The 144,179-nt window shown below is 43.1% G+C and overlaps 2 protein-coding genes across 3 annotated transcripts in view; one reads left to right on the top strand and one right to left on the bottom strand.

Annotated features, from left to right (window-relative positions):
* Positions 1–837, top strand: part of ramp1 (receptor activity modifying protein 1) — a 127,144-nt gene extending 126,307 nt beyond the window's left edge. Inside the window, exon 3 of the mRNA XM_014165457.2 lies at positions 1–837. This exon is cut by the window's left edge and continues 321 nt beyond it. The gene's annotated coding sequence lies outside the window, so the exon portion shown is untranslated.
* Positions 838–31,773: 30,936 nt separating this feature from the next.
* On the bottom strand, positions 31,774–121,822 carry LOC106582389 (NEDD8-conjugating enzyme UBE2F). Of its 2 annotated transcripts, XM_014165456.2 has the most exons (11): positions 121,692–121,822; positions 120,802–120,872; positions 116,159–116,295; positions 109,764–109,793; positions 108,312–108,377; positions 91,203–91,270; positions 82,523–82,593; positions 81,986–82,043; positions 59,829–59,861; positions 56,270–56,332; positions 31,774–33,592 (listed from the first exon to the last, which is right to left on the bottom strand). In XM_014165456.2, exons 3-11 carry the CDS (start codon positions 116,274–116,276, stop codon positions 33,542–33,544), a joined length of 558 nt encoding a protein of 185 aa, XP_014020931.1. In that variant the 5' UTR covers positions 116,277–116,295; positions 120,802–120,872; positions 121,692–121,822; the 3' UTR covers positions 31,774–33,541. The 2 variants fall into 2 exon arrangements, with proteins under 2 accessions (XP_014020931.1, XP_045560773.1); XM_045704817.1 differs by lacking the exons at positions 108,312–108,377; positions 109,764–109,793; positions 121,692–121,822 and having other exon boundaries at positions 120,802–121,032.
* Positions 121,823–144,179: the final 22,357 nt, after the last annotated feature.

Raw genomic sequence — 144,179 nt, 5'->3', positions numbered from 1 at the left:
CCTCCACCCATGACAGACTCAGATACACATAACACTGCTGCTACCTACTACAGAACAGATATCATGGACCAGGTGAGGGACTGGGAGGACTATCTAAGCCTGTCTCAAGGATAACATTATAGAGCATCTCTGGTCCTATCACTCTGTTTGATAGGAGACCGAGCTAGAGGCACAGGATATAGGAAAGTACACGGACTACAAGATGAGAGTTCATATAACTACAGTAATTATACCCTGCAGGCGGACTGGTTTAAAAATGGAAGAGTGATTCCATTGCCCTTTATCTACTAAATCCAATCTGTCTGGAGAATCACAAGCTGTTTGCCATGAAGGACAGATGGTATCTGATTGGTTTGAAGGACTTCCTGGACACATTAGGTAATTTCCTGTGCAGTGAGTTGAGACACTTTGGCACAGCTCCTGAAGTGGACTTCTTACAGCCAGTCACTGATTGGTTGATATAAAGCATCGTCCTATCATCTCTGTGCTTTATGGATGCTGTCTGTGCACTCTGTACTCTCCTCATTAACACTGTCTGGACCCAACACCCTGTTCCTGTCCTTGCCCTGCCCGTCAGAACCAACAGATTTCTACACTCACCCTTCAAGTCCTTACTTTGTGTACTGTGCCAAAGTACCTGTCTGTAACCAAAATAATTACGAAAATATTAAAATCAAATTTGTCCATGAATAGAAAGTGAATATGAAAAAGAGAATATTATTTTATTTTTTGATGTGTGCGAGACTGAGGTACAACATACTGTGCAAATGATGGATTAATAGCCTACTGTTGGTATTTCATAATGACTGTGTACAATAAACTTGGATTAAAAACAAAGACGTGACATTGTGTATCGGGTGCTTTGTAATGGTGGTTTGGTGGGTATAACTTTTATCTTCATAGTCACAAGGCTTAAGGCTAGTCGATTGTTTTGTAAGTTACTGACAAACTGTCGTGTCTGTGTAACATCTGCGTTTATTGGGTCTTTAGTAAGGCTAATGCTGTCATCACCAGATAGGGACATTGCCTTTAAGAGCAGAGCATCCTGCTAATGGCATTTTCTGACGTACTCTTCATCTTATTAGTACTGAGAGGCAAAGCGTCTGTGTGTCTGGCTGCCTTACTAATTGCCTTTATATTACTATGGCTGAGACACGGTTTTGCGGGCTACAAGATCTGAGCTCCCAATGCCTCCAAGTGAATACCTGCTTACTCTTCACAGGGCAATGGAAAACTATATATATATTTTTTCTCTCTCTCTGTGTCTCTCTCTCTCTCAAAGCACCTTGATTGCTTTAAGAGATATAATAAACCTTTGTGGTGCTCTACTCAGACCCTGTATTCAAAACTCTCCCCTTCATTATGAGTCTAGTCTGGTTCCCATGTAGAACCCAGTGTACTCTGGGAAACGCCGTTAAAGACCTCCCAGGGGATAACTGACTGTTAGTCATTGGGGATCCAATGAGACCGTTGGGGAATTCTTTAACCTGTTGGGGATAGGGGGCAGTATTTGCACGGCCGGATAAAAAACGTACCCGATTTAATCTGGTTATTACTACTGCCCAGAAACTAGAATATGCATATAATTGTTTGATTTGGATAGAAAACACCCTAAAGCTTCTAAAACTGTTTGAATGGTGTCTGTGAGTTTAACAGAACTCATATGGCAGGCAAAAACCTAGAAGATTCTGTACAGGAAGTGCCCTCTCTGACCATTTCTTGGCCTTCTACACTCTCTTTATTGAAAACAAAGGATCTCTGCTGTAATGTGACACTTCCTAAGGCTCCCATAGGCTCTCAGAAGGCGCCAGAACGTTGAATGATGACTTTGCAGCCCATGGCTGAAAAACAGTAGCGCATTTGGATAGTGGTCGATCTGAGAACAATGAGACGGGCGCGCGCGTGAAGAGTCCATTTTAGATTTTGAGTCTTTGAACGGAAAGGACGTTTCCCGGTCGGAATATTATCGCTTTTTTACGAGAAAAATCGCATAAAAATTGATTTTAAACAGCGTTTGACATGCTTCGAAGTACGGTAATGGAATATTTAGAATTTTCTTGTCACGATATGCGTCCGCTCGTCACCGTTCGGATAGTGTCTTGAACGCATGAACAAACAGAGGATATTTGAACATAACTATGGATTATTTTGAACCAGAACAACATTTGTGGATGAAGTAGAAGTCCTGGGAGTGCATTCTGACGAAGAACAGCAAAGGTAATCCAATTTTTCTTATAGTAAATCTGAGTTTGGTGAGTGCCAAACTTGGTTGGTGTCAAAATAGCTAGCCCGTGATGGCGAGCTATCTACTCAGAATATTGCAAAATGTGCTTTTGCCGAAAAGCTATTTTAAAATCGGACACCGCGAATGCATAAAGGAGTTCTGTATCTATAATTCTTAAAATAATTGTTATGTTTTTTGTGAACGTTTATCGTGAGTAATATAGTAAATTCACCGGAAGTTTGCGGTGGGTATGCTAGTTCTGAACGTCACATGCTAATGTAAATAGCTGGTTTTTGATATAAATATGAACTTGATTGAACAAAACATGCATTTACATTTAAGTCATTTAGCAGACGCTCTTATCCAGAGCGACTTACAAATTGGTGCATTCACCTTATGATATCCAGTGGAACAACCACTTTACAATAGTACATCTATATATTTTAGGGGGGGGGGGGGGTAGAAGGATTACTTTATCCTATTCCTTAAAGAGGTGGGGTTTCAGGTGTCTCCGGAAGGTGGTGATTGACTCCGCTGTCCTGGCGTCGTGAGGGAGCTTGTTCCACCATTGGGGTGCCAGAGCAGCGAACAGTTTTGACTGGGCTGAGTGGGAACTGTGCTTCCTCAGAGGTAGGGGGGCCAGCAGGCCAGAGGTGGATGAGCGCAGTGCCCTCGTTTGGGTGTAGGGACTGATCAGAGCCTGAAGGTACGGAGGTGCCGTTCCCCTCACGGCTCCGTAGGCAAGCACCATGGTCTTGTAGCGGATGCGAGCTTCAACTGGAAGCCAGTGGAGAGAGCGGAGGAGCGGGGTGACGTGAGAGAACTTGGGAAGGTTGAACACCAGACGGGCTGCGGCGTTCTGGATGAGTTGTAGGGGTTTAATGGCACAGGCAGGGAGCCCAGCCAACAGAGAGTTGCAGTAATCCAGACGGGAGATGACAAGTGCCTGGATTAGGACCTGCGCCGCTTCCTGTGTGAGGCAGGGTCGTACTCTGCGAATGTTGTGGAGCATGAACATACAGGATCGGGTCACCGCCTTGATGTTAGTGGAGAACGACAGGGTGTCGTCCAGGGTCACGCCAAGGTTCTTAGCACTCTGGGAGGAGGACACAATGGAGTTGTCAACCGTGATGGCGAGATCATGGAACGGGCAGTCCTTCCCCGGGAGGAAGAGCAGCTCCGTCTTGCCGAGGTTCAGCTTGAGGTGGTGATCCGTCATCCACACTGATATGTCTGCCAGACATGCAGAGATGCGATTTTCCACCTGGTTATCAGAAGGGGGAAAGGAGAAGATTAATTGTGTGTCGTCTGCATAGCAATGATAGGACAGACCATGTGAGGATATGACAGAGCCAAGTGACTTGGTGTATAGCGAGAATAGGAGAGGGCCTAGAACAGAGCCCTGGGGGACACCAGTGGTGAGAGCACGTGGTGAGGAGACAGATTCTCGCCACGCCACCTGGTAGGAGTGACCTGTCAGGTAGGACGCAATCCAAGCGTGGGCCGCGCCGGAGATGCCCAACTCGGAGAGGGTGGAGAGGAGGATCTGATGGTTCACAGTATCAAAGGCAGCAGATAGGTCTAGAAGGATGAGAGCAGAGGAGAGAGAGTTAGCTTTAGCAGTGCGGAGAGCCTCCGTGAAACAGAGAAGAGCAGTCTCAGTTGAATGACCAGTCTTGAAACCTGACTGATTTGGATCAAGAAGGTCATTCTGAGAGAGATAGCAAGAGAGCTGGCCAAGGACGGCACGTTCAAGAGTTTTGGAGAGAAAAGAAAGAAGGGATACTGGTCTGTAGTTGTTGACATCGGAGGGATCGAGTGTAGGTTTTTTCAGAAGGGGTGCAACTCTCGCTCTCTTGAAGACGGAAGGGACGCGGTCAAGGATGAGTTGATGAGCGAGGTGAGGTAAGGGAGATGGTCTCCGGAAATGGTCTGGAGAAGAGAGGAGGGGATAGGGTCAAGCGGGCAGGTTGTTGGGCGGCCGGCCGTCACAAGATGCGAGATTTCATCTGGAGAGAGAGGGGAGAAAGAGGTCAAAGCACAGGGTAGGGCAGTGTGAGCAGGACCCGCGGTGTCGTTTGACTTAGCAAACGAGGATCGGATGTCGTCGACCTTCTTTTCAAAATGGTTGACGAAGTCATCCGCAGAGAGGGAGGGGGGGGAGGAGGATTCAGGAGGGAGGAGAAGGTGGCAAAGAGCTTCCTAGGGTTAGAGGCAGATGCTTGGAATTTAGAGTGGTAGAAAGTGGCTTTAGCAGCAGAGACAGAAGAGGGAAATGTAGAGAGGAGGGAGTGAAAGGATGCCAGGTCCGCAGGGAGGCGAGTTTTCCTCCATTTCCGCTCGGCTGCCCGGAGTCGTCGAGCCACGGAGCAGGAGGGGAGGACCGAGCCGGCCTGGAGGATAGGGGACATAGAGAGTCAAAGGATGCAGAAAGGGAGGAGAGGAGGGTTGAGGAGGCAGAATCAGGAGATAGGTTGGAGAAGGTTTGAGCAGAGGGAAGAGATGATAGGATGGAAGAGGAGAGAGTAGCGGGAGAGAGAGAGCGAAGGTTGGGACGGCGCAATACCATCCGAGTAGGGGCAGAGTGAGAAGTGTTGGATGAGAGCGAGAGGGAAAAGGATACAAGGTAGTGGTCGGAGACTTGGAGGGGAGTTGCAATGAGATTAGTGGAAGAACAGCATCTAGTAAAGATGAGGTCAAGCGTATTGCCTGCCTTGTGAGTAGGGGGGGAAGGTGAGAGGGTGAGTCAAAATATGAGAGGAGTGGAAAGGAGGCAGAGAGGAATGAGTCAAAGGTAGACGTGGGGAGGTTAAAGTCACCCAGAACTGTGAGAGGTGAGCCATCCTCAGGAAAGGAACTTATCAAGGCGTCAAGCTCATTGATGAACTCTCCAAGGGAACCTGGAGGGCGATAAATGACAAGGATGTTAAGCTTGAAAGGGCTGGTAACTGTGACAGCATGGAATTCAAAGGAGGCGATAGACAGATGGGTCAGGGGAGAAAGAGAGAATGTCCACTTGGGAGAGATGAGGATCCCAGTGCCACCACCCCGCTGACCAGAAGCTCTCGGGGTGTGCGAGAACACGTGGGCAGACGAGGAGAGAGCAGTAGGAGTAGCAGTGTTATCTGTGGTAATCCATGTTTCCGTCAGCGCCAAGAAGTCGAGGGACTGGAGGGTAGCATAGGCTGAGATGAACTCTGCCTTGTTGGCCGCAGACCGGCAGTTCCAGAGGCTGCCGGAGACCTGGAACTCCACGTGGGTCGTGCGCGCTGGGACCACCAGGTTAGAGTGGCACCGGCAATGCGGTGTGAAGCGTTTGTATGGCCTGTGCAGAGGGGAGAGAACAGGGATAGACAGACACATAGTTGACAGGCTACAGAAGAGGCTACGCTAACGCAAAGGAGATTGGAATGACAAGTGGACTACACGTCTCGAATGTTCAGAAAGTTAAGCTTACGTTGCAAAAATCTTCCTGACTAAAATGATTAAAATGATACAAGACATGCATGTAATGTATAACATAATGTCCTAGGAGTGTCATCTGATGAAGATCATCAAAGGTTAGTGCTGCATTTAGCTGTGGTTTTGGTTTTTGTGACATTATATGCTAGCTTGAAAAATGGGTGTCTGATTATTTCTGGCTGGGTACTCTGCTGACATAATCTAATGTTTTGCTTTCGTTGTAAAGACTTTTTGAAATCGGACAGTGTGGTTAGATTAACTTCTCTAGGGCCAGTGGGACGAAATCGTCCCACCTACGTAACAGCCAGTGGAATCCTGTGGCGCGTTATTCAAATACCTTAGAAATGCTATTACTTCAATTTCTCTATTGATTATCTCAGAAGGTGCTGACATAATGTGCTGACATAATCTAATGTTTTGCTTTCGTTGTAAAGCCTTTTTGAAATCGGACAGTGTGGTTAGATTAACGAGAGTCTTGTCTTTAAAATGGTGTAAAATAGTCATATGTTTGAGAAATTGAAGTAATAGCATTTCTAAGGTATTTGAAAATCGCGCCACGGGATTACACTGGCTGTTGCGTAGGTGGGACGATTTCGTCCCGCCTAGCCCAGAGAGTTTAACGAGAGTCTTGTCTTTAAAATAGTGTAAAATAGTCATATGTTTGAGAAATTGAAGCGATAGCATTTCTAAGGTATTTGAATATCGAGCCACGGGATTCCACTGGCTGTTGAGTAGGTGGGACGATTTCGTCCCACATACCCTAGAGAGGTTAAGGCATTAAATATAGAGGGCATATTTATCTAATTATAATATTATGGTCTTTTAATCTAGTCTGGGTACCAGTCTGTTTAGCTATCATTCCACTCCTTGCCACTCTGTGTCGTATGCCAAAGAGACTGGCAAATGTCACGGGAAATAAACCAAAATTAAACCATCTTACTGACCTGAGAACGAATGGTTTCCTCCATATTCCTGTTTTTGTTTGAGGCTGAAGACAGCAGCACCTCTTAAAAAGAAATACAAGTCTGAGACAGGCTATTAAAATCCTAGTTTTCCTTTGCCTACTCTACAACAGCTATATTCAAGCCCAGTAGAGTAAATAGAGAAGAAGAAGCCGATATGACCTAAGTCTCTCCATACAAATAAAAGGCTCCATCTGCTCTCAGTCCGATGCACAAGCATTGGATGTCCATTCTGCAATACTCCGCGCTTCGACATGCCATGTATTTAAGGACTGGCCAGGGTTAGTTAGTCATGCCTTAGCTGTATTAAACGTGGCCGGTTCTCATGCAACTGATGTGATCACCGTAAAACATGACATTTACCAGCAAATCAATATAACAAAGAAAGCTTGAAGAAAGGACTATACTAAAGCCTGTGGGTTGGGATTTGATGTTGGTGGAGTACATTTAATTACATCACAGAGTGTAGGCAGAGTTAAACAGTGTCTCGTGTGACAGAGCTGGTACAGAGCTGACAGGGATGTGGGATTTCAATGTGCTTGATTTTCCCTGCCTGTAGCATGTTCCTGGGTCCCTCACATTAGTTTGCAACTGGGGTAAACCTCCATCTCTCTCCTCTCTCTTCTCCAGAACAGAACAAAGCAGAACAGAATAGAACAGAGAAGAAAAGAACAAAAGACCAGAGCAGAAGAACAGAGCAGCAGAACAGAGCAGAAGAACAGAGCAGAAGAACAGAGCAGAAGAACCGAGCAGAACAGAACAGAAGAACAGAACAGAGCAGGGCAAAACAGAACAGAGCAGAACAGAAGAACAGAATAGAGCATAGCAGAACAGAGCAGAACTGAACAGAGCAGAGCAGAACAGAACAGAGCAGAACAGAGCAGAACTGAACAGACCAGAACAGAGCAGATGTAACGATCATCTGAAAGAGGGGACCAAGATGCAGCGTGGTGAGTGTTCATATTGAAGTTTTAATAATACAAAACACTTGAACATAAGAAACAAACGAACGCCAACAGTTCTGTCAGGTGCAAACCACACAACAGAAACAACTACCCACAAAACCCCAAAAGAAAACAGGCTGCCTAAGTATGGCTCCCAATCAGCGACAACGATGTACAGCTGTCCCTGATTGAGAGCCATACCAGGCCAAAACAAAGAAATACAAAAACATAGAAAAAAGGACATAGAATGCCCACCCAAATCACACCCTAATCAAACCTAAATAGAGACATAAAAAGGCTCTCTCAGGTCAAGGCGTGACAGCAGAATAGAACAGAGCAGAACTGAACAGAGCAGAATAGAACAGAGCAGAATAGAACAGAACAGAAAAGAGCAGAACAGAACAGAGCAGAATAGAACAGAACAGAGCAGAACAGAGCAGAATAGAACAGAACAGAGCAGAATAGAACAGAACAGAGCAGAATAGAACATAGCAAAACATAGCAGCGCAGAACAGAATAGAACAGAGCAGAATAGAACAGAGCAGAATAGAGCAGAGCAGAGCAGAATATAATAGAGCAGAACTGAATAGAAAAGAGCAGAACAGAAAAGAGCAGAATAGAACAGAGCAGAATAGAACAGAGCAGAACAGAGCAGAATAGAACAGAGCAGAACAGAACAGAGACCATAAGAGAATCCTAATGAAAGTGCTGCTCACTGTGACTGAAAAAGCTGAGATGGCACTTAAACATTCATACACACTTTCACTCATGCTCTGATGCATACTGTAGGCACAGGCACCAATACACACACAATATACCATATTGGGTTAAATAGAATATGCCTCAGAGAGACTGAGAAAAAAGTAGTCTGCCGTGTTTTGGTCTACTTTCTGGGATATATTTTATTCCCTCACAGGAGCACCTCAGGGAAAGTTTGTTCATGACAGAAATATGCCAGAGCCTCACGGGAGATGAAGACAAATTGGAATCTGCCACACAGACTGAACACTGAGTGAGAATAAACTTATATAATGTGATGAAAGACAGACATCTGTAAATTATATTACAGACATTTTATCCACTTTGTCACGACCCAGAGGGCCTAGTGCCCTCCTCTCTACAGAAACATCTCCCCTTGTCAGGTCTTCCTTGATGTGTCAGTCATAAGCTCATAATGGCCCACCACAGCTATTGTCGTTAGATCGCTCACACTGACCCGATTCTGAAATCTTTATGAAAGAATAGGGGGCAATAGAACATATGGTGGTAACCTATGTCCACACTACCACATTACAAAACCTTATCATGAATGGACAATATTACCCATTCTAATCACAACTGCATGACTCTGTGTCAATACACACTTTTCACCTCGGGAGGGACAGTATTTGACCATTCACGCTTCAACATGCTCTATCAGACGTTCAGTTGGTTATCTATAGTAACTCCTTCTGGACTTATCCAGACTGATACAGCACGGCAGATCCAGGCTGACCTCTTTTATCGCAGGAGGCCCAAGCGTAGATCTATAAAGGACACATTGTCTACTTTATCCAGCAGTGATACACTGCTGGATCTGGTTGTTCTAGCAACAGCGATACACATATCTATCTTGTTGTTGAGTAACCTCAGCAAGCGCCACAGTTTTTGTCTTTATCTCAGCGTCATGTCTTGTTATGGCTGCTGTTTCTCTCCTCTGGAAAGAACAATCTTGTACAGTGTTGTTACTGTAACTGGCCCATGGTGACAAGCAGCATGTGTTCAACAGTCAAAACACACTACAGTCCATGACATCACAAAGATGACAGACACATTCAAAATCAATAAAATAACAGAAAGTGGAATCTCCTTGTTAACCTCCCTGGGCAAGGTGGGACGCTTGTGGACAGCCAGTGGAATCGCGTGGCTCAAAATACAAATCCCTCATAAATGCTATAACTTCAATTTCTCAAACATATGACTATTTTACACCATTTTAAAGACAAGACTCTCGTTAATCTAACCACACTGTCCGATTTCAAAAAGGCTTTACAGCGAAAGCAAAACTTTAGATTATGTCAGGAGAGTACCCTGCCAAAAATAATAGAACAGCCATTTTCAAAGCAAGCCTATATGTCACAAAAACCAAACCCACAGCTAAATGCAGCACTAACCTTTGATGATCTTCATCAGATGACACTCCTAGGACATTATGTTATACAATACATGCATGTTTTGTTCAATCAAGTTCATATTTATATCAAAAACCAGCTTTTTACATTAGCATGTGATGTTCAAAACTAGCATACCCACCGCAAACTTCCGGTGAATTTACTTAATTACTCATGATTAATGTTCCCAAAATACATAACAATTATTTTAAGAATTATAGATACAGAACTCCTTTATGCAATCGCAGTGTCAGATTTTAAAATAGCTTTTCGGCGAAAGCACATTTTGCAATATTCTGAGAATATTCACGGCTAGCTAATTTGACACCCACCAAGTTTGGCCTTCATCAAACTCAGATTTACTATAAGAAAAATTGGATTACCTTTGCTGTTCTTCGTCGGAATGCACTCCCAGGACTTCTACTTCAACAACAAATGTTGTTTTGGTTCGAAATCATCCATAGTTACATTGAAATAGCTCTGTTTTGTTCATGCGTTCAGGTAACTATCCGAAGGGTGACGCACGAGCGCATTTCGTGACAAAGAATTTCAAAATATTCCATTACCGTACTTCAAAGCATGTCAAACGCTGTTTAAAATCAATTTTTATGCGATTTTTCTCATAAAATAGCGATAATATTCCAACCGGGCGACGTTGTATTCGTTCAAAGAGAGAAAGAAAAACATGGAGAATTCACATGAACGCGCATCTCCAGTGTCACTGTTCTCAGCCGGACCACTCACAAAAACTCCTGCTGTTTTTCGCCCAGAGACTGGAGAGACGTCATTCCACTTTCTGGCGCCTTCTGAGAGCCAATGGAAGCCTTAGAAAATGTCACATTACAGCAGAGATGCTGTATTTTTGATAGAGATGCCAATGAAGGAGAACAAATTGTCAGACAGGGCACTTCCTGTATGGAATCTTCTCAGGTTTTGGCCTGCCATATGAGTTCTGTTATACTCACAGACACCATTCAAACAGTTTTAGAAACTTTTGAGTGTTTTCTATCCAAATCTACTAATTATATGCATATTCTCATTTTTGGGCAAGAGTAGTAACCAGGTTAAATCGGGTACGTTTTTTAACCGGCCGTGAGAATACTGCCCCCTAGCCCCAAAAGGTTAATGATCCAAGGAGTCATTAGTCAGTTAAGTGGCACGGGGTATATTTGCAATCACATGGCTGTTGTGTTATTTCTGGAGAAGACTGACATGAGACATTCTGGAGGAGGAGTGGAGAGGTCCCAAAGCTCTGAACGAGACAGAAACTTACTAATTACCAAAGAGACAGTTCCACAGGGAGACAGGGACGGGGACAGAGATGGAAGGAGAGAGAGAGAGAGAGAGAGAGAGCGAGAGCGAGAGAGAAAGTATGAGAGAAACTGTGAGATAGAGGGAGATGAGGAGTGCAGAACTCATAATTAGAGTGTAATTAATCACTTTGATGCATTAGAAATCCGTAGAAACTGAACCCAGACCTGACCTTAGCTGATGACTTAAGCACTTTGTCTCATTTCAGAAGGGTAATTGGAGACTGGAAACGCAGCTTCACACGGTTTAATAATCAGACTGGGAACAAGTAACCTGACCGTTGGTGTGAATGACATAACTTCTCATCCAGAACATACCTCATCATCACCATGAGATAAATGTTGCCAGAAAACAGAAATATAAAAGTCAAACTCAAAGATGTAGTTTGACATGAATTCATTCTAAAACCTGGAATATTAATATATCTAATAATATCTAAAAACAAGACAGCTGTGATAAAGAAAATAATGAATAAAACTAAAGTAAACTCTTTGGATAGAGGAGTGCATGGATCAATGTCCTGGAGGAAGCGAGGAGCATAGCCTTTGTCTTCAGTAATATAATCTATCCCTCACACAGACAGCTCAGATTAGCTAGCAGAGGATGAGCACAAATTCAATTTTTCAATTGAGGCTATTGGGTGGGGCCTTGCAGCTATGTTCAGTGGCCCAGATCCACAAGGCAGGGGCTGAGACTGCTGACATCACAGGAAACTCACTTCTGCATTCTAAATGGTACACTATTCCCTTTGTATTGCACTACTTTTGACCAGGGACCAGAAGTAGTGCATTATGTAATAGGGTTCCAATTGGGATGGAGGGTAATAGACTTTCACATTGGAGAGTATGTCACTTCAAAGTACTATTGTAGGTCTATTCATTGTCACATTTCACTTCTCTGGGTATTACTTCTGCATCCCATATGCTATTTCAGTGCAGTTATAATAACTTCAGCATTCCATTGTGTCTTTGTGAATGGGGATACAAAACCATGGGGCGATAAAGACAAAAGTATTGGAAGGTATATGAATATTAATAATTGCATTAGAATTCTTTATCTGAAATAATACATTAGTAAATGTTCAAAGTGGGAGAGAAAGAGAGAGAGAAAGCGACACAGAGAGAGAGAGACAGAGAAAGAGAGACAGTGAGAGAGAGAGAGAGCGAGAGACAAGATGGCAGGGAGAGGTGAGGGAAGTGGTGATTGAAGGAAGATATCTTGCTCCACCCCCGAAGCCTTATATGGACTTCATGACCCAATGAGGCAAGGCGGTGGATCATTAAGCCATTGAGTGCTTGGGGATAAAAGAGGGAGCGGGCTGCACAAAGGGGGAAAGGACCGAGAGGGAAACGCGCGTTATGGAGTGTGTGTGGAACAGGAGAATGATCTGTATGATTACCTGTTGTGAACTGGTTGCTGGAATCCCCCCCCTTTCCCACTGTGTGCAAATATCCCTAATAAATTCCCCATTTGCATTCTAGTTGTGCTCCCTGTGCGTGTTTGGTCATTGAACTTGGTGACGTGGAAACCCCACACTCTTGAACTGCTACAATATTTATCCATTTACGGTGGTATACTCAAGTCAGATTTGTATATGATGGTATTATATGCTTTTAAATAGCACTTCCGGTTTGAAGGGGAATACCGGGAAGCACGGTAATTTCTTGCAATTTTCCCAAGAAGGAAAATTTGTAGATTCTCTGGAAAATGTTAAACCCTAGTGTGTCTGTGCGTGCTTTCTATCTGAATACAGTGGCTTGCGAAAGTATTCACCCCCCTTGGCATTTTTCCTATTTTGTTGCCTTACAACCTGGAATTAAAATTGTTTTTTTTGGGGGGTTTGTATCATTTGATTTACACAACATGCCTACCACTTTGAAGATACAAAATATTTTTTATTGTGAAACAAACAAGAAATAAGACAAAAAAACTGAACTTGAGCATGCATAACTATTCACCACAAAGTCAATACTTTGTAGAGCCACCTTTTGCAGCTATTACAGCTGCAAGTCTCGTGGGGTAAGTCTCTATAAGTTTGGCACATCTAGCCACTGGGATTTGTGCCCATTTTTCAAGGCAAAACTGCTCCAGCTCTTTCAGGTTTGATGGGTTCCGCTGGTGTACAGCAATACTTAAGTCATACCACAGATTCTCAATTGGATTGAGATCTGGGCTTTGACCAGGCCATTCCAAGACATGTAAATGTTTCCCCTTAAACCACTCAAGTGTTGCTTTAGCAGTATGCTTAGGGTCATTGTCCTGCTGGAAGGTGAACCTCCATCCCAGTCTCAAATCTCTGGAAGACTGAAACAGGTCTCCCTCAAGATTTTCCCTGTATTTAGCGCCATCCATCACTCCTTCAATTCTGACCAGTTTCCCAGTCCCTGCCGATGAAAAACATCACCACAGCATGACGTCGCCACCAGCATGCTTCACTGTGGGGATGGTGTTCTCGGAATGATGAGAGGTGTTGGGTTTGCGCCAGACATTGTGTTTTCCTTGATGGCCAAAAGGATACATTTTTATCTCATCTGACCAATGTACCTTCTTCCATACATTTGGGCAGTCTCCCACATGCCTTTTGGCGAACACCAAATGTGTTTGCTTATTTTTTTCTTTAAGCAATGGCTTTTTCCTGGCCACTCTTCCCGTAAAGCCCAGCTCTGTGGAGTGTACGGCTTAGTGGTCCTATGGATAGATACTCTGCTGTGGAGCTTTGCAGCTCCTTCAGGGTTATCTTTGGTCTCTTTGTTACCTCTCTGATTAATGCCCTCCTTGCCTGGTCCGTGAGTTTTGGTGGGCGGCCCTTTCTTGGCAGGTTTGTTGGAGTGCAATATTCTTTCCATTTTTTAATAATGGATTCAATGGTGCTCCGTGGGATGTTCAAAGTTTCAGATACAAAAAAAAAAAAAAAATAACCTGATCTGTACTTCTCCACAACTTTGTCCCTGACCTGTTTTGAGAGCTCCTTGGTCGTCATGGTGCCACTTGCTTGGTGGTGCCCCTTGCTTAGTGGTGTTGCAGACTCTGTGGCCTTTCAGAACAGGTGTGTATATATACTGAGATCATGTGACATATCATGTTACACTTTGATTGCACACAAGTGGACTTTGTAAAACGAATTATGTGACTTCTGAAGGTAATTGGTTCCACCAGATCTTATTTGGGGCTTCATAGCCTAAGGGGGTGAATACATATGCACGCACCACTTTTCAGAATTTTATTTATTAGAATTTTTTTAAACACGTTTTTTGTTTTATTTCACTTCACCAATTTAGACTATTTTGTGTATGTCCATTACATGAAATCAAAATCAATTTAAATTACAGGCTGTAATGCAAAATAATAGGAAAAACACCAAGGGGGATGAATACTTTTGTAAGGCACTGTAAGTAGGAGCAGGGAGACAGAAGGAAGAGTAATATAATGTTAGACATGTGAAGTCAGAGGAGCTCTCTCTCTCGAAACTACAGAAGATTCAACCTTTATAACTAATCTTGATCCTATAGGCCAGAGGCGTCCATCACCCTCTGTTCTCTGTCAGTACAAAGCATACATAAACTCAGATAAAAAATAAACGTCCTCTCACTGTCAGATGCATGTATTTTCAGCAAACTGGAAACCACATATCCTGAGGCTGAATTTACATTTACATTTACATTTACATCATTTAGCAGACGCTCTTATCCAGAGCGACTTACAGTAGTGAATGCATACATTTCATACAATTTCATACATTTTTTATTTTTTTTTTCTGTGCTGGCCCCCCCGTGGGAATCGAACCCACAACCCTGGTGTTGCAAACACCATGCTCTACCAACTGAGCTACAGGGAAGGCTAATTTATTGTAGCTGGGGATATTAACAAGGCTAATCTGAAAACAAGGCTCCCTAAATTCTATCAGCATATCGATTGCGCTACCAGGGTTGGCAAAACCCTAGATCATTGTTATTCTAACTTCCACGATGCATTTAAGGCCCTCTCCTGCCCTCCTTTCGGAAAAGCTGCCCACCTCTCCATTTTGTTGCTTCCAGCCTATAGACAGAAACTAAAACAGGAAGCTCCCGAGCTCAGGTCTGTTCAACGCTGGTCCGACCAATCGGATTCCACGCTTCAAGATTGTTTCGATCACATGGACTGGGATATGTTCCGCATTGCGGCGAACAACAACATTGATGAATACACTGATTCGGTGAGCGGGTTTATTAGCAAGTGCATCGGCGATGTCGTACCCTAGCGTATATTAAAACATTCCCAAACCAGAAACTGTGGATTGATGGCAGCATTCGCGCAAAACTGAAAGCACGAACCACTGCTTTTAATCAGGGCAAGGTGACCGGAAACATGACCGAATACAAACAGTGTAGCTATTCCCTCCGCAAGGCAATCAATCAAACAAGCTAAGCGTCAGTATAGAGACAAAGTAGAGTCGCAATTCAACGGCTCAGACACGAGAGGTATGTGGCAGAGTCTACAGTCAATCACGGACTATAAAAGGAAAACCAGTCTCGTTGCGGACCAGGATGTCTTGCTCCCAGACAGACTAAACAACTTCTTTGCTCGCTTTGAGGACAATACAGTGCCACTGACACGGCCCGCTACCAAAACCTGCAAGCTCTCCTTCACTGCAGCCGACGTGAGCAAAACATTTAAACGTGTCAACCCTCGCAAGGCTGCAGGTCCAGACGGCATCCCCAGCCGCGTCCTCAGAGCATGCGCAGACCAGCTGGCTGGTGTGTTTACGGACATATTCAATCAACCCTTATCCCAGTCTGCTGTCCCCACATGCTTCAAGAGGGCCACCATTGTTCCTGTTCCCAAGAAAGCTAGTGAAACCGATGTGAAATGGCTAGTTAGTTAGCGGTGGTGCGCGCTAATAGCGTTTCAATCGGGTGACGTCACTCACTCTGAGACCTGATGTAGTTGTTCCCCTTGCTCTGCAAGGGCTGCGGCTTTTGTGGCGCGATGGGTAACAATGCTTTGTGGGTGTCAGTTGTTGATGTGTGCAGAGGGTCCCTGCTTCAAGCCCAGGTTGGGGCGAGGAGAGGGACAGAAGCTATACTGTTACACTAAGGCAACTGAGCTAAATGACTACCGCTCCGTAGCACTCACTTCCGTCATCATGAAGTGCTTTGAGAGACTAGTCAAGGACCATATGACCTCCACCCTACCTGACACCCTAGACCCACTCCAATTTGCTTTCCGCCCTAAAAGGTCCACAGACGACGCAATCGCAATCACACTGCCCTAACCCATCTGGACAAGAGGAATACCTATGTGAGAATGCTGTTCATTGACTGCAGCTCAGCATTTAACACCATTGCACCCTCCAAACTCGTCATCAAGCTCGAGACCCTGGGTCTCGACCCTGCCCTGTGCAACTGGGTCCTGGACTTCCTGACGGGCCGCCCCCAGGTGGTGAGGGTAGGTAACAACATCTCCACCCCGCTGATCCTCAACACTGGGGCCCCACAAGGGTGCGTTCTCAGCCCTCTCCTGTACTCCCTGTTCACCCACGACTGCGTGGCCATGCACGCCTCCAACTCAATCATCAAGTTTGCAGACGACACTACAGTGGTAGGCTTGATTACCAACAACGACGAGACGGCCTACAGGGAGGAGGTGAGGGCCCTCGGACTGTGGTGTCAGGAAAATAACCTCACACTCAATGTCAACAAAACAAAGGAGATGATCGTGGACTTCAGGAAACAGCAGAGGGAGCACCCCCTATCCACATCGACGGGACAGTAGTGGAGAAGGTAGAAAGTTTTAAGTTCCTCGGCATACACATCACGGACAAACTGAAATGGTCGAACCACACAGACAGCGTGGTGAAGAAGGCGCAGCAGCGCCTCTTCAACCTCAGGAGGCTGAAGAAATTCGGCTTGTCACCAAAAACACTCACAAACTTTTACAGATGCACAATCGAGAGCATCCTGTCCGGCTGTATCACCGCCTGGTGCGGCAACTGCTCCGCCCATAACCGTAAGGCTTTCCAGAGGGTAGGGAGGTCTGCACAACACATCACCGGGGGCAAACTACCTGCCCTCCAGGACACCTACACCACCCGATGTCACAGGAAGGCCAAAAAGATCATCAAGGACAACAACCACCCGAGCCACTGCCTGTTCACCCTGCTATCATCCAGAAGGCGAAGTCAGTACAGGTGCATCAAAGCGGGGACCGAGAGACTGAAAAACAGCTTCTATCTCAAGGCCATCAGACTGTTAAAACCTCTTCAGCGTCTGATCCCGTTAGCGGGATCAAAATCCAGCGAAAAATCATATCGCCAATTAGCATTAAAAAAAAGTCATAATTAAAAAAAAAAAAAAATTATATATATATTTTTTTTTTATAGATACACCTCTCCTGAATCGACCCACGTCGTCCGATTTCAAAAAGGTTTTACAGGAAAAGCAAATCATTAGATTATATTAGATGAGTCCATCGTAAAAAGCAGCTTCATAGCCATTTTCCGACCAACCACTTGCATCACATATAATCAAAAAACAGCTAAATGCAGCACTAACCTTTTACAAACTTCATCAGATGGCACCCCTAGGACATCATGTTATACAATGCATGCATTCTTTTGTTCAATAAAGGTCATATTTATATATAAAAACAGCATTTTACATCTCTGTCTGATGTTGACTCCATAATTTCCCCTCAAAAGCGTCCCGGTAAACAATGCTACAATTCCCTAAATTACTATACTATAACGATTTTTCAAATGTATATTGTCAATCTAACATTTATAGATGAATATCTCTTGAGAACACCTGTCATACCAGATTTTAAATTAACTTTACTGGGTAATCACACTTTGCAATAAAAGGAGATGCGATACTCAGAAAATGAGCTAATATACAGAGCTCGGCGCCATCTTGGACGCAATAGCATGAACCATCTCATCTTGTATAATATTGTCAATAATCGCCTACCTTTAGTTGTCTTCATCAGAAAGCATCCCAGGTCCACAACAGATGTATTTTCGGTCAAAAAGTCCATACTTCACGTTCCATTAGCCTGATGTTGGTAGCGCGTCCTATGGCTCTCTCGAAGCGCAGCTCTGAAGTTCAGAATAAATGCAATGCTCGCGCATGTAGGTTCGTTCAAACATGTCAAACGTTGTATAAAATAAATCTTCAGGGCCTCTAACACCAAGAGAGCCAATAAGATTCGAGGGGGATGATGTCATGGCCTTTAAAACCGTATCCAAAGGTGGGGGCAGACATGGCCGCCGGCGTCATAATGGTGATGGCCCATCCCCTGTGACCAATTTCAAACTCGTGTCATTCACTGAGTTTTGACTCTATAAGGCTCAAACCACTGTGAAAGGACTGGCGACATCTAGTGGAAGCAATAGGAAGTGCTCACTGAACCATGGTTAACGGTGTGATTAATAAGGAAAGATGAGAAGTCAAGTCCACAATTCAGAATTCCACTTCCTGTTTCAATCGGTCTCGGGGTTTTGACTGCCATTTGAGTTCTGTTATACTCACAGACACCATTCAAACAGTTTTAGAAACTTTAGAGTGTTTTCTATCCATATATAATAAGTATATGCATGCCCTATCTTCTGAGTTTGATTAGTAGGCCGTTGAAAATGGGAACGATTTTTTTTCAAAATGCGCTGTGGCGCCCCCTATCCTACGGTATCCTCAAGAGGTTTTAAACAGCCATCACTAACATTGAGTGGCTGCTGCCAACATACTGACTCAAATCTCTAGCCACTTTAATAATTAAAAATTGGATGTAATAAATGTATCACTAGACACTTTAAACAATACCACTTCATATAATGTTTACATACCCTACATTACTCATCTCATATGTATATACTGTACTCTATACCATCTTGCCATCTTGAGGTAATGTATCACTAGCCACTTTAAACAATCCCACTTTTATATGTTTACATATCCTGCATTACTAATCTCATATGTATATACTGTACTCTATACCATCCACTGCATCTTGCCCATGCCGTACTATACCATCACTCATTCATATATCCTTTACACTTGTGTGTATAAGGTAATTTTTGTGAAATTGTTAGGTTAGATTACTCGTTGGATATTACTGCATTGTCGGAACTAGAAGCACAAGCATTTCACTACACTCGCATTAACATCTGCTAGCCATGTGTATGTGACAAATAAAATGTCATTTGATTTGAACTTAACATGTGTAAATATTTGGATGAACATAACAAGATTCAACAACTGAGACAAACTGACATGTGACTAACAGAAATGGAATAATGTGTTCCTGAACAAGGGGGGGGGTCAATATCAAAAGTAACAGTCAGTATCTGGTGTGTCCACCAGCTGCATTAAGTACTGTAGTGCATCTCCTCCTCATGGACTGCACCAGATTTGCCAGTTCTTGCTGTGAGATGTTACACCACTCTTCCACCAAGGCACCTGCAAGTTCCCGGACGTTTCTGGGGGGAATGGCCCTAGCCCTCACCCTCTGATCCAACAGGTTCCATACGTGCTCAATGGGATTGAGATCCGGGCTCTTCGCTGGCCATGGCAGAACACTGACATTCCTGTCTTGCAGGAAAGCACGCACAGGACGAGCAGTATAGCTGGTGGCAATGTCATGCTGCAGGGTGATGTCAGGATGAGCCTGCAGGAAGGGTACCACATGAGGGAGGAGGATGTCTTCCCTGTAACGCACAGCGTTGAGATTGCCAGCAATGACAACAAGCTCAGTCCGATGATGCTGTGACACACCGCCCCAGACCATGACGGACCCTCCACCTCCAAATCGATCCCGCTCCAGAGAACAGGCCTCGGTGTAACGCTCATTCCTTCGACGATAAACGTGAATCCGACCATCACCCCATGTGAGACAAAACTGCAACTCGTCAGAGAAGAACACTTTTTGCCAGTCCTGTCTGGTCCAGCGACGGTGGGTTTGTGCCCATAGGCGACGTTGTTGCCGGTGATGTCTGGTGAGGACATGCCTTACAACAGGCCTACAAGCCCTCAGTCCAGCCTCTCTCAGCCTATTGCGGACAGTCTGAGCACTGATGGAGGGATTGTGCGTTCCTGGTGTAACTCGGGCAGTTGTTGTTGCCATCCTGTACCTGTCCCGCAGTTGTGATGTTCGGATGTACCGATCCTGTGCAGGTGTTTTTACACGTGGTCTGCCACTGCAAGGATGATCAGCTGTCCATCCTGTCTCCCTGTAGCGCTGTCTTAGGCGTCTCACAGTACAGACATTGCAATATATTTCCCTGGCCACATGTGCAGTCCTCATGCCTCCTTGCAGCATGCCTAATGCACGTTCACACAGATGAGCAGGGACCCTTGGCATCTTTCTTTTGGTTTTTTTCAGAGTCAGTAGAAAGGCCTCTTTAGTGTCCTAAGTTTTCATAACTGTGACCTTAATTGCCTACCGTCTGTAAGCTGTTAGTGTCTTAACGACTGTTCCACAGGAGCATGTTCATTAATTGTTCATTGAACAAGCATGGGAAACAATGTTTCTTTTTTTGATGAGTTTATTATCTCTCACACATAAATGAACACGCATGCACGCACGCACGCACATACAGTACACGGTCAGTGGGCTGCTCCTAGGGTACCCCACACACTCAGGTATTCTCTTCAATCTATCTACACTACAGGTCAAAAGATTTAGAACACCTACTCATTCGAGGGTTTTTCTTTATTTTTACCATTTTCTACATTGTAGAATAATAGTGAAGACATCAAAACTATGAAATAACATATATGGAATCATGTAGTAACCAAACAAGTGTGAAATAAATGAAAATGTATTCTATTTTTGAGATTCGTCAAATAGCCACCCTTTGCCTTGATGACAGCTTTGCACACTCTTGGCATTCTCTCAACCAGCTTCACCTGGAATGCTTTCCTACAGTCTTGAAGGAGTTTCCACATATGCTGAGCACTGGTTGGCTGCTTTTCCTACACTCTACGGTCCAACTCATCCCAAACCATCTTAATTTGGTTGAGGTTGGGGGATTGTGGAGGCCAAGTCATCTGATGCAGCACTCCATCACTCTAATTATTGGTAAAATAGCCCTTACACAGCCTGGAGGTGTGTTGGGTCATTGTCCTGTTGAAAAACAAATGATAGTCCCACTAAGACAAACCAGATCGGATGGCGTATCACTGCAGAATGCTGTGGTAGCCATGCTGGTTAAGTGGGCCTTGAATTCTAAATAAATCTCAGACAGTTTCACCACAAAGCACCATAACACCTCATTCTCCATGCTTTTCAGTGGGAAATACACATGCGGAGAGCATCCGTTCACCCACACCGTGTCTCACAAAGACATGGCGGTTGGAACCAAATATCGCCAATTTGGACTCCAGACCAAAGGACAAATTTCTACCGGTCTAATGTCCATTGCTTGTGTTTCTTGGCCCAAGCAAGTCTCTTCTTATTATTGGTGTCCTTTAGTAGTGGTTTCTTTGTAGCAATTCGCCCATGAAGGCCTGATTCACACAGTCTCCTCTGAACAGTTGATGTTACTGTTACTTGAACTCTGTGAAGCATTTATTTCGGCTGCAATCTGAGGTGCAGTTAACTCTAATGAACTTATCCTCTGCAGCAGAGGTAACTCTGGGTCTTCCTTTCCTGTGGCGGTCCTCATGAGAGCCAGTTTCATCATAGCGCTTGATGGTTTTTGTGGCTGCACTTGAAGAAACTTTCAAAGTTCTTGAAATGTTCCATATTGACTTACCTCATGTCTTAAAGTAATGATGAACTGTCATTTCTCTTTGCTTATTTGAGCTGTTCTTGCCATAATATGGACTTGGTTTTTTACCAAATAGGGCTAACTTCTGTATACCCCCCATACTCCAACACCTCCTCTCGCAATGATAACTTCAAACTCAAAGTCTCTTTTCTTATCTCACTGGTATCCATGCAGCTAGTGTCATTGGTAGCTAACCTTGGGGCCTAGCCAGTGGTGGAAAAGTACCCAGTCTTCATACTTGAGTAAAAGTAAAAGACACCTTAATAGAAAATGACTCAAGCAAAAGTGAGTCACCCAGTAAAATACTACTTGAGTAAAAGTCTAAAAGTATTTGGTTTAAATATACTTAAGTATCAAAAGTATCTCCTGGTCGAGGATCCAAGGCCTCAAATCAGCCTGGCAAATTGCTGACGATAGCCAGACCCCCCTCTCTCCCACAGAAGAAGAGAGGGGGGGCTGGGACAGTTAATGAAACCTTGCACCAATCGTACATTAAATGCAGCCCTCTTCTACTCTTCAGAACCCTCTTCTGCTCTTCAGTATCAACCAAAGGAATGCCTTTGTCCCCAGAAGACTGTTGCCCGCCCAAAAACTCTAACATCCAATAAGTGGATAATGGAACAATAACGCTAACATAAAGAATTTGGGAAATGGTCAGTGGGGATCTAAAGAATAATAATGTCATATTGCTTTTTATTTTGTGATGTTATTAAACTGTATGAACCAAATACTGTAACTTAGGAAAGAAACTCCCTTCGGCTGTTAAGTTTCCATCCAATATGATGCTAATTCAGTATGAAAAACTATGAAACTATTTTGTTAAGATAGGAATGTGATTTTAGTTCTCTAACGAGATCACTGTTTTCATGTCCTTTGCACATTAACTAAGCCACGCCCTGAATGAGGTCAGAAGAGCGTGTCAGTGTGATGTAACCACCCTTTTTGACCAGAGTGCTTAACCTGTTATGGCTAGGGGGCAGTATTTTCACGGCTGGATAAAAAACATACCCGATTTAATCTGGTTACCACTCCTACCCAGTAACTAGAATATGCATATACTTATTACATATGGATAGAGAACACCCTAAAGTTTCTAAAACTGTTTGAATGGTGTCTGTGAGTATAACAGAACTCAAATGGCAGGTCAAAACCTGAGAGATTCCTTTACAGGAAGTGGCCTGTCTGACCATTTCTTGAACTTCTTTTCCATCTCTATCTTTTACTAAGGATCCCCTGCTCTAACGTGACACTTCCTATGTCGTCCATAGGCGCTCAGAGCCCGGGAAAAAACAGAATGTCGTCATCCCAGCCCCAGGCTGTAACACATTATCGCCTTTCTCAAGTGGCCGATCAAGGGACTCTGGGCTTAGGCGCGTGACCCGACCGCCCCCGCCTTTGTGATTTTTTCCTCTGTTTGCCGAAAAGGAGATTCCCTGTCGGAATATTATCGCTTTTCTACGAGAAAAATGGCGTAAAAATTGATTTTAAACAGCGGTTGACATGCTTCGAAGTACGGTAATGGAATATTTAGAATTTTTTTGTCACGAATTGCGCCATGGGCACGACCCTTCTTTACCATTTCGGATAGTGTCTGGAACGCACGAACAAAACGCCGCTATTCGGATATAACGATGGATTATTTTGGACCAAACCAACATTTGTTATTGAAGTAGCAGTCCTGGGAGTGCATTCTGACGAAGACAACAAAAGGTAATGAAACTTTTATAATAGTAAAGCTGATATTGGTGAGTGCTAAACTTGCCGGGTGTCTAAATAGCTAGCCCGTGATGCCTGGGCTATGTACTTAGAATATTGCAAAATGTGCTTTCACCAAAAAGCTATTTTAAAATCGGACATATCGAGTGCATAGAGGAGGTCTGTATCTATAATTCTTAAAATAATTGTTATGCTTTTTGTGAACGTTTATCGTGAGTAATTTAGTAAAATGTTAGCGAATTCCCCGGAAGTTTGCGGGGGGTATGCTAGTTCTGAACGTCACATGCTAATGTAAAAAGCTGGTTTTTGATATAAATATGAACTTGATTGAACAAAACATGCATGTATTGTATAACATAATGTCCTAGGGTTGTCATCTGATGAAGATCATAAAAGGTTAGTGCTGCATTTAGCTGTCTTCTGGGTTTTTGTGACATTATATGCTAGCTTGAAAAATGGGTGTCTGATTATTTCTGGCTTGGTACTCTGCTGACATAATCTAATGTTTTGCTTTCGTTGTAAAGCCTTTTTGAAATCGGACAGTGTGGTTAGATAAAGGAGAGTTATCTTTAAAATGCTGTGAAATAGTCATATGTTTGAAAAATTGAAGTTTTTGTATTTTAGAGGAGTTTGTATTTCGCGCCACGCCCATCATTGGATATTGGAGCAGGTGTTCCGCTAGCGGAACGTCTAGATGTAAGAGGTTAAAAGGACTCACCAAGAATTAACATAGCAGACGTGAAGCGTGAGCTAAACTTTACAAATGGTTGAAACTCCCAGATCAGAAAGTGTGCAGCTGTTGCTACACGTTGAATTGGTTGGAAACTCTGAAACTCATCATGAGATGAAGAAGATAAACACACTAGACCAGAACATTTGACAGTCTGCAGCTGTACATGTAGAGAGGTCTAGAACTTTGACTAGCTACCTGAAAAAGAGGCAAGAAGCTCACCTCAAACAATCACGGCTGCATCTAAGTAGCTGTGCTGAAGAAACACTCCACTCCAAGCCAGGGGAACCAGAGCCTTACACCCATCGAGCCCTTCCCATAGAAGGATTGTTTGGTTTCAACAGAGAGACGATGAACAAAGACATCTACACGTAAATTCATAAAATGTCTTACCCAAACGGGTGGTGGTTCATGAGCAAAGTTTTATTATTACTTTGAGGGTAGTTTCCAAATGTACGATAAGTTTGACTCTCTTTGTCTCTCCCTCTCTTTATCTATCCCTCCCTCTCCATATGTGTAACAAGCCGTCATATCTTGTCAGTCCACTAGGGACTTTTGTCTGATGTAAGTGTGTATGTGTATTCAGTGTTATTATTTAGTTAGCAAATAAATAATTTAAATACATTTGTGTCGTACTGTATAATCAGAAAAAGCTGGGGTTCTTGCAGATTCATGAAGTCTGCGACGTTCAGAATGAGACTGAAATGACATAATGATTAATAAGTGACTTTTATTGATATATAACATATATGTATGTATATCTTTTAGAGTTGAATTCGGGAGATGGTAACTCTATAAACAACTTCTCCTGTTGTGCCCCAAATTCCTAATGAGTTAATTGCTACCTGGTTTAAAGGAATCATGTAACAATTAAACATAGTCAGTTGATTAGATAAATAACAGTCATCAGATTAATGAAAGTTCCAACAGTATCAAGCAAACCAGATGGCACAATTTACTTTTTTTAATTTACTAACAGCCAGCAGCACACTCCGACACTCAGACATAGTTGACAAACAAATAATTTGTGTTTAGCGAGTCTGCCAGGCAGTAGGGATGACCAGGGATGTTCCGTTGATAAGTGCGGGAATTAGACCATTTTACTGTCCTGCTAAGCATTCAAAATGTAACAAGTACTTTTGGGTGTCAGGGTATGTAATAAAAAGTACATTACGTTCAAAAATAGAAATAGTAAAGTACCCCCAAAAACGACTTAAGTAGTACTTTAAATTATTTTTACTTGAGTACTTTAAACCACATGGCCTAGCCATTGTAACCCACATATCTACTTTACTTCATTGCTACAGGGAGAAAGATTCCATTCAAGTGTCTCGGTGCCCATTTAACCTCCACATTGTTTCCTCTACCCAATTCCCCACTATATTTCCTATGTTTAAATTAACATCGCCAAGAGCTGTTTTCTTTGTTGGAAGTCTAATCTCTCCACAATACCTCCCACATGTGGAATAAATGTGTGGGTTTATTTTCCCTCACTGTCTCATTACATGTGGGTGACTTTGATGAGATGAAGAGAAAGAACCTGAGTAACTGGAGATTGGGTGAAGCGAAGCGTTCAGGTTGGTCGTTGCATGAGCTGACAAATCACAAAGACAACTTTCTCCATGAGGAACATAACCCCTGCATCATTGGTCATGTATTCGCCATATTGCCCAGTCAATACTTATACTTTCATGCACAGATTAACCATGAAATAAAAAAAGAACATTCACTGCTTCGGTGATCCATTTCCAAAGACAGCTAAGCATTGGTGTCAAAGGGTAAAGTAGCAGGAACTCATAGAGTTGGACCCAGTCCCAACAGCTCAGTATAGACTAGTAAAGTGGTTATTTTATCCTGGGGAGGCTGAAACGGAGGTCAGAACACAAATGGAAATAGCTAACCTTTTCTCGCTAATGCATTTCACGCATGCACACACCTCACTTCATAATCCCCCAGTGATTTATGGGCTGTTTCCTGACTGCTGTCGGACCGCTGGGGGCCAGGGGAGGTCACGGAGGGGCGTATCGATCTCCACCCGGCTCATATTACACCTGCTCAACACTTCCCATTGGTGGCGACCCCTAACCCGATCATATTACACCTGCTCAGCACTTTCCATTGGTGGCGACCCCTAACCCTATCATATTACACCTGCTCAGCACTTCCCATTGGTGGCGACCCCTAACCCTATCATATTACACCTGCTCAGGTCTTCCCAGTGGTGTCGAACCCGGCAGTGGTGTGAGGAATACAGTGTCCCCTTTCCTTGTGCTTAACTTTAGCAGAAAAGGCAAGCTTTAGAATTTTAAAGACATGCCATATATTGGTGTTTCTTGGGATGGATACATGTGAGTGCTGTGGCAAAGGAGTCCCTTTCAATGGGCAATTTACCACTCAACCAACCACTGGACAGAAGACAAGAGAGGACAAAGCCCTACACTCAGGTATGGTCACTGTGCATGCCGCTGGGGCTCCGGATCAACCTATGACACTGGGAAGGACAACACTCATCTCCATTTGGTCCAGAAGGACATCAACACTCAGGTGTGAAGTCCTACCTCTGGTCTGTGCCTTATTGCTACAGCATGTCTGTCAATGGCTATAAGAGGCTATGATGAACATTAGGTAACATAAGGGTAGATGGATTACGGAAGCCTCGTTTGCCCTGGTAGTGTCTCTTGCGGACAGCTTATAGCAAGTTTTATAATGCATTATAAGTGTACTGTATCATTAGGCATTATAAATGCACCTATAAGGCATTTTGTGTGTGCCTTATTTTCCCTTGCCACGGTATGGCACATGGTCTCCTCTCCTGACCAGAGTGCTCTCAGTAAGAACAGTTTACACAGCTCGCTGCTGAAAGTCTGTGTCCTCTGTAAAACCAGCTACTGCGTGACTAGGAATAATTCAATGTTTTTTTTTTTTTTACAGAGGCATAACGACCATGTCTTTAAATGCATCAAGTTTTATTGGGGTATTTTCTGTCTGAAAGGATAACCTGTGAATCAAAGACCACAGAGACAATGCTGCAGAAATTTTGTACAATAAAAAACACTGCCAACTTTAAGACTTGAACATTACCAGTGTCAATACCTTAAATGGGTAAATAGTTTGGTTCTAAAGCAAAGCAATGCAGTTTAAACTTAAAACACTGATGTCTGACGCAGACACCAGTGTTAAACGCTACATGTAAAGTGTTGAGCTTATGTTTCATTAGATGAAATAAAATATCCCAGAAATGTACACACAAATGTACACACACACAAAAAGCTTATTTCGTTAAAACTTGTTAGTGAGCATTTCTCCTTTGCCAAGATAATCTATCCACCTTACAGATTTGTCATATCAAGAAGCTGATTAAACAGCATGATCATTACGAAGGTGCACTTTGTGCTGGGGACAATAAAAGGCCACTAAAATATGCAGTTTTGTCACACAACACAATGCCAGATGTCTCAAGTTGAGGGAGCGTGCAATTGGCATGCTGACTGCAGGAATGTCCACCAGAGCTGTTGCCAGAAAATTGAGTGTTCACTTCTCCACCATAAACTGTGTCCAATGTCGTTTTAAAGAATTTGTCAGTACATCCAACCGGCCTCACAACCATACACCATGTGTAACCACGCCAGTCCAGGACCTCCACATCCATCTTCTTCACCTGCGGGATTGTCTGAGACCAGCCACCCGGACAGCTGATGAAACTGTGGGTTTGCACAAACAAAGAATTTCTGCACAAACTGTCAGAAAGCATCACAGGGAAGCTGATCTGCGTGGTCGTCATCCTCACCAGGGTCTGACCTGACTGCAGTTCGGCGTTGTAACCGACTTCAGTGGGCAAATGCTCACCTTTGATGGCCACTGGCACACTGGAGAAGTGTGCTCTTCATGGATAAATCCCGGTTTCAACTGTACCAGGCAGATGGCAGACAGTGTGTATGGCGTTGTGTGGGCAAGCGTTTTGCTGATGTCAACATTGTGAACAGAGTGCCCCATGGTGGCTGTGGGGTTATGGTATGGGCAGGCATAAGCTACGGACAACGAACACAATTACATTTAATCGATGGCAATTTGAATGCAGAGATACTGTGATGAGATCCTGAGGCCCATTGTCGTGCCATTCATCCGCTGCCATCACCTCGTGTTTCAGCATAATGAATGGCCCCATGTCTCAAGGATCTGTACACAATTCCTGGAAGCTGAAAATGTCCCAGTTCTTTCATGGCCTGCATTTATCAGCAGACATGTCACACATTGAGCATGTTTGGGTTGTTCTGGATAGACGTGTATGACAGCGTGTTCCAGTTCCCGCCACTATCCAGCAACTTCACACAGGCATTGAAGAGGAGTGGGACAGCATTCTACAGGCCACAGTCAACGGCCTGATCAACTCCATGCAAAGGAGATGTCACACTCCATGAGGAAAATGGTGGTCACACCAGATACGGACTGGTTTTCTGATCCACGCCCCTACTTTTTTTAAAGTATGGTATCTGTGACCAACAGATTCATATCTGTATTCCCAGTCATGTGAAATCCCTAGATTAGAGCCTAATGAATGTATTTCAATTCACTGATTTCCTTAAACTGTAACTTAGTAAAATCTTTTAAATTATTGCATGTAGTATTTATATATTTGTTCAGTGTACCATCACATCTGTACTAGAAAAGGAGGGAATCGTTGTTCTGTTCCTGCTGTGGAAAAATGGCGACATCTGCCATTCCTTTTTCTGGGTTAGTGTGTGTGGGTAGATTATCATCAAAGACAATTCTCCTGTTTTTCATGTGAAATGGGTGTACATGTCATGTTGAAAGCAGATAATGATGTAACAACACACTGTGCACTGCAGACAGGCTGTGGTTGGTCATTAGTGCTGGGTTTGGATGTGGTTGATGAGGATGATGGCTACCTACAGATTTGACTAATGACTCATCACACCACAATCGTCATTGTACTGTTTTTAGAAACGAGAGAGTGGGTGAGTGAGTGAGGGAGGGAGATGGGTTTGTACGGTGCAGGCTGACTGATGTTATCTGAGAAGTTTATTCCATTGAGCCAGATGTTATTCATTGTGGCATCGCAGCGCCCCCTTGCTGTTGAAGGCTCTGTTAGGAAACAAATACAGCATTTCAATTTTTCCAAACTTTGCGGCATCTTTAGTGCAGCCGGATTCCGTCAACAGAACAGCAAGTTACCAAACCACAGAATAAGATGAAAATGTGTTTCTCGGCAGAATGGAGTAGCTAGCGAGTAATATTTTATATAAATGTCAGTACACATTGGCTGTTAAGCCAATTATATATGACTGTTGCTTTCCATTTTTGTTTATTTTGATGGTAATGACGTTTGTAATGATAATGGCTCTCCTCCATCTTGTCTTGCGTTGTGAAACACTCCCTATGCTCTCAGTCCAGTAGCGGAAGGAGATTGCATGAAGATGACATATGGCGTAACAAAATAGTTTGCGATGTAAACGGGGCATGACTGATCAGAGCCCATGATCTCCTATTTTAACACAACGTGGAGTTGTCCTGCTTTGTTCGCGTAAGACCTTCACTTCTCATTATCAAAACACTCAATGGAGTGAAGTGACAATCGATAAACAACAACATAATGGCATTCATTGAGTGCATGAGCACCTCTTTAATGCTAAGAGCCTGGATTTGAATCACAAGTGAAAATGGAAACTATACTGAGTGTACAAAACATTAAGGACACCTGCTCTTTCCATGACACAGACCAGGTGAATCCAGGTGAAAGCTATGATCCCTTATTGATGTCACTTGTTAAATCCACTTCAATCAGTGTAGATGAAGGGGAGGAGACAGGTTAAAGAAGGATTTTTAAGCCTTGAGACATGGATTGTGTATGTGTGCCATTCAGAGGGTGAATGGGCAAGACAAAGGATTTAAGTGCCTTTGGGGTATGGTAGTAGGTGACAGGCGGACCGGTTTGTGTCCAGAACCGCAACGCTGCTGAGTTTTTCACACTGAACAGTTTCCTGTCTATCAAGAATGGTCCACCACCCAAAGGACATCCAGCCAACTTGACACAACTGTGGGAAGCGTTGGAGTCAACATGGGCCAGAATCCCTGTGGAACGCTTTCAACACCTTGTAGAGTCCATTCCCCAATGAAGTGAGGCTGTTCTGAGGGTAAAAGGTGGGGGGGAGGGGCAACTCAATATTAGGAAGGTGTTCTTAATGTTTTGTGAACATTGTATTTATCAGGGGAATCAGAATAAACATAATAAATACACTCTCCATTCTGCTTTGTTATGCTCCATTAGTGCTGATTCATACTATGGAAATAAACTAAATACTACATTTAGTTCATATTAGGGCTTTGTAAGGATCCAAAGAGTCATATTTTGAATAAGGAGGATTACAGTTAGTGGGTTGATACATCATCGAGAGACATCTTCCCGACTCTGGTCTCTTTAAGGACACTCTCCGTGTGCGAGTACCTAATCTACCGACCATGACCGTCTGATTACCCAATGTCAGCGGTCCAGAGGAAACTTCATTCAGCCACTCTACACATGGCAGGTAGGGAGACGCGCTGCCAGTGTCAGTCAGTCATTGTGTGGACAGATAGTCAGCCAGCCAGTCAATAAATCAGCCAGAAAGCGTGGAAAGAGATTAGTACAACACTTAATAGATAAATAGATACCATCTCCTTCAGATGGCCGTGGACAAAGGGGCCACAAAAGGTTGGGGAAATCAGCTCTTTTGGTCAATAAAAACCTTGTCCCCAATGTTGCAGTGTTGTAAAGAAGTTAAGGACTACGTGCAGAGGAAGAGAAGGTGTGTTGGTGTATAGTTCTGGGTGTACACCGCTAATTAAGGAGGCAGCAGCAATGAGAGGAATCTTTCATGGGGAAAGGAAGAAGCTTCGACCCAATGATGGTAAAGTGGGTGTCTCAGGCTCAAGCAAGATGGCCGTAGTCCAACTGCTCCATCTGCCTGCCTCAGCACAGCAGTCTCCCCGTCGTTAGAAGAGAGCGTGGGGCAGTACAGCAGTCTACAGCCTCTCTGCCAGCCAGGCCAGCTATCACGGAAAGGCAGAGGTTGCTCATACCTGTAGGCCAGTGTGACCATGTCAGTGTGTTTATGCTCCGACCCAAGCCCAGAGACCCGGGAGAAGGTGGTTGTGAGTGATTGAAGAAGTCGGCTGAAGAAGTGTGTGTGAAAGAGGTGAGGGGAGTTTGTCCAGGCTGCTGACATTCTGACTGCCCTGTCTCTCAGGACACTGACTATCTGACAGCCTGGATTAACATTCTGCTAGGGTCATCACTTTCTATAGCACAGAGCAAGTGGACACTAACCAGAGCTAGTGGACACTAACCAGAGCTAGTGGACACTAACCAGTACTGTGTGAGACCTGAGGACTAGTGTACCATGATGAGTAATTAGCTTAAAATGTCACATTGTTGTATATACAGTAATAACATTGTAGTTGAATCAACATTGATGGCAACAATCCCAACCAATGAATATGACAGGGACACTGACTATAGAATAAAATATAGGTTCATTTTCCTTATTATATCCTCTTTAATATATCTTTAAAAAATGATATACAATCTGAGAAAGCAAAGGAGGATTTGAACTGAGGGACAGACCCTCTTGAGCCTCACAGGGAACTTGGCTAGCTGGGCCAGTAAAACAAGGAGTGTGGGGCTAAGAACCAGAGCATGCTAACAAGTGAAATCTGAACCCTTGTTCATTTGAAAGCACGCGCACACGCACTAAAATACACCACCTCCTGATCACATACACTTTGCCTCATGGAAACGTAAATACAATGTTTAATACAGTGATGACACTGAATGTTATGTTCCAATGTGCACACATACAGGCACAAAGCCAGCCCAGGCAAAGCAACACACACACACACACACACACACACACACACACACACACACACACACACAGGGGGACAGCCAGACACACAAGGACATAGAAGAGAGCGAGACCACAGGCCCTCCCTTAGACAACTAAACAGAGGACTCATACACAACCTAGGAGAGGGAGAGCACCCTGGTATTCCCCCCTACCTTCATGGGGGCAGAGGAGAACACATGAGGTGGGTGGGGCCTAAGAGGTGTGGAGGGAAAAGCAGCAGGATAGAGGGATGAAAAACGAGAGCGAGAGAAAACGAGACTTTCGGAGGCAGAATGTCCTCTGTTTGGCTTCCCCTGGGGTTAGCTAAGGTCAAGGGTCAAGTGTGGTTGTACAACCTTTCCTAGAAGCTTCATCTAGACAGTGTTACAGTGCGTCTCGGGCACTGGTACATAGTGTTTCCCCTCTGGGTGAGTGAACAGAACAGACAGGAAGTTGGCGTGTCTGAGGTGAGTCTAAAATGGTTTCCTATTCCCCATGTCCCTTGTATTGAACTCTGGACCTTCAAGCCAGCTCCACTGCTCTTTCTCCATTCTAACCCTCTAATCAAGGAGTGATTTAGACCTGGGACATCAGGTGGATGAAATTAATGATCAGGTAGAGCAGAAAACCAGCAGGCTTCGGCCCACGTATGGTCAGAGTTGAATAACCCTGCCCTATATAATGCACTCACTACTTTTGACCAGGGCCTATAGGGTTGGGATTATTAGGGTGTTTTTTCAGACATATCCAATATGGAGACTGACTGGGTCAAATGGGGACTGACTAGAATGGGGACTGGGTTGGTGGCACTTGTCATTCACATGCTGTCTGGTGAGTTGGGGGTGGGCAGGAACGAGTGACATAACAGATATGTCGTTTATCCAGCTGTGTGTTTGCATGTACAGCCAAGTGCTGTGTGTTGTGAGTAGCTAGTTGAGTATGTTTGTGCGTGAAGGGATTCTGTGTGTGTGTGTGTGTGTGTGTGTCCGCTCACGTGCATTTTCTTTGCAACAGATACATGGCAGGCACTAGAACTGAGAAACACAAACAGATCATCTTTCTCTTTGATTCGCCGATTCTTAAATAACAGATAACTGGATTGATTAAATCCTGGGTCCTCACTGCCACCGGCGCCCACTCTGATTGGCTCAGACACAACGAGAAGCCCAGTCATTGGACGATCCCTGTTGTGACGGATGATTACTCTGGTCAACTCACGACAATAAACAAGTCCCTCCTCAAACTTTTAAAAAACGTGTTTAATCTTTTCTTCTTCCAGCGACGTCTTATTGCAGTCGGGGCGTGTCAGCGGTGCGCAGCGTTTAGTTGGTTGATGAGACATTAGGGACGGGGTTCAGCTGCGCAGTCACAGACGGGGGAGAGGGGGGTGCAGGCAGCTGGCGCAGCTGATGCAGTCATCACCTGGCGTAGTGCTTGATGTAATCCTGAACCTTATTCCGGAAATCCTCCTAGAGCAAGACACACAAACAACATCAGTGATCTTTTCTCTATCAATATCCTTGTTTCATTTTTACAAACATCTAACCCCCAATGGAACTGCTCTGAAAATCTTTAGGCCAATATACAGTGTGTTCATCAGTTGAAATTATGTTTCTGGAGATATTCAATAAAAAATGCAGTAGGGTCCATCAGAGGGTTGATGCCAGTGATACAGTGGGATGAAAACATTACCCATAAACCACGCACACTTCATGACAGCAAAACATGACAACCACTGCTCTGGCATCAGCCAGAACTATGAAAGAAATGGACTGCAGAGCGTCCATCCAGCCGGCTAGGGAATACAGTCACCATAGCTAGACTGTGGAGATAGAGGTAGACACGGAGGCCACTTCAGCAGCTCTGGCTCTCTCCGAGTAAACAGCCTCCAGCAACAAGATGTCAGAGCCTGAATGGAACCCAGGGGGGCTCGGGATTCTTCACACAGCTCTGCTGGCCCGTTGCTCCATAACAAGTACCAGGCTGTAAATAACCCCAGTCTACATCGAGTCCTTAGGCACACAGTGAATGGCCCGCCTTTGCTCTGATCTGTCTGTGACCACCTCTTTTCCCCCAGATGGCGCATCCTTCTGAATGGTGTCGGACACTACAGTGAAGTACCTCCATTACAGGACATGAATGGAGAGCAGAATGGAGCGCCAGAGAGTTATAGCCTGGGTCCGAGTGACTGTGTGTGCATGATAGAGAGAGAGTGCGTGTACTCTGTGTGTGTGCAGGGTTTAAATAAAGTCAAATCAATTCCCATGACCCCTCTGGGGACAGTGTTCCATGGTGTAGCTTGATGATGGATGGAGAGCAAAGGTGGAGCCAAGTTGGCATGGCAGCTTGATGATGGATGAAAGGGAGAGAGAGAAGTAGAGACAGGTTGTCATGGCAGCGTATGTAGCGGATGGTGACGGGCAGTAACTCAAAGCGGTTGACATACTCCGTTTGTCCCTCCTGTGTCAGCTTGCCCCCTGCCCTTTCCCTTTTCCATGGCCAGCTATATTAAACCACACCAGCACAGCACAGCACAGCACAGCAAAGCTCAGCACAGCAACAAACACATAAAACGAAAGCCTACTTCTTTTCTCACTGGTGGTCCAGGCTTTGGGTTCGATTGGACAGGGGTAGGAAGGGGGTGGTGCCCGCTAAAAGACTACACAGCCCTGGTATCAGGAGCCAAGGCAAGTGAAGGGAGCAGTAAACCCTCCTCCAATCTGCACAGAAACCTCCTATTGACATCAATGCATTATTTACCCATTAAGCTTCGGCTTCACAGATGCATGTTTCCCAAGATGGGATTCAGTTCTTAAGAGAATATGCTCAGGAGGCTTGGCCAGGGCTGGAAAAGGTCAGGTGACTCTCAGCAAAGAACAACGAAGATGCCAACCATGACGACAACTTGATGTAAAAAGGGCTTTATAAATACATTTGATAGATGTGATTGAACTTAAGGAGATAAGACCAAGACATACTGCTTTGAAATGGAGACTACTTTAGGACAAATGTGTGTGGCTGACTTAGTTCCTAGTATACCATCTAAAGAGCCTGGGCCTGCTACTCTACAGCTTACTTTACCCTCATGGAAAGTCGATTAGCACTGCAGATCTCTCTCTCCGTCCAATGTTGTTTTTTTAAACATGTATTTTAAATGTAACTTTTATTTAACTAGCAAGTCAGTTAAGAACAAATTCTTATTTACAATGACGGCCTACACCGGCCAAACCCGGACAATGCTGGGTCAATTGTGCGCCATCCTATGGGACTCCCAATTACGGCCAGTTGTGATACAGCCTGGAATCGAACCAGGGTGTCTGTAGTGACGCCTCTAGCACTGCGATGTAGGGCCTTAGACCGCCCCTCCAAAGGGGAGCTATTGCACAAAAGCTTATATAGTGCCTACAGAAAGTATTCAAACCCCTTGACTTTATCCACATTTTGTTGTTACGGCCTGATTTTAAATTTAGATTTTTGGTCACTACCTACACACAATACCCTATGATGTCAAAGTGGAATTATGAAAAACTGAAATATCTTGAGTCAATAAGTATTCAACCCCTTTGTTATGGTAAGCCTAAATAAGTTCAGGAGTAAAACGATAGTGTTAAACATGATTTTTGAATGACTACCTTATTCCTGTACCCCACACATACAATTATCTGTAAGGTCCCCCAGTCGAGCAGTGAATTTCAGACACAGATTCAACCACAAAGACCAGGGACAATTTCCAATGCACGCAAAGAAGGGCACTTATTGGTAGATCGAAAATAAAAAATGACATTGAATATCCCTTTGAGCATGGTGAAGTTATTAATTACACTTTGGATGGTGTATCAATACACCCAGTCACTACAAAGATACAGGCATACTTCCCAACTCAGATGCCATAGAGCAGTGGTTCCCAAACTTTTTGTAGTCCCGTACCCATTCAAATATTCAACCTCCAGCTGCATAGCCCCTCTAGCACCAAGGTCAGCGCACTCTCAAACATAAGAATGAGTGTGAGTTTTTGTCACAACCCGGCTCGTGGGAAGTGACAAAGAGCTCTTATAGGACCAGGGCACAAATAATAATCAATAATACTGCTCTTTATTTAGCCATCTTACATATAAAACCTTATTTGTTCATAAAAAATTGTGAATAACTCACCACAGGTTAATGAGAAGGGTGTGCTTGAAAGGACGTCCATAACTCTGCAATGTTGGGTTGTATTGGAGAGAGTCTCAGTCTTACATCATTTTCCACACACAGTCTGTGCCTGTATTTAGTTGTCATGCTAGTGAGGGCTGAGAATCCACTCTTACATAGGTACGTGGTTGCAAAGGGCACCAGTGTCTTAACAGTGCGATTTACCAAGGCAAGAAACTCTGAGCGCAGCCCTATCCAGAAATCTGGCAGTGGTTCTGATTAAATTACATTTTCACAGAACCGCTTGTTGCAATTTCGATGAGGATCTCTTGTTCAGATATTGGTAAGTGGACTGGAGGCAGGGCATGAAAGGGAAAACGAATCCAGTTGTTTGTGTCAGCCGTTTCGAGAAAGTACCTGCGTAATTGCGCACCAACTCACTCAGGTGCTTCACTATATCACATTTGACATTGTCCGTAAGCTTGAGTTAATTTGCACACAAAAAAATCATACAATGATGGAAAGACCTTGTGTTGTCCTTGTTAATGCAGACAGAAAAGAGCTCCAACTTCTTAATCATAGCCTCAATTTTTGTCCCGCACATTGAATATAGTTGGAGAGTCCCTGTAATCCTAGATTCAGATCATTCAAGCGAGAAAAAACATAATCCAGATAGGCCAGTCGTATGAGAAACTCATCATCATGCAAGAGGTCAGACATGCGAAAGTTATGGTTAGTAAAGAAAACTTTAAGGTCGTCTCTCAATTCAAAAAAATGTGTCAATAGTTTTGCCCTCGATAACCAACGCACTTCTGTATGTTGTAAAAGCGTTACATGGTCACTTCACACATCATTGAATAATGCAGAAAATACACGAGAGTTCAGGGGCCTTGTTTTAACTTCTTAGGGCTAGGCCCCTTTTTTCTCAATTTCCGCCTGAATGACGTGCCCAAAGTAAACTGCCTGTTGCTCAGGCCCTGAAGCCAGGATATGCATATAATTGGTACCTTTGGAATGAAAACACTTTGAAGTTTGTAGAAATGTTAAAATAATGTAGGATAATATAACACAATAGATATGGTAGGTGAAAATCCAAAGAATTTATTTTTTATTTTTGAGAGAGACCATCCTCTTAGAATGGCAAGTATAAGGTCATATTGAAAATGTGCTCCCTGGATGCAATTCATATGGCTTCCACAGGGTGTCAGCAGTCTATGTTCAAGGTTTCAGGCTTGTAACTTCAAAAACGATTAAGAAATATCAGTTTTAGTACAGGGACACAACGTGTTTGGGCATGCCATGAAGACAGGACGCACCTATTGAACATACTTCTTTCCGTAAGAAATATTATAGCTTGATTACATTTTAGGGTATCTGAGGAGTAAATACAAACATATTTTGACTTGTTGAAACAAAGTTTAGGGGTAGATTTTCCGGATTACTTTCTCTACATGTTGAACGAATGGATTACTCAAATCGATGTGGCCAACTAAAACAGACTTTTTGGGATATAAAGAAAGATTTTATCTAACAAAACGACACTACATGTTATAGCTGGGACCCTTTGGATGACAAATCAGAGGAAGATTTTCAAAAAGTAAGTGAATATTTAAAATCGGTATTATGAAACCTGTGCCGGTGGAAAAATATTTTCATGTGGGGCGCCGTCCTCAAACAATCGCATGGCATGTTTTCGCTGTAATAGCTACTGTAAATCGGACAGTGCAGTTAGATTAACAAGAATTTAAGCTTTTAGCCGATATAAGACACTTATATGTACCTAAATGTTTAATATACATCATTTTTATGATTATTTATTTGAATTGCGCGCCCTCCAGTTTCACCGGAAGTTGTCCTGCTAGCGGGACACCTAGCCCTTTAACATAGTTAACCATTTTCACTGTAGAGTCCAAAACGTCTTACAAGCTGTCAGGCATTCCCTTGGCAGCAAGAGCCTCTCGGTGGATGCTGCAGTGTACCCAAGTGGCGTCGGGAGCAACTGCTTGCACGCGCGTTACCACTCCACTATGTCTCCTTGTCATGGCTTTTGCGCCATCAGTACAGATACCAACACATCTTGACCACAAAAGTCCATTTGATGTCACCAAGCTGTCCAGTATCCTCTCATGTTGTCCTGGCTTCCAGTGGATTGCAGAAGAGGAGGTCTTCCTTAATTGACCTCCCATAAACATAAACGGACATACACCAGGAGCTGTGCCAGGCCCGCCACGTCTGTTGACTCATCCAGCTGTAAGGCATATAATTCACTGGCTTGTATGCAAAGCAGTAATTGTTTCAAAACATCTCCTGCCATGTCACTGATGTGTCGTGAAACAGTGTTTGATGAAGTAACTTTTTTGGCCTTTTCTCCCAGTATTGTCCCAGCCATATTTGCGGCTGCAGGAATAATTAAGTCCTTCACAATAGTATGGGGCTTGCCTGTTCTAGCCACTCGGTAGCTCACCATACGATGCTTCTAGCCCCTTCTTATTAATGGTGTCTGTTGCTTTTATACATGTTACTACTCAAAAGTCGTCTTAATTCTCACTCCAAAAACTCCCGTGGCTTATTTTTCTAATTGTCATGTTTTGTTTCTAAATGTCTGCGCAAGAGTGAAGGTTTCCCGCGAGAGAGTAACGGTTAATGTGATTGGGTGTTAATAATTTGACTAGACTACCTGTATTTGACATTGTGTTGTTATTTCACTGAACACTAGATGGTTTCATTTGATTTTTGCAGTGAAACGAGGCTACTCAGGCGAGAAAAAAATGCAGTAATATCTAACAAGTAATCAAACAATTTCACAACAACTACCTTTTACACACAAATGTAAGGGATGAATAAGAATATGTACATAAATATAGGGATGAGCGATGGCCGTGCGGCATAGGCAAGATGCAGTAGATGGTGTAGAGCAGTATATACATATGAGATGAGTGATGAAGAATATGTAACCATTAAAGTGGCGTTATTTAAAGTGACTAATGATAAGCATAGGCAAGATGTAGTAGATGGTATAGAACAGTATATACATATGAGATGAGTAATGTAGGATATGTAAACATTATTAAAGCAGCATATTTAAGGTGACTAGTGATAACTTTATTAAGTCCATTTATTAAAGTGGCCAGAGATTTGAGTCTGTATGTTGACAGCAGCCTCTCCATGTTAGTGATGGCTGTTTAACAGTGATGGCCTTGAGATAGAAGCTGTTTTTCAGTCTCTCGGTCCCAGCTTTGATGCACCTGTACTGACCTCGCCTTCTGGATGATAGTGGGGTGAACAGGCAGTGGCTCGGGTGGTTGTTGTCCTTGATGATCTTTTTGGCCTTCCTGTGACATCGGGTGCTGTTGGTGTGCTGGAGGGAAGGTAGTTTGCCCCCGGTGATGCGTTGTGCAGACTGCACTACCCTCTGGAGAGCCTTGCGGTTGAGGGTGGTGCAGTTCTTGTACCAGGTGGTGATACAGCCCGACAGGATGCTCTCGATTGTGCATCTGTAAAAGTTTGTGAGCGTTTTAGGTGACAGGACAAATTTCTTCAGCCTCCTGAGGGTGAAGAGGTGCTGTTGCGCCTTCTTCACTACGCTGTCTGTGTGGGTGGACCATTTCAGTTTGTCCGTGATGTGTACGCCGAGGAACTTAACTTTCCACCCTCTCCACTACTGTCCCGTCAATGTGGATGGGGGGGTGCTCCCTCCTGAAGTCCACGATCATCTCCTTTGTTTTGTTGAGTGAGAGGTTGTTTTCCTGACACCACAGTCCGAGGGCCTTCACCTCCTCCCTGTAGGCCGTCTTGTCATTGTTGGTAATCAAGCATACTACTGTAGTGTCGTCTGCAAACTTGATGATTGAGTTGGAAGCGTGCATGGCCACGCAGTCATGGGTGAACAGGGAGTACAGGAGAGGGTTGAGAACAGACCCATGTAGGACCCCAGTGTTTAGGATCAGCGGGGTGGAGATGTTGTTTCTGCCCTTCACCCCCTGGGGGCAGCCTGTCAGAAGGTCCAGGACCCATTTGCACAGGGCGGGGTCAAGACCCAGGGTCTCAAGTTTAATGACGAGTTTGGAGGGTACTATGGTATTAAATGTTGAGCTGTAGTCAATGAACAGCATTCTAAAATAGGTATTCCTCTTGTCCAGATGGGATAGGGCAGTGTGCAGTGCGATGGCGATTGCATCGTCAGTGGACCTATTGGGGTGGTAAGCAAATTGGAGTGGGTCGAGGGTATCGGGTAGGGTTGAGGTGATATGATCCTTGACTAGTCTCTCAACGCACTTCATGATGACAGAAGTGAGTGCAACGGGGGCGCGCTAGTCATTTCAGTTACCTTAGCTTTCTTGGGAACAGGAACAATGGTGACCATCTTGAAGCATGTGGGATAGGGATTGATTGAATATGTGTGTAAACACACCAGTCAGCTGGTCTGCGCATGCTCTGAGGACGCGGCTAGGGATGCCGTCTGGGCCGGCAGCCTTGCGAGGGTTAACACGTTTACATGTTTTACTCACATTGGCCATTGAGGAGAGCCCACAGGCTTTGGTAGTGGCCGTGTCAGTGGCACTGTATTGTCCTCAAAGCGAGCAAAGAAGTTGTTTAATTTGTTTAGGAGCAAGACTTCGATGTCCGCGACGGGGCTGGTTTTCTTTTTGTAATCCGTGATTGACTGTAGACTCTGCCACATACATCTCGTGTTTGAGCCATTGAATTGCAACTCTACTTTGTCTCCATACTGATGCTTTGCTTGTTTGATTGCCTTGCGGAGGGAATAGCTGCACTGTTTGTATTCGGTCATGTTTCCAGTCGCCTTGCCATGATTAAAAGCGGCGGTTCGCGATTTCATTTTTGCACGAATGTTGCCATCAATCCACGGTTTCTGGTTAGGAAATGTTATAATAGTCACAGTGGGTACGACATCGCCGATGCACTTGCTAATAAACTCGCTCACTAAGTCAGCGTATACATCAATGTTGTTGTCTGAGGCTATCCAGAACATATCCCAGTCCACGTGATCGACGCCATCCTGAAGCGTGGAATCCAATTGGTCAGACCAGCGTTGGACGGACCTTTCCTGTTTTAGTTTCTGTCTATAGGCTGGGAGCAACAAAATTGAGTCATTTTGCCAAAGGCAGGGTGGGGAAGGCTTTGTATGCATCGCGAAAGTTAAGTGTAGCAATGATCCAGAATGCTAGCAGCCCGTGTCGCGGATTTGATATGCTGATAGAATTTAGGAAGTCTCGTTCTCAGGTAAGCTTTGTTAAAATCCCCGGCTACAATAAATGCAGCCTCAGGATGTATGGTTTCCAGTTTACATAGAGTCCAGTGAAGTTCTTTCAGGGCCGACAAGGTATCTGCTTGGGATGGGGGATATACACGGCCTTGACTATAATCGAAGAGAATTCTCTTGGAAGATAATGCGGTCGCATTTGATTGTAAGGAATTCTAAGTCAGGTGAACAAAAGGACTTAAGTTCCTGTATGTTATTGTGATTACACCATAAGGCATACACCCCCGCCCTTCTTCTTACCAGAGAGATGTTTGTTTCTGTCGGCACGATGCATGAAGAAACCGTATGGCTGTACCGACTCTGACAACATATCCCAAGTGAGCCATTTTTCTGTGAAACAGAGAATGTTACAATCGCTGAAGTCTCTCTGGAAGGCAACTCGTGCCCTAATTTCATCCACCTTGTTATCTAGAGATTGGACATTGGCGAGTAATATGCTCGGGAGCGGTGGTTGATGTGCTCGCCTTCTGAGTCCGACCAGTAGGCCGCTCCGTCTGGCTTTCCTGCAGCGACCTCATTGTTTTGGGTTGGCCTCTGGGATAAGATCCCATGTCCAGGGTGGAGGCCCGAACAAAGGATCCGCTTCGGGAAAGACGTATTCCTGGTCGTAATGTTGGTAAGTTGTCATCACTTTTATATCCAATAGTTCTTCCCGGCTGTATGTAATAACACTTGAGATTTCCTGGGCTAACAATGTAAGAAATAATACATAAAATAATACATAAAAAAAACAAATAATTGGACCTGAAGCGAAGCGACCATCTCTGTCAGTGCCATAACAAGTGTTATGTTTAGGGCAAATCCAATACAACACATTACTGAGTACCACTCTCCATATTTTCAAGCATAGTGGTGGCTAAATCATGTTATGGGTATGCTTGTAATGGTTAAGGACTGGGGAATGTTCTGAATAAATAAAGAAATGGAGCTAAGCACAGGCAAAATCCTAGAGGAAAACCTGGTTCAGCCTGCTTTCCACCAGACACTGGGAGATTAACTCACCTTTCAGCAGGACAATAACCTAAAACACAAGGCCAAATCTACACTAGTTGCTTACCAAGTGAATGCTCCTAAGTGGCCGAGCTACAGTTTTGACTTAAATCTAGGGTTGCACATTTTGGGGAATATTCAGAGGTGGAATCTTTCCGTGGGAATTAATGGGAAAATATGGGAATATATGCAAATTAATATTAATACAATTTAAATGTAGATGTTTTTTTGCATTGGATACATTTACCATATCATATGGAGACAGAAACATAAACATTTTATCATAAGTAGACATAATTGCAAATGATCAAATCCTTCCAATTGAAATAAAAAAACAATTTAGTTACGAATTGAACTTTAATTAAATGAGTTGACTCTTCACATGGGATGATTTCACTGAACAAAAAGGGAATATTGAATGATCCCCAATGATCCATCACATCTCCCAAAAAACGTTTTCAACATACTGTAAAATGATAGTCAAGAAACTAAAGCTTTGCTTGTCTACCTCTCAGGCTTCCATGTCATTCTCTCGGGACCTCCAGAATGTCCACCTCTTGAACATCAGACTCTGAGGCCTCATCTTCACTGTCATTTTCTAACCTGGTTGAGGATGGCTCATTGTCAGCCTCAAAAAGCCTCAAATTTGCCCAAATGGCCACCAATTTTTCAACCCTTGTATTGGTCAGCCTGTTGTGTGCTTTGGTGTGTGTGTTCCCAAAGAAGGACCAGTTGCGCCCTGAAGCGGCTGATGTTGGTGGGATTTTGAGGATGATGGAGGCAACAGGGGAAAGATCCTCAGATCCACAAAGTGGAGGGGTGTATGCTGGGCGAAGAACATTCAGAAATCTCTTCCAATACGCTTTGCCTGTGAGCATCAGAGGTGAACCAGTTGCATACACAGCTCGAGCAAGACATTCATCAGCATTTCTCTGACTACGTTCCTCCATGGAGCCAAAAAAACGTTTGATTTCAGGAGGACCATGAGCTGTTGCTATCGATAAGGTGTCCGATTCATTATTTTCACCTCAAATAGAAGTAGAGGGACTTTTGTCAGAGGTGCTTGTTGTGAGCACTGAGGAAACTTTATGCACTGGGCCAGATGATTCTGCAGCTTTGTTGCATTCTTCATATATGATTTGGCACAGTATTTGCAAATGTACACAGCTTTTCCTTCTACATTAGCTGCAGTGAAATGTCTCCACACATCAGATAGTGCCCGTGGCATTTTCCTGTAAAAAAAAGAATAACTAAAAAAACAAATAAAAGAAAATATAAAATATATATATATATATATATATATATATATATATATATATATATAAAAATGAAAAACAAAAAATATATATAAAACCCCCCCCAAAAAACTATAATAATAATAATAATAATAATAATAATAATAATAGGGGGAAAAAAATAATACAATTCCATGTACAGATAAATAGTTAAGCGGCTATCTTACAAAGGAGTTGTTTAATTTAAATGTTTTAAAATGAAACATGTATGGAACAGGTGAATTAACACTCAGTTAGCAGGCTCAAGCAAGCTGAAACCCACATGGTAGCAAAAAACTAACTAGCAGAAATTGCTGAGTTAGAAATTATTTAAACACACTTTGCTGTAGGCTACTATTTACTAGTTAAAAAAAAAAAAATGTATGTCATAAAATATATTCACCCCACCCAGTATTGTAATCAAAACTTACAAGAAAGCATGTAGTCCTTGGCTCCGACAGTGTAGTAGTGTGGGATCAATAGCATCTTATTAGTGTGCAAGATCTTGAGAAGCAGCTGTACATGTGATGGAAGAGTACACTGCACATGTGATGAAAGAATGCACTGCACATGTGATGGACGAATGCACTGTGCATGCAGAGGGTTGCAATTCCAATGAATTGGGGATAGTTTAATCAAAATACGCCACAATACCTAGAATTGCCTTGTGTATCCCACAAAAAAGGTTCACTGTTATAAGCTACCTTTTTTGATGCATTTAAGCAAAATTTCCAGGCTTAAAAATTACGTAAATTTCCCGGAAAGTTTCCGACCCTTTGCAACCCTACTTGAAAATCTATGGCAATACCTTAAAATGGTTGTCTAGCAATGATCAACAACAACAACCAATTTAACAGAGCTTGAAGAATTTTGAAAATAATAATGGGCAAATGTTTTACATCCAGATGTGGAAAGCTCTTAGAAACTTACCCAGAAAGACTCACAGCTGTAATTGCTGCTAAAAGTGATTCTACAAAGTAGGGTTGTGAATACTTATGGAAATGAGATATTTCTGCATTTAATTTTCAATAAATGAACAAACATTTCTAAAAACATGTTTCCACTTGGTCATTACTGGGTATTGTGTGCATATGGGTGAGAAAAAAAAAAAGTAATCAATTTTGAATTCAGGCTGTAACACAACAACATGTGGAATAAGTCAAGGGGTATGAATACCTCCTGAAGGCTCTACTTCCTGTAAATCCACCTGAAAATCACAGTCAGACGGCTGGTTGGAAACCTGCTATTTGAGTCATAATCTACTGAATCTCTTCAGTCCTTAGTGAAAGCCATATAAATTCCCCTTTAAACATTAATACCGCAAACAATGACTGGGGACCTGACCTCCGGAAGGGACAGTTTTACAGAGAGATTATGACGTCTGTCTGTTACGTGAAACTGCAAGGACGTGGGGAGGACAGAAACAGGGACTGATATGAAATAGGAAAGCAATGCGCTAGGTAGGAAACCAAACAAACGAGGCATGTAGTTGAAACAGACTGACTGGTCATTCCTTAGTGAACTGAACCATGTCACCTATCCTACCCAATTAGCTCATCCTCCCAGCAGGCAGGTACACCAGTGTTCAAAACACCTCTTCAAGAGGTAAATTAATGAATGCAAATAGTTGTACTTCCCCTTGGGTGGAACGTGCTACAGCTTTCTAGTCCGACTAGAGCAGCAGAGCAAAGCAAACAGCACTAAGTTAAAGAGCCCTCAGCACAGCTAAGCAGACAGAACAGAGACGTAGAACTAACAGTTAGAACTGGAACCTTGGAACACTCTGAGCTCTCCAGGCTGACACCCCAAGGGATTCCGCTGCTGCACCCCCCATCCCACCCCTGCCCCCTCCAACCCCCGGCTCCCCCTCTTGCATAACGCTGCAGCCCGCTAAAAATGTTGGCAGTAACTCAGTGAGCCAAGTGCAGCAAAGAGTATTAAACAGCCCCCTGTAATTATGCTTATTAATATGTCCCATTATAAATGTGAGGGGTGTCTGGTGGATTGTGGAGCTTTGGCTAAGCTGATTGGGCCATGCCTTTCTTCCCTGGCTAATTGCCTTTTGATACACCTCCATATGCAGTGTTACAAAGTGTTATAGTATTAGGCTTTACTACGACTAATCATCATCATCATAATAATAATAATAATGGAGATGAATGATGACATTCAGAACAGTTCAGACGTACACTCCGCGGACAGTTTATTAGGTACACCACTCCATTCACTAAAATGGTTCGCTCCTACAGACAGTGAAAGACACTGCATGGTCGATCCGATGTCTGCAGTGTCTGTACAGGATTTACTGTGAAACGGCCTCTGTAGAAGTAAGGGCATTCATACTTCTTGCGCTTTGCAGAGCTGCTGTGAAGGAAGTTGTCAAGAAAGTGAGTGTGTGTTTATACAGGACCTCCCGTCCCCACCTACCGTCAACCAATCATGTCAGTGCGGAGCTACACGGAGCCCTCCGCATTGCTACAAAAATTGAGAGGCGCATGGTAGTAAAGGGCTCGATTTGGCCTCCGTAAGCCTCCAGAGGCTCCACAATTGCATCACACCCTCCATGCGGCGCCTCCGGACAGCATTACCGGATCAAGCATAAATCAGCTATGAGTCACGTCAGGCATTGAGGCATTCAGTTAGATTAAACATAAGAATGGACAAAACAAGTGACATAAGTGACTTTGAGCGTGGTTCTGTATGATAGTATCTTGGAAACGGCTGACCTCCTGGGCTTTTCACACACAACAGTGTCTAGGGTTTACAGAGAATGGTGCGGCAGACCAAAAACATCCAGTCATCGGCAGTCCTGTAGGCAAAAACAGCTCGCAGAATGGCAGTAATCATGCAAGCTAACAGGTGGGCCACAAACAGACAAATAACGGCGCAGTACAACATTGATGTGCAGAACGGCATATCAGAACGCACAAGTCGTCGGTCCTTATCACGGATAGGCTATTGCAGCAGACGACCACACCGGGTTCCACTCCTATCAGCTAAAAACAAGAAGAAGCGGCACTGGACAATTGAGACGTGGAAAAACATTGCCTGGTTCGATGAATCAAGCTGATGGCAGTGAGGATTTGGCGTAAGAGGCCATGGACCCAACCTGCCTGGTGTCAATGGTACAGGCTGGTGGTGGTGGGGTACTGGTGTGGGGAATGTTTTCTTGGCACACGTTAGGTCCCTTGATACTAATTTCCATGCCACGAAGATTTCAGGCTGTTTTGGAGGCAAAGGGGGGGTTCGACCCAGTACTAGATGGGTGTACCTAATTAACTGGCCATTGAGATTACAACGCAATGTCCTCAAATGACTTCAAAAGTAAAACTGAAGTGAATCAACATAATCATGCAGACTTGTAAACCATTTTCCTCAGGGAATAAGTAAAAATGACATACTGTCCCTCCCCTGGTAGAGAATACAGGGAAAGAGACGAGCAGAATTTCCTGTCAGATCTCATCAATGTCAGTTTTCAGACTCCCAGGCGATGATTGAGTGAGCTGTCATTGATACGGCACGTTTGTTTATTAGACTCAGATGGGAGAGATGACATTATTTGGTTTGGCCATTTAGAAGTTTTCAGACACAAAAATGACCAATCAATGGCATTCAGCGACCCTGTGACATAATTTCTTACACCAAAAAAGGTAACGTCAGGACACAGGCCTGCATGGCTCCTCTTCTCTCCTCCCTATCCAGGCAGGGATAACAGGTGACTTGACCTTTTTACTTAGTGAGGAGCACGTCATCCAGAGATGTTCTATACTCTTCTCTATTTTGGGACAGTTTGGACCATCTGCAGAGTGAGAGACCCTCAAACACTCACTCCCCCTCCAGCCTAAATAGTCTGATAGCCCAACCTGGATGTCCACTGTCCAGATGGGACCAGACAGCCCAGCATTAATGTGATTCTCCTGTATACTGCTCTTCTCTCCTGACGCCACTGTGTACACCACAGGCAGGAAACAACATATATCATATCAGTGTTGCAACAGGGCTTCCTGGGTAGTGGAACACTACCGTGTCTGGTAAACCCTATCAGCTCAGAGGCCCAGGCAAGCTGTACACCACTATTGCTGCAGGCAGGAGCAGCAGTCTGGTTATGTAACGGTAATCACATCACCTGAACACCATCTCAGCAGAGGCTGTCATGATAGGCAGTGGAAGGGAGGGAGGGATGGATGAAGAGGTGGATGGGAGGATGAAAAGGAGGGGGTGGCCGATAGAGAGAGAGATCTGTGGTGAGAAAGGAGACCTCACGGCACACATCTCTCACTTTTATCACTGTTAATCCCCTCTACCGCCACAGCAGGGCTACTGAGAAAACATTCCGGAGGCCAATGGTAGATGGGATCGATTCAGGTCAGATCAGGTCAGGGTTGAAGGTGGCCTACAGCTACCAAGGTGTTAAACACTAGACAGACAGTCTGACATAACACAGGTCAGATAGTGATTTCACAGAATGAAAATAACTACTTCTGCACCGTCCAGATTTCCACTTCATGAAACAGACATACATGGCGTTAATGACCACTTCGTAGAACCATGTAATGCAGAACCATGTAATGTAGAACCATGAAGAACCAGATCGGACATGCAAACAGTTGGCTAATTGGCTATTAATCCACAGTCAGACAAACTGGTCCTGTGCTGGATGGAGATCCATAGACTTGCATTAGGATGCAGTCATAAGACCACAGGGTTCCTCATGGTTCCTCAGGAGAACCTTGTGTAAAGGCTTCTCTAAGCCATCGAACTGGGGATCATTAATGGTGCAGAATGGCTGACCATGCTAGAGTGACTTATCACTGGAAATGTTGCTGTTAGTTTGCTGTGGCCAACTTTAAAATCAACTGTTTTCTGTGGCATTGCTATAGCTAGGTGTATACCACATTGACATTTCAACGTATAGGTCCAATATTATTTTGTGTTTGTTAAAAAACATACAGTATGAAGGTCAAGACAGACATCTCGCCTGGCTAATCATCGGTTTCTTTAGGCGCCATAGTTTTAAGGTCAACGGTCAGCAGTCTGTTCCGTTTTGGTATGTTCCATCTTTCACACAGAACTACTGTATGACCCCCATGGAGGTGTCCTGTCCACTCTGAAAGAGGGAGGTAGAGGGATGACCCCCATGGAGGTGTCCTGTCCACTCTGAAAGAGGGAGGTTGAGGGATGACCCCCATGGAGGTGTCCTGTCCACTCTGAAAGAGGGAGGTAGAGGGATGACCCCCATGGAGGTGTCCTGTCCACTCTGAAAGAGGGAGGTAGAGGGATGACCCCCATGGAGGTGTCCTGTCCACTCTGAAAGAGGGAGGTAGAGGGATGACCCCCATGGAGGTGTCCTGTCCACTCTGAAAGAGGGAGGTAGAGGGATGACCCCCATGGAGGTGTCCTGTCCACTCTGAAAGAGGGAGGTAGAGGGATGACTCCCATGGAGGTGTCCTGTCCACTCTGAAAGAGGGAGGTAGAGGGATGACCCCCATGGAGGTGTCCTGTCCACTCTGAAAGAGGGAGGTAGAGGGATGACCCCCATGGAGGTGTCCTGTCCACTCTGAAAGAGGGAGGTAGAGGGATGACCCCCATGGAGGTGTCCTGTCCACTCTGAAAGAGGGAGGTGGAGGGATGACCCCCATGGAGGTGTCCTGTCCACTCTGAAAGAGGGAGGTAGAGGGATGACCCCCATGGAGGTGTCCTGTCCACTCTGAAAGAGGGAGGTAGAGGGATGACCCCCATGGAGGTGTCCTGTCCACTCTGAAAGAGGGAGGTAGAGGGATGACCCCCATGGAGGTGTCCTGTCCACTCTGAAAGAGGGAGGTAGAGGGATGACTCCCATGGAGGTGTCCTGTCCACTCTGAAAGAGGGAGGTAGAGGGATGACCCCCATGGAGGTGTCCTGTCCACTCTGAAAGAGGGAGGTAGAGGGATGACCCCCATGGAGGTGTCCTGACCACTCTGAAAGAGGGAGGTAGAGGGACAGAGAGAGAGTGAAAGAGACAGAGAGTGAAAGAGCGCGAGAGAGAGCAAGAGAGTTTGAGGCCCAGCTGCCTGTGAAGAGACACCACAGGGGAGTCAGTAAGCAGGGCGACTGATGCATCAGTATGGTCACTACATGGTCATTTAGCATTAGTGAGGCAGACGTGCTATGTGGCGGACGTGTGAGTTGTGGTTCCCCAGTTCCCTCCTGCACAGTGACTTGATGTTCAGTCGGCATGCCACAGCTACAGAGTCAGGGGAGACCCAGAGATTGGACACTCCTCACATATGCCCCCGCCCTCACGTCGAGAACCACAGACCGTGGACATCACACTTGGCAGGGGGTGGGAGAGGCAGCTGGGACAACTACTACAGATCTGTGTTAGCGTGAGGGAGCATGTACAATGTTCCCTCCGCGCAGAATAAATACTCTATCAGCCCACGGAGAGAAGCATGATATTGAACTTCACTCAACTTCCTAGAGTTTTCCTATTAAAATGCTAATCAATTTATAACATTTTTGACATGCGATTTTTTGTTGTTGTTATTGTGTCTCTCACTGTTCAAATAAACCTACCATTAAAATTATAGACTGATCATTTCTTTGTCAGTGGGCAAACGTACAAAATCAGTAGGGGATCAAATACTTTTTTCCCCCTCACTGTATATGGATCTGTGCCCTTTATTTTGATCTAGACTGTGTTTACAGCTGTGGTCTGAGTAGATGCGCTTGTTTTGAGATCAAAGCAAGAGCTGCATGTAGCCAGGTGTGCACATTTTGTTCATATCCTTTACTAGTTAGTGAGTTATCAGCCCAGTTATAGATCATTTGTAGTCAGCAATAGGGGAGGGATTGCTTCCTACAAGAGCACAAAACTTGTACATTTCAAGACATCTTTGAATAGTGAGTCACATAAATAACTTTTTTTGTCTTAAAGTGGCAGTGTTGTATTTCGAGACAGGCTTGAATAAGCTAAGTAGACAATAGGGTAGCATAATTTGTCTGATTCTCTGTAATAATAGTATGTGAATAGTAATGCATTTTAATTTTGTAAAGTGGTTTCTTTCATCAAACAATACCATTTTCAGTCACCTCCTTGTCTGAAGGACAAGTGGATAAACAGGTTAATGTCAAGCCCTGCATGTTTATTTTCAAAAGTCTCATGGAATGTAGGCCTACATTGAACACCACACATCGGCTGCTACTGTAGGCTGAATGATAGAACAGCTATTTCCATGTAAAAATGTTATGGGATGCATTTTCTACATTGTTTTTGATGGTAGGCCACTCTGGTAGGCCCTAGTTATGATCAAATTGCCACAATAGCCTACTTAGCCCCTGTTAAAACGAACAAAGCGGGTACAGCCTCAGTGTTCACAGTAAAAGCACACTGGAAGTTGCACAGAATTTTCACAATTTTCAAGTCTGCGCTCAGCAGAACTGGAAATTTACTCAGTGCTGAGAAATATTTTAGGGACTATTGCATGGGCCACCGTTCCTTTACTTTGCTTGATTGTGGACCTGACTCACACCAACACCCGACCTGGCTTCCCCGGCTGTTACTAGTGCAACTCAGCCATTTTCAACGCCACAGGGAAGCTGACTTGAGAATAATTCTGACACAGCAGAAAACTTTTAGTTCGGTCTGTTTCGATAACCATTCCTGCTTATTTTCATTTCCCCATTTCCTGCAGAGTGGCGTGAATCAAATTGACCTTCAAAATCACTAAATAGGGATGATGAGACGAGTTCTTCCTGATATGAAAAACAACGGTACCGTCCAGGGGAACCTGTCACAGTAGTGCATCAACGGTACTGTCCAGGGGAACCTGTCACAGTAGTGCATCAACGGTACTGTCCAGGGGAACCTGTCACAGTAGTGCATCAACGGTACTGTCCAGGGGAACCTGTCACAGTAGTGCATCAACGGTACTGTCCAGGGGAACCTGTCATAGTAGTGCATCAATGGTACTGTCCAGGGGAACCTGTCATAGTAGTGCATCAATGGTACTGTCCAGGGGAACCTGTCACAGTAGTGCATCAATGGTACTGTCCAGGGGAACCTGTCATAGTAGTGCATCAATGGTACTGTCCAGGGGAACCTGTCATAGTAGTGCATCAATGGTACTGTCCAGGGGAACCTGTCACAGTAGTGCATCAATGGTACTGTCCAGGGGAACCTGTCATAGTAGTGCATCAATGGTACTGTCCAGGGGGAGCTGTTCTAACACAAGGGGGTTTCTCAGTTCACAGTGTAGTTTACAGTGTAGCACCTTGTTTCCTGAGTGTTTTGGGGCCCACTGTGTAGGAAGCCCACTATGGCCTGTGGACACTACTCTCTTTGTAACTCTCTCTGTAATTGGTCTGAATGGCTGCTCTGAACAACAACCTTACAGTTACAGTGGTGTGTGAGAGATGAGTCGTCTCCCCAACAGAGCCTTCTGCCCAGTTGAGCAGCATCATTCAGACAGACAGACAGGATGGACAGACCATCACACAGAAGGATCCATACTCCTAATGTGACCAAATGGCTGCCACAGCAACACAGTTGGGACCCAGCCCCAGAAGCCTGTTTGGTAGAAAGGCTGAAGTACACAAAGCTGAGAAATATGAGGTCTGCAGAAGACAGTGGTTTTAAATGAATATATCTAATTGTATGACTAACTCAAAATGTAAATAATGTGCAAATACATGTCTGAATGCACAGCTCCAGGCTAGAAGCTACAACTGGAAAACACATAAGGAAATGTAAGGCCTGGATCAGTAATATGCAAATGATGTTGCATTCATTGAAGATATAAATCATTCTGAGAGCTTAAGGAATAATTTGAATTAAACATTTTAATACTTAGTTGGCAACTCAAGGATGTTAATAGCGCGGATGTTCATAATAAAGAATATATACTTTAAAGTGGATTAATAGTTTTCATACAAACATCCGGCACATATGCACATACTGCACTGGTTAATAACTACATGTCAACCACTACTCCTACTGTAAAAGGTGGACGTTTTAGGTGTGTAATGTTGCAGAACACAGATTCACTGCACAGGCCTTGCGACGGTTAGACAGACAGAACTTTAGAAATAAAAGACAACACCGGATCCCTCAGGACTGTAGAGACCAGAGGAAACCATCCACTGAAATAAATACTTCCTGTAGGTCCTGCCTCCTCTCCTGTCTCCTGCCTCCTCTCCTGTCTCCTGCCTCCTCTCCTGTCTCCTGCCTCCTCTCCTGTCTCCTGCCTCCTCTCCTGTCTCCTGCCTCCTCTCAGACATCAGTTCAGCATGTTCCTTCCTTCCCTCACATACTTTCTCCTGTCTCTTTTCCTCTAGTTTGTGTTCCTCAAGCCCAATCTGAGTTTTGAACAGGGCTTGGGGTGTTGGTGTGCGAAACCAACCGGTGTGAACCGATCACCAAGCCAGGCAGTCAAAGCCTCCATTCTACACAGGAGGAGACGGTGCCGATATTGACCTGCTGCAGTGGCCAACAGACTGAAGGCCTGACCTTTCCTGTATTTTATTTTTATTTCACCTTTATTTAACCAGGTAGGCCAGTTGAGAACAAGTTCACATTTACAACTGCGACCTGGCCAAGATAAAGCAAAGCAGTGCAACAAAATCAAAACACAGAGTTACACAAACAAACTTACAGTCAATAACACAATAGAAAAACCTATGTACAGTGTGTGCAAATGTAGAAGAGTAGGGAGGTAGGCAATAAATAGGCCAGAGGCAAAATAATTACAATTTAGCATTAATACTGGAGTGATAGATGTGTAGATGATGATGTGCAAGTAGAGATACTGGGGTGCAAAAGAGCAAGAGGGTAAGTAATAATATGGGGATGAGGTAGTTGGGTGTGCTATTTACAGATTGGCTGTGTACAGGTACAGTGATCGGTAAGCTGCTCTGACAGCTGATGTTTGGCAGCATGAGTGAAGGAGGCTTTGTTGCGAAATAGGAAGCCAATTCTAGATTTAACTTTGGATTGGAGATGCTTAATGTGAATCTGGAAGGAGAGTTTACAGTCTAACCAGACACCTAGGTATTTGTAGTTGTCCACATATTCTAAGTCAGAACCGTCCAGAGTAGTGATGCTAGTCGGGCGGGAGGGTGCGGGCAGCAATCGGTTGAAGAGCATGCACTTAGTTTTACTTGCTTTTAAAGTCAGTTGGAGGCCTTGGAAGGAGTGTTGCATGGCATTGAAGATCGTTTGGAGGTTTGTTAGCACAGTGTCCAAAGAAGGGCCAGATGTACACAGAATGTTGTCGTCTGCGTAGAGGTGGATCAGAGAATCAAGAGCGACATCATTGGTATATATAGAGAAAAAAGTCGGCCGAGAATTGAACCCTGTGGCACTCCCATAGAGACTGCCAGAGGTCCGGACAACAGGCCCTCCGATTTGACACACTGAACTCTATCTGAGAAGTAGTTGGTGAACCAGGCGAGGCAGTCATTTGAGAAGCCAAGGCTACTGAGTCTGCCGATAAGAATGTGGTGATTGACCAAGTCGAAAGCCTTGGCCAGGTCAATGAAGATGGCTGCACAGTACTGTCTTTTATCAATGGTGGTTATGATACCGTTTAGGACCTTGAGCGTGGCTGAGGTGCACCCATGAATGGCTCGGAAACCAGATTGCATAGTGGGGAAGGTACAGTGGGATTCGAAATGGTCGGTGATCTGTTTGTTAACTTGACTTTTGAAGATTTTAGAGATGCAGGGCAGGATGGATATAGGTCTATAACAGTTTGGGTCTAGAGCGTCTCCCCCTTTAAAGAGAGGGATGACTGCGGCAGCTTTCAAATCTTTGGGGATCTCAAACGATACGAAAGAGAGATTGAACAGGCTAGTAACAGGGTAAGCAACAATTTCGGCAGATCATTTTAGAAAGAGAAAGTCAAGATTGTCTCGCCCAGCTGATTTGTAGGGGTCCAGATTTTGCAGCTCTTTCAGAATATCAGCTGTCTGGATTTGGGTGAAGGAGAAGCGGGGGGTGGGGGGCATGGGCAAGTTGCTACAGGGGGTGCTGAGATGTTGGCTGGGGTAGGGGTAGCCAGATGGAAAGCATGGCCAGCCATAGAAAAATGCTTATTGAAATGATCAATTATTGTAGATTTATCAGTGGTGACAATGTTTCCTATCCTCAGTGCAGTGGGCAGCTGGGAGGAGGTGCTCTTATTCTCCATGGACTTTACAGTGTCCTTTTTGGAATTAGTGTTACAGGAAGCAAATTTCTGTTTGAAAAAGCTAGCCTTAGCTTTCCTAACTGACGAAGTATATTGGTTCCTGACTTCCCTGAAAAGTTGCATATCGTGGGGGCTATTCGATGCTAATGCAGAGCGCCACAGGATGTTTTTGTGTTGGTCAAGGGCAGTCAGGTCTGGAGAGAACCAAGGGCTATATCTGTTCTTAGTTCTACATTTTTTGAACGGTCATAATTATTTAAGATGGAGAGGAAAGCACTTTTAAAGAACAACCAGGCATCATCTACTGACGGGATGAGGTCAATATCCTTCCAGGATACCCGGGCTAGGTCGATTAGAAAGGCCTGCTCGCTGAAGTGTTTTAGGGAGCGTTTGACTGTAAACCACCTATAATAAAGCATGAGTCCACGAAGACAGTACAGTAGTCCTGCCCTGCTGTTGAGATATTAAGCTGCTCTTTCCGTCTCTCTGCAGTGAAGCACATGCCTGGCTGGGGACTGGGGAGCACCTTGGGAGTACTGCAAGCCCCAGCCGAGCACCATTTGGGAGGGAGTGCGAGTGGTCCCACCACAGTTTAATTATGGAGCGGTTGGAACAGCTGCTAGCGCTGTCTCTCTGCAATGGTGCTACTAGGCCAGGCTAGGCCTGCAGTACGGTAGGAGACACATCACAGTGAATCCAATCACTCATGTCAACAACAGTCTGATCCCAGACCAGCTCTTGGGGAGCTGGCTGTTCCGGTAGTCAGTGTGTCAGGATGTAAGTTCCTCTGGGATCTGAGGTTCCCAGATCACCTCTTGGGGGGCTGGCTTAGGGGCTCGCTGTTCCGGTAGTTAATGTGTCAGGATGTAAGTTCCTCTGGGAACCTCTGATCCCAGACCAGCTCTTGGGGGCCTGGTTGGCTGGATGTTTCAGCAGCAGTGTGTACAACAGGATGTAAGTTAATCCACGTCGACACACTGGTCTGTCTCCTGCAGGGAGAATGAGACATAGGGTGCATCCCAAATGGCTTCCTATTTACTATATAGTGCCCTGCTTAGACATACCGAGTGAGACATACACTACAGCCCAGTCACTACAGCCCAGTCTCTAGTGGTTCTGAATGGTCCATTTGACCCACTCACAGTCCAGTGGTGGTGAGAGAGAGTTCTACAGAACTACCCCACATTCCACTTGTAGAGCTTTCCGACAACAATTCCAACTTCCTGCTGCTCATGTAAGGCCATGTACAGGATAGAGGGAAGATGACCTCCCTCCAGGTGGACTGGTTGGTTTCATTACCTTATCACGCAGATGATGCTCGGCCGCGTCAATGTTCAATGGGTCATCAAAGTTAAGTAGATCCTGAGGGAAATGAGAGAGCGACAACTGTTTAAATAAACAACAACCTGCTAACCAAGATTAAAACAAACAACCACTTGCCAGACTATTAGGTTTGTTGTTGTGTGATACTAACTGACAAACAAAGTAGTGTAATAATCCTGTTGCCATAGAGACTGTGTGCATGGCGAGCGAGGCGCATTGTGCTATTAGGGAGATAAAATGGTGGCAAGGCCTGTGTGGCGAGCGCCTCACTTCCTGATTAAAAGCTAAGCCTCAGGGCATGACTGAGCATCAGGCTGCAGCACCACCAGAGTCCGTCCGATATATCGGTTCACCGATATTAGTGGCTGAAATTGGCCTTTTACCGATATATTGGTATCGGACGAAAATGTCACAGATAACAGATTTTCAATAAAAAGGATGAAAAAAGGAAATGTCATGCTTATCTGATCATTTGCGACCAGTCTCGTGATGTGTTATTATTTTACAATATAAGAAACACATTTTAAGCATATTTCTTGAACAATCTCTCTTTTAGATGGCAATTTGATAACATGTGTGAAGAAATTACACTCTTTCATTTCCGTGCTGTAAAACAGTGTATCTGCAGAAAAATGGGAATCCGACCAACAAAAAAACATATCGGTTAGTCTCTTATCATTACCGTGGGACACAGCCACCAAGCAACACAGCATTCCAGAAACACTTAACACGCAAATTCTCATTACCCACCTGTTTTCTCCTCAATGTTTACACAAAATGCTTGGGGAATGTTAGGAAACGGGTTTGTTTGTTGTTTTTTTTAAATAAGAGATTTTAACATCCTCAGTGTACCTGTTCCTCATTTATGGGCATACAGTGCCTTCAGAAAATATATTCACACCCGTTGACTTTTTCCACATTTTGTTGTGTTACAGGCTGAACTTATAATGGATTAAATTAATTTTGTTTGTCACTGGATTACACACAAAGTGGAATGATGTTTTTAGTCATTTATAAAAATGTATGAACAATTAATAGCTGAAATGTCTTGAGTCAAGAAGTATTTAACCCCTTGGTAATGGCAAGCCTAAATAAGTTAACCTGTTGGGTCTAGGGGGCAGCATTTGCACGTCTGGATAAAAAAAATGTACCCGATTTAATCTGGTTACTAATCCTACCCAGTAACTAGAATATGCATATACTTATTATATATGGATAGAAAACACTCTAAAGTTTCCAAAACTGTTTGAATGGTGTCTGTGAGTATAACAGAACTCATTTGGCAGGCAAAACCCTGAGACATTTTCTGACAGGAAGTGGATACCTGATGTGTTGTATTGACTTTAAACCTATCCCATTGAAAAACACAGGGGTTTAGGAATATTTTGGCACTTCCTATTGCTTCCACTAGATGTCACCAGCCTTTACAAAGTGTTTTGAGTCTTCTGGAGGGAGATCTGACCGAACAAGAGCCATGGAACGGTGATGTCCCATTAGACACCTGGCGCGCGAGTTCATGTTGGGTACCCTCGTTCCAATACGTTATAAAAGAGTATGCATTCGTCCACCTTGAATATTATTCATGTTCTGGTTAAAAAGGCCCTAATGATTTATGCTATACAACGTTTGACATGTTTGAACGAACGGAAATATATTTTTTCCCCTCGTTCATGACGAGAAGTCCGGCTGGCTTACATCATGTGCTAACGAGACGGAGATTTTTGGACATAAATGATGAGCTTTTTTGAACAAAACTACATTCGTTATGGACCTGTGATACCTGGAAGTGACATCTGATGAAGAGAATCAAAGGTAATGGATTATTTACATAGTATTTTCGATTTTAGATCTCCCCAACATGACGTCTAGTCTGTATCGCAACGCGTATTTTTCTGGGCGCAGTGCTCAGATTATTGCAAAGTGTGATTTCCCAGTAAGGTTATTTTTAAATCTGGCAAGTTGATTGCGTTCAAGAGATGTAAATCTATAATTCTTTAAATGACAATATAATATTTTAACAATGTTTTCTAATTTTAATTATTTAATTTCTGACGCTGACTTGACTGCCGGTTATTGGAGGGAAACGATTTCCTCAACATCAATGCCATAGTAAAACGCTGTTTTTGGATATAAAAATGAACTTGATAGAACTAAAAATGCATGCATTGTCTAACATAATGTCCTAGGAGTGTCATCTGATGGAGATTGTAAAAGGTTAGTGCATCATTTTAGCTGGTTTTATGGTTTTGGTGACCCTGTCTTTGACTTGACAAAACATTACACACAACTCTTGTAAATGTACTGTCCTAACATACTCTAAATTTATGCTTTTGCCGTAAAACTTTTTTGAAATCGTAAAACGTGGTTAGATTAAGGAGATGTTTATCTTTCAAATGGTGTAACATAGTTGTATTTTTGAAAAATTTGAATTTTGACATTTATTTGGATTCAAATTTGCCGCTCTTGAAATGCACCTGCTGTTGATGGAGTGCACCACGGGTGGCACGCTAGCGTCCCACCTAGCCCCAAGAGGTTAATGAGTAAAAATGTGCTTAACAAGTCACATAATAAGTAGCATGGACTCACTGTGTGCAATAATAGCGTTTAACATGATTTCTGAATGACTACCTCATCTCTGTAACTACCATATATAATTATCTGTAAGGTCTCTCAGCCCTGCAGTGAATTTTAAACACAGATTCAATCAAAGACAAGAGGTTTTCTAATGCCTAGCAAAGAAGGGCACCTATTGGTAGATGTGTAAAAAAAAAACAAAAAAAAAACGAATTTGAATATCCCTTTGAGCATAGTGAAGTTAAACATTACACTTTGGATGGTGTATCAATACACCCAGTCACTACAAAGATACAAGCGTGCTTCCTAACTCAGTTGGCGGAGAGGAAGCAAACTGCTCAGCGATTTAATCATGAGGCCAATGTTGACTTTCAAACAGTTTTTACTTAAATCGGCCTGAAAAGCTGTCAAGACTTTAAAATGTCTGTCTAGCGATGATAAACAACAAACTTGACATAGCTTGAAGAATTTAAAAAAAGAATAATGTGCAAATATTGTACAAGCCAGGTATGCAAAGCTCTTAGAGATTTACCCAGAAAGACTCACAGCTGTAATCACTGCCAAAGGTGACTCTAACATGTATTGACTCAGGGGTGTGAATACTTACTGTATGCAAACTAGATATTTTTGTATTTAACTTCCAATACATTTGCAAAAATGTCAAAAAACATGTTTTCACTTTGTCATTATGGGGTATTGAGAGCAGCTGGGCAAGAAAAAAAATCAATTCAATCCATTTTGAATTCAGGCTGTAACAACAAAATGTGGAATAAGTCAAGGGGTATGAATACTTTCTGAAGGCACTGTATACCCTATGTGTTATGGTAATTGTTGTGGCACTGATCTGTCACCTCTGTGTGTTGCTGGTGATAGATCACCCATTACAGAAGGCACTGTACATCAAGAACGAACAAATTTTAAGATAATTGTCAAATCAGTTTATTGATTAAAAGGTACTTACGGTAAACAAGGAGTTCAATCCCCAGACTACATCCTGAAAGACACAGAAACAGACAAAAACATAAATTAACATTCATAGACCATCCATAGACCATTCATAAACCATTCATAGACCATCCTGAGATCATCCATAGATCATTCATAGACCATCCTGAGATCATCCATAGACCATCCATCACATTTTATGTACCATTAAAAGTGAAACTAAACTAGTCATTAATAACCAGGTCATCGTTGAGCAATTTCATTCCATCAAATTAACAAACAAAATAGTTGAATTCCCCAAATAGATTATAAAGCGGGGCTTTCTATCGTCTCTACAGGCACCATTGTATCTTACGAAAACGGGAACCTTTTGTGAATACGCAAGTGGATTGTCTCTCAGCGCGTATTAGGCAAATTTCCTTGATGTTCAAACACTGTGAAGAAGTGATTATGATGGGTATTAATTAGCATATCTATTTTGAGGACATTATAAAAGGATACTGGCATTTGTAATTGAGCATCTCAGAGGGGTGTGAATTCATGAATCATAAAGAGATAAATGAATTAAACAATGTGTAAACAATTACCCTTAATTCAGGTAACTGACAAAATAAAGGAAACACCAACAAAGTGTCTTAATAGGGTGTTGGGCCACCATGAATAAGAACAGCTTCAATGCAGCTTGCCATATATCTGTAAGTGTCTGAAACTCTATTGGAGGGATGCGACGCCATTCATCAACGAGAATTTCATAATTTGGTGTTTGGTTGATGGTGGTGGAAATCGCTGTCTCAGGCACAGCTCCAGAATCTCCCATGTATTTAATTGGGTTTAGATCTGGTGACAGACGGCCATGGAATATGAGTTTTATTTTACCAGATAAGTTGACTGAGAACACATTCTCATCTACAGCAACGACCTGGGGAATAGTTACAGGGGAGAGGAGGGATGAATGAGCCAATTGGAAGCTGGGGATGATTAGGTGGCCATAATGGTATGAGAGTCAGATTGGGAATTTATCCAGGACACTGGGGTTAACACCCCTACTCTTACGATAAGTGCCATGGGATCTTTAGTGACCACAGATTGTCAGGACACCCGTTTAATGTCCCATCCAAAAGACAGCACTCTACACAGGGCAATGTCCCCAATCACTGCCCTGGGGCATTGGGATATTTATTTTTAGACCAGAGGAAAGAGTGCCTCCTACTGGCCCTCCAACACCACTTCCAGCAGCATCTGGTCTCCCATCCAGGGACCAACCCTGGTTGGTTACATTGTTTTCATGCTCATCAAACCATTCAGTGACCACTCATAACCTGCTGATGGGGACATTGTCATCCTATAGGGGCATAGTCATGGTAGCCAAAATAATGGCCTGCCCAGCATTTCTATACATGCATGATGGGATGTTAATTGCTTAATTAACTTAGGAATCACGCCTGTGTGAAAGTGCCTGCTTTCAATATACTTTGTATCCATCATTTACTCAAGTGTTTCCATTATTTTGACAGTTACCTGTAGATCTTAACGTATTCATGTATGCTAGCTTCACTTCCAGGATGCCAGCACAGACAGAACAAGAAGCCAGATGTTTCACCGGATGTAAAAATCTCAAGCATCCGGTTGGAATTTCCCCTCCCCACCAAATATGGTGAGGAGAGGAAGCCCAGTGGTGGGCAGTGGGAGAGTACGGAGCGAGATGGAACTGGGCCAACAATCTGCTGATTTTCTCATCCAAGAAAAGCCGATGGCAATACAGTTTTCAGTTTTCAAAGCTAGAATCTGTTACGAACGAGTGCACTACGTTTTGTATATTTTCCAAAGTAAAAAAAAAAAGGCAAATTAAGTATTGCACACACGCAGTTCACAGAGAAGAATATTCCCCAAAGGAAATATGCAAATATACATGCTAGAATGTGCCACTAGGATCTCACTAGCTTGTGCCTGGCTCTGCCCACCTCCTTGCTTGTTCTGCCCACTATGCTACATTTGCTCCCATTGAAAACGACACGGATGAACCGTCTTGGGTTAGTCATAAATATCTTTAACGTCAGTGTGGACATTCAACTCTGTTCCCCTGCCAACTGATAATGTCATAGACTTGTCACACATGCAGGGCAGGATGAGAGTCTCAATAAGAACAAGAAAACATGACTGGGATACTATCCCTAATGGGGTTTTCTAATGGTAATAGATACACATTAAAACAGATATACGCATCGCAGAAAACAAAGGCAATGAGCCCAATTTACGCTTATCACTTTGCTATTTCATTATAAAACAAAGTGTGGTCCCATCAAAGAGCAGGACACACTGAAGATGGGCCTATAAAACAGACATGGAATAAAACATCAAAGAATGTTTTCCAGGGTTGTGATGCAAACTGCTGACAGACACAATGATTGAAAGTTGGTGGAATTGCATTTAAATGAAAAAGTCAATACCTTTCTCTACAGGACCTGCCCTCTATCTTATTTCTCTAACGAGATCCAGCTCTTGACCTTGAAAATACCATTGTGCATAATAAACCTGCAGTTTACTTTCCTTACCAAGATCTGTGGTTTGATTCTAATTTGTATTTGTATTTATTATGGATCCCCATTAGCTGCTGCCAAGGCAGCAGCTACTCTTCCTGGGGTCCAGCAAAATTAAAACAGTTTATACAATTTTAAAAAGATTACAATACATTCACAACACACCGTGTGCCCTCAGACTCCTACTCCACCACTACCACATATATACAGTCCTAAATCCATGTGTACGTGTGTAGTGCGTATGTTATTGTGTGTGTGTATTTGTGTTGCTTCACAGTCACTCGCTGTTCCATAAGGTGTATTTTTATCGTTTTTTTAAAATAACATTTTACTGCTTGCATCAGTTACTTGATGTTGAATAGAGTTCCATGTAGTCATGGCTCTATGTTGTACTGTGCGCCTCCCATAGTCTGTTCTGAACTTGGGGACTGTGAAGAGACCTCTGTTGGCATGTCTTCTGGGGTATGCATGGGTGTCCGAGCTGTGTGCTAGTAGTTCAAAACAGACAGCTCGGTGCATTCAGCTTGTCAATACCGCTCATCAATCCAATTAGTGATGAAGTCAATCTCTCCTCCACTTTGAGCCATGAGCGATATTAGTTATCTGTGTACATCCAAGGGACAGCCATGCTGCCCTGTTCTGAGCCAATTGTAATTTTCCTAAGTCCGTTTTCAGTCCAGGTGCGACAAAACTAGGGCCTGTAGGACCTGCCTTGTTGATAGTGCTGTTAAGAGGGTAAAGTAGGACTTTATTATGGACAGACTTCTCCCCATCTTAGCTACTGTTGTATCAATATGTTTTGACCATGACAGTTTACAATCCAGGGTTACTCCAAGTAGTTTAGTCACCTCCACTTGCTCAATTTCCACATTATTTATTCCAAGATTTAGTTGAGGTTTAGGGTTTAGTGAATGATTTGTCCCAAATACAATGCTTTTATTTAGGACTAACTTATTCCTTGCCACCCACTCTGAAACTAATTGCAACTCTTTGTTAAGTGTTGCAGTCATTTCAGTCGCTGTAGTAGCTGACGTATAGTGTTGAGTCTTCCGCATACATAGACAAACTGGTTTTACTCAAAGCCAGTGGCATGTCATTAGTAAAGATTGAAAAAAGTAAATGGGCCTAGACATCTGCCCTGGGGAATTCCTGATTCTACCTGGATTATGTTGGAGGCTTCCATTAAAAAAACACCCTCTGTGTTCTGTTAGACAGGTAACTCGTTATCCACAATATAGCATGGGGTGTAAAGCCATAACATATAGGTTTTTCCACCGGCAGATTATGATCAATAATGTCAACAGCCCCCACAATCTTTTTATCATCAATTTCTCTCAGCCAATCATCAGTCATTTGTGTAAGTGCTGTGCTTGTTGAATGTCCTTCCCTATAAGCATGCTGAAAGTTCGTCAATTTCTTTACTGCAAAATAGAATTGTATCTCGTCGAACACAATTTTTTCCCAAAAGTTTACTACGGGTTGGTAACAGGCTGATTAGTCGGTTATTTGATTGACCATTCTTCGGTAGCGGAATATTCTAATGCAGACCCAGAGCATGATGTAGCTTAGCTAGAGCATGGTCAATAACTAAACTCAGGTGTAGTGGCCTACTGTACCACTTGTTAAGAATGCACTGTCCATTAGAAACCCTATGTGTATTGAATGATGAATAAGAGAACCAACAACACATGAATAGATAAGAAGACAGACAGTCACCTGTCCTTGCTCTCCATCCTTGACATTACTACGGTGATATCCTACAGGAAAACTAACCCACAAAAGGCTCCCTAACACCACACAGCTGAGGGCTATGGGAGTTATCCACCAACTAAACTAGATGTTTCAAGCCTTCTCTTGCTTGTGATTGCATTTAGCCTTCCTATACCACTCAGTTTGTTAAACAGGACTCTCCACTGGTTCAAAGAGGACTGGATCTATGGATACAGTATGTAACTATTGATCAGATCTTACTGCAACTACCAAAGAGCACGCCCCCCGCAAAGCGATAGCAGTCTATTTTTAAGTGAATAGTAAGGGGGAGGGGGAGAATGTGTGGGGGAGGAAGAATGAAGACTATTAAAGAGAAATGAGGACATGTTGTGTTGGTAGAAGTTAGTTTTGGGCATGTCACTGGAGGTGAGTAGGATGGATAGACAAATTATTTAAAAAAATCCTCTTTTGTCAGGCTGCCAATTCAAAATGAGTCAAGCACTGTGTGTGTGTGTGTGTGTGTGAGAAAGAGTGTAAATGGCTAAATATGTAGGTGTGTGCCTATGTTTATCTATTGACACATGTTTTGTGCCTGAGTGAATGTGTGTGTGTGTGTGTGTGTGTGTGTGTGTTTGGGCTGCCTAGTGGAAGAGGAGAGAGATGAGAGGTGACAGTAGCTGTGTGGGTTGGAGCTGTGCTGCACAGGAGAGGTGACAGTAGAGGTGACAGGAGCTGACAGTGAAGAGACAGGACATCGTCACCCTCTCGAACACACACACGCAATGTACTAATCTACACACCCACTCATTTGACATACACTTATCATGGAGAATGCCCCGGGCCAGGTTCTACAATGCAAAAAAGCTTCACATTTTTTTACCTGCTCTTTTCAAGATCTTGTTGGTTCTTCATTTAAAGCAGCCTGTTAAGTATTAACAATATAGGTTACTTCTGTCTACTGCAACTCACTGCTGAAAGGCACAGTACATTCAGAAATAAAAATGCAGAAAGCTGCATCAGTGATTGATGCCAGTGATACATTACCCACAAACCACACACACTTCATGACAACCACTGAAATGGACCGCAGAGCGTCCGGCCGGCTAGGGAATACAGTCTCCATTGTCAGACTGTGGAGATGGAGGTACAGTGCATTCGGAAAGTATTCAGACCCCTCGACTTTTTCCACATTTTGTTACGTTACAGCCTTATTTTAAAATGGATTAAATACATTAAAAAAATCCTCATCGATTTACACACAATACCCCATCATGACAAAGCGAAGACAGGTTTTTAGATTTTTATGCAAATAATAAAAAAACGTATTCACATAAGTATTCAGACCCTTTGCCTTGTGACTCGAAATGGAGCTCAGGTGCATCCCTGAGATGTTTCTTCAACTTGATTGGAGTCCACCTGTGGTAAATTCAATTGATTGGACATGATTTGGAAAGGCACACACCTGTCTATATAAGGTCCCACAGTTGACAATATATGTCAGAGCAAAAACCGAGCAAAATCACTATGTCAATACGCCTTTGTTGTAAATGTTAATTGAAACATTTATTGAAAATAATGGCACTGTTGAATGTATGCTTTTTTCATTCATTAGGCCATTCTCTTGAACCATATGGTCTATCCACTAGAAAGTAATGGACAATACGGACACAGATATAAAAAAATGAATACTATATATCAGGGGTTGGCAACTAGATTCAGCCGTGGGACGATTTTTGTCCGAGAGCCAGAACATAATTACAATAATGTGTCCACTGCAAATTGACAACAACTAAGCCCAAAAAGAGATAGTAAACGCAGCTTTTCAGCAAACTTAACATGTGTAAATATTTGTATGAACATAACAAGATTCAACAACAGACATAAACTGAACAATTTCCACAGACATGTGACTAACAGAAATGGAATAATGTGTCCCTGAACAAAGGGGGAGGTCAAAATCAAAATTAAGTCAGTATCTGGTGTGGCCATCAGCTGGATTAAGTACTGCAGTGCATCTCCTCCTCATGGACTGCACCAGATTTGCTAGATATTGCTGTGAGATGTTACCCCACTCTTCCACCAAGGCACCTGCAAGTTCCTGGACAGTTCTGGGGCGAATGGCCCTAGCCCTCACCCTCCGATCCAACAGGTTCCAGACGTGCTCAACGGGATTGAGATCCGGGCTCTTCGCTGGCCATGGCAGAACACTGACATTCCTGTCTTGCAGGAAATCACACACAGAACGAGCAGTATGGTGGCATTGTTATGCTGGAGGGTCATTTCAGGATGAGCTTGCAGGAAGGGTACCACATGAGGGAGGAGGATGTCTTCCCTGTAACGCACAGCATTGAGATTGCCTGCAATGACAACAAGCTCAGTCCGATGATGCTGTGACACACCGCCCCAGACCATGATGGACCTTCGACCTCCAAATCGATCTCACTCCAGAGTACAGGCCTCGGAGTAACGCTCATTCCTTCGACGATAAACGCGAATCCGACCATCACCCCTGGTGAGACAAAACTGCAACCCATCAGTGAAGAGCACTTTTTGCCAGTCCTGCCTGGTCCAGCGACGGTGGGTTTGTTCCCATAGGTGACGTTGTTGCCGGTGATGTCTGGTGAGGACCTGCCTTACAACAGGCCTACAATCCCTCAGTCCAGCCTCTCTCAGCCTATTGCAGACAGTCAGCACTGATGGAGGGATTGTGCGTTCCTGGTGTAACTCGGGCAGCTGTTGTTGCCATCCTGTACCTGTCCCGCGGGTCTGATGTTCGGATGTACTGATCCTGTGCAGGTGTTGTTACACGTGGTCTGCCACTGCGAGGACGATCAGCTGTCCTTCCTGTCTCCCTGTGGCGCTGTCTTAGGCGTCTCACAGTACGGACATGGCCACATCTGCAGTCCTCATGCCTCCTTGCAGCATGCCTAAGGCACGTTCACGCAGATGAGCAGGGACCCTGGGCATCGTTCTTTTGGTGTTTTTCAGAGTCAGTAGAAAGGCCTCTTTAGTGTCCTAAGTTTTCATAACTGTGACCTTAATTGACCGGCCGTCTGTAAGCTGTTAGTGTCTTAACGACCGTTCCACAGGTGCATGTTCATTAATTGTTTATGGATCATTGAACAAGCATGGGAAACAGTGTTAAAGCCCTTTACAATGAAGATCTGTGAAGTTATTTGGATTTTTATGGATTATCTTTGAAAGACAGGGTCCTGAAAAAGGGACGTTTCTTTATTTGCTGAGTTTATTTGAAAATAACAATAATTTCATACCTTGATTCCATTGAGACAGTCACGTCTATTTATGTGTGGAATACTTGGTGAACAGATGAAACAATTATTTTTGCAGATTTCATGGTGATTTTAGTATTTTTGACCAAAAACAAAACTATTTTTTTTTTTGCCAAAAACTACAATGTACCTAACAAGACAATGTTGTTAGTGTATGTGTGTCATCCAACACCTCCCCACCCACACAGTAGTTAATAGTCAGGTGCTCACTCTTAGCACTCATCGACCAGGGGACCAGGGACGGGGGATATCAATACCCTGATTGATTAGGCAGGAGGCTGAGGGGCCAGGAGATCCTGGGGCCCATCGAAGGACACAAACACTGGTATCAATTACACCTGCAGATAGAACGATGGGCTATTTGTCTCTCTGTTATTGTGCAAGGGTAGAAACTGGAGTCTGCAGAGCACAGCCGATAGTCTGGGAACAAGTTTAAGAAATCTTTGAGCTGTGCCTTAAGACACTACCTTAAAGGGAAAGGGGTGATACCTAGTCAGTTGTACAACTGAATGCATTGAACTGAAATGTGTCTTCCGCATTTAACCCAACCCCTCTGAATCAGAGAGGTGCGGGGAAGCTAGCTCAAAGAAATGTGTGCTTTTATGTGATGTTGTTCATTTGATAATCAAAGGCAATCCAGGTTCCCATTCACATTCCTCTAATGAGACATTTAAGGGAAGAAATTATGAAACTAGCATAGAACTAAAATTACTTCCTGTTTTGGCCAGTACTGTTTGACATTGGAGGAAGACAGGACAGAGAGAAAAGGAGAGAAAAGGACAGGAGAAGAGGACACGAGAGGAGAGGAGGAGATCCAGACATCTTTATCTATCCAAGCTACAGAAACCGATAACTCTTTTTATAGGCTTGTGTTTGAGAGAAGGCTTTCAGAGGCTGATTGGCCATTGGTCACTGTCTGAGGATTGGATGATCGAGTCGCTTTTGTTTCGCTCAGTCCACCTCAAGGTTGATGATAATGAAATCCATAATCCTTCCCCAGCAACAGACTCGCATGATGTTCTAGAGGAGTTTGGGAACAGAAGGACTGATACAGTCACTTGTCATCTCTGTTTAATGTGAGAAAGATGAGAGAAAGCGAGCAAGAGAAAGACAGAGCGAGAGAGAGGCTGTGTCTAGACTTCGGAACACGTCATGCATCTACACCTACATGTATATGTGTCTACTGTGTCCTGATTCCCTTTTCCCGCGCTATATTCAAATGCCAGTAAACATTCTATAAATGGTGGAATAGGCTAAATAAGATAACACTACAACTGATGGCAGTAGCTAACTACTGGAGCTAACTAGCCAGCTAAACTCTATAGGTAGCAAGCAACGCTAAAAGGGATTGCAAACGGGTCAGCATAACTCTAGCCAAGCAAAAAATTGTTTTATTTAAAAAACAAATAGTATTTATGAGCAGCAAACACATTCCTCACACACTAGTGGCGTATTTCCTCCAACGTTTTAATGAAAAGGTGCCTCTCGGTCCCAAAACACACGAGGAGACTTGTGGGAGGAGTGATGATGACGTAGCCCACTCTATGTGCTTTCGGTAGCCTGACTGTGTCGAGACTGAGGAGAAATCCACACATTACATCCCTGACCACCCGCTGGCCAGCCAGATCTGAACACAATCAGACCACAAAGCAACTTTTGAGCATCTAGACGTGTCTTTTTTCAGTGCGATCTTCGTATTCTGATAGCAGAAGTAGCATGTAAGTATCAAGTGTAGACACAACCACAGAGACAGATGGAGAGAGAGAGAGAGACGAGAGAGGAGAGAGACAGAGCTACACTTCCGAACCTCCTGCCAAATGTATGACCACATTGGGGACACATTTCTTACAGATCACACAGACCCACAAATAATTTGAAAACAAATCAAACATAGATAAACTCCCATATCTGTTAGGTGAAATACCTCAGTGTGCAATTACAGCAGCAAGATTTGTGTCCTGTTTCCATGAGAAAAGGGCAACCAGTGGAACACAAAGAACATTGTAAATACAACCTATATGCATCTGTTCATTTGTTTTCCCTTTCATACTTCAACTACTTGCACATTGTTACAACACTGTACAGTACATAGCCAATAATATAACATTTGAAATGTCTATTATTTTAAAACTTGTGACTGTAATGTTTACTTTTGGCAATGCAAACATGTTTCTCATGCCAATTAAGCCCTTTGAATTTAATGAGAGAGAGAGAGACACACACACACACACACACACACACACACACACACACACACACACACCTGGTAGTCCCATCCACCAAACTCCCAAGTGTGAAACAGAGAATACTCAGGGGGTATGCTGATTTGGCATAGAGAAGACTTAACCCACTATATTAAATTAGTCAAACAGGAGCATTTTACCTCTGGCTAGAAATTAAAAAGGAAATTCTCTCTACAGAGAAAAATGTCCTCATGTGTGCTACCTATATCCCCCAATATAATCCCCATACTTTAATGATGACAGCTTCTCCATCCTGGATGGGGAGATCAACCATTTCCAGGCCCAGGGACATGTACAAGACTGTGGCGACCCAAACTGGACAAGAACTTGACACTCTCAGCACACAGCGGGACAAACACCTACCTGGAGGTGACAGCATTCCCTCTCCAATATACCCCCCCTAGACACAACTACGACAAAACAACCAACAAAAACTCCTGCAGCTTTGTCGCATGCTTGGTTAATGGTAGACTTCGAGGGGACTCCTACGGTAGGTACACCTACAGCTCATCCCTTTGCAGAAGTAATGTAGATTACTTTATCACTGACCTCAACCCAGAGTCTCTCAGAGCGTTCACAGTCAGCCCACTGACACTATCAGATCACAGCAAAATCACAGTCTACTTGAACAGAGCAATACTCAATCTTGAGGCATCAAAGCCAGAGAAACTCCAAAATATTAAGGAATGCTACAGATGCAAGGAAAGTAGTGTAGAAACATACCCACAAACAATTAGGCAACAACAAATTCAATCCCTTTTAGACAACTTCCTGGACAAAACATTTCACTGTAATAGTGAAGGTGTAAACTTGGCAGTAGAAAGCCTAAACAGTATATTTGATATATTTCCAGCTTCCCTATCAAATCAAAAAAAATTCAAGCAGACAACCTAAAAAAATGAACAATAATGACGAATGGATTGATGAAGGCAATAAACTAACATAGAAAACCTTGGCCTACACCTTCACTATTGAAAAACACAAAAACATTACAGAAATACACTAAGAAAAAAGAAGGAACAGTACATCAGAAACCAGCTCAATGTAATTGAAGAAGCCACAGAAAATCAGAATACACTAAACCAGTGGTTTCCCAAACTTTTTATAGTCCCGTACCTCTTCAAACATTCAACCTCCAGCTGTGTACCCCCTCTAGCACCAGGGTCAGCGCACTCTCAAATGTTGTTTTTTGCCATCATTGTAAGCCTGCCACACACACACACACACACACACACACACACACACACACACACACACACACACACACACAATATATTTATTAAACATAAGAATGTGTATGAGTTTTGGTCACAACCCGGCTCGTGGGAAGTGACAAAGAGCTCTTATAGGACCAGGGCACAAATAATCATCAATAATATTGCTCTTTATTTAGCCATCTTACATATAAAACCTTATTTGTTCATCAAAAATGGTGAATAACTCACCACAGGTTAATGAGAAGGGTGTGCTTGAAAGGACATCCATAGCTCTGCAATGTTGGGTTGTATTGGAGAGAGTCTCAGTCTTACATCATTTTCCACACACAGTCTGTGCCTGTATTTAGTTGTCATGCTAGCGAGGGCCGAGAATCCACTCTCACATACGTATGTGGTTGCAAAGGGCATCAGTGTCTTAACTGCGCGATTTGGCAGGAAACTCTGAGCGCAGTCCAATCCAAAAATTCTGGCAGTGGCTTTTGATTAAATACAATTTTCACAGAACCGCTTGTTGCAATTTCGATGAGGCTTATTTTCCAAATTGTCATGTCTGCGCAAGAGTGAAGGTTTCCCGCGAGAGAATAACAGTTATTGTGATTGGATGTTAATAATTTGACTAGGCTACCTGTATTTGACATTGTGTTGTTATTTCGCTGAACACTAAATGGTTTAATTTTAAAATCAAAATGTAACCTTAATTTAACTAGGCAAGTCAGTTAAGAACAAATTCTTATTTACAATGACGGCCTACACCAGCCAAACCCGGCCAGTGGGGCAGTTGTGCGCCGCCCTATGGGACTCCCAATCAAAGCCGGTTGTGATACAGCCTGGATTTGAACCAGGGTGTCTGTAGTAAGGCCTGTGGTGTTGATGGTACCCTAAATTAAATGATAAAATATACAGACCACAAATTCCAAATTGGTTATAGTCTTTAACATCCTCCTCAGCTCTGGCATCTTTGCCAATATTTGGAACCAAGGACTGATCACCCCAATCCACAGAAGTGATTGACTAACAAACCTAAATATAAGCAAAGTCTTCTCATGCTTTGTTGATTTCTTTCCACATGGCCATGGGGTGAGACAAGGATGCAGCTTGAGCCCCAACCTCTTCAAGATATATATCAACAAATTGGCAAAGGCACTAGAATACTGCAGCATCTGGCATCACCCTACTAGAATCTGAAGTCAAATGTCTACGGTTTGCTGATGATCTGGTTCAGCAGCACCTAGCTCTTCTGCACAGATTCTGTCAGACCTGGGCCATGAGAGTGAATCTCAGTAAGACAAAAATAACAGTGTTCCAAAAAATGTCCAGTTACCAGGACCACAAATACAAATTCCATCTAGACACTGTTGCCTTAGAGCACACAAAAGACTATAGCTACCTTGGCCTAAACATCAGCACCACAGGTAACTTCCACAAAGCTGCGAATGATCTGAGAAACGAGGCAAGAAGGGCGTTCCATACCATCAAAATTGTAAAACTAACAATGACTCAATAATCCATGCATTCTGGGAATGCTATGAAGTCCAAAAGTTATGGGCGGAGTTAGAAATTTGGCAGAAGTATTACAATATCAATTTAATTATAATCTGTCTGCATATTTGAAGACATGACATACAGTGAGGGAAAAAAGTATTTGATCCCCTGCTGATTTTGTACGTTTGCCCACTGACAAAGAAATGATCAGTCTATAATTTTAATGGTAGGTTTATTTGAACAGTGAGAGACAGAATAACAACAACAACAAATCCAGAAAAACGCATGTCAAAAATGTTATAAAATGATTTGCATTTTAATGAGGGAAATAAGTATTTGACCCCCTCTCAATCAGAAAGATTTCAGGCTCCCAGGTGTCTTTTATACAGGTAACGAGCTGAGATTAGGAGCACACTCTTAAAGGGAGTGCTCCTAATCTCAGTTTGTTACCTGTATAAAAGACCTGTCCACAGAAGCAATCAATCAATCAGATTCCAAACTCTCCACCATGACCAAGACCAAAGAGCTCTCCAAGGATGTCAGGGACAAGATTGTAGACCTACACAAGGCTGGAATGGGCTACAAGGCCATCGCCAAGCAGCTTGGTGAGAAGGTGACAACAGTTGGTGCGATTATTTGCAAATGGAAGCACAAAAGAACTGTCAATCTCCCTCGGCCTGGGGCTCCATGCAAGATCTCACATCGTGGAGTTGCAATGATCATGAGAACGGTGAGGAATCAGCCCAGAACTACACGGGAGGATCTTGTCAATGATCTCAAGGCAGCTGGGACCATAGTCACCAAGAAAACAATTGGTAACACACTACGCCGTGAAGGACTGAAATCCTGCAGCGCCCGCAAGGTCCCCCTGCTCAAGAAAGCACATATCCATGCCCGTCTGAAGTTTGCCAATGAACATCTGAATGATTCAGAGGACAACTGGGTGAAAGTGTTGTGGTCAGATGAGACCAAAATGGAGCTCTTTGGCATCAACTCAACTCGCCATGTTTGGAGGAGGAATGCTGCCTATGACCCCAAGAACACCATCCCCACCGTCAAACATGGAGGTGGAAACATTATGCTTTGGGGGTGTTTTTCCGCTAAGAGGACAGGACAACTTCACCGCATCAAAGGGACGATGGACGGGGCCATGTACTGTCAAATCTTGGGTGAGAACCTCCTTCCCTCAGTCAGGGCATTGAAAATGGGTCGTGGATGGGTATTCCAGCATGACAATGACCCAAAACCCACAGCCAAGGCAACAAAGGAGTGGCTCAAGAAGAAGCACATTAAGGTCCTGGAGTGGCCTAGCCAGTCTCCAGACCTTAATCCCATAGAAAATCTGTGGAGGGAGCTGAAGGTTCGAGTTGCCAAACGTCAGGCTCGAAACCTTAATGACTTGGAGAAGATCTGCAAAGAGGAGTGGGACAAAATCCCTCCTGAGATGTGTGCAAACCTGGTGGCCAACTACAAGAAACATCTGACCTCTGATTGCCAACAACGGTTTTGCCACCAAGTACTGAGTCATGTTTTGCAGAGGGGTAAAATATCTATTTCCCTCATTAAAATGCAAATCATTTTATAACATTTTTGACATGCGTTTTTCAGGATTTTTTTGTTGTTATTCTGTCTCTCACTGTTCAAATTAACCTACCATTAAAATTATAGACTGATCATTTCTTTGTCAGTGGGCAAACGTACAAAATCAGCAGGGGATCAAATACTTTTTTCGAGATACCCGATGGGTTGGACGATACTTTTCTTGTCAATCTTCTTGAAAAAAAAGTATACTTTAAAACTGTAAGCCAACCAATCCTCCATTGTTAAAAGAATGGAAAGGTCAAATGCTTTATTATCTAAATGTTAAAAGTGTGTGGGTGACGGAAAGAAACTAAATAGTGCAGTTTGAGACCATGTGCAACGAGTGATATGGGCGCTGGAGATGGGGGTGTGAACAGGTGGGTCGGGCAGGGGTGAATGTTGTGAGCCAGCTACTGGTAGCTGATAGAGAGCTTGTTTCTACGGGCCAGCTACTGGTAGCAGATAGAGAGCTTGTTCCTACGGGCCAGCTACTGGTAGCAGATAGAGAGCTTGTTCCTACGGGCCAGCTACTGGTAGCAGATAGAGAGCTTGTTCCTACGGGCCAGCTACTGGTAGCAGATAGAGAGCTTGTTCCTACGGGCCAGCTACTGGTAGCAGATAGAGAGCTTGTTCCTACGGGCCAGCTACTGGTAGCAGATAGGGAGCTTGTTCCTACGGGCCAGCTACTGGTAGCAGATAGAGAGATCTTGCTTTCATTGTAGTGAGATGATACTCAGTCCCATGTATTACACCTCCCTCGTGGAGACTGCTGGAGGAAGGCAGAAATAAGACTCTCCTAACTACCTTTGTGGATTATCCACAAGGCATGCTCAGCATAATGCTAGCAAGTAATGCCTCCGATGAATAACAAGCACCCTCATATATGCCTACTGACTAGCGTGTGCAAAAAGAGACAATGGCTATGTCTGAAATCTGTCTTGCATACTATTTACTAAAACTACATGCTGTGTAATAATTGTACTACATAATATTTAGAAAAGCACTGTTTAGTAAAAACGAAAGCAGAAACAAATAACACACTAGGCTCATCCATACTGAGAATGCCTCATTAATGCACAATTGTGTTGATTCCTTCCATTCGTAAATCCTGGCATATAAAGCAAGCTCAATTTAACCAATTTCACATACTATAAAAGTCTGTTTTTGCATACCCAAAATCCCTACTATTTAGAACGCAAGTACGGATATTCGGACATAGCCACGATCTCTTCACGTTGCTGTCTCACTATGGCCAATATTAAGTAGGCTAGACCTAGTCTACGTCCCAAATGGCACCCTATTCCCTATATATTGCAGTACTTTTTGAGGCCTATGAGCCCTGGCAAACAGTATTGCTCTAAAGGAATAGGCCGTCATTTGGAAAGCAGACCTTGTGCAGCAGCGGATTGCCTCAATTACGAGGCTGGCTAATTTACACGCAAAATCACAGCTGTCCAGTAGAATGAGCCTGAACAGGCCAGACAGCCAGCCATCACCTTAGGTACTGACTGACTTAAATCACTTCCTTTCTCTGCCTGACAGCAGCAGTACAGGAGCCTATTACTCCTCCTTGCAATGGGAGGTCAACCCCCCCTCCCTCCCTACATGAGCAGGTCATAACCCTTGGCAAAATAATATTGAATTACAGGAAATAAGCTGTAAAAATGTCAAATTCTCTCAGCCTCACTGCAAAATGTGAAGAATAGCACGATTAGATTGAAAATTGAAAATATTTCTCTCTGCCCCATGGCAGTGTGTATAGAATTGCTGGAAATTAGCTTTAGAAACGCACAATTCTAAATGTGTAGAATATTAATAGATTAGCTATAAAACTGCACATTTCTGTTTAGCCCCATTGCAAAATGTATAGAATAGGAGGAAGTTAGCAGCTTCTCCTCCCCAAAAAAATCCCTTGCTCAGGCAGTGCCTCCTGTCCACCTTATTCTCTTAAATTGCTACTGTACTGCTCAACAAATTCAACAACTGCACCAGTGAGAGCATCTTGACTGGTTGCATCACTGCTTGGTATGGCAACTGCTTGGTATCCGACTAGCAAGGCACTACAGAGGGCAGTGCGTACGAGCTCCCTGCCACCCAGGACCTCTATACCAGGCGGTGTCAGAGGAAGCCCCTACAAATTGATAAAGACTCCAGCCACCCAAGTCATAGACTGTTCTCTCTGCTATTCACGGAAAGCGGTACCTATGCATCAAGTCTGGAACCGACAGGACCCTGAACAGCTTCTACCCCCAAGCCACTAGACTGCCAAATAGCTACCTGGACTATCTGCATTGACCATTTTTACTTCACTGCCTAAAGTCAGACGCTCTCCTTCTTACACACCTTAGCTAGGCTATAGGAGTATACTGCCAGCTATCCAACTGCTGTCCATAGTCCAACTACTATTTTACACCAATATGGGTGAAACACTTTCCCACAGCTTTGAGACTGCAGAAATATCTGGATGTTATCACAGTCTGAAGACCAACTGAGCCAGGTTAACGAGGATACCTTTATATCAATTGCTTTTGAAACAGTCTCACTCCACGCTTGTATAGTAACCCTGACTGGCTGTGGGTGTCATTGTTAGAGCCCAACCGATATGGGATTTTTGGGTCCGTTAACGATTTTAAGGAGGAAAAAGTGACCAATTACCAATATATTGTTTTTCAGAGGTGGACTGAATCGATCGCGTGTGCGCCTAAGTTGAAAAATGTAGGAGCACACAAAGACATTTGGGAGCACAATGAAAAATATTTGAGGTAATAAAGCTAGAATCCTTCATTTTTCTAGGAGTACTGGTGCTCTGAAATACAATTTGCACAGCAAAATATTTAGGCACATATGCAAGTAAAATGGTGGCACTGTGGAGCCCTGTAATGTCACTACTAGATGTCAGCATTTTGTATTAGTAGATTCACAACAGTGCTTTACAACAGTCAAAGGTCATGTAAAGAAACACTTTATGGCAACATCGCAATGAGAGCTTGTTATGACCATTCTAATTATACCTCAGGTGGTTGTGACCGTAATGTAACAACCACACGCAAGATGCTCATTCTGACAATGTTTTCTTACTGAAACCATAATGTCAATTACAGTGTTATCCAATACAAAATGTACTGGCTATATATTATTTCAACTGCAAATGGCATGCGCTGATGACTGAAAATATGAATGCAGCAAAATTAGAATGTGATGAGGACAGGGCTGCTTGCTTGGTGAAGTGTACTTTTGATTATTTACCTATTGAAATACGATGTGGCTAGCTACTCACCGTCAAACCACCACACCCACTCTGGAAGGCTTACATCGGTAGGCCGATAATATTGGACGATTATATTGGTTAATCGATTTATCTAGTCATCGTTTGCTAAGTAAGATGTCGGTTAGCTGAGGGCGTCACGGGGATATCAGAACTGTTAATTACACAAGGAAGCCCTCTCACAGGAAGAGAAGACAAGAGCGAGTCAGGGAGCATGATGTAGTTATGGGTCAGTACAGGGTCTAGTACGTCCTAACTAACAAGCTCCTTATTGGGGTCAGTACAGGGTCTAGACGTTCTAACTAACAAGCTCCTTATTGGGGTCAGTACAGGGGGCTAGACGTCCTAACTAACAAGCTCCTTATTGGGGTCAGTACAGGGTCTAGTACGTCCTAACTAACAAGCTCCTTATTGGGGTCAGTACAGGGGGCTAGACATTCTAACCAACAAGCTCCTTATTGGGGTCAGGACAGTGGGCTAGACGTTCTAACTAACAAGCTCCTTATTGGGGTCAGGACAGGGTCTAGTACGTCCTAACTAACAAGCTCCTTATTGGGGTCAGTACAGGGTCTAGTACGTCCTAACTAACAAGCTCCTTATTGGGGTCAGTATGGGGGCTAGACGTCCTAACTAACAAGCTCCTTATTGGGGTCAGTACAGGGGGCTAGACGTCCTAACCAACAAGCTCCTTATTGGGGTCAGTACAGGGGGCTAGACATTCTAACCAACAAGCTCCTTATTGGGGTCAGGACAGGGGGCTAGACGTTCTAACCAACAAGCTCCTTATTGGGGTCAGTACAGGGGGCTAGACGTCCTAACTAACAAGCTCCTTATTGGGGTCAGTACAGGGTCTAGACGTCCTAACTAACAAGCTCCTTATTGGGGTCAGTACAGGGTCTAGTATGTCCTAACTAACAAGCTCCTTATTGGGGTCAGTACAAGGGTCTAGTACGTTCTAACCAACAAGCTCCTTATTGGGGTCAGTACAGGGTCTAGTACGTCCTAACTAACAAGCTCCTTATTGGGGTCAGTACAGGGGGCTAGACGTTCTAACTAACAAGCTCCTTATTGGGGTCAGTACAGGGTCTAGTACGTTCTACCCAACAAGCTCCTTATTGGGGTCAGTACAGGGGGCTAGACGTCCTAACTAACAAGCTCCTTATTGGGGTCAGTACAGGGTCTAGTACGTTCTAACTAACAAGCTCCTTATTGGGGGCAGTACAGGGTCTAGACGTTCTAACTAACAAGCTCCTTATTGGGGTCAGTACAGGGTCTAGTACATTCTAAATAACAAGCTCCTTATTGGGGGCAGTACAGGGTCTAGTACATTCTAACTAACAAGCTCCTTATTGGGGTCAGGACAGGGGGCTAGACGTCCTAACTAACAAGCTCCTTATTGGGGTCAGTACAGGGTCTAGTACGTCCTAACTAACAAGCTCCTTATTAGGGTCAGGACAGGGGGCTAGACGTTCTAACTAACAAGCTCCTTATTGGGGTCAGGACAGGGTCTAGTACGTCCTAACTAACAAGCTCCTTATTGGGGTCAGTACAGGGTCTAGTACGTCCTAACTAACAAGCTCCTTATTGGGGTCAGGACAGGGGTCTAGACGTTCTAACTAACACGCTCCTTATTGGGGTCAGTACAGGGTCTAGTACGTTCTAACTAACAAGCTCCTTATTGGGGTCAGTACAGGGTCTAGTACGTTCTAACTAACAAGCTCCTTATTGGGGTCAGTACAGGGGGCTAGACGTCCTAACTAACAAGCTCCTTATTGGGGTCAGTACAGGGGGCTAGACGTCCTAACCAACAAGCTCCTTATTGGGGTCAGGACTGGGGGCTAAACGTTCTAACTAACACGCTCCTTATTGGGGTCAGTACAGGGGGCTAAACGTTCTAACCAACAAGCTCCTTATTGGGGTCAGTACAGGGTCTAGTACGTCCTAACTAACAAGCTCCTTATTGGGGTCAGTACAGGGTCTAGTACGTTCTAACCAACAAGCTCCTTATTGGGGTCAGTACAGGGGGCTAGACGTCCTAACCAACAAGCTCCTTATTGGGGTCAGTACAGGGGGCTAAACGTTCTAACTAACTGTGGAAGGAAGGAAGCTTCTAGAGAGAGGAGCTGGTATGAGGTCACAGCAACCCCTCTGTGATGTGATTAACATAGCAGCTTGTGATGGACGTGGTGTGTGTGTGTGTGTGTGTGTGTGTGTGCGCGCATTGTATAGCAACTTGGAGATGAGCAGCAGCATAACAATAACAACAGCTTATTTCAGTGTCACATCTTTTATCTCCCGCACCGTCTATTTAATCAACAAAGTTTTGAGCTGAGGGCCTTTAAATATGCAGCGACTGTGGCACTACAAACGGAATCCATTTGAATGGGATCTCAGCGTGACAGAGGAGTTTAGAGGAGATGGAGTAGATATACACCCCATCTTCTGGATGGTTAACTGGACCTGTTCTGTCATTTCTTGATTTCTTCTTTTGATTTGGGCTCCCGAGTGGCGCAGCGGTCTTAGGCACTGCATCGCAGTGCAAGAAGTGTCACTACAGTCCCTGGTTCGAATCCAGGCTGTATCACATCCGGCTGTGATTGGGAGTCCCATAGGGCGGTGCACAATTGGCCCAGCGTCATCCGGGTTTGGCCGGGGTAGGCCGTCATTATAAATAAGAATTTGATCTTAACTGACTTGCCTAGTTAAATAAAGGTTAAATGTAAAAAAATATATATTTGTGTATTTGTATTTGATTTGCAAGACACATAATCCACTGTTGGAGTTAGTTACATTTAGTTAGTAGCATTTCACCGCACCTGTTGCAACACACCAGCAAATCTGTGTGCGCGACCAATAAACTATGATTTGGTATGACGTAGGTGTGACAGGAAGATAGATGGAAGGTAGTTCGTTAGAGAAGGAGCAATGGTAGGGGGTTGTTGGTCGGGTTGTGTCTTCTGAGAAGGGTAACACAGCAGTGAGACACAATCAACACAATCAAGGCCTCAGGAGAGCCAGCAGATCCGACCAGCTTGCTTACAATTGCACTATGGCTGATGCTACTTAGCATGAGGAGGAAAAGGACCGTTTTCTTCTCTGTGTAACAGTTGGGATAAATGGGACAATTCGGAGTACAACGCATTTCTCATCTCTGGATTGAGGTACATATTCCGAGCCATATCTCACGCTAGCGTCTTAATCTACACAGAAAGTCTGTCTGACCCTAGTGTAGCTGTAAGCAAGTGGTTTGGATCTGCTGGCTATGCCTCAGGGATGAGTTTTACCATTAAGATACAGTCTGAGGTTGAACACCAAAAACCTTAGTGGTGTGTATTGGTCATAAGTCATACGGACACATCGAATAGATTTAGGCCTAAATTTGGAGTTTGAAACACCAAATTACCCTTTTACAAGGGATCTTAAATATATCTGGAATTCTAAAGCAAGTCCAATGCATAGTACATGTTCAACCCCATGTCTCTGGGGTCAAGCGTGTGCCATTTATCAAAAAGTAAAATGTTGGGGTTTTCAGGCACGGAGCCCTGCTTCATAGTGAGCCAATTCCCAGAGGATCAATACACGACCATACCTGTTAGCAGCAGACCACCACCGATGAGAGTAGTATAGGGCCTCGTTCTGATAAATCAGTTTCTTTGGTTCAATAACACAGAGAAAGCAGAGAAAGGTTTAGCAAAGTACCCCAGGTCTACCTATAGTTCAGTCTCCTTAACGCAGTGAGATTTATCCTACGTTCTCAGTCCGGACATCTACCAAACGCAATGTAAGGCTGATGGCATTAAGCTCTCACACAATTTAAAGTGCCCTCCTTTTTAGGGGTTCTTTGAGTTGTAGAGGGGGTTCTTTCAGTTGTAGAGATGAGAAAGGCTGGTGGAAGACAGTCATGGTTCATGCTAGTTTAAAGAACACACGTAAGTGCTCGTTTAGATTTTAGAACGAACATTGAGAAGCAGGCAAGGTATTAAGAAAACCATGTGAGTGCTTCGCAATCGCTACTTCTACACTGAATGACAATTTCCACATTTATGACGCACGTAGCACTTTTTAGACTAGGGCTACCACGTTTCCCTCCCCTGCAGCAGTATCTATCTACCACGTTTCCCTCCCCTGCAACAGTATCTATCTACCAGGTTTCCCTCCCCTGCAGCAGTATCTATCTACCAGGTTTCCCTCCCCTGCAGCAGTATCTATCTACCAGGTTTCCCTCCCCTGCAACAGTATCTATCTACCAGGTTTCCCTCCCCTGCAACAGTATCTATCTACCAGGTTTCCCCCCCTGCAGCAGTATCTATCTACCACGTTTCCCTCCCCTGCAACAGTATCTATCTACCAGGTTTCCCTCCCCTGCAGCAGTATCTATCTACCAGGTTTCCCTCCCCTGCAGCAGTATCTATCTACCAGGTTTCCCTCCCCTGCAGCAGTATCTATCTACCAGGTTTCCCTCCCCTGCAGCAGTATCTATCTACCATGTTTCCCTCCCCTGCAGCAGTATCTCCCATGTTTCCCTCCCCTGCAGCAGTATCTCCCATGTTTCCTCCCCTGCAGCAGTATCTCCCATGTTTCCTCCCCTGCAGCAGTATCTCCCATGTTTCCTCCCCTGCAGCAGTATCTCCCATGTTTCCCTCCCCTGCAGCAGTATCTCCCATGTTTCCTCCCCTGCAGCAGTATCTCCCATGTTTCCTCCCCTGCAGCAGTATCTATCTCCCTCTCAGAGCAGGGGGGAAGAGGGTGAATGGTGCTTCAAAAGGTACATTATTAGTATAAAAGTGGTTTTGGGACTAGAGAGGTTCATTCAGACGGGCAGTGATGCCAGAGAGATTAGAGACTTACCTTTAACGTTCTGGTAGGGGCCCAGCCCGTGCCGTCGATAGAGTGCTCCCGCAACAAACTGGGGAAACAGAAACAAGTAGAAATCAAAATCTCCATCATCATATTGGATATCACTGTGGGAGAAAAAAAATAATCTACATTTAAATAGTCTAGTACTACTGCCAGACATTTTCTTCCATGACACCCTCACTTGTGATTGGTTGCTCATTAAATGATTGGAAATCCCAAAAGAAAGTGAGCCAGCCAAGCATCTAGGGGTGTTTCTCAATATGCATACTACCGTGGTCCAAGCACAGCACGGGAGGGTCAGAGCGTGAGTCCAAATCAAAGTATGTGAAATGGAGCACAGAGGGAAATTCTGGGATGCGTACTCCGTTTGTACATATTTCAAAGAAACGGAAAGTATGCCAAGAAATTTGACGTAGCCACATAACAAACGTTGCAAAATGTATTGAAAACAAATGGCAGAGATTATTTGAGCTGAAGCGAATTAAATGAAGTGTCAATGAGTGTGTGGCGATGTGAGAAGTGAATTACCTCAAACAGATCTCCCCCGTCTCGGCAATGTTGGGGTGCCATATTCTGGTCTGGCATTTAACTTTGGGAGGCTGGAGAGAAACATGGGACAACCACCCGTTAGCATAGGATTCATCTCGTCCACCCGTCAGCTCTCTCTTGAGCCTGGGGAAGAGGTGAGGACCAATTGTATCGCAAGGTTTGACTAGAATGGAACACATACACTAACCAGACAGTTTATTAGGTACACCACCCCGCTCATGAAAATGGATCGCTCCTACAAACAGTGAGTTACGTGGTCGTGGCTTGCTATATAAAGCAGGCAGACAGGCATCGGGGCATTCAGTTACTGTTGGATTGAACGTTAGCCTGGGCAAAACGAGTGACCTAAGCGACTTGAAGTGTGGTATGATTGTCGGTGCCAAGCATGCCGGTTCCAGTATCTCAGAAACGGCTGACCTCCTGGGCTTCGCACGCACGACAGTGACTAGGGTTAACCAAGAATGGAGCGACAAACAAAAAACATGCAGTCAGTGGCAGTCCTCAGGGCAAAAACAGCTCGTTGATGAGAGAGGTTGAAGAAGAATGGCAGTAATCATGCAAGCTAACAGTCGGGCCAAAAACAGAAATAACGGCACAGTTCAACAGTGGTGTGAACGGCATCTCAGAACGCACAACTTGTTGATCCTTGTCACCCAATAGAGAATCTTTGGTCCAATCTGCAGAAACTGCACGATGCCATCGCGTCAGCATGGCAACGTTACTGACACCTTGTAGAGCGCCCCGAAGAACTCGGGCTGTTCTGGAGGCAAAGGGGGGTCCGACCAGTACTAGATGGGTGTACCTAATAAACTGGACAGTGAGTGTAGGTTCCCCTGAGGCAAACTACCATCCACAAACAAAACACAGCATAGCTGAGGAGAGTAGTACTGAAACTCTTCAAAAAGAACCCCTGTACATTTTCTCCCCCAGACAAACAAAAAACAAACAAGAAAAACACACCCAAAAAAGTAGTCGTCTGATTCTTTAACTTTGTTTATTTATAAATCATATGTCAGCCTTAGACCTGATTAGTGTTCCTGAGAACTGTGAGATGAGAACGGCACGGTGGCAGAGAAACAAAGCTTTCTAATAAATAGTACAGAGAGAGAATTAGACGTGTCAGTCTACCATAGTTGATCAAAGAGACCTTGAACCAACTGATAATGTAATAACTGACAATGTAATAGCTGCTAATAATGTTAACTTCTGCGTTTATAATGTAATAAATTGCCAATAATGTAATACATATGCTAAACGCTTAGCGCAATAACGTTTTTGTGCATAATGTAATTATTTACTTTTAAAATACAGAAATACAGCCGGTATACTGCAAAACGCAGCATCATATGATGCAAAATGCATAATACGGCTGTATTTCTGTATTTTGAAAGTTATATATCCTGTTGGGGATAGGGGGCAGTATTTGCACGGCCGGATAAAAAACGTACCCGATTTAATCTGGTTACTACTCCTGCCCAGTAACTAGAATATGCATATAATTGTTTGATTTGGATAGAAAACATCCTAAAGTTTCTAAAATTGTTTGAATGGTGTCTGTGAGTATAACAGAACTCATATGGCAGGCCAAAACCTGAGAAGATTCCAAACAAGAAGCGCCCTCTCTGACCATTTCTTGGCCTTCTTTGTCATCTCTATCCAAAACAAAGGATCTCTGCTGTAACGTGACACTTTCTAAGGCTCCCATAGGCTCTCAGAAGGCGCCAGAACGTTGAATGATGACTCTGCAGTTACTGGCTGAAAAACAGTAGCGCATTTGGTAAGTGGTCGATCTGAGAACAATGAGACGGGTGCGCGCGAAGAGTCCATTTTCTTCTTTGAGTCTTTGAACGAAAACAACTTCTCCCGGCCGGAATATTATTGCTATTTTACGATAAAAATGGCATAAAAATTTATTTTAAACAGCGTTTGACATGCTTCGAAGTACGGTAATGGAATATTTTGAAATTTTGTCACGATATGCGCCGGCGCGTCACCCTTCGGATAGTGTCTTTAACGCACGAACAAAACGCCGCTATTTGGATATAACTATGGATTATTTGGAACCAAACCAACATTTGTTGTTTAAGTAGAAGTCCTGGGAGTGCATTCTGACGAAGAACAGCAAAGGTAATCCAATTTTTCTAATAGTAAATCTGAGTTTGGTGAGTACCAAACTTGGTGGGTGTCAAAATAGCTAGCCTGTGATGGCCGGGCTATCTACTCAGAATATTGCAAAATGTGCTTTCACCGAAAAGCTATTTTAAAATCGGACACCGTGATTGCATAAAGGAGTTCTGTATCTATAATTCTTAAAATAATTGTTATGTTTTTTGTGAACGTTTATCGTGAGTAATTTAGTAAATTCACCGGAAGTGTTCGGTGGGAATGCTAGTCACATGCTAGTCACATGCTAATGTAAAAAGCTGGTTTTTGATATAAATATGAACTTTATTGAACAAAACATGCATGTATTGTATAACATAATGTCCTAGGAGTGTCATCTGGTGAAGAACATCAAAGGTTAGTGCTGCATTTAGCTGTGGTTTTGTTTTTTGTGACATTATATGCTAGCTTGAAAAATGGGTGTGTGATTATTTCTGGCTGGGTCCCCTGCTGACATAATCTAATGTTTTGCTTTCGTTGTAAAGCCTTTTTGAAATGGGACAGTGTGGTTAGATTAACGAGAGTCTTGTCTTTAAAATGGTGTAAAATAGTCATATGTTTGAGAAATTGAAGTAATAGCATTTCTAAGGTATTTGAATATCGCGCCACGGGATTCCACTGGCTGTTGACTAGGGTGGGACGCAAACGTCCCACCTAGCCCAGAGAGGATATCTTGAAAACTTGATTGCTGACATGCAAAACAATGGACTGATGAAAAGAACATCAAAAGATAGTTAGAATTTCCTTAAATGGTTCACATTGGACTTTTCCAAAAACACCACTCTCTCCTCCCTTAAATTTCCCAAATGAAGCCCTTTTTAGAAACGTGCACTATCTGAAGTATTCCATAAAAGAGACATTTCAAAAGATATTTAGGCCTAGCAGTACCTACTGGCATGGAATGAAAAACTTGCTGAATCCCAACTCAAGACTAGAGTACTCTGCATGAAACTTCTGCTCTCTCTTAATATTGTTTATGCTAGGCTGTCAAGCCAGTTAAAAATATTCACTAACTAAGGTAAACTGGAGAGAGAAAAAGGAGTGAATATTTACTCAGAGACAAGAGTCACTGACTCAAAACCACAAGAGGGTAGAACACATTTCAAACGCTGCTTGTTAGGGGGAGGTAGTTCCAGAAACATTGGAATGGTTTAGTCGGCTTCCTCACTGGTTGGTCCAGATTCAGTTTTTTTCCCTGTTCTCTTCTTTAGTCCCAAAATGGATTTGAGATAACCTTATATTTTGTAGTCTGTAACTATGCTCTTTCATTCCCCAGTATTTAGTGCTAATGAGGCCAGTCCTGGCTAAGAACATCTATAAATTATAGATTTATACAGTAGAGTGTACTGTTCTTTCCATTGCCACCCATACCATCATCTTATACCATTATCAAATGCCTCAGTTTAATACCTTACCAATGGCTAAGAAGGCTTAGGAAAACCCCCATTATATTTTACTATTCAAGGCTGGGATCAAGACATTACACAATTTAGAAAAACTGTAAAATAATCTCATATTGTTTTAACCTCTCTGTACAATATTGCGGTGCAGTTTGCTATAATCAAATAAAATGTTATTCATCACATGCTTGGTAAACAAGAGGTGTGGACTAACAGTGAAATGCTTACTGACTGGCCCTTCCCAACAACACAGAGAGAAAGACAATAGATCAATAACCAACAGTAAATCACGTAACAATAAAATGTATAATAAAATACACACAGAGTAATGATAACGTGGCTATATATAAGGGGTACCAGTACCGAGTATGTGCAGGAGTACGAGGTAATTGAGGTAGTTATGTACATATAACTAGGAATAAAGTGACAGACAGCAGCAGCAGCATGTGATCAAAATAATGCAAAAAGGGTCAATGTAAATAGTTAACCGAGAAGCTACCGGACTAACTATTTAGCAGTCTTATGACATGGGGGTAGAAGCTATTCAGGGTCCTGCTGGTTCCAGACTTTGCGCATCAGTATCACTTGCCGTGTGGTAGAAAAGAGAACAATCTATGACTTGGGTGGATGGAGCCTTTGACAATATTTAGGGCCTTCCTCTGACACCGACTGGTATAGAGGTCCTGGCAGGCAGGAAGCTTGGCACCAGTGATGTACTGAGCTGTATGCACTACCCTCTGTAGCGCTTTGCGGTTGGATGTCAAGCAGTTGCCATACCAGTGATGCAGCCAGTCAAGATGCTCTCAATGGTGCAGCTGGAGATCTGAGGGCCCGTGCCAAATCTTTTCAGCCTCCTGAGGGGGGAGAGGCGTTGTCGTGCCCTCTTCACGACTGTGTTGGTGTGTTTGATGTATAACGATATAATGGTTAGATGTTCTAATAAACGTAATGTGTTGGGTATGTAGGGCCTGGGTAAAAAAAAAAAAAGCTGTCAGGTTCTTTATGGGTCTCTTTCAGGCAGTTTACTAGCTCTCATAAAAGCCTGATAAATCCATACAGGCAGGTGGTAAACACAGCCTTTACTGCCTGTCTAATTAACCTCCATTAAGATAAAGCACAGAGCATAAGGTTTTGGTATGAAGCGGGTTGTAAATTCAAATGATGACACACAAGAATGTGAGTGCATGTGTGTGTGTGTACTTGAGTGGGTGGGTGGGTGTGCGTGTGTGTGTGTAGTAAGACCACCAGTGTGAGGTGAGATAAAACTGCATCCAGGATGGATGGGTGGCAGATAAAGGAGAATGGAGGGATGGAGAGAAAAGGAAAGGCTGAGACTGTGTGGGGCTGTAACTCACCGTGTTAACTCCACCTAAACCTTCACGCTAGCCTGTTCAGGGAGAGGACTTTAACTCACTTTCTCCTGACAGGGACGTGGACAGCAGGCAAACTGGGACAGCGTAAATTACCCATGCTGCTGCTGTTCACAGGGTGCTTATCGCCACGAAACTACTGGTGTGCGTCCAAAATGGAGCCCTATTCCGTAAAGTGCACTACTTTTGACAAGAGCTTTAGCAATTGTATGTTTTGGCCACGAGGACATTCAAATGGAAGGGAGGATCTGACATAGATCCTGACCCTGAGCTGCCCTAGTGCAGCTGGACTGTATGATCGGAAGGCCTCTACCGTGTGAGGTTGATACAGTGCATTTGAAAAGTATTCAGACCCCTTGAATTTTTCCACATTGTTATGTTGCCTTATTCTAAAACTGTTTAAAATTGTTTATTTTTCCTCATCAAATCAACACAATACCATATAATGACAAACCAAACATTTTTTTTTTTAGCTAATTTATTAAAAATAAAAACACTGAAATATCTAATTTACACAAGTATTCAGACGCTTTACTCAGTACTTTGTTGAAGCACCTTTGGCAGCGACTAGAGCCTCGAGTCTTCTTTGGTATGACACTACAAGCTTGGCACACATGTATTTGGAGAGTTTCTCCTATTCTTCTCTGCAGATCCTCTCAAGCTCTGTCAGGTTGGATGGGGAGCGTTGCTGCACAGCTATTTTCAAGTCTCTCTAGAGGTGTTCGATCGGGTTCAAGTCTGGGCTCTGGCTGGGCCACTCAAGGACATTGAGAGAATTATATTTAAGCCACTCCTGTGCTGTCTTGGCTGTGTGCTTAGGGTCATTGTCCTGTTGGAAGGTGAACCTTCACCCCAGTCTGAGGTCCTGAATGCTCTGGAGCAGGTTTTCATCAAGGATCTCTCTGTACTTTGCGCCGTTCATCTTTGCCTTGATCCTGACGAGTCTCCCAGTCCCTGCTGCTGAAAAACATCCCCACAGCATGATGCTGCCACCACCATGCTTCACCGTAGGGATGGTGCCAGGTTTCCTCCAGATGTGACACTTGGCATTCAGGCTAAAGAGTTCAATCTTGGTTTCACCAGACCAGAGAATCTTGTTTCTCACGGTCTGAGAGTCTTTAGGTGCCTTTTGGCAAACTCCAAGCGGGCTGTCATGTGCCATTTACTGAGGAAGGCCTGATTGGTGGAGTGCTGCAGTGGTGGTTGTCCTTCTGGAAGGTTCTCCCATCTCCACAGAAGAACGCTGGAGCTCTATCAGAGTGACCATTGGGTTCTTGGTCACCTCCCTGACCAAGACCCTTCTCCCTCGATTGCTCAGTTTGGCCAGGCGGCCAGCTCTAGGAAGTCTTGCTGGTTCCAAACTTCTTCCATTTAAGAATGATGGAGGCCACTGTGTTCTTGGGGACCTTCAGTGCTGCAGAATATTTTTGGTACCCTTGCTCAGATCTGTGCCTCGACACAATCCTGTCTCGGAGCTCTACGGACAATTCCTTAGACCTCATGGCTTGGTTTTTGCTCTGACATGCACTGTCATCTGTGGGACCTTATATATAGACAGGTGTGTGCCTTTCCAAATCATGTCCAATCAATTGAATTGACCAAAGGTGGACTCCAATCAAGTTGTAGAAACATCGGAAAGATGATAGGTCGCAGGTCGCACTTGTTCTCAACTAGCCTACCTGGTTAAATAAAGGTGAAATACAAATATAATAAAGATGATCACTGGAAACAGGATGCACCTGAGCTCAATTTCGAGTATCATAGCAAAGGGTCTGAATATTTACGTAAATAAGGTATTTCAGTTTATTTATTTTTTACATTTGCCAACATTTCTAAAAAACCTGTTTTCGCTTTGTCATTATGGGGTATTGTGTGCAGATTTATGAGGAAAAATATAAATTATTTAACCTGTTGGGGATAGGGGCAGTATTTGCACGGCCGGATAAAAAACGTACCCGATTTAATCTGGTTACTACTTCTGCCCAGTAACTAGAATATGCATATAATTATTGGCTTTGGATAGAAAACACCCTAAAGTTTCTAAAACTGTTTGAATGGTGTCTGTGAGTATAACAGAACTCATATGGCAGGCAAAAACCTGAGAAGATTCCTTACAGGAAGTGGCCTGTCTGACCATTCCTTGAGCTTCTTGACTCTGTTTATTGAAGACTGAGGATCTTTGCTGTAACATGACACTTCCTACGGCTCCCATAGGCTCTCAGAAGGCGGGAAAAAGCTGAATGATGTAATTCCAGCCCCAGGCTGAAACACATTAGCGCTTTTGGCAAGTGCTCTATCAGAGGACAATGGGCTTAGGCGCGTGCACGAGTCGACCCCATGTTTTTATTTTCGTTCGTCTCTGAACTAAACAGAGATTCCCGGTCGGAATATTATCGCTTTTTTTACGAGAAAAATGGCATAAAAATTCATTTTAAACAGCGGTTGACATGCTTCGAAGTACGGTAATGGAATATTTAGAATTTTTTTGTCACGAAATGCGTCGTACGCGTAACCCTTATTTACCCTTTCGGATAGTGTCTTGAACGCACGAACAAAACGCCGCTATTTGGATATAACTATGGATTATTTGGGACCAAACCAACATTTGTTATTGAAGTAGAAGTCCTGGGAGTGCATTCTGACGAAGAACACCAAAGGTAATAACATTTTTCTTATAGTAAATCTGACTTTGGTGAGTGCTAAACTTGCTGGGTGTCTAAATAGCTAGCCCTGTGTTGCCGGGCTATCTACTTAGAATATTGCAAAATGTGCTTTCACCGAAAAGCTATTTTAAAAATCGGACACCGCGATTGCATAAAGGAGTTCTGTATCTATAATTCTTAAAATAATTGTTATGCTTTTTGTGAACGTTTATCGTGAGTAATTTAGTAAATTCACCGGAGGTTTGCGGGGGTATGCTAGTTCTGAACGTCACATGCTAATGTAAAAAGCTGTTTTTTTATATAAATATGAACTTGATTGAACAAAACATGCATGTATTGTATAACATAATGTCCTAGGTGTGTCATCTGATGAAGATCAAAGGTTAGTGCTGCATTTAGCTGTGGTTTGGGTTTATGTGACATTATATGCTAGCTTGAAAAATGGGTGTCTGATTATTTCTGGCTGGGTACTCTGCTGACATAATCTAATGTTTTGCTTTCGCTGTAAAGCCTTTTTGAAATCGGACAGTGTGGTTAGATTAACGAGAGTCTTGTCTTTAAAATGGTGTAAAATAGTCATATGTTTGAGAAATTGAAGTAATAGCATTTCTAAGGTATTTGAATAACGCGCCACAGGATTCCGCTGGCTGTTACGTAGGTGGGACGATTTCGTCCCGCCGACCCTAGAGAGGTTAATACATTTTTAAATAAGGCTGTAACGTAACAAAAATTCATGGGGTCTGAATACTTTCTGAATGCACTGTTTATTAGCCAATCTATATATCACTGTATAACACGCTGACCAGACCGCACGCCAACACGCTGACCAGACCGCACGCCAACACGCTGACCAGACCGCACACCAACACGCTGACCAGACCGCACGCCAACACGCTGACCAGACCGCACGCCAACACACTGACCAGACCGCACGCTAACAGAATTAGACATGGAAATGTATACCACTAAAGGACCAGTCTTCCTCTGCATCCCTCATCACCTGTTATCAGTAGCACCTCTATCTGACCCACACACACTAATGAGACATGACAGGACCACTTACCACCATGTTGTAGGCTTCAGGGACGTCTATTTCAAAATGGAACGTTCCACTCTGGTAGTAGCCTTCATCTGCAGATATATAGAGAGAGAGATACAGTGAGCAGCAGTGAGGTTTAGCTGGTGGAATTCTCAGCGGTTTCCCGGGGGGCTGTGTTGTTAGTCAGCAGAAGGATTCATGGCGGGGTCAGGCTCCCAGCGACAGGGTTTCAATGAGGAAGTGGTGGAAACATGAAATATGACCCTTTGGATCCCCTTGGCTCTCTATGGCCTCTTCCCACCTCTCCATACTGCTGAGGATTGAAAGCAAAAAGCTCAGGCTACAGCCAACTAGCAGGGATACAACCGCTCTCCCTAGGGGTTTCCCAAATGGCACCCTATAGGGCCTTGGTCAAAAATACTGCACTATTAAGGGAATAGGGTCCCATTTGGCATGGACCGCTCTCTCCCTGTAGCCTGTAGGGGGAGAGGCTCACACCGGTCACCAGCATGCTCTCTCTGTCAGTCAATGAAGGTGACCTCTCTGATACTTGTGGAAAATCTTCTAGTCTAATGCACTGGTTGAACAACCACGGCCCAGTAATGAGCTGCTCTCTAGGAACTGTCTCCAGCGGATATGGCTGTCTTAATTGGGATGACGGCCAATAAAGTCCTGTGTGATTCCAAGCCTTTATGGGTCTGTTACTGAGAGACGCCTATAAAACTAGAGCTGTTCCCTCCCTCTGGGGAAGGATGTCTCTTAACCCTGAACAGACCTGAGCAGAGGGAAACAGACTGGTCTAATTAGCAGCAGCTTGACACCAGATACATACATTATGAATCAGCCTTGGAACCCCTCTGAGAAAACACTGGTTCTGCTCTGATTAGTGCGGAGCGATTAACCAACGTATTTGTATTTTTTTATTTGTTATTAAACAACGAATTGACCAAGGTCGGTTCAATTACTTGAATTCCATTTAGTTTCTTTTTTTTTTGTAAGTCCAACATGCCGTTTCTCTAGAGACAAAAATCGAATCATTCACAAGAGAAATCAACTCAAGAACTATCTGGGCTGAAGGGAGTTGTAGTTTTCATTAAGCAAATATTCAACCTAGTTCAGCACAGAAACATGGTAATTAACTACAATCACCATAATCCACTGTGCCATTTTTCCCGAATCAGAGACGAATCAAAGAGGAAGATGCGAAGGGAGAGGTTGGGGACAGCGACTCCTATTGTTAGGACATCAGAATCTCGTCATTGTATACAGATCTCTGTATGGATACACTTTTACGCATGAGAACTAGTAGAATGATTTTGCCAGACACCTTTCCAGCATACAGTACTTAGGCAGGGTAGCTAAATAGGATGACTATAGACAGTACAGTATGGGGAGCACATAATGTTAGATGGCCTGGAAGGCTGGGCTGACTGCTACTGGCTGAGCAGAGATGACATGATTACATTATGGAATGAAAAATATTAAAGTTATCAAATAAAAACAAAGAAATATACACAACTGAAATGTTTTATTATTGCATAGTAATGTCCTATTTATGTCTACCCAATGTGGACCTGACAGAGACAATGGAATATTTTCAATGTTTTGGCAAATGAATGTTCACGACTTTTGGTTTTGCAATTTCCATTAAAAAGCTCTAAAAATCCCTGTAATGTCATTATTTCATGTTGAAATCCATGATTATTTAAACCCTTTAAAAAGGTGGAAATATTAGCTGCTTGCTTTAATAACTTTTTATATGTTGTGTTGTATTATTAACAAATGCACAAACAAAAATGGCTATATGGCCTTCAGAATGTGTACAACTTTACTGAGTAGAAAGACATGATTGTGAAATAAGAGGGCAATCTACCTGGGTAATAAAGCATGGACCAATGCAACCTCTTCAAACCTGGAGGTGTCTCAACCTAGCAGTTTGCTAAAAAGCTATAATTGTCCCATAATTGGTGATTTCCATGCAATTTCAGTGAGATATTGAGGTTGGCTGGTTTACAAATGACTTCAGTCACTGAAATCAGCAGGTCTGATCCCTTCACTCTCTGCACCAAAGCATGGACACATACTGAGGAGTCAGAGCAAGCAGGGGTGGAAAGCAGAGGCACCATGTCCTGATTCCAAGATGGCTAAGTAGCATGCTACTTGCTTGATGTCTACAGAGTGATCACTGCAGTCAGAAAGAGCTGCGCTAGCCTGGCACATGTTTGCTGGGTACAGGGGGCAGTACAGTTCACAGATGGCACAGCAGAGATCACAACAGTGAATGTGGTCTAGGGCAAATGAGTATTTAGTATTTATTAGGATCCCCATCAGCTGCTGACAAGGCAGCAGCTCATCTTCCTGGGGTCCAAACAGGAAGAAAACAGTACATTAACAATACATTATACATATGCACTTCACTCCATTACTACAAATGTACATTAATACAACATTACAATGTGTGGGTGTTTGCACATATGCGTGTGTGTCTCTTCACAGTTCGCATTGCGCTGTGAGGTGTTGTTTTACCTGTTTTTTAAATCTGATTTATTGCACGCTTGAGTTACTTGATATGGAATCGAGTTCCATGTTGTCATGGCTTTATTTTTCCCCAGAGTCTGTTCTGGACTTGGGGACTGTGAAGAGACATTTAAGGGCTAGCCGTGCTGCTCTGTTCTGGGCTAACTATAATTTGCTGTAAATTTAAGGGCTAGCCGTGCTGCTCTGTTCTGGGCTAACTGTAATTTTCTGTAAATTTAAGGGCCAGCCATGCTGCTCTAACTGGCACTTGACACACGCTGCATAACAGCAGAAGCCTACCAGATGCCTCCATTTAATACTCCATACAGTCAAAGATTAGACATGTCCTGAGATGTATTAATGACACTAAGCATGTTGTGAGAATGAGATGCTCTAAAATGTTCACCAACAATGCAGTGGTCTGATTCCTTGCAGTATATTAGCATCTCCAGAGAGAGACCGGCTTGATCTAAAATAAAACCAACACTGTTAACCAGCTGAATCATCTTTGTGAACATTGAATGTTGTAACTTTTCCACGTCCAGGTATTCCATAGACCTGATACTGTTGCCCGTGCTCATTCAAACCTATTTCACTGAGATGCAGGGCGGGATGCAGCAGAACCAGAGGGATCTGATGCTCTGAGCGAGCGATCAGCCCCCTAATCCTCCCTGGCCCACTATCAGGACAATAGTCTGTGTAGGCTGTTTACTGAGCCTGTGGAGGTTGAAGGAACTTGCTCTAGTCTCAAGCCTCGCTGAAAGCTGATCTAGTGTAGCACACACACACACACACACACGTTCCCCGAATACCTCTATCTGGCGTAATAACACTTTCTCTCCCCATTCTCCACACAGATCAGGTTTCCTAACACAACTCAGGATTCTTGGAGAGACTGAATTCCACACACCCATTTCACACCACAACAACAACTGCTAGATGTGTACAGATATGACTGGGTACAGCACCACTCTTCAGGTCTACACCAATCTACACACTCCACTCCAGCACACTGGGCTCCCGAGTGGTGCAGCGGTCTAAGGCACTGCATCTCACTGCTAGAGGTGTCACTACAGTCCCTGGTTCGAACACAGGCTGTATCACATCCGGCCATGATTGGGAGTCCCATAGGGCCACGCACAATTGGCCCAGCGTTGTCCAAGTTTGGTCGGGGTAGGCCGTCATTGTAATTAAGAATGTGTTCCTAACTGATTTGCCTAGTTAAATAAAGGTTCAAAATCAACAAAAAATCGAAACATTGTACCAGTCATCACACAGAGGTTGGAACAAGCCCATCCAATTCCTGGCTTGTGTGTGTGATTCCTGCCTTTCCCTTGCAGATTTAGGCCAATACCCTCATCGTCAGCAGTCTATTTGACACAGTGGGTAAATATTGAACGACAGGCTAAATGTTGCGAGAATGAGGATGGCAAAGCCACAGGTCAGGCTGGGGGATAACAACACTATGGTGCTTCCTCTGCTCTGTCCGTGACTACTGTGTACTAATCACGTCGTTCCCACCAAAGGACCATTTAGGTCTGAGAGACACCACCATGTTCCTCAGAGTACTAGTCAAGCAGGACACACCACCATGTTCCTCAGAGTACTAGTCAATCAGGACACACCACCATGTTCCTCAGAGTACTAGTCAATCAGGACACACCACCATGTTCCTCAGAGTACTAGTCAATCAGGACACACCACCATGTTCCTCAGAGTACTAGTCAAGCAGGACACACCACCATGTTCCTCAGAGTACTAGTCAAGCAGGACACACCACCATGTTCCTCAGAGTACTAGTCAAGCAGGACACACCACCATGTTCCTCAGAGTACTAGTCAATCAGGACACACCACCATGTTCCTCAGAGTACTAGTCAAGCAGGACACACCACCATGTTCCTCAGAGTACTAGTCAATCAGGACACACCACAGCTGCCAGATGGGTCTCTCTCTGTTAAGTGGAATAACTTCAGAATGTTCTCTGCTCTGAAAAGAGTAAATTATTCCAGCTGTCATGACTGGCCTGTGAGGATCAGGTTACAGTGGATCACGGTCCTACAGAGATCTCTCTCACCCCCACAGAGGGGGAGAGGTACAGAGGGATTGATGGGGGGGGGTTATGACACCTCCATTGTAAATCTTAAGGCAGCAGATTAATCCTTTTTCCTTTAGTGTGTGGGCCTTATGGAAAATCTAGCTCAGAACTGTAACATGCAATAAATGGACTTTGGGACATTATATTTCATCAACCAAAATGGTGGTAACAATGATAGATGGAATATGAAAATTAAGGTCGATTTCGTTATGTTATTAAAAATAGTATCAAGACGTTATAACGAAAACATTAACTTGAAGAGTTTTCATAATGTGTATGTGATGTTTACATACTTTATGTTGTGTAGAAAATATCCAGATGAAAGAGAATGTTTTGGTGACGATAAGACTGATTTTAGTTGTCTAAACGAGATCATAGCAATTTATAATACCTTGCCTCGTAACTAGCAACACCCCAGAGAGCGTGTCATAAAGACGGGAACGCCCTTTCTACCCTGGGGTATAAAACATGTGAGTTAAGAATTTACATACCAGACTAAGTTGACCGCGCGCTGTAGCCGAGGTCTACCACTAGTCGTGACCCCGAAACACAACGGCCCTCCGACCCAAGCTGGGAGGGCCGTCGTCTACACGGCCCTCCGACCCAAGCTGGGAGCGTCGACACGACTGATTAGCCTCCTAAGAAGACCACTCTCACAAAATGAGTGCAAGGAAACAGACAACCAAGAGAAAGGCCATCGCGTGGACAATCAGAGACTTACACCCGATAACGAAGGAGATGCGGCCATCGAAAGAACAGGGCGTCGGCCAAACCTATCCCACTAAGCGGAACTCGGCCCACGAAGAGATACCCAACGGAGACCTTCAACACGTAAATACATTCATTGTCATTCTGACCCATAAGAGCGGCAGTTTACAAATGTATCCAAGTGTGCTTTTCTCTCTTGCACTTTCTCTCTCTCTCTTTAAATCCCCATCTTGTGTAACACGTGTCATATTGTGTTGGTCCGCTAGGGATCGGTTGCCATTGTATTAAGTTCTAACCAATAACCTAGACTGCTGCGTCTCTCAGACAATTTTTTAAAATCGAATATAAATCATGTAGCAGATGTAGCATATGGTAGAAAGAGTATGTGGCCTTCTCTGTAGCCTACAGGCTGGAGATACAATGTAATGAGACGGACACTTTTCCCGATCAAATAGCCTAACCTAAATGGCGCTCAATCAACAACAAAAAAAAACATAACAAACATATCCTAAAAACAGGACAGGTCAAAGTAAAATGAACAATATGGAATGGACAATAACAACTGTTGTCTAGGAGTTTCACCCCATCGTCATGATCAGTGGTTTCAAGTTTGTATCCGTCATTTCTGACAAGCAGATCATAGAAAATAAAAAATACTTATGCATTTCCCGCTGTGTAAACACATTGCAATAGACTCACAATAACTCCTGATAAAGTTGGTCTTGCCTAAAGTAAAGGAATGTGAATAAATGGTTAATAAGTGATAAGCAGTAATAAGTGGTCACTACCATCATGACTTAATTGTTTAATTCTGTGTTACAGCATTCAACCCACATAACGCATTTAAATGTAATTTTTTTTTTTTACAAAAAACACAAAAAAACATGATTACTTAAAAAAATATTATCAAACCAAAAAAACCTCAAAAATCACTAACCACTCAGCACTATTAATGGTTAACCGTAAAAGAGGATGAATTAGTAACGGTGAGCACCAGGCTTATCAATCTGTATCAGTCTTTTCCATTAGGGGTCAGGCCAGGGACAAGACTTTGTTAACTATCCAGGGCAATCATTCAGTGGAATAAGGCTGTAACGTAACAAAATGTGGAAAAAGTCAAGGGGTCTGAATACTTTGTGAATGCACTGTATATACTTCCGGATTAAAAACAGGCTAACACACAAGATATTGCAGCAGAGAGGAAATGACTGATACTTAGTAAATAAGTCATTTTCTTGTGGACTACTGAATGATCATTCTGGGAGGAACTATCTACACAGCCACAGGTGGTGAGAAACTGTACTGAAACGGCTACTAGATCTCCAAAACATACAATATTGCTGTCACGTCCTGGCCAGTATAAGGGTTAATTGGTATTGTAGTTTGGTCAGGACGTGGCAGAGGGTATTTGTTTTATGTGGTTCAGGGTGGTGTTTTGGAAATAGGGCGTTTGATTTAGTATTTCCGGGTTTTTGGTTTATGATCTATGTTTAGGTAATTCTATGTCTAGTCTAGGTAGTCTGTGTTTCTATGGTTGATTAATTGGGGTTGGGACTCTCAATTGAAGGCAGGTGTTTTCTCTTTGCCTTTGATTGAGAGTCCCATATATTAGGGTGTGTTTGTGTTTGGGATTTGTGGGAGATTGTTTTTGCATTGCGTGTTTTTGTGAGCCTGCAAAACTGTCATTTGTCGTGCTTATTGTTTTCTTGTTTTCTCGTGTTCAACGTTCTTTAATAAATTAAGAAAATGAACACCAACTCTACTGCGTATTGGTCCACACTTTCAGACGACGATTTCGCTATATCATCGGATGATGAAGAAGTTCGTGACAATTGCAATGATAAATAGTTTAATATCATTACAAAGCAGATAGTGAAATCTATTGAGTAACAGGTTGTGTAGCCTAAATGTGCTTTTAAAAATGTAAACTTTTTGTTGCAACTATACAGTAGCGAGTTCATTCAGCATGGAGGTGGCATCTATAGATGAACAGGTGTTACTAAACAGTCAATGCGAATAATTTATCTCCTTAAACATGCCGGTTTACTTCAAAGGACATGTTGTTGTTTTGGACCATGCAGAGAGTTTGTCTTGCAGCTCTTTGGCTTCGCGGTTTCTCATTACAGAAATAGATACTCAGGTCACAATGTGGACAGCAGTAGGTAGTAGAGAAAATCTGGCATGAGCTCCATGTTTGAAAATCTAATTTGTGAAAGTTGGCTCTCGTCCTCTCTCTCCTGTGGTCTTTGCTACAAGGCGAAATGCCAGTCAATAGGCCTAAATCAAATGCATCAACAACTTGTTTCACAGCCTCCCTCCACTGAGACTGTGGATTCTGAACTGACTGAAGTCCAGAAAACATTCAGACAGCCAGCCTATCATTTCCCTCCCTGTTAAGACATCATTAAAATAACATTTCCTTATCTACAGATAACTCCTCCCTCTCTACATTCCTCAATACCTGAGCTGACTGATTCATTGTAATTCGATCCTAGAGCTCCTACTCTGATACATTATGAACACCCAGAGCTCAACTTCACCATGGTCACATTTCACAAACCCAAACTGGACTGGGCCAATTCAGTCCAGGCATTCCCAGCATGTTGTTCCAATTGTTTAAAGCTACTCTCCTTAGTAAACAAGCCTTGCTGTTCTCTGCTAATGGCTCCATATCCAACCAGGGAAAGTTTTCCACTCATAATGGCCACAAATAACCCAGAACTAAAGTACCAAGTGAACCCAAGCTGTCGGTGTTCTAGTTCTAAAGGGAGATCCTGAGACATAGTGCTGTAAAACGCAGGCAAAAATGGGGTGAGTAGGGCCCCGAGAACAGTGTGTGGTCCCACTATGTTTTGCTGAGAGTAGAGGATAGGGGTTGACCGGTGAGTAGGGGTCATTCTGTAGACACACAGACAGACAGGGTTGTAAGTAGGGCCATGGTCATTGTGATGACGACAACCTTGGAAACCCTTGTGAATGGTGCCAATGTTAGCTAGCTCAAGTACTGCCTTTATTTACAGCAGGACAGGACATTTCTCTGTTGGACCACAGACATGCTTTAGTCTTCTGTGGTGTGTTTTCTGTTAGGTTAAACTTTTTTTTTTTATTAAAAAAAGAGGCCTGTCTGCTCAAAAAGCTTTTCTATTTAGTTTACAGAGTTTGTATAAAGTTTGTTTCCAGTTAAAGTCCCTCAGTGTGCAGGTCAACGCTGAAAATAAATGCTTGTTTGGCCTGCTAAATAAACATTCAACAAAATAATGGCAGTGTTAACCCCTGATTTTGCACCATCTCATATTCATACCAGTGCATTTCTAAGTTCCCAAGCATTCCCCTTCCCAGTGCGAGAAGGCTACATATCACTACGGCTGCTTCCCTGCAGTTTTATCACTATAAACAGCCTTCAAACTGCAGTTTCTAGTCCAGCGACTACAGCCTGCCTGCGTCTTCCTGAGTGACTGACAGAAACTCACAGAAAAGATGGGGAAGACTTCATGTCATCCAGCCATCCAAGGCCCGAGGGAAGAGTAAAAGACAGCTACAGTGTTAGAGGATGGAGGACGAGGGTGGGAAAGATCATGATCATTATTGCTTACATTAAGCTGATGAAGATGATCATTATAGCTAAGGATAGAAAAATGATTGATCAATGAATGACTCATGTTGAAATCTGGAATACAGGCCTAGTTTCTGAGAAGAGAAACACAGTAGGGACTGTGTGTGTGGGACAGCTGTACTGTGGCGAACTAGTTAACCCTCTCTCTCCGTGTGTCCTTTAATAATTCAGCGGCTGAGACTACCAGATGGACACTCACCTCTCTGCTCCTCTACTGGTCATTAGAGGTCGACTCCAGAGCAGAGGTGCCATGACTTTAATGATGTAATACAATAGCAGGCTATAAGGTGTTTATTTAAAAATATATATATATTTTACCTTTATTTAACTAGGCAAGTCATTCCTATTTTACAATGACGGCCTACCCCGGCCAAACCCTTCCCTAGCCCGGACGACGCTGGGCCAAATGGGACTCCTGATCACAGCCAGTTGTGACACCGCCCGGGATCGAACCAGGGTCTGTAGTGACGCCTCTAGTACTGAGATGCAGTGCTTTTAGACCGCTGCACCACTCGGGATGCCAAAGAGAAGAGAATACACTTAATTCAGAGTTAAAGAGGGCTTAGAGTCTTGGCGGTGGGCACACACACACACACAGAACCGACTGACAGCATAGCAAATAAAAAGGTCTCCTTTTAAAAGACTGACTGGCTGACAGCAGTACAGAAAGAGAGTGAGAAGAGGCGTCTCCTTAACTAATACACCACGTCTCTAAATGCATAACGTGCCCACTTTTCTTGGAATTTCAATAACATCTGACAAAAATATCTAAAGACACTTAAGCAAACTTTGTGAAAATTCATATTTGTGTCATTCTCGATACTTTTCGCCACGACTGTACATTACCAGTCAATAGTTTGGACACACCTACTCATTCCATGGTTTTTCTTTATTTTTACTGTTTTCTACATTGTAGAATAATAGTAAAGACAAACTATAAAATAACACATATGGAATCATGTAGTAACCAAAAAAAAGTGTTAAACAGCGCTTGCTGGACTTTCTTGCGCGCCCTGAAGCCTTCTCCACAACAATTGAACCACTCTACTTGAAGTTCTTGATGATCCAATAAATGGTTGATTTAAGTGCAATCTTACTGGCAGCAATATCCTTGCCTGTGAAGCCCTTTTTGTGCAAAGCAATGATGACGGCACGTGTTTCCTTGCAAGTAACCATGGTTGACAGAGGAAGAACAATGATTCCAAGCACCACCCTCCTTTTGAAGCTTCCAGTCTGTTATTCGAACTCAATCAGCATGACAGAGTGATCTCCAGCCTTGTCCTCGTCAACACTCACACCTGTGTTAACGAGAGAATCACTGAAATGATGTCAGCTGGTCCTTTTGTGGCAGGGCTGAAATGCAGCAAATGTTTTTGGGGGATTCAGTTCATTTACATGGCAAAGAGGGACTTTGCAATTAATTGCAATTCATCTGATCACTCTTCATAGTATTCTGGAGTATATGCAAATTGCCATCATACAAACTGAGGCAGCAGACTTTGTGAAAATGAATATTTGTCATTCTCAAAACTTTTGGCCACGACTGTATATTGTTAATGAAACGATGTAGGCCTTATTTTTTGGTTTAAAAAGATCATATGTCAAATGGGAGCCTCCCGAGTGGTGCAGCAGTCTAAGGCTGCGTCACTACAGATCCTGGTTCGAGGCGGCGCACAATTGTCCAATCGTCGTCCGGGTTAGGGGAGGGTTTGGCCGGCCGGGTTGTCCTTGTCCCATCGTGCCCTAGCAACTCCTGTGGCGGGCCGGGTGCAGTGCACGCTGACACAAAATCCGGGTAGGGGCCAGCTGAGTATAAGACTATCATCTGCATATAAAATGGATGAGAGAGTTTCCTACTGCCTGAGCCATGTTGTTGATGTGAATTGAGAAGAGCGTGGGGCCTAGGATCGAGCCTTGGGCTACTCCCTTGGTGACAGGCAGTGGCTGAGACAGCAGATGTTCTGAATTTATACACTGCACTCTTTGAGAGCGGTAGTTTGCAAAGCAGGCCAAAGACACCAATACTCCACAAGAACAGAATGGTCTACCGTATCAAAAGCTTTGGCCTAGTAAATAAAAATAACAGCACAACATTACTTAGAATCAAGGGCAATGGTGACATCACTGAGGACCTTTAAGGTTGCAATGACACATCCATAACCTGAGCGGAAACCAGATTGCATACCAGAGAAAAAAACTATAGACATCAAGAAAGCCAGTCAGTTGATTATAGACAAGTTGTTAGAACACTTTAGATTTTTTCCCCCCCATATCCCCAGATTCCTACCGCAAACTCTGAACATTTTCATCTTCGCAACTAGCTAACCGCAATCCTGGGTGACTAATCCTGGCTAGCGTTTCCATCCCGGAGCAAGCACCAATTAGGCTGAAGCTAGCCCGGCCAGGGCTCCTGTGCTACCACCGAAGCCCACTCCTGGGCTACAATATCCGGACCCCTTCTACTGCCGGTACGGGGCACGGAACCCCGCCGAACCTCTACGACTGGAATACCGACATAATCTGCCCGAGGATTCCAACAGGCCCCTCAGGCCTCTGAAGGCCCATTCTGCTAACCGCGGCCTACTAGCTACCTAGAGCGACTTGGAACCCTACTAATTCCACGACTGGTCTATCGACGTCACCACACGATGAGGCAAAAACAGACTTACCCCCCATCGCGACGTCCCCCAAAGACTAACTTGCTAGCCCCGGTCTGCTAACTGCTAGCTTGCCTGCCCCGGTCTGCTAACTGCTAGCTTGCCTGCCCCGGTCTGCTAACTGCTAGCTTGCCTGCCCCGGTCTGCTAAATGCTAGCTTGCCTGCCCCGGTCTGCTAACTGCTAACTTGACTGCCCCAGTATGCTAACTGCAAGCCCCGGTCTGCCAACTGCTTGCTTGCTAACCCGGTCTGCTAACTGCTAGTTTGCCAGCCCCGGTCTGCTAACTGCTAGCTTGTTTAGCACTGGCCTACTAACTGTTAGCATCGGCCTGCTAACTGTCAGCCCAACCCCTCACTGGACCCATATGTTCACTTGGCTACACATGCCTCTCTCTAATATCAATATGCCTCGTCCATTACTGTCCTGGTTAGTGATTACTGTCTTATTCCACTGTAGAGCCTCTAGCCCTGCTCAATATGCCTTAACCAACCATGTCGTTCCACCTCCTACATATGCGATGACATCACCTGGTTTAAACGTCTCTAGAGACTATATCTCGCTCATCATTACTCAATGCCTTGGTTAACCTCCAATGTACTCACATCCTACCTTAACTTTATCTGTACACTATGCCTTGAATCTATGCTACCGTGCCTAGAAACCTGCTCCTTTTACTCTCTGTTCCGAACGTGCTAGACGGCCAGTTCGTATAGCCTTTAGCCGTACCCTTATCCTACTTCTCCTCTGTTCCCATGGTGATGTGGAGGTTAATCCAGGTCCTGCAGTGCCTAGCGCCACTCCCACTCCCCAGGTGCTCTCATTTGTTGACTTCTGTAACCGTAAAAGCCTTGGTTTCATGCATGTTAAGATTAGAAGCCTACTCCCTAAATTTGCTTTATTCACTGCTTTAGCACATTCTGCCAACCCGGATGTCTTAGCCGTCTCTGAATCCTGGCTTAGGAAAACCACCAAAAACCCTGAAATCTCCATTGCTAACTATAACATTTTCCGCCAAGATAGAACTGCCAAAGGGGGCGGTGTTGCACTCTACCGCAAAGATAGCCTGCAGAGTTCTGTATTACTATCCAAGTCAGTACCCAAACAACGAACTGCAAAAATCTCCCTCACTAGCTTTAAGCACCAGCTGTCAGAGCAGCTCACAGATCACTGCACATGTACATAGCCCATCTATAAAACAGCCCATCTATCTACCTACCTCATCCCCATACTGTATTTATTTATGTTGCTCCTTTGCACCCCAGTATCTCTACTTGCACATTCATCTTCTGCACATCTACCATTCCAGTGTTTAATTGCTCTATTGTAATTACTTTGCCACCATGGCCTATTTATTGCCTTAACTTACCTCATTTGCACTCACTGTATATAGACTTTTTGTTTTCTTTTGTTCTACTGTATTATTGACTGTATGTTTTGTTTATTCCATGTGTAACTCTGTGTTGTTGTATGTGTCGAATTGCTATGCTTTATGTTGGCCAGGTCGCAGTTGCAAATGAGAACTTGTTCTCAACTAGCCTACCTGGTTAAATAAACCTGTTTGGGATAGGGGGCAGTATTTTCGCGGCCAGATAAAAAACGTACCCAATTTAATCTGGTTACTACTCCTGCCCAGAAACTAGAATATGCATATAATTAGTAGATTTGGATAGAAAACACTCTAAAGTTTCTAAAACTGTTTGGTTTTAATGGTGTCTGAGTATAACAGAACTCATATGGCAGGCCAAAACCTAAGATTCCATACAGTAAGTGCCCTGTCTCACAATTTATTGTCCTTCTATAGCATCTCTATCGAAAATACAGCATCTGTGCTGTAACGTGACATTTTCTAAGTCTTCCATTGGCTCTCAGAAGGCGGCAGAAAGTGTAATGGGGTGTCTGCAGTCTCTGGGCTAAGAACAGCAGGAGTATTTGTTAGTGGTCAGGCTGGGAACAGTGACACTGGAGATGCGCGTCCACGAGACTACTCAATTTTTTTCTTTCAGCCTTTGAATGAATACAACGTTGCCCGGTTGGAATATTATCGCTATTTTACAAGAAAAAGAGCATAAAAATTGATTTTAAACAGCGTTTGACATGCTTCGAAATACGGTAATGGAATATTTTGACATTTTTTGTCACGAAATGCGCTCGCGCGTCACCATTCGGATAGTGACCTCAACGCATCGAACAAAACGGAGCTATTTCAATATAACTATGGATTATTTGGAACCAAAACAACATGTTGTTGTTGAAGTAGAAGTCCTGGGAGTGCATTCTGACGAAGAACAGCAAAGGTAATCCAATTTTTGTTATAGTAATTCTGAGTTTAGTGGGCACCAAACTTGGTGGGTGTCAAATTAGCTAGCCTGTGATGGCCGAGCTATCTACTCAGAATATTGTAAAATGTGCTTTCGCCGAAAAGCTATTTTAAAATCTGACACCGCGATTGCATAAAGGAGTTCTGTATCTATAATTCTTAAAATAATTATGTTTTTTGTGAATGTTTATCATGAGTAATTTAGTAAATTCACCGGAAGTTTGCGGTGGGTATGCTAGTTCTGAACATCACATGCCAAAGTAAAAAGCTGTTTTTTATATAAATATGAACTTGATTGAACAAAACATGCATGTATTGTATAACATAATGTCCTAGGAGTGTCATCTGATGAAGATCAAAGGTTAGTGCTGCAATTAACTGTGGTTTTGGTTTTTGTGACATATATGCTTGCTTTGAAAATGGCTGTGTGATTATTTTTGGCAGGGTACTCTCCTTTTGCTTTCGCTGTAAAGCCTTTTTGAAATCGGACAATGTGGTTAGATTAACGAGTCTTGTCTTTAAAATGGTGAAAAATAGTCATATGTTTGAGAAATTGAAGTTATAGCATTTTTGAGGTATTTGTATTTCGCGCCACGCTCTACCATTGGATATTGGTGAGGCGTTCCGCTAGCGGAACGTCTGTCCCTAAAAGGTTAAATAAAGGTGAAATTTAAAAAAATATTTATATTTTTTATTAAACAGGGCAAAATCGAAATTGGCCTATAACAGTTAGGTTGAAAATATTAAGAATGGGATCTACCTAACACCTCCCAGAACCCAATGCGTGCTGGCCTGCCAGCACAGGAACAATTTGGGGCTTGTCAAACGAAAGTACAGCATGAGGATAATTGTTACTCCACCCCTGAAATAGGGAGTGTTGAGGCACCTCGATGTTCCAGCCAAGGCAAGATATTGAGGAGCTTGATTCCAAGATGGTTCAGTGGGTGAAATGAGTCGCCATGCAAGGGCAAGTTCTTAAATGGAGCAGCCCTGCTAACACAGAGATATTAGAAAATGGTGAAAGCTTTCTTTGGACAAAATAAGGTAGGTCAGTCTGAGAAAGACATTCAGCAGATGTGGTGAGGAATGTAGGTAAAACATTTCTAAGGGAAGAAAGGAGACCTGATGCCTGCCACACACACACACACACACACACTTTGATTAACATTTGTTGTGGGGACCAAATAATTGATTCCCATTCAAAATACTATTTTCCCTATTTCCCCTTAATCCTAACCCTTAACCCCTAATTTTAACCCCCAAGCCTAAAAAAGCCTTTTTCCTTAACCCCCACTTGTCCGAATTTCCTTGTTTTACAATCCTTGTGAGGACTTCTGTTCCCCACAAGGATAGTAAAACCAAACACACACACAGAGTTAGAAGGTCTCCTAAGGCATGAATAATTCCAGCAGGCTGCTCCAGTATCAGTACGTATTCAGTCTACAGGATACAGGACAGGTAGGCAGAGAAGTAAGAACACAATGCTGAGCAAGCAGACAGGACCTGCATGGGGAATAATGATGGATGCCTGACTACTGGAGCCAGTCCGCACTTAAATACAGAAAACAGCCACTTAGACCAGAGCAGGACAGAAGTGATCCTGCATCCTCATCTACAGTTGAAGTCAGAAGTTTACATACACCTTAGCCAAATACATTTAAACGCAGTTTTTCACAATTCCTGACATTTAATCCTAGTAAAAATTCCCTGTTTTAGGTCAGTTAGGATCACAACTTTATTTTAAGTAAAATGTCAGAATAATAGTAGAGAATTATTTATTTCAGCTTTTATTTCTTTCATCACATTCCCAGTGGGTCAGAAGTTTACATACACTCAATTAGTATTTGGTAGCATTGCCTTTAAATTGTTTAACTTGGGTCAAACGTCTCAGGTAACCTTCCAAAGCTTCCACAATAAGTTGGGTGAATTTTGACCCATTCCTCCTGACAGAGCTGGTGTAACCGAGTCAGGTTTGTAGGCCTCCTTGCTCGCATACGCTTTTTCAGTTCTGCCCACACATTTTTAATAGGACTGAGGTGAGGGAGTTGTGATGGCCACTACAATGCTCTACCAACTGTGGCTCAGTTGGTAGAGCATGGTGTTTGCAACGCCAGGGTTGTGGGTTTGATTCCCACGTGTGACCAGTACGGAGAAAAAATGTATAAAATGTATGAAAATGTATGAAATGTAAGTCGCTCTGGATAAGAGCGTCTGCTAAATGACTAAAATGTAAATGCAATACCTTGACTTTGCTGTCCTTAAGCCATTTTGCCACAACTTGAGGTATGCTTGGGGTCATTGTCCATTTGGAAGACCCATTTGCAACCAAGCTTTAACTTCCTGACTGATGTCTTGAGATGTTGCTTCAATATATCCACATACTTTTCCATCCTCATGATGCCATCTATTTTGTGAAGTACACCAGTCCCTCCTGCAGCAAAGCACCCCCACAACATGATGCTGCCACCCATGTGCTTCACAGTTGGGATGGTGTTCTTCGGCTTGCAAGCCTCCCCCTTTCTCCTCCAAACATAACGATGGTCATTATGGCCAAACTGTTCTATTTTTGTTTCATCAGACCAGAGGACATTTCTCCAAAAAGTACAATATTTGTCCCAATGTGCAGTTTCAAACCGTAGTCTGGCTTTTTTATGGCAGTTTTGGAGCAGTGGCTTCTTCCTTGCTGAGCGGCATTACAGGTTATGTCGATATAGGACTCGTTTACTGTGGATATAGATACTTTTGTACCTGTTTCCTCCAGCATCTTCACAAGGTCCTTTGCTGATGTTCTGGGATTGATTTGCACTTTCCGCACCAAAGTATGTTCATCTCTAGAAGACAGAACGCGTCTACTTCCTGAGCGGTATGACAGCTGCGTGGTCCCATGGTGTTTATACTTGCGTACTATTGTTTGTACAGATGAACGTGGTACCTTCAGGCGTTTGGAAATTGCTCCCAAGGATGAACCAGACTTGTGGAGGTCTACAATATTTTTTTCTGAGGTCTTGGCTGATTCGGTGCATGTGACTAATACCATTTGATTTGACTTAAGTACCTATTTCCGAAGACTAAAGGGATTATAAACAGCTTCCAAACTGCCACCATATCATAACTATCACAGTAACTAGCTAACTGCACACTTTTGTTATAGGTTTGTTATTTTATGTGGGTCTCCACACACACAGGTTGGATATTAGTGAGATGAAGGGTGGCTGGTCTTACCTGGAGAGACAGCCAGCTGAAAGTGGTGTAGCTTGTTCTCATCAGGGAAGCTGGCTTTACACGTACCTGGGATAAGGAGGAGGAAGTGGGAGAAGAGAGAGCGATAAGGGCATTTATAAACTGGGTAGTTTGAGCCCTGAATGCTGATTGGCTGAAAGCAGTAGTATTTCAGACCATATAGCATGGGTATGACAAAACATTTATTTGTACTGCTCTAATTACCTTGGTAACCAGTTTCTAATAGCAATAAGGCACCTCGGGGTTTGTGGTATATGGCCAACGTACCACGGCTAATGGCTGTATCGAGAACAGCCCTTAGCCGCAGTATATTGGCCATATACCACAAACCCCTGAGGAGCCTTATTGCTTTAATATCTCAGTTGTTACTAGCCAACGATTACAGTTGCATTTATCTTCGCTGGGAAATGTAGATAGTTATCTTAATCTATGTGAATCCATGTGTGCATTAAACATCTAGGCCCAGCTTATCTCATTTGCGTTATGCTAATATACAGTGTACAAAACATTATGAACACCTGCTCTTTCCATGACATACACTGACCAGGTAAATCCAGGTGAAAGGTATGATGTCTTATTGATGTCACTTGTTAAATCCAATTCAAATCCGTGTAGATGAAGGGAAGGAGACAGGCTAAATAAGGATTTTTAAGCCTTGAGACATGAATTATGTGTGTGCCATTCAGAGGGTGAATGTGCAAGACAAAATATTTAAGTGCCTTTGAGCAGGGTATGGTTGTAGGTGACAGGTGCCCCGGTTTGTGTCAAGAACTGCAACGCTGCTGGATTTTTCACGCTCAACAGTTTCCCATGTGTATCAAGAATGGTCCACCACCAGGGCGGCAGGTAGCCTAGTGGTTTGAGCGTTGGACTAGTAACCGAAAGGTTGCAAGATTGAATCACTGAGCTGACAAGGTAAAAATCTGTCGCTCTGCCCCTGAACAAGGCAGTTAAACCCACTGTTCCTAGGCCGTCATTGAAAATAAGAATTTGTTCTTAACTGACTTGCCTAGTTAAATAAAGGTCAAATAAATAAATAAAAAATAAAAAAGGACATCCAGCCAACATGACAACTGTGGGAGACATTGGAATCAACATGGGCCAGTATCCCTGTGGAATGCTTTAGACACCTTGTAGAGTCCACACTCCTACAAAGTGAGGCTGTTCTGAGGGCAAAAGGGGGGGTGCAACTCAATGGGGTACTATATCTGGCTGTGGAAGTAAGCAGTAACATCTGCCAGAGGCTCTGAATCACCCCCTGGTGTTCAGACTGGAGCACTACACTACAGCTGAGCCAGCCACTGCTGTCTACACCTGTCAGAACATCTCTCCCTCTAACACACAGTGAGACCAATGAGCCATCAGAACATTAAAAACACTAAATCAGCTATTGTATAATGTTACACTGCATAGTGTTAAAGGGTGTATACTTACTAGGGAGGTTGGCTTCAAGTTCTGCAACTTCTGCAATGAGAGAGAAAGAAGGGGGGAGAGACAAACTAAGAACGCATCCTGCTTGCGTTGGTAGCTAGGAAAGAGCAGTCAGTGGTGCGCACCAAATCCTAAAGGAACAACACATCATCTCCCACACTCCCTTCCCGGTCTCTCCTGTCTCTCTCAGACCTTTGTTGTTTGGATGCTACAAACTAACTAGAGGAGATGCCCAAAATAACCCTGCAAAACATTTACCTCGTCATTCATAGGTTGAATGTGTCACTAAAACAAATGTTATGAAACTGTAGCTACACAGTGTAATTGTGCATCTCATAAATCAGGGTGCAAATAACTCAAACAAAAAAAAGACAATATGACGGATAGACCAGACTTGCAGACGATTCAGCAAATCATTTGTACCTGGTAAACAAGTCAGGTTGTCTACAGACAGAATCAAGTGGAGCAGACCTAACTCAGCAGGAGGAAGGGTTTGCATTGCAAGCACACAAGCACTCTCTTCACAGTCCAAGTGCAGAACAGACTATGGGAGGTGCACAGTACTATATAGAGCCATGAATACATGGAACACTATTCCACATCAAGTAACTGGGAAATTTTTTTTTTTTAAAGATCAAAAAATAAAAATACACCTTATGGAACAGTGGGGACTGTGAAGCAACACAAACAGACACATGCATACACATGCACTATAGACATCTGGATTGTGTGTTGTAGATATGTGGTAGTAGAGGCCTAAGGGCACATACTTTATATGTTGTGAAATCTGTTGTGAATGTATTGTAATGTTTTTAAAATGTATAACTGCTTTAATTTTGCTGGACCCCAGGAAGAGTAGCTGTTGCCTTGGCAGTAGCTAATGGGGATCCATAATTAAAAAAAACACACACACACACACACACACACACACACACACACACAGAGCTTGAGAATGCTATATTGTTACCCCCTCCAGACAGTCCAGTGTATGACTGTATAGTAACAGTAACACTACGGAGTCCTGTAGGGAGAGAAGGGGTTACACACTGTGTTCCTCTTTCCTTACAATCCCTGCCGGTGCTCTGGCTACAGTAAATGAGGTTTTGATACAGTGCTGTGCAAACAATATATCATGAGAAAATTGAGATTGGAAAGTGAAAACTTTACATGGATTATACAATGACTAGTCTGGTGTAGTTTAAGCTCCACACTGTGCGGCATGTTCCCTTGCTCAGATCTCAGAGAATAGGGAGCATCTGACTGTGTATTTTGCGGGGAAACTGCCTTCAGTAGATGTTCGGGTGGATGATTAAAGTTGCAATATGCATAAATCGTTCCACCATTTCCTGGCTGCTAAAATTGTAATAGTTTGCCTAATTTCAGTATGACACAAAACAAGCAAGTATAGTGTAGAGAAACATTGTACCCTCTAAACCGCTTTAAAATATATTGTCTATAACCAACAGTATTGTATTTTCAGCAGTTTCATGCTGGTGTACAAAACCAAAAGTAAAATGACTCAAAAATTAAACATAGAAATAGTCCACATAGCACACTTCTTAGAATTGCTTTCAATGAGAATGACAGATCTTCATATTTCTATGTGAATTTTGTAAGGTCGCTCACCCAAAAAGTTACATATTTTAGCTTTAAAAGAGGATGATTGTTCTACCACATTATGGAACAGTGGTAGGACAATAAACAGTGAATATGGCAGTAATAGAGACGGACAAGGACAGGGGGAGGTGGTGGAAGAGAGGAAAGATACATCTGAATCCATAAAGGAGTCTAGAGCTGATGATGATGCTACCTCAGAACAACATTCCGGTCTTGCTAACGTTCAAGCCCACCTCCTCAATCACTTCACTGGACAGATGAGCACCAAAATAGATGTTTGACTCTAGCTAGCTATTAAAGAAACACTAAAGAGGAAGTGGGCAGAATATGACCTCTCCTAGTGTTCATCTGGAGGACTGACTCTGGCTCTGCAGGCTAAAAGACGTAACATAACAGCCAAGTCAAATGACAGAAATAACTTTATTTGACCTGAACTACCCAGGAAATGAAAAAAAAATTACAAATGCCATTGATCTAAAATAAAAAACAATACTTGGAGGAAACATGGGGCAGAGACTGGGGAGAGAACATCCAATGTGATTGTGAACAGGAAGACATCCATCTAATTTGCATAAGATAGGCTTTAGACTTTGAATCTGAATGATATTTTAAAAAAACAGGAACTACAGAGCTTGACAGAGAAAATGGGAGCATGTAAAGAAAAGGAGAGGAAAGCGGTCTAGGGAGGAAGATTAAGGGGATGGAAAGACTATAAAGAGTGAGCAACAGGACAATAGTGATCAAATGTAAAGAAAGACAGTATGGAAAGAGTATGAAAAAAAGACAGTATGGAAAGAGTATGAAAAAAAGACAGACACGGAAAGATGGAACCTTTGAAATTCATGAGAAGAGAAATACTGCTTAAGGCCCTGGAAGCCCTCATTCAGGGGCAAGAAGATTGAGATCAGGGGATAAAGTGAGGCAGGAAGAGAGACAAAAAGAGAGCGATATCTGAGCTGGAACGTAGGAGAGGACGAGGGAGACAAAACCCACCCCGACAGACAGTTCCATGGGCCGCTGCATGAATACTAAAACCAAAGGCAGATTAGACAACCCAGACAGACAGTGAAGCCAGACTGCCTATATTCCCTCTATCCCCAATATCACCCAGCCTGGAATGTCTACAGAGCTACACTGACCTCCAGCCTTAGTTTAGCTGCGTACTACTGTAGCTCCTTTCATATGTCTCGTGTTATTTTATGACACCTACATAAGAGTGTCCAAAACCACCACACAAGGCAAAGCATTCCATTACACAATAGCCTATATGTCAACACTATTTGTATACATTTATTTATTGACCATGTTAAATTATCCTTGTAATTGCACACACATTGATATCAGACACGCACCTACCCCAACGCTCTGTTGCTGATGACTGGGATGATTTCAGGAGCAGGGCAAGACGCCCTAATTTGACTGGTGACTGATATAAGGGCATGTCTGAAGTGAAACAGTATGGTCATAATGCTTCATGGCAGAGTCATAAAGTGTATTTCCTACAAGTTATTTAAAATATGAAGAGAAAAAAACATGACTAAAGAATTAATTACATCAACTAAAGGATTTAACAAAAAAAGCTTTCAAACTAAAAGGACATTTCTTGGCAGAGAAAAAAAAGAATTCAATAAATGTGGGTTGAGACTCTTATTTTTGGTATTTTTATTAGGATCCCCATTTACTGTTGCAAAAGCAGAAGCTACTCTTGCTGGGATCCACACAAAACATGACAATGCATTAACAGACAATAACAGCTCAAGGACAGAACTACATACATTTTAAAACGGTACATATAGCCTATATATCAAGACATACACACAAAATCTACTGTACCAGTCAAAAGTTTGGACACACCTAGTCATTCAAGGGGTTTTCTTTATTTTCACTATTTTCTACATTGTAGAATAATAGTGAAGACATCAAAACTATGAAATAACACATTTGGGATGAGTTGGACCGCAGAGTGAAGGAAAAGCAGCCAACAAGTGCTCAGCATTATTGGGAACTCCTTCAAGGCTGTTGGAAAAGCATTCCAGGTGAAGCTGGTTGAGAGAATGCCAAGAGTGTGCAAAGCTGTCATCAAAGCAAAGGGTGGCAACTTTGAAGAATCTCAAATATGAAATATATTTCGTTTTTTCCCCCACACTTTTTGGTTACTACATGATTCCATGTGTTATTTCATAGTGTTGATGTTTTCACTATTATTCTACAATGTAAAAAATTTTAAAAATACAGAAAATCCTGGAATGAGTATGTGTGTCAAAACGTTTTACCGGTACTGTAGGTCAAATAGGGGAGAGGCGTTGTGCCATGTAGATGTCATAACCAGCCATAAAATATTGCAATATATGTTATCACAAGTGTGGTAAAAATTTAGATTGGTCAAAATTTTAAACCATGTATTTTTCCGAATATATACACGTCCTATGTGTTTCAATCAAATCAACTATATGCACTGAGCTTGTCTGATGCTTTAAGCGAACTGTTTGATGAAATAATGAAGACAATGACTAGAGGGTTAACTGATGAGGGTTAATTGATTTGATTGTGCCGGGCCTGGCTCAGACTTGCTGCGCTGTGTAAAAAAATAAAAGACAGCTAGTGACTGTGTGACTAGCACCCGCTGCAGCGACCACCACAGAACATCAACAGTGTTTATTGCGATGTCTGTGTTGCTGAAGCTGTAACAAAATTACAGCCATTTCTGACTGAAAAGTTGTTACCGAAATCCCTCATTTGTTTAGGAAAAACATTCCCTATTCCCTCAACCCTTGCTATCTTTACGTGACACATGTATGCACGCATGGACGTGACCTATGGCATATCATAAACACATCAATACATTTGTAATAAACTCTAAAAAACAGGACACGTGAAAGCAAAATCGATAAAGAGGATGTGACAAATAAACTTGAAACAGGGGAATGTTTACTGGTTACTTGGGAGGTAAAGGGAAGTCAGATGTGTGGAATAAATTTGACTAGTTGTGGAAAACACTTGAGATCAAGAAAAAGAAGGTAAGGAGGGCTTCCAACTTTGTGGCAACAGTTTGGGGAAGGCAATTTCCTGTTTCAGCATGACAACACCCCCCGTGCACAAAGCGAGGTCCATACAGAAATAGTTTGTCAAGATCGGTGTGGAAGAACTTGAACCCATCGAACACCTTTGGGATGAATTGGAACGCCGACTGCGAGCCAGGCCTAACCGCCCAAAATCAGTGCCCGACCTCACTAATACTCTTGTGGCTGAATGGAAGCACGTCCCCACATCAATGTTCCAAGAGCTAGTGGAAAGCCTTACCGGAAGAGTGGAGGCTGTTATAGCAGCAAAGGAGGGACTAACTCCATATTAATGCCCATGATTTTGGAATGGGCATTAATATGGATGCATTATATATATATATATATATAATAATAATAAATATATATATATATATATAATAATAAATATATAATAATAATAATAAATATATATATATAATAATAAATATATATATATAATAATATATATATATAATAATAATAAATAAATATATAATAATAATAAATAAATATATAATAATAATAAATAAATATATAATAATAATAAATAAATATATATATATATATATGATCGAACACCTTTGGGATGAATTATATATTATGTGATTTCTAAAGTCAGGCACATTTAACAGTTAAAAACCTAATTAAGTCGGGGTTTCCTCTCTCCTTACCTTTCTTTCAAAATTAAGGCAAGGCTGTTTTCTCATCTCCTAAACGCTGCTGCTGCCTCCGCCGCATTGTTCTCAACACCAATATGTTGGTTAACTTTGCTATTATGCATATAGCCACATGGTCTAAGCAAAGGTGCCAATTCAACAGCGCCTGGTATCCAACACGGAAGAAAGCACATTTGTTATAAAATAATATTATTTTTATTGGTGTTGCTCTTACATAATATAACCATATACAATTTCAGTAGCAAATGTCTTAGACTGATGGACTGTGCCATCCCCACGGCCTCCACAATGGATCAGTCCAATCAGACAGGCGCGAATCAGACAGGTGTCTTGTAAACCATGATTATTATGACTTCTTTATTTTGCTACCACTCGACTAAAGAAATCTTGGTCGACCAACAGCCTAGCGACCAAACAATCGACCAGTCAACTAAATGGGGTCAGCCCTATAATATATATGGACACGACAGTGTTATGACATGTTATGTCAGCTGTTGTGACATGGTTATGACTGTGTCATAACACTGGGTGTCAAGTAAAGTGTTACCAACTTTTATAACTGTTACCAACTTCTCTAACTAAAATAAAGAGATATTGGACATCCTTTTACTGTATAATATTTTGTAGTCTACACATTTTGCCATGACTTATGCCGTGTTCTTATGCTATCGAGTGACTCAAACATTCTAACAAAATCTATACCATGACATTTAAAAAATAAAATTATTCGCCCGACTGTCTAGTTTTTATTTGGGTGATTCTTAGTTCTCAAAGATGATCTTATTTAAAAAAAATATATAGCTCCATTATATTATTCTACATATCTGGTTTTAGTCATTCAAGTTTATATTGAAAACGTTTTAACATACCAAAACAAAATCTATATATATTTTTTGTGCATGGCAGTGACAATTTAGCAGCAGTGACTCAACTCTGCTAAATTAATATAGAGGAAAAACTGGCATTTCAAAGAAGCACAGCAAGGTCCATCTGTATGCTAGTGTGAAAAGACTTACTGGAGGAGATCCATATATACATGTAGAGGACGTTGTGTGTATTGTACCTTTGATGAGCAGTCGGTCCCTGATAGAGACCCTGTGAGAGGAGTCGGAGGGGCCCCCAGGGGGCCGGCCAGTCTTCACCCCCTCGTCCCTCTTCAGCTTACTGGCCAACGTCAGCATGGCTGCCCCGCGCTCTCTCCTGAAAACACACAATGACATGACAGAGCAGCTGATCAGTGACTGTGATACATGTAGTGAATATTATAATACAACATGACCAATTAATAATAGCAGTAGGCTATATAGACACACCCAATGTTAAAAAAATTTTTTTAAAGGAAATAACTAAGCACTCAAATCCCTGAATACACTTGTTTGAGGTTCACAAGTTCATTAGACAAAGTAAAGTCCTGCCAGAATACGTACAGGAATACTGCCACTCAACAACCACTTTGGCCACCAGAGTGTGGCTGAATGTGTTAGTGACAAGTACCCCATTAGATACCCTTTTGTCCCCTGCTGGCTCAGTGGAATTAGGACACCAGTCTTCCAGCACCCCGGGACCCGCCTCATTATCCCAAAAGTCACTGCAGCACCGAAGTTGCTAATAACAACAATGGCTCCTCAGCCACATGACCTGGTAACTCCTTCATGACCTGGAACCTTCGCTGTCAATGGGAATTACATGCCATGTGAAACATGTTTGATAGACTGGCACAGTGGCACAACTAATGGAATGAATCCAAAATCACTTATCTTGACATTTGGCAGCAAGAATGTTTAGACGGTCATGCTTGACTACAAAACCAACTTATTCTTCTAGTTACCTTTCTTCAGTGCATAATTAGTTACCTAAATATAGTTTTTAGACAGTTTTATAGTGTTTAGTCATTTAAGTCAGACTTAATTAAAACATTACTTTAAAACAAAGCCTCTGTGTTTTAATGGGCTGAACGAACCTCTCTGTTCTCCTCAATCACTTGCCTAGGCTACATTCTAGTCTACCACCACAGGTGAGAGACCAACCAACCAATTCTCGCTAGCCTATTCCCCCTGGCATTCCCTTTAGGTGTGCAGTTGGATAGGCTAGGTATAAGCAATGTTCCAGTGGCTTGGGCAGGGCCCAGGCTGGGGGATAGGCATAGAGGCCAGGTGGTGTTGTTTTCAGAAAAAGTCCCAACAGTAACCATTTTACAAGTCAGCCCTAATGGACCCAGAATAGAGCTTGTCCTAGCCTAATACAAGTTTGTCCCACACAGACAAATACCATGACACGAATGCTTAAAACTGTAAGGGGGAGAGGTATTCACTTCCCAGCTGTTCACACCTTTGATCAGGATGAGTAGACTAATTACAGCCAGGCTAATTAACGGGAAATAATAAAGTTGCTGGCGGTGATTAGGTGTTCTAATTCCAATTAGGCTGACACTGATTAGGTGTTCTAATTCAAATTAGGCTGACATTGAGAGAGATCATGCACAGTGCTGTAGGCAGTCTTTAGACAGTTTTTCCTTTAATCAGCTTGTTTACTAAGTGTTCCCAGTGGTCAGCTTAGTCTGAACATGAGCAGATGGTTGGCACCATGCAGGTTTCAACTCCAGTTCTTCAGTCAACACAACACAATCTAGGGCCAGCTTGGCGGCAAAGGACAAACTGCCAGGAGAGGAGCAAAAGCAAAACAATACACAGTAGTTCAGTCAGACTAGCCTTCTGTACGAGTCATTCACCCGCTGTGAGACTGGCTGTGCGATGTGGTCACTCCGATGAGGTTATTCTCTGAGTTCAGCTGTGAGCTGCAAGTGGCCGTCATAGCTGGCTAGTGGCTAGGCCTGGGGTACTCAACTCCTACCCTGCGAGGTCCAGAGCCTACTGGTTTTCTGTTCTACCTAATAATTAATTGCACACACCTGGTTTCCAAGGTCTAAAGCAGTCCTTGATTAGTGGGGAACAATGTAGAAATGCAGAGGAATGTCTGGCTTCGAAGTCCAGAGTTGAGTTTGAGGAGGCTAGGCTGCCATAGCTGGCTAGTGGCTAGGCTGCCATAGCTGGCTAGTGGCTAGGCTGCCATAGCTGGCTAGTGGCTAGGCTGCCATAGCTGGCTAGTGGCTAGGCTGCCATAGCTGGCTAGTGGCTAGGCTGCCATAGCTGGCTAGTGGCTAGGCTGCCATAGCTGGCTAGTGGCTAGGCTGCCATAGCTGGCTAGTGGCTAGGCTGCCATAGCTGGCTAGTGGCTAGGCTGCCATAGCTGGCTAGTGGCTGAGGCTGCCATAGCTGGCTAGTGGCTGAGGCTGCCATAGCTGGCTAGTGGCTAGGCTGCCATAGCTGGCTAGTGGCTAGGCTGCCATAGCTGGCTAGTGGCTAGGCTGCCATAGCTGGCTAGTGGCTAGGCTGCCATAGCTGGCTAGTGGCTAGGCTGCCATAGCTGGCTAGTGGCTAGGCTGTCATAGCTGGCTAGTGGCTAGGCTGCCATAGCTGGCTAGTGGCTAGGCTGCCATAGCTGGCTAGTGGCTAGGCTGCCATAGCTGGCTAGTGGCTAGGCTGCCATAGCTGGCTAGTGGCTAGGCTGTCATAGCTGGCTAGTGGCTAGGCTGCCATAGCTGGCTAGTGGCTAGGCTGCCATAGCTGGCTAGTGGCTAGGCTGCCATAGCTGGCTAGTGGCTAGGCTGCCATAGCTGGCTAGTGGCTAGGCTGTCATAGCTGGCTAGTGGCTAGAACAGCTACCTTCCCAGCCAGAATAATTCAAATAGTTCAGCTTGGCTTGAAGAATCACTGACTGAGTAGCCTACTCAGTTTCATACAAAGGAATGGAATGTGGCTGCCACTCTGCATGCATTCATACTGCAATAATAACAGTGAGGACTGCAGTCAAGCCGGCTCTTGAAGTTCACAAGTAGGCCAAATTGATGCCAGACTGTGATAATGTTGTATTGATCCATCAAATCATCTTCCTTGTTCTGAAAGTAATAGGAACAAAGCCCAGGCATGGGATGGCTGCACCTAAACCAGAATATCAACCCCAAAATCTTGCCGCCCTAGGCTGTCTGTGAGGGAAAATGTGGAGTGAGGGCTTGTGTTCAGAGAAGTGTGTGTGAGAGAGGGTTGCCTGGGTATCAGATATCAATGTTTCCATGAAATGTGTGCCCAGTCCGACCCACACCCGTTTCAGTTGACACTGCTTGCCTGCCTGCCTGCCAGCCAGGAATACAGGGCATGCTCAGCCTGCACAGAACCGGCATGCATTCAGGCCTTACTTAGAAGAAGCCGATTGACCTAGCCATGTTTACAGACTGACAACGTAAATAATTCAACAGCTTGGATTGGCAGGTTGTTCATTTCCCCACAGCACATGATGCCATTGCCTGAAACCCGACATAGAATTCGATAAAATTCAATGTCGGGCAGAAATTATCTTTTGAATCAGGAAAGTTTCCTTCCACGACCTCTACAAGCCAGAATGTTGAATAAAAGGAATGTGAGACAATATGTCCACATGAAAGTATAATTAAATACACTTTTCAAAGGACTGGCAGTGCTTTCATCTGAAGCATTCGCAGAACCATGTAAACACTTGGACGAGCTCAGCAAGTATGCATGCGTCTCGTGCATGTATTTTTAACTGGTGTGTATGCTTCAGGTGATATATGTCTGAATGCACTGCCAGCGCTTTGAATAGAATTATAATACTTTCCAATATTGTCTCACATTCCTACCGCCAAATGGACCAACCACACGGACAACCGGTAAAGTAGGTTAATAATGTATTCTAGTCAACATTCTGGCTTGTAGGGGTCGTGAGAGGAAACTTTCCTGATTCAACCGCTAATTTCTGCCAGACATAGAATTCCATGGAATTCAACGTCGTATTTCCCAGTCAAAGGGCAGAGCTGCATTGCACCAATGCAGGAAGTTCGGCAAACCGATTTGTTAAGCACTGCCAGGATTATGCTGCTTAAGACATCCTTGTCATTTCCCACTTCAATTACAAATAAAATGAGTGAAGTTCAGTTACGACGTACCTAGGGTGTGGCCAGCACGAAGGGGAGACTTGCAACAGATAGCAACCCCCCCAAAAAATCTGATTAGATAGTTCATATCTAGAAAATACTGAAAGCTAAGAGTAACTAGTTGGGATAAAGATATGAGGTTAACTACCTATGTGACATCAGTGTGGGAACATGTTTTACCTAGTTAGCTACACATTGTTTTTGTATAGCTAGCTAGTAAACTACAAAAGCAATGACATAGCAAGCTAACTAACATTTTAAGCTGAATAGTTAACTAGCTAAGTACCTAGACATATGAATAATTAGCTAACTAATCAGTACAGCAATCTAGTTAACCAGCTGTTAAGCGTGATATATTCTATCAAATAAGTTAGCTAGATAGCGACAGCTCAACCACATAGCAGGCTAGTTATGCCACAATCACAGATAGAACAATGAGATATTTGGTTATGGTGATTGCTAACTACCGTTACCTAGCTAGGTAAGAAGAAAGTTAGCTACCAGCTAACTAACTAGCCGACGTTACAGAAATATTCACAAACTTTTAGTTGCAAGGTTAGAATGGGATGACAACTGGATAAATTAATACAAATACATCAAAAGGTTAACACGTTTCTATCAAAGACATTTATAAATAAATATCGAATGAATTGTCACTTGGCTAGCATGTTAGCTCATTTTTGCCCGGTGTTGTGCTTTACCTGCTGTCTCAGAGAAAGGGCTCCGTCTACACCATAATCAACGACACTCGGAAGCAAGGCTCTGGCTGCAACTGCAACAACAGATTGAAAACTGAACTTCGATCGCCAAATAACCTTACAAATATATAATGAAATGTAAACAAGCTGACTATCAGCTGTAACAACTTCGCTCCCGGTATCATAAACAGAATTGCAGGGATTGTTCCGTTCGTTATTGTTGTCCGAGCAAATATCAAATGAGAACATTTGTTCCGTAGGACAAAGCAAATAAAATAGTCAAAGCAGTTTAGCAAAATAAGCAACACATTATTTCGTAGCAAGATGCTGAAATTACTCATTAAAATATTTTCTTGTTTTTGATTCAATGTTGGAAAGATACCAGCATGTTTATTGCTTTGTCTCACTTGCACAGGCCAATGGACTGGATAAGAATTAATATAACATTGTCAAAACCAGTATGATTATGCTAAAAACATATCATGTTGTGTTATTTTTGGTACAGGACATCTCAGTAGTAGTATGGTTTCCAGTTACAGCTTGCAGTCACATTTGACAACCACATGCATAAAACAGTATCCAGAAAGTCATTCACATAAAATGTGAATCGAGGTAAAGTGGTCCACCGGCAAACACCTTAAAACCTTGGATGGTGACAGTTCTTGTTTTATTGGTGATTAATAATCCTAAACAATCTATTGAATCACTGTGCATCAATCTAAATTACATAATACAAAAAAATCCCCATCAACATCCGTCAATTTAAGCTAGAGATATGCATTTCAATCCACTGCATCTGCCTATGTCGGCCTTCTGCATATGCGGTGGAAGGTGGTGGAGCTACAGAGGTGTTTGTCAGACAATGAGACATCCCGAAAATAGGTTTTTCTCACAAATGTCTGTAGTGTCCGAACGGCTGTACGACCCCCACAAATGTTACGGGACTCGTCTGAAGTTGGTAGAGCTGATGTGCCAACTTCTGTCTGTAGCGTCCGAACACTCACGAACACGATGGTGTTTTGCACTACGAACCAGGAGTCACAGGACTCGTCAGAAGGTAACCCATACAAACAAATGAAAGTATGGAGGTAGTTTTGTGCCAACAAAAATAAGGGGTTAAATATGTCTAAAAAAGTATAATTTCATAAACTTTCTTATATCTCCTAGATTGAGGACAGACACTTCAAAACAATATTCCTTATGATTTATTTTTTAACTGTATTTTTTTTGTCATTTATAAATGTGTTATTCAATTTCTTATCAACGTCTTAGACTTGAACTTCTTGGGTTTCACTGTATTTGACATAGTCTTGGAAATCCCATCTAATGTGGGAGGCAACCTGTCTGCCTAGGGAGTTTGGTCAAACTGGTTGAGCTAGTCAGACCATACCAGATTGGTCAAACTGGTGGAAACATGGTTAAGCTGGTAGACCAGCTTGTTCAAGATGGCTATTGTAATAGCATTGCTTGAGCTGATATTGACATTGGGATTTATGTTCATTTATTTTTCCATTCAGAACTCTCATGTAAAAAGAAACATATTGACCAAATTTGTATTTGATTTGTTCGTTTTTGTTGGGGGAGGGGGGGTTACAAGTACATTATCCATTTCAAATTATATGTTTATATAACATGAACCTGTAGAACAAGAAAAAAACAGTAAAAAATACATAGAGTTTAAGTGATAATAAATAAAATTCAATAAAAACCCCACCCAGCCAACATGTCTCCAACCAAGCCTCCCATCAGTAATTGTCTCTGATTGATTGAGAGATTCAAGGAGCTATCATTGTTAAGTAACATAATACACTGAACAAAAGTATAAACGCAACATGTAAAGGGATGGTCCCATGTTTCATGAGCTAAAATAAAAGATCCCAGAAATGTTCCATATGTACAAAAAGCTTATTTCTCTCACATTTTGTGCACAAATGTGTTTACATCCCTGTTAGTGAGCATTTCTCCTTTGCCAAGATAATACATCCACCTGACAGGTGTGGCATATCAAGAAGCTGATTAAACTAGAGGTCGACCGATTATGGTTTTTCAACGCCGATACCGATTATTGGAGGCCCAAAAAAAGGTCGCTACCGATTAATCGTCCGATTAATAAAAATAAAAGTTTTTATTTGTAATAATGACAATTAAAACAATACTGAATGAACACTTATTTTAACTTAATATAATACATCAATGAAATCAATTTAGCCCCAAATAAATAATGAAACATGTTAAATTTGGTTTAAATAATGCAAAAACAAAGTGTTAAAGAACAGAAGGAAAAAGTGCATTATGTGCCATGTAAGAAAGCTAACGTTTAAGTTCCTTGCTCAGAACATGAGAACAGATGAAAGCTGGTGGTTCCTTTTAACATGAGTCTTCAATATTCCCAGGTAAGAAGTTTTAGGTTGTAGTTATTATAGGAATTATAGGACTATTTCTCTCTATACGATTTGTATTTCATATACCTTTGACTATTGGATGTTCTTATAGGCACTTTAGTATTGCCAGTGTAACAGTATTCCGTCCCTCTCCCCGCTCCTACCTGGGCTCGAAGCAGCGTTACCCATGTAGAGCAAGGGGAACAACTACTCCAAGTCTCAGAGCGAGTGACGTTTGAAACGCTATTAGTGCGCACCCGGCTAAGTAGCTAGCCATTTCACATCGGTTACACCAGCCTCATCTTGGGAGTTGATTGGCTTGAAGTCATAAACAGCGCAATGCATTGCGAAGGGCTGCTGGCAAAACGCACTAAAGTGTTATTTTGAATGAATGCTTACGAGCCTGCTGCTGCCTACCATCGCTCAGTCAGACTGCTCTATCAAATCATAGACTTAATTATAACATAATAACACACAGAAATACGAGCCTTTGGTCATTAATATGGTCGAATCCGGAAACTATCACGTTTATCCTTTAAGTGAAATACGGAACTGTTCCGTATTTTACCTAACGGGTGGCATCCATAAGTCTAAATGTTCCTGTTACATTGCACAACCTCCAATGTTATGTCATAATTACGTAAAATTCTGGCAAATTAGTTCGCAACGAGCCAGGCGGCCCAAACTGTTCCATATACCCTGATTCTGCGTGCAAGGAACGCAAGAGAACTGACACAATTTCACCTGGTTAATATTGCCTGCTAACCTGGATTTATTTTAGCTAAATATGCAGGTTTAAAAATATATACTTCTGTGTATTGATTTTAAGAAAGGCATTGATGTTTATGGTTAGGTACAGTCGTGCAACGATTGCGCTTTTTTTTCGCAAATGCACTTTTGTTAAATCATCCCCGTTTGGCGAAGTCGGCTGTCTTTGTTAGGAAGAAATAGTCTTCACAGTTCGCAACGAGCCAGGCGGCCCAAACTGCTGCATATACCCTGACTCTGTTTGCAAGAGAAGTGACACATTTTCCCTAGTTAAAAGAAATTCATGTTAGCAGGCAATATTAACTAAATATGCAGGTTTAAAAATATATACTTGTGTATTGATTTTAAGAAAGGCATTGATGTTTATGGTTAGGTACACGTCAGCGCAAAGACAGTCCTTTTTCGCGAATGCGCACCACATCAATTATATGCAATGCAGGACTGGCTAGATAAACTAGTAATATCATCAACCATGTGTAGTTAACTAATGATTATGATTGATTGATTGTTTTTTATAAGATAAGTTTAATGCTAGCTAGCAACTTACCTTGGCTTCTTACTGCATTCGCGTAACAGGCAGGCTCCTCGTGGAGTGCAACGTAAAGCAGGTGGTTAGAGCGTTGAACTAGTTAACCATAAGGTTGCATCCCCAAGCTGACAAGGTAAAAATCTGTCGTTCTGCCCCTGAACAAGGCAGTTCACCCACCGTTCCTAGGCCGTCATTGAAAATAAGAATGTGTTCTTAACTGACTAGTTAAATAAAGGTCTAAAAAAAATATATACACTGCTCAAAAAAATAAAGGGAACACTTAAACAACACAATGTAACTCCAAGTCAATCACACTTCTGTGAAATCAAACTGTCCACTTAGGAAGCAACACCGATTGACAATACATTTCACATGCTGTTGTGCAAATGGAATAGACAACAGGTGGAAATTATAGGCAATTAGCAAGACACCCCCAATAAAGGAGTGGTTCTGCAGGTGGGGACCACAGACCACTTCTCAGTTCCTATGCTTCCTGGCTGATGTTTTGGTCACTTTTGAATGCTGGCAGTGCTTTCACTCTAGTGGTAGCATGAGACAGAGTCTACAACCCACACAAGTGGCTCAGGTAGTGCAGCTCATCCAGGATGGCACATCAATGCGAGCTGTGGCAAGAAGGTTTGCTGTGTCTGTCAGCGTAGTGTCCAGAGCATGGAGGTGCTACCAGGAGACAGGTCAGTACATCAGGAGACGTGGAGGAGGCCGTAGGAGGGCAACAACCCAGCAGCAGGACCGCTACCTCCGCCTTTGTGCAAGGAGGAGCAGGAGAAGCATTGCCAGAACCCTTCAAAATGACCTCCAGCAGGCCACAAATGTGCATGTGTCTGCTCAAACGGTCAGAAACAGACTCCATGAGGGTGGTATGAGGGCCCGACGTCCACAGGTGGGGGTTGTGCTTACAGCCCAACACCGTGCAGGACGTTTGGCATTTGCCAGAGAACACCAAGATTGGCAAATTCGCCACTGGCGCCCTGTGCTCTTCACAGATGAAAGCAGGTTGACACTGAGCACGTGACAGACGTGACAGAGTCTGGAGACGCCGTGGAGAACGTTCTGCTGCCTGCAACATCCTCCAGCATGACCGGTTTGGCGGTGTGTCAGTCATGGTGTGGGGTGGAATTTCTTTGGGGTGCCGCACAGCCCTCCATGTGCTCGCCAGAGGTAGCCTGACTTCCATTAGGTACCGAGATGAGATCCTCAGACCCCTTATGAGACCATATGCTGGTGCGGTTGGCCCTGGGTTCCTCCTAATGCAAGACAATGCTAGACCTCATGTGGCTGGAGTGTGTCAGCAGTTCCTGCAAGAGGAAGGCATTGATGCTAGGGACTGGCCCGCCCGTTCCCCAGACCTGAATCCAATTGAGCACATCTGGGACCTCATGTCTCGCTCCATCCACCAACGCCACGTTGCACCACTGACTGTCCAGGAGTTGGCGGATGCTCTAGTCCAGGTCTGGGAGGAGATCCCTCAGGAGACCATCCCTCACCTCATCAGGAGCATGCCCAGGCATTGTAGGGAGGTCATACAGGCACGTGGAGGCCACACACACTACTGAGCCTCATTTTGACTTGTTTTAAGGACATTACATCAAAGTTGGATGAGCCTGTAGTGTGGTTTTACACTTTAATTTTGAGTGTGACTCCAAATCCAGACCGCCATGGGTTTCCATTGATTATTTTTGTGTGATTTTGTTGTCAGCACATTCAACTATGTAAAGAAAAAAGTATTTAATAAGATTATTTATTTCATTCAGATCTAGGATGTGTTTTTTAAGTGTTCCCTTAATTTTTTTGAGCAGTATATATATATACTGGATATAATAATCAATGGAAATCCAATTTATCAACCCATGGAGGTCTGGATTTGGAGTCACACTCAAAATTAAAGTGGAAAACCACACTACAGGCTAATCCAACTTTGATGTAATGTCCTTAAAACAAGTCAAAATGAGGCTCAGTAGTGTGTGTGGCCTCCACGTGCCTGTATGACCTCCCTACAACGCCTGGGCATGCTCCTGATGAGGTGGCGGATGGTCTCCTGAGGGATCTCCTCCCAGACCTGGACTAAAGCATCCGCCAACTCCTGGACAGTCTGTGGTGCAACGTGGCGTTGGTGGATGGAGCGAGACATGATGTCCCAGATGTGCTCAATTGGATTCAGGTCTGGGGAACGGGCGGGCCAGTCCATAGCATCAATGCCTTCCTCTTGCAGGAACTGCTGATACACTCCAACCACATGAGGTCTAGCATTGTCTTGCATTAGGAGGAACCCAGGGCCAACCGCACCAGCATATGGTCTCACAAGGGGTCTGAGGATCTCATCTCGGTACATAATGGCAGTCAGGCTACCTCTGGCGAGCACATGGAGGGCTGTGCGGCACCCCAAAGAAATTCCACCCCACACCATGACTGACCCACCGCCAAACCGGTCATGCTGGAGGATGTTGCAGGCAGCAGAACGTTCTCCACGGCATCTCCAGACTCTGTCACGTCTGTCACGTGCTCAGTGTCAACCTGCTTTCATCTGTGAAGAGCACAGGGCGCCAGTGACGAATTTGCCAATCTTGGTGTTCCCTGACAAATGCCAAACGTCCTGCACGGTGTTGGGCTGTAAGCACAACCCTCACCTGTGGACGTCGGGCCCTCATACCACCCTCATGGAGTCTGTTTCTGACCGTTTGAGCAGACACATGCACATTTGGGGCCTGCTGGAAGTCATTTTGCAGGGCTCTGGCAGTGCTTCTCCTGCTCCTCCTTGCACAAAGGCGGAGGTAGCGGTCCTGCTGCTGGGTTGTTGCCCTCCTACAGCCTCCTCCACGTCTCCTGATATACTGGCCTGTCTCCTGGTAGCGCCTCAATGCTCTGGACACTACGCTGACAGACACTGCAAACCTTCTTGCCACAGCTCGCATTGATGTGCCATCCTGGATGAGCTGCACTACCTGAGCCACTTGTGTGGGTTGTAGACTCCGTCTCATGCTACCACTAGAGTGAAAGCACTGCCAGCATTCAAAAGTGACCAAAACATCAGCCAGGAAGCATAGGAACTGAGAAGTGGTCTGTGGTCCCCACCTGCAGAACCACTCCTTTATTGGGGGTGTCTTGCTAATTGCCTATAATTTCCACCTGTTGTCTATTCCATTTGCACAACAGCATGTGAAATGTATTGTCAATCAGTGTTGCTTCCTAAGTGGACAGTTTGATTTCACAGAAGTGTGATTGACTTGGAGTTACATTGTGTTGTTTAAGTGTTCCCTTTATTTTTTTGAGCAGTGTATATATATATATATAAAAATAGAAAAAAATCGGCAAATCGGTGGCCAAAAATACTGATTACCGATTGTTATGAAAACTTGAAATCGGCCCTAATTAATCGGCCATTCCGATTAATCGGTCGACCTCTAGATTAAACATCATGGTCATTACACACCTGCACCTTGTGCTGGGGACAATAAAAGGCCACTCTCAAATGTGCAGTTTTGTCACACAACACAATGTTCCCTCAAGTTTTGAGGGAACGTGCAATTGGAATGCTGACTGCAGTAATGTCGACCAGAGCTGTTGCCAGAGAATTTAATGTAATTTCTCTATCATAAGCCACCTCCAATGTCGTTTTAGAGAATTTGGCAGTACGTCCAACCGGCCTCTCAACTGCAGACCATGTGTATGGCGAGTGGTTTGCTGATGTCATTGTTGTGAACAGAGTGCCTCTTGGTGGCAGTGGGGTTATAGTATGGGCAGGCATAAGCTACGGACAACGAACACATTTGCATTTTATTGATGGAAATTTGAATGCACAGAAATACCGTGACGAGATCCTGAGGCCCATTGGGAGGCCCATTTTTTTTTAAGGTATCTGTGACCAAAGGATGCATATCTGTATTCCCAGTCATGTAAAATATACAGATTAGGGCCTAATGAATTCATTTAAATTGACTGATTTCCTTTAATGAACTGTAACTCAGTAAAATCTTAGAAATTGTTGCGTTTTGCATTTACATTTTTGGGGGACACAGTGAACTGGCTCCTTGTGGAGTTGAGGCCAATTTCACAATGAAACATTTCCTTGGTGCTAAATGTAACCGATGTGAAATGGCTAGCTTGTTAGCGGTGGTGCGCGCTAATAGCGTTTCAATCGGTGACGTCACTCACTCTGAGACCTGAAGTAGTTGTTCTCCTTGCTCTGCAAGGGTCGTGGCTTTTGTGGCGCGATGGGTAACGGGTAACGATGCTTCGTGGGTGTCAGTTGTTGATGTGTGCAGAGGGTCCCTGGTGCAAGCCCAGGTTGAGGCGAGGAGAGGGACGGAAGCGATACTGTTACATTGATGCTGTTGACCCGGATCACTGGTTGCTGCGGAAAAGGAGGAGGTCAAAAGGGGGGTGAGTGTAACCGATGTGAAATGGCTAGCTAGTTAGCGGTGGTGCGCGCTAATAGCGTTTCAATCGGTGACATCACTCGCTCTGAGACCTGAAGTAGTTGTTCTCCTTGCTCTGCAAGGGCCGTGGCTTTTGTGGCGCGATGGGTAACGATGCTTCGTGGGGTTGTTGATGTGTGCAGAGGGTTCAAGCCCAGGTTGGGGCGAGGAGAGGGACGGAAGCTATACTGTTACACTAAATACAGTCTGTGAACAGACTGTATTATGGGATGACAAGGTCATATTTATCCATATTCTGTTGCGGTTTTTCAGATTCAATTATATCTGTTCAACATACTTTTTTAATGGCTAGCTCAGAATATGAACTTTCCAAAAGTTGTTTTACAGTCCATTGGGAAAGTATTCAGACCCCTTCCCTTTTTCCACATTTTGTTACGTTACATCCTTATTCTAAAATTGATTAAATTAATTTTCTCCCTCATACATCGACACACAATACCCCATAATGACAAAGCCAAAACAGGTTTTTAGAAATGTTTGCAAATGTAGTAAAAATAAAAAAATATAAATCCCTTATTTACATAAGTATTCAGACCCTTTGCTATGAGACTCAAGTGAGCTCAGGTGCATCCTGTTTCCATTGATCATCCTTGATGTTTCTACAACTTCATTGGAGTCCACCTGTGGTAAATTCATTTGATTGGACATGATTCCGAAAGGGACACACCTGTCTATATAAGGTCCCAATGGACAATACATGTCAGAGAAAAAACCAAGCCATGAGGTCGAAGGAATTGTCCGTAGATCTCAGAGACAGGATTATGTTGAGGCACAGATCTGGGAAGGTACCAAAACATTTTTGCAGGATTGAAGGTCCCCAAGAACACAGTGGCATCCAACATTCTTAAATGGTATAAGTTTGGAACAACCAAGACTCTTCCTAGAGCTGGCCGCCCGGCCAAACTGAGCAATTGTGGGAGAAGGGCCTTGGTCAGGGAGGTGACCAAGAACCTGATGGTCACTCTGACAGAGCTCTTGATTTCCTCTGTGGAGATGTGGAGATGAGAGAACCTTCCAGAAGGACAACCATCTCTGCAGACTGGGGTGAAGGTTCACCCTCCAACAAGGACAACGACCATAAGCACACAGCCAAGACAACACAGGTGTGGCTTCGCGACAAGTCTTTGAATGTCCTTGAGTGGCCCGGCCAGAGCCCGGCCCTTTCGAACATCTCTGGAGATACCCGAAAATAGCTGTGCAGCGAAGCTCTCCATCCAACCTGGGAGAGCTTGAGAGGATCTGCAGAGAAGAATGGGAGAAACTCCACAAGTACAGGTGTGCCAAGCTTGTAGCGTCATACCCAAGAAGACTCATGGCTGTACTTGCTGCCAAATGTGCTTTAACAAAGTACTGAGTAAAGGGTCTGAATACTTATTGAAATGTCCATTTTTTATTTGTAATAAATCTGTGAAAATGTAAAAAAAAAAAACTGTTTTTGCTTTGTTATTATGGGGTATTGTGTGTAGATTTATGAGGGTGGAAAACAATTTAATCCATTTTAGAATAACGCTGTAATGTAACAACTTGGAACAATTCAAGGGGTCTGATTATAAAGTTAAGTCCTTCTGGGAGCCCAGAAAATGTATTTATAAATCCCATCATTGAATGGCTCGGTAGTTGGGTTTCTCAAGGGACACCATACACCAGCATACCTTCACCTAAAAACTATACTTTTTCCACATTTTGTAAAAAAAATTAAAGCAAATAAAGGATGAAACATTAAATACCATATCTTGATTAGATAAGTATTCAACTCCTTATTTATTTAATTAAGGGGTTTACCTCTTTTTCCAGCTACAATTAAAAAACATATGAGTCAGAAGCTATGCCCCTATGGAGCTTGAGTGACAACAACAATTTGAATGACCTCCCATTTAATTTGACCAAAAATTGTCTTGTTTATCTTGGTATAAAAATGTTGAATAAACTTCACAACCTGTCTATCAGCAACCTTGCACCTGTCCTTAGGGCAGTAACGGAAGACCTTGATAGGTGGATGGACCTGCCATTATCAAGGATGGGTAGAATTTATCTGATTTAAAATGAATGTTTTACCCAGACTTTAGTATCATCTCTAGATGGTCCAATTATATATAACGAAAAATTATTTTAATGAACACAATAAATAATAATCGTCACTTTACTTCTACCTACATGTACATATTACCTCAATTACCCCGACTTTAATTTTTTTTTATTTCACCATTATTTAACCTGGTAGGCCTGTTGAGAACAAGTTCTCATTTTCAACTACGACCTGGCCAAGATAAAGCAAAGTAGTGCGACAAAAACGACAACACAGTTACACATGGGATAAACAAACGTACAGTCAATAACACAATAGAAAAATCTGTATACAGTGTGTGCAAATGAAGTAAGGAGGTAAGGCAATAAATAGGCCAATAGTGGCAAAGTAATTACAATTTATTAGGAATTTACACTGGAATGATATATGTGCAGATGAGGATGTGCAAGTAGATATACTGGTGTGCAAAAGAGCAGAAAAACAAAAAGAAATATGGGGATGAGGTAGGTAGTTGGTTGAATGGACTATTTACAGATGGGCTGTGTACAGCTGCAGCGATCGGTAAGCTGCTCTGACAGTCAGTTAGTGAGGGAGATATAAGTCTCAAACTTCAGTGATTTTTGCAATTCGTTCCAGTCATTGGCATCAGAGAACTGTAAGGAAAGTTGGCCAAAATAGGTGTTGGCTTTGGGGATGACCAGTGAAATATACCTGCTGGAGCGCGTGCTACGGGTGGGTGTTGCTATGGTGACCAGTGAGCCGAGATAAGGCGGAGCTATACCGAGCAAAGACTTACAGATGACCCGGAGCCAGTGGGTTTGGCGACGAATATGTAGTGAGGACCAGCCAACGAGAGCATACAGGTCGCAGTATATAGTATATGGGGCTTTGGTGACAAAACGGATGGCACTGTGATAGACTGCATCCAATTTGCTGAGTAGAGTGTTGGAGGCTAATTTGTAAACGACATCGCCGAAGTCAAGGATCGGTAGGATAGTCAGTTTTACGAGGGTAAGTTTGGCAGCATGAGTGAAGGATGCTTTGTTGCGAAATTGGAAGCCGATTCTGGATTTAATTTTGGATTGGAGATGAATAATGTGAGTCTGGAAGGAGAGTTTACAGTCTAGCCAGACTTCTAGGTATTTATTGTTGGCCACATATTCTAAGTGAGAACCGTCCAGAGTAGTGTTGCTAGTCGGGAGGGCGGGTGCAGGCAGTGATCGGTTGAAAAGCATTCATTTCGTTTTACTAGCATTTAAGAGTAGTTGGAGGCCACAGAAGGAGTGTTGTATGGCGTTGAAGCTCGTTTGGAGGTTTGTTAACACAGTGTCCAAAGAATGGCCAGTTGTATACAGAATGGTGTCATCTGCGTAGAGGTGGATAAGACAATCACCAGCAGCAAGAGTGACATCCTTGATATATACAGAGAAAAAACTCGGCCTGAGAATTGAACCCTGTGGCACCCCCATAGAGACTGCCAGAGGTCCGGACAACAGGCCCTCCAATTTGACACACTGAACTCTAAGAAGTAGTAAGTGAACCAGGCGAGGCAGTCATTAGAGAAATCAAGGCTGTTGAGTCTGCCGATAAGATTATGGTGATTGACAGAGTCGAAAGCCTTGGCCAGGTCAATGAAGACGGCTGCACAGTACTGTCTTTTATTGACAGCGGTTATGATATCGTTTAACTTCTTTGGGATAGGGGGCAGTATTTTCACGGCCAGATAAAAAACGTACCCGATTTAATCTGGTTACTACTCCTGCCCAGAAACTAGAATATGCATATAGTTAGTAGATTTGGATAGAAAACACCCTAAAGTTTCTAAAACTGTTTGGTTTGAATGGTGTCTGTGAGTATAACAGAACTCATATGGCAGGCCAAAACCTGAGAAGATTCCATACAGGAAGTGCCCTGTCTGACAATTTGTTGTCCTTCTGTTGCATCTCTATCGACATAACAGCATCTGTGCTGTAACGTGACACTTTCTAAGGCTTCCATTGGCTCTCTAAAGCCACCGGAAAGTGGAATGGGGTGTCTGCTGTCTCTGGGCAAAGTACAGCAACTCTGTTTGTGAGTGGTCAGCCTGGGGACAGTGAGACTTTCTTTCAGCCTTTGAATGAATACAACGTTGCCCGGTTGGAATATTATCGCTATTTTACGAGAAAAATACCATAAAAATTGATTTTAAACAGCGTTTGACATGCTTCTAAGTACGGTAATGGAATATTTTGGCATTTTTTTGTCACGAAATGCGCTCGCGCGTCACCCTTCGGATAGTGACCTGAACGCACGAACAAAACGGAGGTATTTGGACATAACTATGGATTATTTGGAACCAAAACAACATTTGTTGTTGAAGTAGAAGTCCTGGGAGTGCATTCTGACGAAGAACAGCAAAGGTAATCCAATTTTTCTAATAGTAATTCTGAGTTTAGTGAGCCCCAAACTTGGTGGGTGTCAAATTAGCTAGCCTGTGATGGCCGAGCTATGTACTCAGAATATTGCAAAATGTGCTTTTGCCGAAAAGCTATTTTAAAATCGGACATAGCGATTGCGTAAAGGAGTTCTGTATCTATAATTCTTAAAATAATTGTTATGTATTTTGTGAACGTTTATCATGAGTAATTTAGTAAATTCCCCAGAAGTTTTCGATGGGTATGCTAGTTCTGAACATCACATGCTAATGTAAAAAGCTGGTTTTTGATATAAATATAAACTTAATTGAACAAAACATGCATGTATTGTATAACATAATGTCCTAGGAGTGTCATCTGATGAAGATCATCAAAGGTTAGTGCTGCATTTAGCTGTGGTTTGGGTTTATGTGACGTATATGATTGCTTGGAAAATGGCTGTGTGATTATTTCTGTCTATGTGCTCTCCTAACATAATCTAATGTTTTGCTTTCGCTCTAAAGCATTTTTGAAATCGGACAATGTGGTTAGATTAACGAGAGTCTTATCTTTAAAATGGTGTAAAATAGTTGATTGTTTGAGAAAATTGAATTGTGGTATTTTAGTTGGTTTTGTATTTCGCGCCGTGCGATGCCATTGGCTGTTGGCTAGGGGAACGTCTGTCCTCAACAGGTTAAGACCTTGCGCATGGCTGAGGTACGCCCGTGACCAGCTCGGAAACCAGATTGCATAGTGGAGAAAGTGCGGTGGGATTCGAAATGGTTGATGATCTGTTTGTTCACTTGGCTTTCGAAGACTTTAGAAAGGCAGGGCAGGATGGATATACAGTTGAAGTCGGAAGTTTACATACACTTAGGTTGGAGTCATTAAAACTAGTTTTTCAACCACTCAATACATTTTTTGTTAACAAACTATAGTTTTGGCAAATCGATTAGGACATCTACTTTGTGCATGACACAAGTCATTTTCCCAACAATTGTTTACAGACAGATTATTTCACTTATAATTCACTGTATCACAATTCCATTGGGTCAGAAGTTTACATACACTAAGTTGACTGTGCCTTTAAACAGCTTGGAAAATTCCAGAAAATGATGTCATGGCTTTAGAAGCTTCTGATAGGCTAATTGACATCATTTGAGTCAATTGGAGGTGTACCTGTGGATGTATTTCAAGGCCTACCTTCAAACGCAGTGCCTCTTTCCTTGACATCATGGGAAAATCAAAAGAAATCAGCCAAGACCGCAGAGAAAAAAATGTTGACCTCCACAATTCTGGTTTATCCTTGGGAGCAATTTCCAAACGCCTGACGGTACCACGTTCATCTGTACAAACAATAGTACGCAAGTATAAACACCATGGGACCACGCAGCCGTCATACCGCTCAGGAAGGAGACGCGTTCTGTCTCCTAGAGATTAACGTACTTTGGTGCGAAAAGTGCAAATCAATCCCAGAACAACAGCAAACGACCTTTTGAAGATGCTGGAGGAAACAGGTACAAAAGTATCTATATCCACAGTAAAACGAGTCCTATATCAACATAACCTGAAAGGCCGCTCAGCAAGGAAGAAGCCACTGCTCCAAATCCACCATAAAAAGCCCGACTAGGGTTTGCAACTGCACATGGGGACAAAGATTGTACTTTTTGGAGAAATGTCCTCTGGTATGATGAAACAAAAATATAACTGTTTGGCCATAATGACCATCATTATGTTTGGAGGAGAAATGGGAAGGCTTGCAAGCTGAAGAAAACCATCCCAACCGTGAAGCACGGGGGTGGCAGCATCATGTTGTGGGGTGCTTTGCTGCAGGAGGGACTGGTGCGCTTCACAAAATAGATTGCATCATGAGGGAGGAAAAGCATGTGGATATATTGAAGCAACATCTCAAGACATTAGTCAGGAAGTTAAAGCTTGGTCGCAAATGGGTCTTCCAAATGGACAATGACCCCAAGCATACTTCCAAAGTTGTGGCAAAATGGCTTAAGGACAACAAAGTCAAGGTATTGGAGTGGCCATCACAAAGCCCTGACCTAAATCCCATAGAAAATTTGTGGGCAGAACTGAAAAAGCACTTGCGAGCAAGGAGGCCTACAAACCTGACTCCGTTACACCAGCTCTGTCAGGAGGAATGGGCCAAAATTCACCCAACTTATTGTGGGAAGCTTGTGGAAGGCTACCCGAAATGTTTGACCCAAGTTAAACAATTTAAAGGCAATGCTACCAAATACTAATTGAGTGCATGTAAACTTCTGACCCACTGGGAATGTGATAAAAGAAATAAAAGCTCAAATAAATCATTCTCTCTGCTATTATTCTGACATTTCACATTCTTAAAATATAGTGGTGATCCTAACTGACCTTTACTTGGATTAATTGTCAGGAATTGTGAAAAACTGAGTTTAAATGTATTTGGCTAAGGTGTATGTAAACTTCTGACTTCAACTGTAGGTCTGTAACAGTTTGGCTCTAGAGTGTCACCCCCTTTGAAGAGGGGGAGGGCGACTAATCAGTGCCCCGCACATTGACTCTGTACCGGTACCCCCTGCATATACTCTCGCTATTGTTATTTTACTGCTGCTCTTTAATTATTCGTAACTTTTTTTTCTTATTTTTACTTAACACGTATTTTTCTTAACTGCATTGTTGGTTAAAAGGATCCGCCCTTTTCTTTCAATTTCTGCCTAAATAGACATACCCACATCTAACTGCCTGTAGCTCAGGACCTGAAGCAAGGATATGCATATTCTTGATATAATTTGATTGGTAACACTTTGAAGTTTGTGGAAATGTGAAAGGAATGTAGGAAAATATAACACATTAGATCTGGTAAAAGATAATACAAAGAAAAAAACAACAACATTACCATCACCTTTGAAATGCAAGAGAAAGGCCATAATGTATTATTCCAGCCCAGGCGCAATTTAGATTTTGGCCACTAGATGGCAGCAGTGTATGTGCAACTTTTAGACTGATCCAATGAACCATTGCATATATGTTCAAAATGATGTATCAAGACTGTCCAAATGTGCCTAATTGAAATATGATTAACTTTTCATGTTCATAACTGTGCACTCTCCTCAAACAATAGCATGGTATTTTTTAACTGTAATAGCTGCTGTAAATTGGACAGTGCAGTTAGATTAACAAGAATTTAAGCTTTCTGCCAATATCAGATATGTCTATGTCCTGGGACATTTTCTTGTTACTTACAATCTCTATCAAGGCACAAGGCGAGACCAAAATTCAGACACAGGAGGCAGATGGTTGGAGTCTTACAATGTTTATTAATCCAAAGGGGTAGGCAAGAGAGTGGTCGTGGACAGACAAAAAGGTCAAAACCAGATCAGAGTCCAGGAGGTAGCGAGTGGCAGACAGGCTCGTGGTCAAGGCAGGCAGAATGGTCAGGCAGGCGGGTACAAAGTCCAGAAACAGGCAAGGGTCAAAATTGGCAGGACTAGAAAAAGGAGAATCACCATGAGACATTACACGTTAGAATCACCATGAGACATTACATGTTAGAATCACCATGAGACATTACATGTTAGAATCATCATGAGACATTACATGTTAGAATCACCATGAGACATTACATGTTAGAATCATCATGAGACATTACATGTTAGAATCACCATGAGACATTACATGTTAGAATCACCATGAGACATTACATGTTAGAATCATCATGAGACATTACATGTTAGAATCACCATGAGACATTACATGTTAGAATCACCATGAGACATTACATGTTAGAATCACCATGAGACATTACATGTTAGAATCATCATGAGACATTACATGTTAGAATCACCATGAGACATTACATGTTAGAATCACCATGAGACATTACATGTTAGAATCATCATGAGACATTACATGTTAGAATCACCATGAGACATTACATGTTAGAATCACCATGAGACATTACATGTTAGAATCACCATGAGACATTACATGTTAGAATCACCATGAGACATTACATGTTAGAATCACCATGAGACATTACATGTTAGAATCACCATGAGACATTACATGTTAGAATCACCATGAGACATTACATGTTAGAATCACCATGAGACATTACATGTTAGAATCATCATGAGACATTACATGTTAGAATCATCATGAGACATTACATGTTAGAATCACCATGAGACATTACATGTTAGAATCACCATGAGACATTACATGTTAGAATCACCATGAGACATTACATGTTAGAATCACCATGAGACATTACATGTTAGAATCACCATGAGACATTACATGTTAGAATCACCATGAGACATTACATGTTAGAATCACCATGAGACATTACATGTTAGAATCACCATGAGACATTACATGTTAGAATCACCATGAGACATTACATGTTAGAATCACCATGAGACATTACATGTTAGAATCATCATGAGACATTACATGTTAGAATCACCATGAGACATTACATGTTAGAATCACCATGAGACATTACATGTTAGAATCACCATGAGACATTACATGTTAGAATCATCATGAGACATTACATGTTAGAATCACCATGAGACATTACATGTTAGAATCACCATGAGACATTACATGTTAGAATCACCATGAGACATTACATGTTAGAATCATCATGAGACATTACATGTTAGAATCACCATGAGACATTACATGTTAGAACCACCATGAGACATTACATGTTAGAATCATCATGAGACATTACATGTTAGAATCACCATGAGACATTACATGTTAGAACCACCATGAGACATTACATGTTAGAATCATCATGAGACATTACATGTTAGAATCACCTTTGGCAGTGATTACAGCTGGGAGTCTTTTTGGATAAGTTTCTAAGTGCTTTGCACACCTGGATTGTATAATATTTGCCCATTATTCTTTTTTTAATTATTCAAACTGTGTCAAGTTGGTTGTTGATCATTGCTAGACAGCCATTTTCAAGTCTTGCCATGTATTTTCAAGCTGATTTAAGTCAAAACTGTAACTAAGCCACTCAGGAACATTCATTGTCATTTTCGTAAGCAACTCCATTATATATTTGTCCTTGTGTTTTTAGGTTATTGTCCTACTGAAAGATGAATTTGTCTCCCAGAGTTGGTTGGAAAGCAGACTGAACCAGGTTTTTTTTTAGGATTTTTCCCGTGCTTAGCTCTATTCCGTTTCTATTTATCATAAACTCCCTAGTTCTTGCCGATGACAAGCAAACCCATAACATGATGCAGCCACCACCATGCTTGGATATATGAAGAGTGGGAATTCAGTGATGTGTTGGATTTGCCCCCAAACATAAAGCTTTATATTGAGAACATAAAATTAATTTATGTGCCACATTTTTTTGCAGTTTTACTTTAGTGCCTTATTGCAAACAGGATGCATGTTTTGGAATATTTGTATAATGTTCAGGCTTCCTTCATTCCACTATATCAATTAGGTTAGTGTTTTGGAGTAACTACAATGTTGTTGATCCATCCTCAATTTTCTCCTATCACAGCCATTAAACTCTGTAACTGTTTTAAAGTCACCATTGGCCTCATGGTGAAATCCCTGAGCAGTTTCCTTCCTTTGAAGGCAACTCAGTTAGGAAGGACACCTGTATCTTTGTAGTGACTGGGTGTATTGATACACCATCCAAAGTGTAATTAAAAACTTCAACATGTTCAAAGGGATATTGTCACGAGAGTTTTCAATCCCAATAATGATAATTAAACAATCATTTAATAAGACCCTGGGTTCAATAATAATTGGGCAAAGTCTCAGATTTTATAAAAGGTTTGTTGATCTTTATTCATGAGAGCTCTAAAGTAAAAAATGAGGACCCAGTCCTTTTATAATACACACACACATTCCTATCTTTAGACCACTCCCTGCTCAAACAGCCAGTATCTTTCCACTAACCACAAATAATCATCAATTTTGTCACATTCTTCAAGGCTTTCACCTCCCCTTCCCCATTGGGGCCCTCTTGGTTTGAAAACCTCTAATGGTTTTCTATTATCTGTTTTACAACTTCGCTCTACTTACATCCCTACTAAAGAATATAATACCCTAGTATCAGAATTATAACAGAGCTACACACATCCTCATATTATCTTCTTATGATTCTCAAACCTTTCACACTGTTATACAATTTCAGAGTGGAACACTTTACCCATTACCTTAAAACATAGAATAATTTGTATCAGATTTTCCATTTCTTTTTTTTTTTTTCTTTTTTTTTTACATAAGGGGTATCCTCATCATTGTCTTATGCAGAGGGCAGCATCATAGGCTAGGCTGCATGATTTTGCATGGATAGCATACCTGAATAATAAGCCAGTCAAGGGGTTCGATCTGTCGGCTTGTCCCCTTGTGTGTTGGGTCTGATGTTCTTCTCCAAGAAGTCTTGAGCCTCCTTGGCAGTGGAAAACGTGTGTATTGTGTTCTGGAAGGTCAAGATTAGTTGTATGGACATATTTGACAGGTGAAGACATAAGGTTGAACATTATGCAAATATACTATTTTGAAAATATATGGAAGGAACATATCCATGATTTTCTTGCACATGTGAATATAAAACATGTAAATAGCCTATATTTTGTAAAGTTATGACAGAAATATCCATGCTTTGTGTCGACACACTGAGTTGTCAATCACAATTTTAAATGTTCCCAAGCCCAGCCCCCACAAATGGAATTTGCTTAGGTGAAGCGGGAGTCACATGAGCTCCAAAAAAGTTGTCTCATTAAGGCATTTTATTTGATTCAATATTCATAAATAAAATATATGGCATGTACGTATAAGCTGTTAGCCAAGGACCTCTCACAAAGCTAATACAACGTGGTGCAGTAGATCTGTCAATGAAAGTCTGTGCTCTCTGGAACAACATGTGTTCACCACCAGGCAGCCTCTGATTGATGGCTCTCCATTTCCACCTTATACATCCACAGAGCAGGCCAGAGGTCAGATTTATTATATCATTTGTGTGTCAGCATTATTGTATAGACTCTGAGGACCCAATATTTTTGTTTTTTTTAAATCATTTAAATAAAAAAATCCCAGAGCTGTGGGTGTATCTACAGTATTCTTTACTCCTGCAGTCTGGTCCTGGTCTGGACTCCATGGTGTGACAGTGGCTCCAGAAGCGATGTTGTGGTACTGAGGGAAAGGGGTTTAGGGGCTATGATCTATGATCCCTTTTTTCCCCCTAGCTTGGCCCCCTTGAAGTATTCACATATGAAACCATTGCCCTATATCACACATAAACAAACATATACACACACATTTTCCCTGCTTAGAGCGGGTGGACATCCATCACAGCAAGCTGCTTATTTTAGTTCTCTTTTCAATTTCTGGCTGGCTTTTTTTACCAAACATTGTGATGGACTCAAGGGGCATGGAGAGGCATATTTTCCTATGGCAGGGTAATTTACTGTCTCTGTGATGGTTTTTACAGATGGAGGTAATTATGTCCCCCGTGGTGCCCACGCAGTTAGGACAAGCTCATGTGACATCCGCTCTTTCTACATCTGATTACACACACAGATACACAAGTGTTGTCACACACACAAACACAGACACTGATCTTTTCATTAGATTTTTTTATTTAACCTTTATTTTAACAGGGAAGATATATTGAGATCTAGGTCTCTTTTACAAATGTGCCCTGTATAATACAACATACAGTGCTTTCAGAAAGTATTCAGACCCATTTACCTTTTTCCACATTTTGTTACTTTACAGCCTTATTCTAAAATGTATTACATTTTTTTAAATCCTCATCAATCTACACAGACTACCCCATAATGACAAAGTCAAAATAGGTTTTTAGAAATCTTTGATAATGTATTAAAAAACAGAAATACCTTATTTACACAAGTATTCAGACCCTTTGCTATGATACTCAAAATTGAGCTCAGGTGAATCCTGTTTCCATTGATCATATTTGAGATGTTTCTACAACTAGATTGGAGTCCACCTGTGATAAATTCAATTGATTGGACATGATTTGGAAAGGCACACACCTGTCTATATAAAGGTCCCACGGTTGACAGTGCATATCAGAAAAAAAACCAAGCCATGAGGTCGAAGGAATTGTCCGTAGAGCTCCGAGACAGGACTGTGTCGAGGCACAGATCTGGTGAAGGGTACCAAAAAAACTCTGCAGAATTTAAGGTCCCCAAGAACAAAGTGGCCTCCATCATTCTTAAATGGAAGAAGTTTGGAACCACCAACTTTCATCCTAGAGCTGGCCGCCTGGCCAAACTGAGCAATCGGGGCAGAAGGGCCTTGGTCAGGGAGGTGGCCAAGAACCCGATGGTCACGCTGACAGAGCTCCAGAGTTCTTCTGTGGAGATGGGAGAACTTTCCAGAAGGACAACCATCACTGCAGCACTCCACCAATCAGGCCTTTATGGTAGAGTGGACAGACGGAAGCCACTCCTTAGTAAAAGGCACATAACAGCCTGCTTTGAATTTGCAAAAAGGCACCTAAAGGACTCAGACCATGAGAAACAATATTTTGTCATCTGATGAAACAAAGCGTCACTTCTGGAGGAAACCGGGCACGATCCCTACTGTGAATCATGGTGGTGGCAGCACCATGCTGTGGTGATGTTTTTCAACGGCAGGGACTTGGAGACTAGTCAGGATCGAGGGAAAGATGAACGGGGGAAAGTACAGAGAGTTCCTTAATGAAAACCAGCTCCAGACTGGTGTGTAGGTTCACCTTCCAACAAGACAACGACCCTAAGCACAAAGCCAGGCATAAGCACATGTCCGTAGCTTATGCCTGCCCGTACCATAACCCCAATGCCACCATGAGGCACTCCGTTTACAACATTGACATCAGAAAACCGCACACCTACACTACACCACACTACACCATACATATCAGTGGCCATCGAAGGTGAGCATTTGCCCACTGAAGTTGGTTACGACGCCGAACTGCAGTCAGGTCAACACCCTGGTGAGGACGATGAACAAGCAGATGAGCTGAGCTGAGATTGTTTCTGACAGTTTGTGCAGAAATTCTTTGGTTATGCAAACCCACAGTTTCATCAGTTGTCCATATGGCTCGTCTCAGACAATCCTGCAGGTGAAGAAGCCGGATGTGGAGGTCCTGGGCTGGCATGGTTACACGTGGTCTATGGTTGTGAGGCCAATTGCACGTACTGCCAAATTCTCTAAAATGACGTTGGAGGCGGCTTATAGTAGAGAAATAAACATTCAATTTTCTAGCAACAGCTTTGTTGGACATTCCTGCAGTCAGCATGCCAATTGCACGCTCCCTCAAAACTTGAGACATCTGTGGTTTTGTGTTTTGTGACAAAACTGCACATTTTGTCCTCCACCTGTGTAATGATCATGCTGTTTAATCAGCTTCTTGATATGCCACACCTGTCAGGTGGATGAGTTATCTTGACAAAGGAGAAATGTTCACTAACAGGGATCTAAACAGTCCCTGCCCGTCTTCTGGAAACAACTGAAACCTTAACTCTTGAACCAGTATATTAAATAATCCTCCTTCTCACTTCGAACCCACCCTTTATGGGACTCTTCCAGCTGGTGGGCAATCAGCCCCTTGACTACTCACCAACCACAATCATGCCCAATTAGTACTGGTCGGAGAGCCCGTCGAGACCTGGCACGTCCAGCAGAGGGAGCCATCGCTGCGTGATGTAGACTCCGTCTGTCACCAGGCCTTGACTATTCTCCCCCTGGTGGCTAACCTGCTGTACGCCACCCCCCCCCTTAGCTCTGTCAGGGAGGGGCCTGTCGTCAATGCGACATATGTCTCCCTTCTCAATAGGGCATCCGCGTTCCCATGCTTCGCCGCTGACCTGTGCACAACAGAAAAAGAGAAGCGTTGAAGGGACACCTGGTGACCTGATCATTTGTGTCCCTTCCCCTGGCCATCCAGACCAGGGGAGCATGGTCTGTGACCAGGGTGAAATGGGTACCAAGCAGGTAATGCTTGAGTGTCTAGCGCCCACTTCACCGCTAGGCACTCTTTCTTGACAACAGAGTACTTTTTCTCTCTGGGTATCAGCTTTCTGTACATGATGGGGTGCTCCTCCTCATTGTGTACCTGGCACAGGACGGCTCCTAGTCCCATGTCGCATGTGTCCGTCTGGACCAACATCTGCACCTGAAAATCAGGCGTTATGAGAATGGGAGCACAGCGCTTCCTTCAGACGCCTGAACGCCGCTTCAGTCTCGCACGTTCATTTCACTGTTTTCGGGAGGCGGGCCATGGTTAGATCGGTAAGGGGGGAGGCTATAGCAGCAAAGTTGGAGATAAACCGGCTGTAGTATCCTGCCAGTCCCAGGAAGGACTTGACCTGTATCTTGGTGCGTGGAACGGGCAGTCACGTATCACATGGATCTTCGTCTCCTGGAGCTTGACGTTCCCCCGTCCGATCAAATACCCCAGGTACTCCACCTCCTTGAACCCTAGCTTGCATTTCTTGGGGTTTGCTATCAACCCGGCTTAGCTGAGTGTGTCCAGCCCTGCCTGGAGGCACGTCAAGTGCTCTTCCCAACCTTGGCTGTGGATGATGATATCATCCAAATAGGCCACTGTGTACTATTTATGGGATCGGAGGACTTTGTCCATCAGGCGCTGGAACGTGGGCAGGGATCGATGAAGACCGAATGGGAGCACCCGGTACTGATATAAGCCGTCTGGTGTCTTCTCCCGGGAGGAGGCTGCCAACGGTACCTGCCAATATCCTTTGGTCAGATCGAGGGTGCTGATGTACCGGGCCTTTCCCAATCGGTCGATGAGCTCGTCCACCCTTGGCATGGGCTAGGCGTCGA

This window comes from Salmo salar, chromosome ssa21 (assembly GCF_905237065.1).
Source record: "Salmo salar chromosome ssa21, Ssal_v3.1, whole genome shotgun sequence".
NCBI classification, from domain to species: domain Eukaryota; kingdom Metazoa; phylum Chordata; class Actinopteri; order Salmoniformes; family Salmonidae; genus Salmo; species Salmo salar.
Note: the sequence above shows the minus strand (reverse complement) of the source record. Positions and strands in the feature narration are given on the sequence as shown.

Bases quoted from the DNA above. Each gene is read 5' to 3' on its own strand.
- LOC106582389 (XM_014165456.2), bottom strand. From the start codon at position 116,276: ATGCTGACGTTGGCCAGTAAGCTGAAGAGGGACGAGGGGGTGAAGACT. The intron at 91,271-108,311 runs GTAAGACCAGCC...ATATATCTGCAG, and splicing joins TCAGCTGGCTGTCTCTCCAG to ATGAAGGCTACTACCAGAGT. The intron at 82,044-82,522 runs GTAATTCACTTC...CTGTTTCCCCAG, and splicing joins ACGGGGGAGATCTGTTTGAG to TTTGTTGCGGGAGCACTCTA.